This window comes from Carassius gibelio, chromosome A12 (assembly GCF_023724105.1).
Source record: "Carassius gibelio isolate Cgi1373 ecotype wild population from Czech Republic chromosome A12, carGib1.2-hapl.c, whole genome shotgun sequence".
NCBI classification, from domain to species: Eukaryota; Metazoa; Chordata; class Actinopteri; order Cypriniformes; family Cyprinidae; genus Carassius; species Carassius gibelio.
In genome coordinates, this window is record NC_068382.1 from 11,955,556 (window position 1) to 12,089,409 (window position 133,854).

The 133,854-nt window shown below is 38.5% G+C and overlaps 3 protein-coding genes and 1 long non-coding RNA gene across 7 annotated transcripts; 2 read left to right on the forward strand and 2 right to left on the reverse strand.

Moving 5' to 3' along the window:
• Positions 1-221: 221 nt before the first annotated feature.
• On the forward strand, positions 222-4,097 carry tmem130 (transmembrane protein 130). Its single transcript, XM_052612133.1, has 8 exons — positions 222-229; positions 338-447; positions 526-697; positions 789-931; positions 1,018-1,102; positions 1,256-1,458; positions 2,484-2,596; positions 3,889-4,097. The coding sequence occupies exons 1-8, from the start codon at positions 222-224 to the stop codon at positions 4,039-4,041; spliced, it is 987 nt and encodes a 328-aa protein (XP_052468093.1). The 3' UTR covers positions 4,042-4,097.
• A 2,237-nt stretch (positions 4,098-6,334) lies between these two features.
• Positions 6,335-12,758, reverse strand: LOC128025395 (neuronal pentraxin-2-like). The gene is made up of 5 exons (XM_052611726.1): positions 12,002-12,758; positions 10,981-11,200; positions 10,387-10,631; positions 9,385-9,564; positions 6,335-9,131 (listed from the first exon to the last, which is right to left on the reverse strand). Exons 1-5 carry the CDS (start codon positions 12,416-12,418, stop codon positions 8,904-8,906), a joined length of 1,290 nt encoding a protein of 429 aa, XP_052467686.1. The 5' UTR covers positions 12,419-12,758; the 3' UTR covers positions 6,335-8,903.
• Positions 12,759-16,442: 3,684 nt separating this feature from the next.
• Positions 16,443-87,894, forward strand: LOC128025140 (transformation/transcription domain-associated protein). Of its 3 annotated transcripts, none has more exons than XM_052611180.1 (71): positions 16,443-16,587; positions 17,287-17,467; positions 17,560-17,609; positions 17,690-17,800; positions 17,894-17,998; positions 18,583-18,666; positions 18,759-18,815; positions 18,907-19,032; positions 19,483-19,560; positions 20,128-20,216; positions 20,344-20,440; positions 20,552-20,690; positions 21,064-21,142; positions 22,408-22,642; positions 22,782-23,112; positions 23,290-23,387; positions 23,606-23,800; positions 23,923-24,114; positions 24,794-24,959; positions 25,248-25,504; positions 25,593-25,793; positions 28,736-28,887; positions 30,245-30,444; positions 30,580-30,797; positions 30,902-31,099; positions 31,185-31,445; positions 32,932-33,093; positions 33,199-33,295; positions 34,779-34,900; positions 35,300-35,470; positions 35,570-35,638; positions 37,535-37,654; positions 37,775-37,894; positions 38,016-38,180; positions 38,278-38,459; positions 40,114-40,312; positions 42,554-42,682; positions 43,091-43,357; positions 43,764-43,970; positions 44,149-44,307; positions 44,431-44,565; positions 44,699-44,809; positions 44,893-45,039; positions 48,186-48,399; positions 48,803-48,928; positions 49,786-49,932; positions 53,484-53,689; positions 54,771-54,892; positions 55,286-55,499; positions 56,426-56,605; positions 57,224-57,370; positions 58,455-58,574; positions 60,884-61,171; positions 61,441-61,578; positions 61,953-62,056; positions 62,313-62,448; positions 64,692-64,883; positions 67,091-67,286; positions 67,373-67,638; positions 69,446-69,546; positions 71,251-71,452; positions 73,054-73,215; positions 76,826-76,916; positions 76,998-77,197; positions 78,002-78,263; positions 82,751-82,976; positions 84,052-84,269; positions 85,269-85,453; positions 85,634-85,837; positions 86,312-86,506; positions 86,607-87,894. In XM_052611180.1, the coding sequence occupies exons 2-71, from the start codon at positions 17,368-17,370 to the stop codon at positions 86,889-86,891; spliced, it is 11,508 nt and encodes a 3,835-aa protein (XP_052467140.1). In that variant the 5' UTR covers positions 16,443-16,587; positions 17,287-17,367; the 3' UTR covers positions 86,892-87,894. The 3 variants fall into 3 exon arrangements, with proteins under 3 accessions (XP_052467140.1, XP_052467142.1, XP_052467141.1); XM_052611182.1 differs by having other exon boundaries at positions 23,612-23,800; XM_052611181.1 differs by lacking the exon at positions 16,443-16,587 and adding an exon at positions 16,617-16,705.
• A 185-nt stretch (positions 87,895-88,079) lies between these two features.
• Positions 88,080-90,793, reverse strand: LOC128025141 (uncharacterized). Of its 2 annotated transcripts, none has more exons than XR_008186104.1 (4): positions 90,396-90,793; positions 89,794-90,124; positions 89,132-89,252; positions 88,080-88,575 (listed from the first exon to the last, which is right to left on the reverse strand). It is a non-coding gene; the product is annotated as an uncharacterized LOC128025141 (long non-coding RNA). The 2 variants fall into 2 exon arrangements; XR_008186103.1 differs by having other exon boundaries at positions 89,784-90,124.
• Between the last annotated feature and the right edge of the window lie 43,061 nt (positions 90,794-133,854).

Consider the following 133,854-nt stretch of genomic DNA (forward strand, 5'->3'; position numbering starts at 1 on the left):
ATGGGCTTGTGAATTAGTCATGTTTCCGCATGAATTATGTCTTCTTTGGCAGCACAACAAAACATCATTATTCAGATGAGCATAAGGATTCAACACGTGGATATAATTTCAAGCATTTACCAAACATCATGAAAGACATTAAAAGCTTGACCCAGTCATGCTCTCACAAGTCACAAGCTGTCGTCTTGTACTCATTTAGAGATCCATGCTGACGAGTCCACATGAACTGGTATGTATAGCTTATAGTTCTGAGTAAAGGGTATAAACATGATTTTCTATTATGACTAATCATTTAGTCTTCAGTTTTAATATTCACATTGAATGTTTATATTTCAAGCAGCAGACTGAATTCCATCAGGATCCGGAGTGTTCTGGTTCATGCTTTTCTCACACTGATTTCCTCTTTTGCTTTTGGGATACCCGACGAGTTATCCCATCAGTTATCTGGTAAGCTGACTATAGTGCTCTTATGTCTTTTGACTTGGCTGGTTGCTTGGTGGTTACATTGTTTCTATTTCATTATAGGAAATGTCAAAGGAAAGATCATTTTCCGTCAAATGGAAGGGAATGCAACATACTTGCGGGATAATGGGAAGTTGGCATCTTACATACCCACCGTGGTTTCATTTGAGCACTTTGACCCGAGGCATACCCTGCACTCTATCACGTTCATATACACATGGGACTTAGGCAATGGGTGATTGCTATTTGAAAATTTGAATCCATTTCAATTATCTTAATGTTTATCTTCGAAACTGTTTTCTTTATAGTTGTCATCATTTTTTTAGGGAAGTGCGTAAAGGCCCAGAGCCTTTTGTGACGTATCACTACACTTTACCAGGGAACTATACATTTCAACTGAGCATTGAAGCCAGTACTCCCCAGCATTCCAGAATAACTGGGCTGTACTCTGTAGATTTGACTGTGCTAGGTGGGTGCTCAATCATTATCTCTTTTAAATGACTCTTTATATGCCACCATCGGTGATAACATGTCAAAGATTATTTTGTTTTGTAGATGCCATAAAGAGCATTAAATTTAGTGGACCTTTTACCTATAACGTGGACCAGAGCAGCAGTCTGTCCTTTCAGGTTGGAGGAAGGTAAATGCATTTCAAGAAAGTAAAAAAATTATTTGGGAGGACTTTTTTTTAATATTTTTTTCATATACCCTTTTATTCTTCATCATTCTGAAAAAAAAAGTCAACAGACTTGACTATTATAATATTTTTTCTATTGCATGTGTTTGTGTGTAGTCCTCCGGTTTGGCTGTGCTGGAGAGTTTTGTCTGATTGCCACACACCCACTCCTACTTCCTGCAATTTAGTCCGGCTCTATGGGAACCATTTCAATCTGAACTACACCTTCAGATCAGTTGGAACATATTGCTTAGACCTGAGTGTGAGGAATATTATCAGCGACCTCCAGACATCCTACAACATCTATGTGCAGAGCAGCCGTAAGTACAATACATTTATCTCAAACAATTTATATTTCTCTTATGAGTTACTTGAAATGTTTCCTGCATTAAGTGGAATACAAAGTATTTCTCATGTTGTGGCACAATTGGAACATATAATGGCACAAAATGAAAATTCATCATTGACTCACTGTGATTTCATTCCAAACCTGCATGACTTTTTCTTTTTTTTCTTTTGTGAAATACAAAATGAGATATTAAAAGTTACATAAAAGTGGATGGGGACACACATAGCGATGACAGAATTTAAGTTTTTGGGTGAAATATCTCTTAAAATGCATGGAAAGATGAGCAATATGAATAAGCGTGACTATTAAAAATAACCTTTTGTGTCAGGATCCTGTGCTTGGCCACATTTGGATTAAAACAGCTTCAGTTACAGCTTCAGTCTGCGTTTGTCCTACTTTTAAAATGCGTAGCCAAATGTTTGATTTTTGATATTTTAATTTCTTCCAGCAAAACATATATATTTTTTCAAATCATTTCATTCATCTGAGCGAGTTAAAATATCTTCAATAGATTCTCCGAATATGTGCACATACGAAATATCTGATTATATTCCAAGTTAAGGAAATCAATATAATGCAACCAAATATATATGTGTTAGCTTATCTAAAAAAATGATGCAGAATTTTGATGTGTGTTTGTGTGTGCGTTTGTGAATTATACTTATTAAACTTGTCAAGTTTAAAGATACAGGAAAATGCATAAGGAAAGTGTGTTGTCGGAAAGATTAATTTAAAAAAAATGAACTTGACATATCTTTGGCTGAGGCCTTTATGATTGCATTGAGATAGGCCAATCGACATTCTAATAATCTGGAAAATTGGTCAAGATGTGTGTGCACCCTAAAAGCACAAGTGGCCTATACTTTTATATAAAATAAAAGCAATACCACATGAAATATTAGGCTGTAAATCGGTCATGCAGTGCCATTTCCCACTAATCTTTGTATGCTATTTTTATGTCTTATACATTCACTCTCATATATCCTTTTCCCCTAGCTGTGAGTCTCTTCTTCATATTGCCCTGTGCTGCAGTGATAATTGCTACTCTCATATTCATCGCTGTGACAGTGATTCGTCCAAAACAGCAATCCCTCCTGTCTAAGGCTCTGGTGAGTGATTTAGATCAGGAAAGAGAACAAGAATAGACAAAAATGCTTTTGATTAAATGTAACATTCATGTTTGTCCACTAGAGGTTGACATAAACCAGAAATTAAATGAAACAGCTTTATATTTGGTCAAATAATGTAATTCAAGTAATGAGCCAGTGTTTCTTTCTTTCATGGTTATGCTGTATAACTATTCTCTTGAAAATAAGCTATTAGTTAATTACTTTATTTTGATATTTTTTAAGTTTATTTAAAAAAGAAGAAAAAAAAAATATATAATATATATATATATATATATATATATATATATATATATATATATATATATATATATATAAAAATGGAAATTTGTGAAATTTGCAATCAGAATGAGACATCAAACAGCTGATAAATACCACAATAACTTACAACATGACTCCAGTCGATGTCTTGTGAAGTAAAAAGCTATGTATAAGAAACAAATGCATCACTAAGATGTTTTTGGACAAAATACAAGTCCATAATCCATAATAATGTTTCCTACAGTAAAGTAAAATCTTTAATCTCTGTTGTCCTCACATCTAAAAAAAAAAAGAAAACACTCAAAATCCATCAACATATTTGTATAACTGTTATGGACTGTTTTTGCTTATAAATAGTGATTGATTTGCAAATCATAATCTTCAAGGTGATGCTGATATCTTTAGAGGATATATTCTTTTAACTTGTGAAAACAGCATTATGAAAAGAAGGCTTATATTTTAACTATTTACGGTAATGATTGATTTGTTTATTAAAAACACGCACCTTTTCGCTTCACAAGACATTAATTGATGGACTGGACTGGAGATGTGTGGATTACTGATGCCTTCATCAGCTGTTTGGATGGTCATTGTAAAGGGACCCATTTACAGTAATGTAGCGTAAAATTTATCCAAATCTGCTACATCACAAATGGCCTGAGGGTGAGCACATTTTCATATTTTGGGTGGACTCTAACATAGTGGCTATGTTAATGCAACTGGCCATCCTCCTGGAAAAATCTCATTTGCACTTTTCATAAAAATGTATTTTCATAATAAGTATCATATTTTCTCAATTTATTCGCATGTACTAGTTTTCCAATAAAGTTTTCTGTTTATGAAGGAATTGAGAAATGACAGGTCAGCACATCTCTCTTAAAACAGCAGAGTGGCAGTCTGAAGTGTCATTTTCAGATTTTTGTATCAGATTTTAGCCTATATAATCTTATCTAAGAGAAAGTGTCATTACCAATTATAATAAATGTCTGTTTTCTTTTTCTGTGTGTCTTCAGATGGCAGATATGAACTATCTTTCCTTCACAGAAATCGAGCTGCATGCCAAAGATGCTTCAGTCCCCTTACAGGATAATTCTCCTGCTTCTAAAACAAATGAAGCCCAGCCCCTTCTTCAACAGTCAGAGACTTCCTACAGCACCCAACCCTGATTGCCCTGTCTACATTACACTTGACGTATTCATTAAAATCAGCCTGTCAGTGTTAATTTTTTTTTGCGTATATTTACTATTGAAATGAAGGTTTTTGGTTGAGATCTTGGCAGGTCTCGACTCAACACCCTGTGAATCAACACAATACAGGAGCACTGAAAGCTTTTTAGCTCATCTGATTCACTCTTCTCTGTCAGTGTGAATGCGCTCTTTTTGTTTGTACTTGAGTGGGTTTCAAGGTTTACTTCACGAGGGTTCCATTTGTTAATGCAAACCTCCTTGGGATCCTAATGGATGTTGACACTGGTGATGAATCTTTAAAAGTATGAAAGTACATGAGGTTAGAGCGATTGCATGCAGTTCAACAAGCGTGCCTTGAAATATTGTTACAATTTTAAACCTGACCCAAATGTGCAAAATGCACCACTGTACAGAATGATCATATTTCTTTGCAAGTGATTATGAGCGAGAGCTTCCTTGTCTAAGACCTGAATGAGTCTGACCTGTATATTCCTCCTGTGATGATCAATGATATTTGCCATCTGCACTGGTACCAGGAAGACAAGAATTACAGCTCCACAAGGGACTGCAAAATACCTCTCTAGGTTAAAGGCTACAGATGAGCAATGCATCATACGTCTAGTAATAACTGTGCCCTTCAGCTCAAAAGTAGCTGAGGTATTATTCTTGCCTTTAGACGTGTAGCAGGAGTCTTACTGTATGTATTTGGAAGGACTTGAATGTTTCTTTACAAAACTTTATCAAAGATTTGTTTCCCTGTCTTTATTCCACAAGGAAACAGTTGTCCAACTAGTAAAACTTAATAACTTACACCACCGTTCAGAAGCTTGTGGTCATAAATATATTTTTAATGTTCTAAAGCTATGTTTATTTGATCAAAATACAGTACAAACAGTAATATTGTGGAATAATATTACAGTTGGAAGTAATTCAAATGTAATTTATTCCTTTGATGGAAAATCTGATTGCTTTACACATACACACACACACACACACACACACACACATACACACACACTAGGATTCTTTGACGAATAGAAGGATTGAAAACATGTAACATTATGAATGTTTTTTAATATCACTTTTGATAAGTTTAATGCATCCATCTAAATAAAACTATGCAATTCCTTTAAAAAAAACTCATACCCCAAACATTTGAACTGTGCTGTAAATATTTGTATTGTTTATCATTTATTATTGTGTTAGACTCATTTTTAAACAGCTACTCCTTTGAGATCTTATCATTATATTCATGAAAACACAATAACTGTATAAATTCGATAAAGAATTTTAATCTTGCTAATATTAATAAATCTTATAGTGACAAGTACAGTACAAACTTTTTGGTAACACATACGTTTAGGGACTAATTCTGGCTAATAACTATTTGCTTGCTGTTTATTAGTACTCATAAAGCACATTTTAATTTGTTACTCTGCATGACCATACTGCATGTTAGATCCATTAATTCTACTCCATACCTAAATTTAACAACTACTTTACTAACTATTAATAAGCATTATCTCTAAGCTTTATTAATAAGCATAATCTTCCTTATTCAGATTAATTCTTAATTATTTCCGGAATTCACACAACATTCAGTAATTCAATCCAATATCTACTCGACTTTAAAGCTCATGTTGGTGTGGGACTGAAATGCATTTGGCAGAGCATGAGTAAACACAATTCTTTAAAGTGTTAATCATCTCAAGGATGTGAGCTGTGAGGAAGCTGGAGATTTTCACCCCCTGCAGGTGAAGGTTCACAGAGATGCAGCTGTTTTCTTTCTAGAACCCAAAGACCTTCCCAGCTTTCCAAACTCAATACAGTATGTACCAGCACCTATGAGCTTTTTATCTCCATTTCCACCTCTCTAAAGGTCATTTCCTTTTCTTTTTTTAAATAGTTTGTCCCTATGTGACACAAGCTTTGGCTTGGGACTGATCTCATCCCCTTAAGACAGGCTAATGCCTTCAGAGCCACCTGTCTGTTATAACAGTGTGATTGTATGCTCTCCTTCTATTTTTGATCTCAACCACAGGTTAAATTCAGAAAACAGTTCTACCTTATTAAAGTACTTTTCAACGTAGAACAGCTGGACTAAAAATATCACTACTGCCAAAAACAAGCAAGGTCAATGCACAATGTCTGCTGTAAAGAAAACTGCTTGATATTATAATATATTATTTAATTCATTGGTGCTGAGAAAACAAACTAAACCACAAAGGATAATACAACAGTAGAAAAAAAAAAACGAAACGGAGCAATAAAATGAATTCTAAGCAAACTTTATTTTTCATTGGCAATCACAGGTTATGAAATCGCAGTTTCAAGCAAACCCTGAATAATTGGCACGGTAAACAAAAAAGGCTTTACAACAATATATGGGTATCCTGACATTCCAATAAAACAAAACGACACAAATGAAATGTCTAAAAAAAATGGCATCTTTAAAAACAGGGTATAAAAATATGATAACATATTTCAAGAAACGGACCTTGCAGCATAACTCACAGTTCACTTGTCTTCAAATATCTGACAGTGTTAAAGCATTTATAATCTTCAATGGGTAATTCAGTCCATGTAAACAGATATGTGCTTTAGACTTGAAAAAAAGAGTTGATTCTCAACATTTGTAATTAAATATCTATTTATAAGAATCTATGACAGATTTTAAGAAGAAATATTTATGCACATTATTAGCTCTGGTGGTCTGCGATAAAACTTCACAGGCTAACGGCACCACTATAAATTTAATCTCAAATGTGATTTCCCTCACCAAAGTCTAAATTTAAGACTTAAGTACAACACAAGATCCAAAAGTGTTCCTCCTGTATAATGTATGGCCTTGTTTTTAAATCAAAAACAGATTTGTAATGAAACATAAGCATGTTGACTTAGGCTCTCTTAAACCACAGGGCAACAATGCACATTCAAAAGTGGACATGGAACATGGAACACTTTCTATTGATCTAAAAGCTTTTTGCTGCATTCAGGGCTGGCCCCTTCCATTCATATGGGCACCCAAATTATGTTTTTTTTTTTTTAAAGGGTGCACTATATATCGACATATAATTGATATCACATTATGGCTTAATGCCATAGTCATATCACGAAGGCTGTGATTTAATTAAATTAAAAAACTATGCGCTGCATTTTTCAGACCAAAACGGGTAATGTGTCTGAGTGCAGAGCTTCACTCTGAAACATACAGCGCATTTATTTTGCTGGCAAACCATAATAATAAAAGCAGTTTAATATTTGAGTTAAAGCAGAAATGCACCAATTAGCTGTAAATCAGAACCAGACGGTTTTTTGTTTTATTTCAGAGTCTGTAAACGGAGTTAACAGAGCCCAAGATGCAAAGAGGAGAAAATACATTAGCTGGCAGAGCAAGCTCACTGTTCACAATGCGTGAAGTACAAATGTATCTCTGAGGGGAACTGACTATCTTAAGAAACTGTTTAGATGGCTTTTTCCTTTCATCTTGCCTCTCAATAATGCATTTAGTGTTTACAGTGGTAATCAAGGAAACAATGCAACACTGCTGTTCCTTAAGCTCCACCTGCTGGCAGAGAGTGAATTTGTTTTTTTATTCAGTACAACTGCTTTACGGTATGTTTTAACCTGATTTCACAAAACTAAAGTCAGATCATTATGTTTTTGCTGCAGGTTTTGAAATGATACAGTCTAATTTAGATCAAAATATAGGCTAATGAAGCAACTAACCATATTCTTCCTATACTCTGATTTCTCTTTTTTGTTTTTTTGCTTAAATTGAATACATTAAAAATCAATACTGGATTCTGCAAAAGTTTAAGAATGTCTGAAATGAAGAAAGCAAGATTTAAATGTTAGTATTGTAGCTGCCTTTGGACGATACATTTCTCTAATTTTTTCTCTAATTTAAATAGCAAGCCGAGTTAATGGCAGTTTATTTTTCTGTGCAAAGTCTTATTTCATATGTAATTTGTTTTATGTCATGAAGCTTTCTGTGTGAAGGATCGGGGGTGGAACTGCCGGTGATGCAAAAGGGGCACCAGCTAAAATCTTCCCTAGGGCACCTAATTGGTCAGGGCCAGGCCTGGCTGCATTCATGCTATGCTGTAATAAATATTATTAGATGACAACCCAGGATGTCCTACTTAGAGCTGTTCATGTCCTCAGAATTGGAACTATGAGTTTTAAAAAAAAAACGCTCAACAACAAAATTAATCTGTGTAATTTGAGTAAACAATAAAAGCCTCAATACAAGAGATAATGAAAATGTCTTATTAATAATCTTATAGTTTATTCAGTGGGGCATTAGAAAGTTATTCTGTGCAAACTCTGTGCTAGCTACATAAAAATGTATTGTATTTATTTGTTTTGTTTTTTGCAGATTAGTCTTGCATTATTAAGAAATTAACAGTGGTCACATACATAGGAATTATTAAACAGGGATATTATGAAATAACCGCTTAACTACATTTTACTTCTGAAGCTGTTGTCAGTGTTTCCACATGACAAGTTTGAAATAATGAATAAGTTTAAAATAATGAATAATTCCAACATGGTTTGAAAGCAGTATAATGGACTGTACATAAATGATAATCATTCAGTGATGTGGTATTTATCAGAGTACCATGGTAGTACCGTATGTTTTGTAATGGCAATTTCCTTTCCTTTAACTGAATATATTAACTGAAATGTTCCATTTCTCTGCATTTTGAACTATCCAGGAATATTTAAATATATAGTTCAAGTGGAATTTTCTGAGCTATTTGCTACTTTTTAAGTGATGAATACTTTTTAAGGATGAAAAGGATTTAATATTGCTCACAAATACAATATTTGACATATTAATTGTCAAACAGCCGATCTTCGCATAGCTCCAGTGGCCACTTTGATGCTCCCCCAAACACCTCGATGTTGGTGTCCGTCCATGCCACCACATTCCCAGGCATGTAGAACGAGCAGTTTGACATGGCAATGATATCCGTGGAGCGCAGGATCCGATCCCAGACATTAAAGTGGCTCAGTTCCCCCACAAAGGCCTGGGTGGCATCAAAGCGTCCCCCTACTACATCCTGTTGAGGCCATAAACGACAGGCCTCGTTAAGACAACAAAATTAACCCCTTTTATTCACTCTTAGATGATGTGCATGCTAACTCTATGACTATTTACTGCCTGAAGTCGAGTTTCATTTAAAGTGTAAAGTTTGTGAGTCAGTAACACTATTATGCAGGGGTGGCATAGTATTACAGATACAGTGTGACTGTGCACTGTGAGGTCTGGGAATTCAGCAAAAGCTGCTGCATCAGCTCTGTTTATGTTCTCACCTGCTCTTGGCCGAGGATAAGGACTCCTCCAGACTTGATAGGGTGCCAGGGTGCCAGATTTTCTCCTGAGCCCAATCTTTGGCCATCCTGATAGGCTTCCCAAAGCCCATCCCTAGTAGTCCAAGTGATGCAGACATGGTGCCACCTCCCATCACTTAGTGATAGAGGAAGCTGTGCCACCTATGTGACAACAGGAGGTATTAAAATAGTTTAGAAATATTATTTTCTTTGATGCACAAAGTCAGATCTGAAGTTTCTTTTTTTCCATACAAGGAATTTTCCCGGCAAGATTTAAAACAACAAGAAACCATATGGAGTTCTTGTGGAGTTATAAAGTGAAGGTATAGTTCATATATCATAATGCTCAATGCTCATAGTGCTCAGATATTTGGGGAGAACTATAACTTCATGTGACATATCCATCATTTACTCACCCATATGTCATTCTAAACTTGTTTAACTGTTTTAGATACCATTGACTTCTATTGTATGGGAAAAAAATCTAAGAAAGTCAGACAGGGTTGGAATGACATGAGCGTGAGTAAATGTATGACAGAATTTTTGGGTGAACTATGCTTTCAAGTCATTGTACACTTATAATTATCATGTACGCTCTCAGTTTGCAGTTGTGTTTTTTTTATTTTATTTCCATGTTACATTTCCAGGTCACTTGAACTCTGTGTTGGCGTCAATCGTCACGCAATGCATCTAGACAGTATTAACAACTCTGACTCTGACTTCTTTTGAAGCTTGTCAGTATAAATCACCATCTTTTTTTACTATTTACTATTCAGCTATTTGTTGTTAAATGTTATGAAAGACATTTCTATTGCTTATTAACATACTCGTAAGTTATCTTATACATTCATTATTTATCATCTGTCAATGTAGAAGGTATAAGTTAAATGATGAATAATAATCTGCAGTGTAATAAACGTAATAATAATCAGTGTCCTCATAACATTCAATGGCAAATTAGCATTTCTTACATTGGTTCTTTACCTTGTCATTAATGAGCAGTTCTATAGGGTTATGTCCCCATTCGATCAGTACGATCTCATTTGCCTGTCCAGGCACTCCATAGGAAAACGGGGTTCCAATGCCAGGGCTCAAACCTGACTTGAGCCACATGCAGATAGTGAAGGCGTACATTTCTGGCAGACTTTTCTTTACTTGTCCGAAAAGGTAATTTGTGCGAAGAGGAAGAGAGATCTTGAAATTCTCTGGTGATTTAAATCCACCTCCTCCTAAAGTCAAAAAGTGTGATTTATTATTGCGCCGTCATCTCTTGAATGATGCAGAAATAGGCTGAAGGACCACAAAACCACCTAATTACTCCTTCAGCACTGGAGGGTAATGAAGTCCCTAACTCTTTTAAATTAAACATTAAGGAAAGTAATGTGGACATCTATGATCAAGAGTCGATTTTAGTGTAGAGGAAATCAAGAAGTGAACTGTAACACTATGGGAATATTTTATAACATTTTGAGGTACATAATGCTGAACAGTTAGAAAAATTAACAAATAAACACTCCCTATAGTGTCATGTACTTGGGAAAGGAGAATAGAGAACATAATAGTTTTTTTTATGCAGACCTTTCTCCAGTTCAGAGATCCTGTTCATGAGAGAGTTGAGGGTACTGTCAGTGCGATGGCGATGAGAGACTGTCTCATTGTATAGCTGGGACTTCTCTTCCTCGAGCTCACTGACCTTCACCAGCAGTTGATTTTCCAAGTCCTCCAGTCTACGCTGCAGTAGATTTCTCAGCTCATTAGGAAAGGATGCACCGGAGATATTGGCTCGCATTTGCTGTTGCTTTGGAAAGTTCAATAAATGAAAAGGTTACTCTTCAAAGCTTCCTAATATACAGCTGACAGAATTGTAAAAATTATTTTCTTTGCCTTATAGGACCTATTCCGTTCTGAACACTAAAAATAAGTCAAATTTATTTACATATACATATAGGCTATAATGCACAAATCCAGTTCGGTATTTTTTTCATGTTTCTTTTACATTTTATAATGAATTTTTTAAACACCCACAATAATGTCTTGAAGATGCACCATGCAGGATGAATAAAAATAAATAATAAAAACATGTACAGAAATATCTCCTAAGGACAAAAACTATTTGCTAGGTCTCATGGTTAAATGTTTTTAATGACATAGGTAAGTAAATACAAATATTTTCAAGACATGCTATTGCTGATATTTAATTGTAAATGAGTACATACACTGTAAAATAAATAAATAAGTAAATGCAGGTTTAATACGGTAATAATAATACAAATACAAATAATAAGCTATTCGAGTTACCCTTCGCTCCATCATTTCACACATTCAGATTAACACTTGACCTTTCAGTGGCACTGACATAATCCAGACATTTTGCCGCTGGGGCATTTTAAGTAACTTTGGTGTTTGTGGTTACGGGATAGAGACGTACTAACTAATGAGATCAATCCTGGAAATCCTCAACGCCTCCACATAATTACCAAAATAGTCGTGGCAGAGAAACTTCCAGCACAAATGTGATTTTAGTCATTTAATCTGCTAATTTATTAATGTTGAATATGACAACGCGTCAAACTTACATAGCTAAAACAAATCCTCTTACCTCTAGATTTTCCAGTCGATCTTTCAGACTCTGCGTGGTTTTTCCAAGAACGTCTATGGTGTCATTCGGATCTTTAGGCACATCATCCATTGTGTCCTTATTCATTTTCCTAAACGTTTCGGAGTCAGACTCACAGCGCGACAGTTTCGACGTCAGCTCTTTAATCGTTTCTAACTGATTGACAATCGTCTCCTTCTGTTGTAGGATGGTCTCGCGGAGTTGCATGACGGTGTTCCTCAGTTCCTCCTCACGGACCGATGCGCTTTGAACAGGCAGAGACTGCACGGGGCAATATGTATCCTTGTCAATTGGGACTGCAGTACATAGAAAGCGCTCACCTTTTTCATTTTGTCCATAGACAACTTTTACACCCGTCAGTGCATAGATGCACATTAGTCCTGCGAGGAGATGAAACATTTTGTAGCGATGTAAAAGGCGCGCGGGGAGGTTAAATCAAATGAACGGCAAAGTAAACTGTGTTCAGTCACAAAAATGACCTTAAACTACACATACCAGTTTATAAATTTCCATTGGTGGATATTAGTAATGAGCTCCTGCCCTTTGAACACCTGACGCCGCGCTTCTCGCTCTAGTGCTGCTCCACAAGAAGAGCGACAATCAACAAATGAACTTCAGTGACTATATGAATCTGATTGGCTGTAGTATTAACGTCACTGCCCCTTTTAGAGTAGCAATACAGTAAAGTTCCTAAAAAGAAAGACCAAGCAGCCCAAATCCAGCACGGTTGCGAGACAGTTTTTTTTTAAAACAGTGCTTTGGGTTATAACTAATCTGTGAGATTATGGATTTTTATTTTTAGTGGGTGGAGTGCTCTGGCCATAGAGTGCATAGGCATTTTTTTTCAGTCGATGTATAAATATATAATGTGCTCATATTAGCCTACTTGGCTATAAATTAGTTAAATTTTAAGCCTTATTTTTAAACAGAAAAAAAAACCTTGTTAGCTCATGACAGCGTCCGAAACCTGCAGCAGCTGCATATTGTTTACAACATTATTACCATAACATAACAATAGCAACAACAACATAACATAACATGATATTTCTAGTTTACTTAAACATTTAAATGAAAAGCTTGTGTGGATATTATATAAAAATTATATTGCAAATTACAATAAAAAACTCAGGTGATACTGGTTCTGTGATATAAAAACACACAAATGGAATTTTACTTCCTTACCTTAAAATTTCTTTTTTTTTTTTTTGACTGTTTTTTTTTTTTTTCTACAGATACAGCTTCTATAGGTTGATGGTGGAGGTCATGTATAATTGCATCCCTGCTTTAAACAATTTTAATCTGAACACTCTCTGGTGTACTCTATAGTTTAGGTCTGTTCTGTAACTATGTATGTGGACAAGATGAAGTTAAATGAGATTTAGATTAGTCTTATAGGTCACTGCCATAGGTCACATGTCATATGCAGTAAAACGTAAATAAAAAAATGCCAGTGCTGCATTTTAGGCTTAGTAAGCTTATTCACACTGCTGTGAGCAGTTGACAATATGTGCGATATGTGCAATATAGTTTTAGCCAGGTTAATCAATGCTCATGTCAATTTTAATCTATTTAAAATGTTCTATAGTTTCAAATTTTTAAAAACAAAAAGTTTTAATCATAAATAATAGTAACGGAACTATACTTTGAATAGAAAATATAATATATCAATGCTGATTTACGTAACTCAACGTGGTGTGTCTTTGGACCAGGGAAGAGATTTAACAGGATCATGAACAGATTGTAGCTATTCACCAGAGCCACTGCAGAGAAAACCGATGCCGGGAGCAGCTCAAGTGTATTGCGGAGCCTGGCAGAGCTTTGACAAGAACACACTGTCAAAGGGACAACGCACAATGTGTCCCTTTAAATTGATCCAAATGTTAATTTTGTTCGATTTGGACAACAAGATTTTAAGTTTGTCAGATTTGGGTTTTGTTAACCATAAAACAATCCTGATGGATTCTTTACAATACTGCAGAAAAATGCTGCTGATGATCTTCATGTCAAAACACTGTGCACATCCCCTATGCATAGGAAATAAACTGTATCCTACTTTGGGCTTTAGTGCAACTGATTTCAATTGATTTCAGTTCATAGGGAACAACTTTTCTGACATGATGCATTAAAAGTGTGGAGTGGATTGCAATACGTGTTTAATGCAGTGCTTTATGTCACTGCCCGTGAGCTGCAAGAAATACAGCACACCCAATCCAGTTACCAGAATCTGTTTCACATAGATTATTCACTGAATAAACTCACAGAATGCATCAGAGCAGATACTAAATCAATCAGTGACTCACTTACTGCAAGTTACATTATCACCATTTCTTTAATATATCCATTAGGGTGCTCTCCCTCACTGTGTCACAAAGAATACAATAATATATTTTGTATGTATTTGTATATAACAATAAACTAAACTGGACTTATCAAGTAAGGGACACATCCAAAATGTGCAGTGCTAAGGGGTTTTACCTTAGGACTGCTCAGATGATTTACTCAAATGTAGCCTGATGAAGTATAATCAGGAGCAACACATTAGTCCTTGCCCGTGAATAGAGCGCTTATGACTATAAACATCTCATACACGCATGTTTATGAGAGATGCAAAAGCCAGTGAATAAACAAGGCCTTTCACAAAACATCTAAATGAGCTGATGCACTCTACAGAGAAAATGTTATCCAGATATTATACTATGAGCCTGATACCGTACACTCATTAAACTGAAAAGATGAGAGCTCTGTTTACAGCAGAAACACATTTGTGCTGTGAACCTGTGACCCTCTCTACAACAGAATCAGTGAACATCTCTGTGCTCTCACAGCCTCACCCTGAGAATATTCTTAAGATTTCAATGTTTTTTCTTCTAGTTTGAATCTCTTTCTTCAGATCAGAAACTTACCTTAACTTCTTTTTAAAATGAAATGCAAGTGAATGCAAGTTAAATCTCTGAGTGAATTAATATTTGCTTTGACCTCATCATTTTTTAAAATCTCTAAAAAATGTTAATCAAAAAAGCTGTTTCACTCAGATATATGTCAAAAGAGATCCATCACTGCTTCTGTTTTATCATGATTTTAATATTTAGGCTGGTGTACAAAATAATCAGTCCTGGGTTCCCTTTTTTCTAAACAGTGTGCAAGAATGGGAATGGACCCTATTCACAAACTATGTTTACACCGTTTGTTATATTTTGATTATTAAAAATCCAATGTCATTTTATAACACTATATTTTTATTACTCTGACATTAAAGGACAGAATACTGGTTAATGCTGGTGTGTGAGTGTTTCTCACACAACGGCTGAGGGAGTGACAGCAAATTTGACATATTTCTTTTTTCTGAACAACCCTGAGAACTTCAGAAATGTAAAAAGGGGTAATTTGCATTACTTTATTGCATTAAATTCCAACTTTTTTTTCCAGTTCATTTAAATCATGTTAATCAGTTCACATGTTCAGTGGGAGACAGGATTCTGTTCCTCCTTTTATGCTCCCAGCTCAGCATAGGGCCTACTGAAATGATAATGTAACCTTTCACCATCTGCACTGTTGAAGCTCTACCAGGATTACATCTGATACCACTGCTGGGATTGGACTTAATTAGTATAAATGGAAATAGACAGCAATTTCAAGATCACACAAAACTTTAAATAATAATAATAAAGTTTACATTCATTATATCAAATCATAAGTCTCAACATGCTGTAAACTACTTTAACTGTCACATAATTTTTTTTTATAGTAAACACATTTCTGACATTTATTTGCATGAGAAAATATTGAACAAAGTGACATTTATCAAAATGAAGTATGATAACACACTTTTTATGCAAGATTTGTTTGATATTTTGTTGTCTTTTCCACAAAATTATTATGTTTTTTTATGTTGTCCTTTTGAGATAATAAATTCAGAGGAGAATCTAGCTTTTCTGTCAGCTACTTCTAATAAAACTCCACCAAGTGGTCAAATATGAACTTGCATGTTATTTGTCATATACTGACTTTACTCAGCATCCTCATTATCACAATCATTATATTTTATTGGATCCAGTAAATGGTTCCCATCTATGCATCTGATCTATGAAGCATTTTAGTGTCGTTTACATAATTTATAAACCTGGTCCAACACAAACGTTGGAATTTTTTTTTTTTATAAACAATCAAATGTACTATTTATAAATCGCGTTTTGCGATTATTAAAATACTATGTTGTATACTGGGGTGCAAAAAAGTTACATCAAACGCGTTATATACCAGATTTAATGAAAACTGGAAAGACCATCGCTTTCGATGGTCTTCGCACGCCTGTGCTCTCTCGGTATCCGTCCGCGTGGAACTATATTTCTGTGTAAATTTGAAAATCACTGCTTAGGACACAGCACGGGCGCCCAGTTCCAGTGGTGAAAGAATAGTTTATAAACATAAAATCAGCATGTTAAGGTTTACAATGTATAACTTTTTACACAATTTGCAAACAAAACAACGGCGGACTGTTTTCATCCCTTTCACTAAATTTCATTCGGGATAGCGGAAGTTCATTTACAACTTCATCCGGTCCCCTTGTGGTAAGTTGGTGCTGATTTTTTGCGAGTTGTTTTGTACTTTATATGTATAATGAGTGCAAAAGTTACTCATTAGCTTTTGCGTGAAAGACAACAGCCTTTGCTATTTGCACCAACTGAGGTAATAAATGCATTGCCTGAGTTCTGCATGTGAATAATGGCATAGTGTGGGATAGCAGCCGGCTAGTCAGTTAGCGACAGTAGGCTCTTTCTTCGGTGAATGGCCCGGTATGCTGCCAGCTTACTCTGTACTATTATAAACACGTGTAAATGCTTTTTTTCGAGAAACGCGGAGTTTCTGTGTTAATGACAGCGTTGTGATAGAGGGGGTTCATTTAGGTTTTAGTCGTATTATGTCAGAGAGCGTGACTGCAGGAGGCGTGTTGTTGCAGTTTGGCGCGCCCACCGAGCGTATAAACTTGGCTGCATAAAACAATTTGTAAGTAATTGAGCTGGATGCATTGGTATTTGGTGTAAATGCAATGGCAAGTTTAATTGCAAAATCATTTGCACTTTATGCAAAATCATTACATTCTCACATGTAAAATCATGTAAATACCATGTTACATGAATATGGTTATAATTCAGTACCACTGCATCTGTCAAAATACCATGGTAGTACCATCTGATGCAATACTGTACGTGTTTGTGCATGGCGGAAAACTAGTATTGACGTTTCCTTTTATGTTTACTCTCTTACAGATGTCATGAACTTCTATTGAGACGAGCGCAGACACTAGTCTGCCCTTATTCAGTGGAATCCTGTCTGTCCCGGCAGCCACCATGGCTTTAGTGCCCACCCCGAGCCCGACTGTGGTGGATCAGACCACCCTTATGAAGAAATACCTGCAGTTTGTGGCGGCACTCACTGACAACAACACACGTGAGTGTATTCCATTCAACTAAAAAGTTGCACTGTTAGTTGAAAGCGTTGTCTCTTCTTACTGGTGGGCTTCTCTTTCTTTTAAACATCAGAGGATGAGACCAAACTGAAAATGATGCAGGAAGTCAGTGAGAATTTTGAGGTAAGCCCTTCAATTTTGCTTCTAAAAAGCTTAAAGTGAAAGACACTTCCTCAATAATTCATGTCAATCCTATTCCACAGAATGTCACATCCTCGCCACAGTATTCTACTTTCTTGGAGCACATCATCCCTCGTTTTCTAACGTTTCTTCAGGATGGAGAAGTGCAGTTCCTTCAAGAGAAACCAACGCAGGTGTGCTCTTTAGGAAAAATTATTTTTTTATAATATTAAGCCCTCATTCCTGACATTTAAGTAAACATGAGATGTCTATGACTCCTGTTTTAGCAATTAAGGAAACTTGTCCTGGAGATCATCCACCGAATCCCAACTAATGAACATCTGCGGACACATGCCAAGAACATCCTTTCTGTCATGTTCCGCTTCCTTGAGGTCAGCTTTCTTTACCTGCATGCCAAGCATATTCTAATTTAAAGAGCCAATAAAATAGCTGTAGAATTCTCATTTTATAGAGCATTTTGGGACAAATATTTGTATATGTAACTTCATGCAAGAGTGACCGCAGAAACACAATGATGAGAGAGTGATGTGCTCAAGTCCAGAGAATGGTAGGGTGTGTGAGATTTTGTGTGTGTGTTTGTGAGTGTGAGAACTGTAAAGTACCAATAAGCCTGGGCGCTGAAACTAACAATGATTAGATCTAAGTGTCCAAATGTTGACCTGTGTGAATTCTTGCTAGATCATTGTGTCTTAAAGATAAAACAAACAAACAAACAAACAAACAACATAAAAAAACAGTAATAACATAGTAATATCATAGTTAAATAAGGGGAATAAATTGCATGGAAATTGAAAACAGTTCTTTTACTTCTCCTACAAAGGAATCAACAGGTATATTAAATAATTTACTTTCCATATTTAATGCATCATCTTGTGCATGTGTGTGTGATTGTGTGTATGTTTTGTATTTAAATAATGGCTCTGACTGGTTCTTGCCTCTGTGCTTCACCGTTTAGACTGAAAGTGAGGAGAACGTGCTCATTTGTTTACGGATCATCATCGAACTGCATAAACAGTTTCGTCCGCCGATCTCTCAAGAGGTAAGGTGTAACCTTCTGGCACTCGTGTTGTCACCTAGCATTCGCGTTTCAATAAATGTTTTTAAATAACATCTTCCTTTCAACTCTTACAGATCCATCATTTCTTGGACTTTGTGAAGCAAATTTACAAAGAACTGCCAAAAGTGGTGGTAAGGGGTTTTAACAAAAAAAAAAAAAGGGTTTAAAGTATATGTCTGTGTTAAAGTATGTGTTTTCTGAACCTGTGTCTCTGTCTGTCAGGCGAGGTACTTTGAGAACCCTCAGGTTATAGCAGAAAACACAGTGCCTTCTCCAGACATGGTGGGCATGATCACCTCGGTATTGGTGAAGACCGCACCAGAGCGTGAGGACAGCGAGACCCGGACGGTCAGTACAGACTCCAGCAAAATCCTCACTGGCTGAATCAATAGTGTTGATAAATATGATCAGCGGGGACACAATGATGAGAGCGATGCGCTTTAGTCCAGAGAATGGTACTGTGTGTATGATTGTGTGTGTGTGTGTGTGTGTGTGTGTGAGTGAACTGTAAAGTACCTTTAAGCCTGGACGCTGAAAGTAAAACTGATAAGATCTGAGTGTCCAAATGCTGATCTGTGTGTCTTCATAAACAAAATCAGTCACCAAAAGTTTCAAAGAGTTTTCGAATGCACATAACATTTACTAGATGTAGACACTAGAGGGCACCCAATTCCTGCTTATGCTCATTCTTGCTTAAAAGGTGCTTATAGCAAATCAATATGGGTGCCAAGAAAAAGTTTTATGGTGACAAGTTTTATCTGGTTCAGTGGTCTCATCCATCTCCTCTTTATCCTCCAGCATACCATAATCCCCCGGGGATCGCTGTCACTCAAAGTGTTGGCAGAGCTGCCCATCATCGTCGTCCTCATGTATCAGGTGAGAGCCCACGAAAACACTCATTCAGTATTGACATTATGCCAGCCATCCTCTTTTTTTTAAAGGACACATCCCTCATTTAGACATTTGGCTCGTTTATAAAAGGTGCTGTCAATCAACTGAAACCCATACTTTATAGCTTAATCAACTCTTCTAGAAATGATTGTTGTGAGTAGATGTTTTTGCCTTTGTCATTATGAGTTTTAATTGTAAAGACAATCAGTTTTGAGTTATAAAATGACAGTACACAGCTGATAGGAAGCTACGATCAAACAAAACATAGCTGTTGTTTCACCTTCTCTGCATGTTAGCGTTATACATTTGACAATCAGATGTACTTCTTTTTTCTGCTTAAAATGTAGCAGCCACAAATATCGCAGAAACTGCTTTCAGAAATATGTTTTTAAAATTCTTGTATTCACTGGTGGAATTTGCCATTGAGTCAGACTCTCAAATTTGGTTTTGAATGCATGAATCTTATAAATGGTGTAAAATTTGATGCAACAGTGTTTCAAGTGGGAGTCTACTCGATGCACTAATTGCTCTCCTGTATGGCATTTTTCCTAGCTCTACAAACTGAACATTCACAACGTGGTGTCGGATTTTGTGCCTCTTATCATGAACACCATCATGCTGCAGGTGTCTCCTCAGGCTCGGTCAGTGACTTGTCTCTTCTCGTCGAGCGGGTGGTGTTACATCACCGCTAATGCTTAGAAATGGATTTCATAGATGCAATTTAACACAGTGACGTTTAAAGTTTTTCCTGGTTTTTGTTCCTCACAGGCAACACAAACTGTTCAACAAGGAGCTGTATGCAGATTTTATCGCGGCACAGATCAAGACCTTGTCATTCCTCGCTTACATTATCCGGATCTACCAGGTAGAGTGGCATCACAAAACATAGCTCAACCACTGGTTTATTAAACTGATCGAAACTTGTTTAAATACTCATGCAGTGACTAATGTGGCAGTGTGAATCATTGTGTGTCAGGACTTGGTTGGGAAGTACTCCCAGCAGATGGTGAAGGGGATGTTGCAGCTGCTGTCTTACTGCCCCCCTGAGACTGCCCACCTGCGGAAAGAGCTCCTGATCGCTGCCAAGCACATCCTCACCACAGATCTACGCAGCCGTGAGTCGTCCACTGCTAAACGCTTTGCAGATTGTTGCCAGATATTCCCAAATAAGATATGCAAAGCGTTCGCTATTGTAAGGGCGCTCACATCTGGTGTTAAACACCGCTGAGCTTCACGGGGTCCCGCTTTGATGTGCAACTGCTGCATTCTCTTTGAGCTTCACCTCTCGATCAATAGGATTTCAGAGAGGGATCTGATACACTCTTCTCAATCATTAATCCTGTAGAGAAGGTTAAATGAATCAATGCGAAACTCTGAGTGTTGAGCTCTGGCATTGATGTATCTCACAGTTCATGGGCCCCGGAGCTGTTCCGCTGGGCTTCAAAGTCCTTGGATGATAGCATGTGATAAAGTCTGTTTGTGTTGCAGAATTCATTCCATGCATGGACAAGCTTTTCGATGAGTCAATACTCATTGGCTCAGGATACACTGCGAGAGAGACACTGAGGTAAGAACACAGATTAACCCTCTCTAAACCAATATTATGTTTCGAGTATAAGGAGTCTGCAATTTGCAGGGCACACATTTAACACTCCTACCTAGGTAGCATTGCAAGGCATTGTAGAGCCGCTCATGAGGCTAAGTGTCTTTTTAAAAAGCAGGCAGCACAGTTATGACTCATTTTGGCCAAATTCTAAGGTAAGATACATGCTGTGCTCTGCAGAGAAGGCAATCCCAAAATGCATTACAACAAGCAAATTATAATACGTTGGCAAATTAAATGCTTTTAAAAAACTTTTTTTAATAACATTTAAACCACTTACAACATAAAACCAAATATATGAAACTTTGGCACTTTTAATAGAAGGATTACATGCATTGAGAAAAGAGAGAGAGAATAATAAATTATAAGGGTTACAAGGCAGTCACTTATAAGGTCTTATTTCTGTAGGGCTGCTCTCTTAGAAGGCAGCTGACTATGTCGACAGCAAGGTAGCTGACTAGGTTTTGGAGTGGAGCCACAATAATAGTGTTCATTTTTTCAGTGTGGCTAGAGGCCACAATCTTTTTCCTTCCAAGTTTCTTTGGAGAAAAAAGAAAAGTTAGATTTCATCAAGTGCACCATATCAGAATTGATTGTTAATGGTGCTTGACTGAGCTGAGGTACCCCACTGGGCAGAAGAGATCCAGGTGCCCGTCTTCATGTGCCAGGCTGTCCTGGCATTGCCCACTGTCAGTCTCCCTGCCCCAGAGATCTTATACCTGCCAACACCACCGCTCTTTCATCCTAGCTTCCATCAGCCTTCCCAAGGCAAATTTGGCAGGAGTCAAAATCTGTCAGAGCCATTAGTGTTGTTTATTCTGATACTTTGCCTAAAATCCCCCTGGTATCGACCCAAATTATTATTATTAGCCAGGGTTGAGAGCTATTTGTTCTTGGAGGGTTGGTTTCGATCAATTTCAGGCTGGGGGTTTCACACCACAAGAGTAGGGATGTCTGTAACAAGTCAATAGCACTAGCAAATTAAAATTTAAATGATGTTACACATTTGTTCAAAAGTTTGGGGTCAGTAAGATTTTTGAAACTAATACTTTTCTTCAGCAAGAATGCATTACATTGATCAAAAGTGTGTCAGTAAAGACATTTGTATTGTTACAGAAGGTTTCTGTTTCAAATCAATGTTCTTTTGAACTTTGTTCATAACAGTGAAGACAGACTCCTCTAGAAAACTTATGTTCTGTTGTCTAACAGTGAGTCTCTTGTTGTCTCAGGCCTTTGGCATACAGCACACTAGCAGATCTGGTGCACCATGTTAGACAGAACCTCCCGTTGACGGACCTCTCCCTGGCTGTGCAACTGTTCGCTAAGAATATCGACGACGAGTCCCTTCCCAGCAGTATCCAAACCATGTCCTGTAAGCTTTTGCTAAACCTTGTAGACTGCATCCGATCAAAGAGCGAACAGGAGAATGGAAACGGCAGAGACATTCTCATGAGAATGCTGGAGGTGAGGTAGACTGGCACATTAGCCGTGTAAACTACATTGTGATTGCAATAACAATGGGCTACAAGATGCCAGTCACTGACCATATGTAAATGCAGTTGTAAAATATCGGTCTGATATCATATGATTTCTATATTCACAGGTGTTTGTGTTAAAGTTTCACACCATTGCACGGTACCAGCTGGTATCTATCTTTAAGAAGTGCAAGCCCCAGTCAGAGATGGGTGTGGTGGACCCAGGGGTGTTACCGGGAGTCCCAGCCACCCCTACTGTAACTACACCTGCCTTACCTCCACCTGCACCCCCAACACCCGTCACCCCTGCACCACCACCGGCCACATCTTTTGATCGACCTGGGGACAAGGAGGACAAACAGACCTTCCAAGTGTCCGACTGTCGCAGCCTGGTGAAGACTCTAGTGTGTGGAGTGAAAACTATCACATGGGGCATCACTTCTTGTAAAGCTCCTGGTGGTGAGATGGACGAACTTCTACTTGGCTTTAGATTGGGCCAAATCATTAAATGGTGGTTCCGTTTAACATTGACTTTTTGTCTGTATTGTTGAAGTTTGTGAAGCCTATTAAAGTCACGACTATCTCTACTCATTATTCCCATTTGAATATTTTCAACTTGATATTGTTGTATTACAGAGGCACAGTTCATTCCCAACAAGCAACTCCAGCCCAAAGAAACACAGATCTACATCAAGCTGGTAAAATATGCCATGCAGGCCTTGGACATCTACCAGGTACGACTGTCCATTGATTTGTGCAGATTACCACACCAAAATACAAATCCTTACACAGTCACTTCAGCTTTCTAGTAGAATGGCTGAGGTTTGTATAACTGAAAGTGCCATTATGTTGCTACATCTCATTATGTAAAAAAAGTCAGTTTATTCGAGCGCTCGTGATACTGAGAGCTGAAGTTTACAGCTTATCACAGAGCCAACCCCCTTTTGGCTAGGTACAGATAGCCGGGAATGGGCAGACATACATTCGTGTGGCGAACTGTCAGACGGTGCGGATGAAGGAGGAGAAGGAGGTTTTAGAGCACTTCGCCGGAGTCTTCACCATGATGAACCCTCTCACTTTTAAAGAGATCTTCCAGACCACTGTTCCATACATGGTGGAACGCATTTCCAAAAACTACGCCCTACAGGTAACTGTGGAGATATCAAACTGCAGGATTGACTAGATAATTTTTTTTTTTTTTCGATTTTGATAATTTGACATGATGTCAACATAATGTTGATATGACATGGCTGTTCAATCCTTCAACAGATTGTGGCAAATTCCTTCCTGGCCAACCTGACCACCTCCGCACTGTTTGCAACCATTTTGGTCGAGTATCTGTTGGAGCGTCTGCCTGAGATGGGCTCCAATGTGGAGTTATCAAACCTGTATCTCAAACTCTTCAAACTGGTCTTTGGCTCAGTGTCTCTCTTTGCTGCTGAAAATGAGCAAATGCTCAAGGTGAGTATTGTCTTATGCACGTGCAGGTTTATGAAACAAATTGTGGCCTCTTTTATCTATTAGTTGGCTAATGTGCTTATTTAGAGTATTGCGTAGGAAATTTTTGCTCAGCATTTGGACAGCAGGATCGCTCACACCCTCTGAGTTTCTGGGCTAGTAACCGTGCTGCAATAATTTTAATGCGTTCTGTCAGCTCTTCTGATGAGAAATGACACTTGTGCATCAGATTGACAGGAAAGACCCAAGTGAAGGTCACTGTGAAATAGTGGAAGAGCAAGAGGCTTTTGTATCTCACTTCCCATTGATCCCGTTGCCAACTGAAATTATCCTGTTAAATTTGGTGTCACTGTTTTGAAATGGTCGTTTTTAGCTAATGGTTGCAGCTTTCGAGATTGATAAATACTTAATTAGCACCAAATCAGCATGTTAGAATGATTTCTAAAGGATCATATCACACTGTGAGTGATGGCTTCAAATTTTTCATGTATTTTTCAGCAAATGTAGTCTCGGGTAAGATGAGACTTCTTTCAAAATCGTTAAAAAACATTTTTTTAACTTTTTTTTTTCGGCCAAATTTATTCCAGTCAATCAGCCTGGCTAATGCATCAAAACTTTTGGTCAGTTATTCAGTAAAAGTTTATATTTCTTCTCAAGAATGTTTTGAATCTCTCTTTCACAGCCTCATCTTCATAAAATAGTGAACAGTTCCATGGAGCTGGCTCAATCTGCTAAAGAGCCCTATAATTACTTCCTGTTGCTGAGAGCCCTGTTCCGCTCTATAGGAGGGGGCAGCCATGACCTCTTGTACCAGGAGTTTCTGCCTTTACTGCCTAATTTGCTGCAAGGTGAGTGAGATCACGAACCATAGCAGTTCCTCAGAACAGTGGTTCTTAACTGGTGCCTCACAACCCAAAGTGGCTTTAGGGACACTTCTAAAAGGGTCGTGGTGTAGGTAAATGTAAGAACAAAATAGGTAGTTAACCATATAATGCATTGTGGGGGTAGTAAAATAAATGTTTCTCAGTTTTCTGTCATTAACACCAAACCAAAAGCAGTTTTTAAATGGAAAAACGGAGGTGTTTGTCACCATAAAAACACCACTTTGAGTATTGATCCTTTGTGGCATCCCTTAGGTTTGAACATGCTCCAGAGTGGCCTCCATAAGCAGCACATGAAGGATCTGTTTGTGGAGCTGTGTCTCACTGTCCCTGTGCGACTGAGCTCTCTTTTGCCTTACCTGCCCATGCTCATGGACCCACTGGTGTCTGCACTCAACGGCTCCCAGACTCTGGTCAGCCAGGGCCTGCGCACACTGGAGCTCTGTGTGGACAACCTGCAGCCTGACTTCCTCTATGACCACATTCAGCCAGTCCGGGCTGAACTGATGCAGGTACAACCTCTGACCTTTCACTTGACACTTGACTGAGGCCTGATGGATGGTTTAAATGTTGTTGTTTTTTTAATGTGTTTATAAAAAGGCATTGTGGCGAACGCTCCGTAACCCTGCAGAGACCATCTCCCATGTTGCTTACCGGGTACTGGGCAAGTTTGGAGGAAGTAACCGGAAAATGCTGAAGGAGTCGCAGAAGCTGCAGTATGTGGTGACTGAGGTGCAAGGCCCCAGCATCAAGGCAGAGTTCACAGACTGCAAAGCCTCCATTCAGCTTCCCATGGAAAAGGTGATGCTTATATCATTCTCTTACAAGCAGCATCTTATTGTAATATCAGTGCATGATATAATTAGTACCTTGCATGACTTGGAAAACCCATACTGCAGTATGATTAAATATATTCTCTGCAGGGTTCAGAGTGAAGGATGGCACTGTTTATGTGTTTATGTGAACTGAATTTAATGACTTCAATATTAATCTGTACCTCACATTGAACTATGGAACGGCTTCAGAACACTTGAAATATGTCCATGAAAATGTTTTGGTGCTTTATAATGTTTTGTGCCTTTCGTGTAGCTCAACAATAACACAGAATCGTAAACACAGGATCGGATTTGGATCGGTCTCATCTGACCGATACCTGGATCGGAGCCGATACCGATCCCGAGTATTGGATCGATGCATCCCTAGTCAAAAATGCTAGGCATGTTAACTTTCACTTAAGCTGGCAAACAATCTCAGCTTCAGAGCGGAAAGTGAGGAACTAACTGATCTCTGCTTCATTACAGTTTGCACACATTTGTTTTGTTGCGAACGTTAGGGTGAGTGTGCGCGCAGCCGGGGCTCTCTCTCGTACGCGCCCTGTCAGGCGCAGCAGTCATTCTATTCTACATCACTCACCGATCAAATAAGGCTTTGACAGCCATCAAAAAAAAAGATCAATGCAGAAAAACCCCTGGATTGGTTATATAACGTTGGACAGAATGTTGATCCGGCCATCGCGTATATTCAGCGCACATAAGGTAAACGTTTTGCAAACGTTTTTAGGGAAATAAAAACAGGTCTACGAATCTATGCACATATTGTGCTTCGAAGTATTTTTTGCATCGACGTCATCGATGACCTCGACGTGTTGTCCCAGCCCTAGTTGTCATATATTTATCTCAAAGTTATTTCAAACATATATTTTTTTTTTTTTACACAAAAAGAGTCTCGCACACACTGAAGAATGTGCTGGCCAAATGTTTCTACATAAAGAAAGTGAAACTAGGGTCAAGTTTTAAAATGTCAGCAGGATAACCAGTTTTACTTAATTTTTACTTTTCATTTATGTTTAAATCATTCCTTTAATAGGAAATTGCTATTCATAATTACTGTTTCTTGAGTTATTGAGACTCAAGCAAGCCAGAAAGTGGTGATTCCGTATGCCCTGGTGATACTGTTTTTAAAAACATGATATAACCTTACTTAGAGGTTTTATCATGTTTTTAAAAACAGTATCACCAGGGCTTACAGAATCACCACTTTCTGGCTTGCTTGAGTCTCAATAACTCAAGAAACAGTAACGAATCCACTCCCTTTTAAATGTCAATTTGCCCTCCTGTATGTGTGTGTGAAAGGGGGAGGGGAGGTTCAGAGGTTGAAAGAGGGATTCTCTTCATGTAATGAATCCTTGTCACAGTGTAGTGTGTGCAGAAAGACATCGTCTTCCCCAGGTAATTAAATAGATCATCAGGCTGTAAGCTGTGCTCATCTCTTCTCTCCTGCCCACCCTCCTTTAATCAATCTTTCCCTGCTGTGCAGACGGGATTATTTACTCCAGCTAATGGCCCTTCCCGCTGCTCATCGCTGCTTGGGAAAACACAAACTGTCATTTCTGTAATTGTGTTCACTCCACAAAGATGAATGCTACCACCATTGCGCCATCACTGCTTAATTTCATTTGCATGCGCCCTGTGGTTGCCGCAGGCTGCAGCTGCTGTTTGCATCCGCCCGGAGCCCAGCGATGTGTTTGGATCGAGCCAGACAACAACTCATTCTGTCCCCCATAGGACCGGCCTTCACTCTCAAAGCGTGCACACTTGTTTCAGTATGTATAGGAATTTCCAAGCGCAGTTAGATATGGACACCAGCAGAACTGATCTGTCTTCATGTTTAATAATAATCAGTTCTTCATTCCTCCTCTGCAGGAACCCAGACGGTTGTAAATGAGAGCTAATGTAGCGTAGTTCAAGTTAGTTCTCTGTGAAACTTCAATATAGAAAGTCAGAGACCGATTGCACTCCCGCCAGCGCTGATAGTCTCTCTTGCTTGATTAATTTTGCCCATATTTATCTGATTTACAAGCAGCATGGTATTAAACGAAGGTGAAACATTCAGACATGGTGTCCGAGTCCGTCACAAGGGGTTTCCTATACTCTTGTATGTTGTATGTTCTCAGTGCTGCTGAGGAGGAGCAACAATTTAACATGTAAGAAGAACTTGTGCTCATATATAGAACACACAACATTTTAAAGAGCCAGGCTTTCAAAGTAGAGGCCTTGAGCTTTTGAAAAATGGCATAGTTTGTGTAAAGGGGAGTCTTGGGAATAGAACGTGTACACGGTTATATGACATTTATAATACTGTCTCTACAAGGCAGGAACAGTTCAGGACCCTCAAGAGTCCTGTACTGCCATGTACGAGCCTGTTTTCTCAGCTCGTGTGCCATTTATTTCACCTTTTCCAAGAGCACACAAGTATTAAGGGCTGGTTTGGGGGTTTCTCACTTGAAATGACCTGCGTGGCTGTCAGTGGTCACGCTGTCTTTGGCGATAATTCATTCAGACAGCCCTTTCTGTGGCGAGATGCCTTCTCTATCCTTGAATCTTACTAATTAGCTCATCTTCTCCCTCGACATGTCTTGCCACTTTAGCTTGTCTCTTTATAATTCAAGGGTTTAAGAGGCATCTAATCACTGCAGAATGTTTTAATCTATGATGGGTCTTTAAGTGTCATCATAGAAAATTTCACTCAAGCGAGGGAGATTAGTGTCATATAAATATGCAACATAACTTGAGTAAAAATGATGTGTGAGGCATGCAATCATGTGCAATTTTGTGATAAGGTTATCACTACTTTAACTTGTCAAATCTTTGTGGTGTTAATGTAAGGATTACGCTGTTAAATGTTATTTGTGATGCATGCATTGGGTCAGCTAACATTATAAGTTGTTCTCCTTCTGGATTTAGGCAATAGAGACTGCACTGGATTGCCTGAAGAGTGCCAATACTGAGCCGTATTACAGACGACAGGCCTGGGAGGTGATCAAATGCTTCCTGGTAGCCATGACCAGCCTGGAGGACAACAAGCATGCCCTTTACCAGCTACTCGCCCATCCCAAGTAAGACATTTGTGCATTTGTGGCATTTGTGTAAACAGTCCAATATGAAACAAAAAATGTTTCTATTTAAAATCTCAGGCTTATTATTTACAATTGGTGGGAAAGGTGTGACACTATCAACTCAAGTGCTTTTTTGTGATGCAACAACTACTTCAGTATTCAAAAATGTATATTTATCTGATAAAATGTTTACAACACTGGCTGTTCTACTGTGGGAAAACTGCTCGAAAGTCATCCAAAACGAGAGAATATTTTATTTATATATAATTGCTGTCGAGTTGAAACCTTAGAAAAATAATACTTCGTTTTCTTTTTTAGTCATTTTTATTTTATTTTTTACATTTGAAACAGTTCTATAATTTTCTTTTTTGCAGATAATATACAGTACACAATAGCCTACATACATACATACACAGATTGTTTTTTTTTTTTATAGACCTTCATTTCTATATATTAAAAATACAGAAAATTAATTTTAGTTTTTAAAAAACCCTATTTATCGGGCGGAACAATTGACAGATCATTTGTTTATCAAAATAGCCATTAGCACATGCCTCTGCATTTTTCACTGTTTTTACTGTGTTTACAGCTCCTCTGGGCCTCTTCCAGCCTGGCCGCCACTGTCTACAGTGTTTAAATGGCTAATTATTCAGAGCTTTTTTCTACTGGCTGGGCAGGAGGGTCACATAAACAGAGTCATTGATCTCCACGCTGAGGCTAATTGACTGTACTTTATCGGTTTACCCAAAAAGTCATTCGGGCCTCTTTTGAAATAACCAGGTGCTAGTTATATGGGAGGAGAGCCACTGTTGCTGTCAGAAGTCTTGATTCACGACATCCTCTCTCCCTCTTTCAGTGTGGCACAGTGCGCTGGTCATCATGAAATGGGCCTTTTTCAGGAGGCGGAATGCCCTCTTAATATCGCAAATGCCAGGCCGGATAATTGAGTCCCATTCAAGTGGCAGCATTATGAATTTGAATTGATCTGACCGCTCTCTTTGGCTCAGCCCTCTCCCTAAGCCAAGCCTTTTAAATAGCGATAATGAAATGGAGCGATCCATCACCACTGCTACCGGCTTTGGCATTATAGAAAACAAGCTTGAGGAAGGATAAAACACTCACTCCATCACTGTGCTGCTATCAGCTGGGATAAATAACCAAACATGAGACAAAATGTCAGCCAGACACAAAGCCAGACTCCCATGGGGCTCAGCTGTCCAAACACAAAAAGCCTTTTATACTCGGTAATCAAATCAAATCGCCTGATTGGGTTATTCAACCTGAGGCGCATGTAATGGAGCGAGTTCATGAATGCGATGCAAATTATGAGCTAAATCCCTTTGCTGGTTTTCAACAGCTTCACAGAGAAGTGGATCCCTAACGTGATCATCTCCCACCGCTACAAAGCCCAGGACACCCCAGCACGCAGGACGTTCGAGCAGGCCCTGACGGGGGCATTCATGTCTGCGGTCATCAAGGATCTCAGGCCCAGCGCTCTGCCTTTCGTTGCCAGCTTGATCCGCCATTACACCATGGTGGCAGTGGCTCAGCAGTGCGGTGAGGAATCTTTCTGCATCTATATTGAAAATCAGTCTTGACATGACTTGAAGTGTTCATATAAGTTTTTATTTTCTGTCTGAAGTGTGAGGAAAGTGCACTGAGATCATTAAACAAGTCAATTTTCTGCCCTAGGTCCCTTCTTGCTGCCATGCTACCAGTCAGGCAGCCAGGCCAGCACGGCTATGTTCCACAGTGAAGAGAACGGCTCCAAAGGCATGGACCCACTCGTGCTGATCGATGCCATCGCCATCTGCATGGCCTATGAGGAGAAGGAGCTGTGCAAGATTGGGGAAGTGGCACTTGCCGTCATCTTTGATGTGGCCAGCATTATCCTGGGCTCCAAAGAAAGGGTGAGCTCTCCTCTTGATATTTTTCTTTCCATAAACTTTTTTTTAGTAGACAGGTTCCACTTTGAAGGGTCTTCTTTTAAAACTCGATCTGGTTCTTTCTTCAGGCGTGCCAGCTGCCGTTGTTCTCCTACATAGTGGAGCGTCTATGTGCATGCTGCTATGAGCAGGCCTGGTATGCGAAGCTGGGTGGAGTGGTGTCCATTAAGTTCCTGATGGAGAGGCTTCCTCTGATTTGGGTGTTGCAAAACCAGCTGACCTTCCTCAAAGCTCTGCTCTTTGTCATGATGGACCTCACAGGAGAGGTACAAACCATTTCTAATGTCATTAGAAATCATTGATGTTTGGGTTACCTGCATGAACTTCTGTATCCCCTAATGTTCCTCTTAGGTGTCTAACGGGGCAGTTGCCATGGCAAAGACCACGTTGGAGCAGTTGTTGATTCGCTGTGCTACTCCTCTTAAGGATGAGGAGAAGACTGAGGAGCTTCTGTCTGCCCAGGATAAATCTTTCCATCTGGTGACCCATGACCTTGTGCGGGAGGTCACCTCCCCCAATTCCACTGTCCGCAAGCAGGCCATGCACTCCCTGCAGGTGCTGGCTCAAGTCACAGGCAAGAGCGTCACCATCATCATGGAGCCTCACAAAGAAGTGAGTGTGATATATTTCTATACGATTATGAGGACTATGGCAGGACTTTCTTTGCTGGCTCTGTCAGATTTTTACTTACCCTGACAATATTTTCACTGGCCCCACTATTTTAAAACTATTTTAAAATGATGCATTTATGTTTTTGAAAACATGTTGTTATTTTTTTAACAAGTTTTCATTCAACTTTTTATTCCGTTTTTGCTTTCTCTTCTAATGAATAAACCATTTGCAACTTAAATTAAAATTAGGTTTATACTTGATTATTTAAGTTTTCTTTGCTAAAATAGAAACCACTTACTATACATGAGATTTTTTTAGATTTAGTTTTCAGATTTCTTTTTTTTAAAATTAAATATCAATTGCTTTCATTTGCTTTACATTTGTTTGCATTTGTTTTACACTTTACAGTAGTTGAAAATTTGTATATTTAAATTGTAAGGTTTTGCAAGATTTAATATACCGTGTTCACGCCGAGACAACCTTCAGAGAGTCAAAGTGGCCGGAGGTCATTTATTTTCAATAAAATGTCTTAGACGGTGTGGGCGTCAAGGTGAATTGAAGCTAGTTCAACTTTGTGGTAATGAGTTTGAAGTGGTTCGGCGGCAACCAATCTGACCTCCCACCACATTAGTTCCCGAGAAGAAATTTGATATATCTTTATCTTTGCTGTGGCTGGTTTCCCAATAATTTGTGATGTGAATTTGATAAGAAGGCATGCAATATTATTCATAAGAAACATTTTCACACTGTTCAGTGAGAATGCAATTACTTTGCTCAAAACAACACCAATTTGACCAATTGCATTAAGGCCACACTTCAACCAGAACAGTTTGTAATGAAGGCTGTGCACAAATTAATGTTAATTAAAGTCCAAGGCTACTAAACATTTCCTATGAACTGCATATTGAAATTAGACTTGCACTTAACCATGAACACAAAAGTCACACCACACAAATGGTTATTAATAGCTTTTTTGTTAGTTTTCTGTTAACAAACATGTAACAATGTTATTTCTATTGATCAATTTCTTTCACATTTCAAATATTTTATGAGGTTAACTTAAACCCTACTTGTTGTCAGTCTGCAAAGATCAACATGCTTGTTTGTTTTGCGGCCCCTTTGAATAAAGTTCACAAAACCAAGCATTCCATCTACGTCAGAGCATCCACAAATCTTTTGACTCTCGTCAGCGGCGGCGGTGTGAACCCACAGCTAGTCTTCTAAATATGATGTTAATGAGTTACTTAAATCAGCAGAATTCATGGGCACATTATTTCACGCAAAAGCAATTGTTTTATTTTACAACACACTTATATTTTGTAAGTTTAGATAATGCTACACTGGCCAAGTGATCATTCCATCAACTATCTCAACATGAGCTAGCACTCAATTCTTATTGTTAACTCTGGCAAGGAAGGAACATTAGGTCAGTCGGCTTCCTCTTTCTATTTAAGGGAAAGTTCATAAGACTCCTTATTTCCACCAGGTGCTGCAAGACATGGTTCCTCCAAAGAAACACCTGCTGCGGCATCAGCCTGCCAATGCTCAGATCGGCCTGATGGAGGGCAACACCTTCTGCACCACTCTTCAGCCCCGCCTCTTCACCATGGACCTCAACGTGGTGGAGCACAAAGTCTTTTACACAGAGGTCAGTCTGAAACTGTCTGCTTTTCAGTGGGTTATATGAAATCACCATTGTGTTGATGCTCTGTGTACTTCCTCTCTGAGCTCCAGTGTCTCTGATTTGACACAGTTGCTGAACCTGTGTGAAGCTGAGGATGCTGCTTTGATGAAGCTGCCCTGTTATAAAAGCCTTCCTTCACTGGTGCCGCTACGCATTGCTGCTCTCAGTATGTGCTACTTTTTTTTTTCTAACTATACAAGAAACTATAAATAGGCTGTCTTCCAAAGCCTAGTGAGCTGCCTGGTGGATTTTTGCATACATAGGCATCTTCCTTCTAAGGCAGCATGCAAACTGAAATGGATCCAGATGAGCGATTGATTTTAGAAGACATAGGCAGCACCTTTACACATGTCATACAAATAAACCTCCACACACAGTGTACAGGAGGTTTGGCTCTCTGTTGATTGCAAGTTTAGCCCATTTTGCACCGGAGGAACCTTCTCAAAGTTCCTAGAACTATCGAAGTAATGGATGCTCATGCATTTGTACTGCAGGAAGTAAGAACAATTTTAATTCTAGGAACTCCTTTTATGGAGTTCAGAATAGGGTCTAAAAAGCCGGATAAACACACAACAGTTTATTATTCACAGAGCAGTTTACAGTAGGCTACAAGATGGAAAACGGCGATAAATGGACCGAAGCCGAAGTGCAAGCACTTCTAAACATTTATGCTCTTTTCCCAGATTTGATCATATGTAGAAATGCAAGATGACGTAGAAGATTTCGTCTCTTAGTCCTCTGATTTGCTCTTTCTGTCACATAACTTCTATGTCTACAATCTCCATTATCATGAAACCCAGTATATACATCAAAAACAGCTCCGATCACGGTGTCCTCCTTCCTTTTGTTCTTAATGTTGTTGAATACTGCCCAGTATTCAAGTCACTTCTGAAATTTTGTTGGTGGTGTGAATTCAACCAGTAAAACAGCCCGGGGAAACTAAAGTTCCCTGGTAACTTCCCGACCGGCTATTTCCTGTAACTCAGTTCCTAGAACTATGCGGTGTGAAAAAGGCTTTTGCAGTTCGCATGGTGCTAAGGCAAAGTTGTCCTTTTTTTAATAAGATTTTAGTTGTTTTAATTATACTCTTTTTTTTTTTGTATTTGCAACATTTCAAAAGTTAATGCGTTTGTTCAGAAGTGTCATGCTCAACAAGGTTGCATTAATTTGATTTAAAAATATAGGAAAAATAGCTTATAACAGAAAAAACATTTCATTTGTAATAAGTATATTATTACAAATTGGAATAGCTGTTTCTTTTTTTTTTTAAAAGCAGTTCCGCAGCAGTTACTCCAGTCTTCAGTATCACACGTTTCCTTGTTCTAATATACCGATTTGGTGCTCAAGAAACTTCTTATTAACATCATGGATAAAAACGGTTGTGCTGCTTGATATTGTAGTGAACAATTTTCTTTGTCTGCAGTCTGGAACAGCCTTTGTGTTCATGTGATGCCTAAATATGCTGCCTGCATAGACAGCTCACTAGGTTTTGGAACAGTGACCTAATATATGACACTGTCAAATACTAATAAATGCAAATGTTTTGGTGTGATGCATAACTGAAAAACAATAATAAAGGAGCACTGTATATTAAATGTCAATCTTAATGATTTTTTCTTCTGTTGAACCCTCCCGTGTCTGTCTGTCAGATGCCCTGGCGGCCTGTAACTATCTTCCCCAGTCCCGAGAGAAGATCATCGCTGCCCTCTTCAAGGCACTCAACTCTACTAACAGCGAGCTCCAGGAGGCCGGAGAGGCCTGCATGAGAAAGGTCAGCCCTCTTCCTCCACAAGCCTCATTTCCTTTCTCCTATTTCTGTCTCTTTCGCACTTTCTTCCGCTGCCCTGCTGCCTCTAATGAGTCCTGCCTGGAAAGATCAATACAGGATGGAGTGAAGCAGGCTGAGAGGAAAATGAATATGGCCGTGATGCATCGTCTCATTGCAGAAGACTGGCTTGGCCTTTCTTATTGAGCTGGGTTTAGAGTTTTCCTGCACCTGTGAGTGACAGGACAGTAGTGAAAAAGAGGGTTTTAAGATGCCATTATCTTGTAGTCTTTCTTTTAGGGCATGTAAATGCAGCTGTCTCTATTAAGCACTCAGGGGCTGTTTAATGGCCCTATATATGCTTTGAAGTCTGAGTGTGTCTTCATGTTCAAATGTGTTTCTCAGTTCTTAGAGGGGGCTACTATTGAGGTGGATCAGATCCATACACACATGCGGCCCTTGCTGATGATGCTCGGAGACTACCGCAGTCTGACGCTCAATGTGGTCAACAGACTGACATCAGTCACTCGTCTCTTCCCCAACTCCTTCAATGACAAATTCTGTGACCAAATGATGGTAAGTGAACACTGTGAACCAGTTTAATGCATATATACATACATACAATGAATATAAACAGTCAAGAGCACATACTCAATGTTTCTTCTGTTCTTGCAGCAACATCTGCGTAAATGGATGGAGGTGGTGGTGATCACACATAAAGGAGGCCAGCGTAGTGACGGCAGTGTGAGTATAAGCTTGTTTTGATATCTCCGCTTTTCCTTGAATTATTTTATGAACTTCTCAAGGGCAGCAGCGTCGTTTAAGCCTCTTTAATGAGCGGAAGGGGTTTGTAGAAATGGAGAGCTGAGATCAGCGCTCTGGACTGGACTCTCTCTTCCAGCCCAGACCGCCCCACTCAGACTCTGTGAGTGGCCATATTACAATCAATGATTAATTAGGCGCCATCCACCCCCAGGCCGCCTAATAACGAGCCTCCGAGTTTTGGATCCTCGTTATCTTGTTGGACAGATAACCTTGTAGAATAAGAAAAGGTGAGAGGGGGAGAAAACCATTCTGTTTCCACGCTTCAAAATGAGCTGCCATTCTTTCTGTCTCGTTCACGCCCTGCAGTTCTCTAAAATGTATTATAATTACATGCAAATTGGCCCTCTGTTCCTGCAGTTCTTAATATTCTTACAGCAATGACAGAATGACCAGCCATACATGACAATGAAGCGGGGTCAGTCGGGTTCAGGATTGGAAGGGTTGGTTGGGGGGCATTCAGAATGCTAGTTCCAGAAGATTAGTTTTAGTCATACAGAGAAAAAGAAGTTCTGTTCAGGGAGAGTGTTTTTATTCATATTTATCATAAAAATTAGTAAAGGTAATTTTTTTACCCTAGAAAAAAATAATTTAATAAAAATATATACTTTTAGGACTACTATAATGTTGGCATTGAATATGCATGACATGTGATGTAATGGTTTGACAAGTTTAATTTAATTACATTTAAAATGAATGCAAGATTTAATGTAGTTAGGTGTTCACCATTATTTATAATGACATCATTATCAGGCCCAATACTCAGCTCGTACTCATTCTCATCAAAATGCTCTGATAACAAAAATCTACTTAAATATGCTTGACTTAAATTGTCCTGAAAATGATCTCAGTGCAAAAATTATTATATTTGATCATATTATTGCAAGTATTTGAGTTACTTTCTCCCATTATTAAATTGTGTGCATTAGTTGTAAATAAAGCATTTAAATGTAGTAAAAACCAGTTTTGCTGTTATACTTTATGTAGCGCTATGATCCTAATGCCCATACTTTTATATGCCCTTTATTTTAGTTAATCAGTGCTGTGTATTCCCACACAAGATTTCTCATTCACCTTCACATTCACTTTCCCTACTGAAATAGTGTTCCTGTAGCTCAATTGGTAGAGCATTGCACTATCAAGCGCAAGGTTGGGGGTTTGATTCCCCCGGGAACACATGATAGGTAAAAATTGATAGCCTGAATGCTCTGTAAGTCGCTTTGGATAAAAGCGTCTGCTAAATGAATTAATTTAATTTAATTAAATTTTCATCTGAAATCAATGGATTTGTCTGTGGATGGAGTCCAGCTGAAATGCTGCCTGTTTCAGGCCTCTGCACTTTTTTGCTACTTGTGTTTTCAACAAGTGTGCAGTCTAGGAAAAAGATTGCTCTGCACAGAATCACACACACCACCATTCATACAGCACTCATTACCCACACTGCTTTGCTGATAGTTTGTTGTCTCCTGTTCTGGCGCAGCCTGCCATGGAGGGTGTAGAGGTGAGATGGGGGCCTGCTGTGGGGTCTTCAGTTGTACTCGTGGTTACTCTGTGCTAGTGGAGTCTCTGTAATCGTATTTGTATCCGTGGTGTTGTGTTTGACTTTAATGTTTCACATTTCTGAAGTGGTCCCTCTCAAACCTGCTAACGTCCTATGGATCTATGAGGTTTTCAGGAACCAACCTGCCATTTTGACTTTCCCGCAGATGTTCCCCAACTTGTCACTGTTGATTTTATATTACAGGAGGTACACTTAGTTTTCCACTGCTGGTTTTTACTAACAATAACTGTGATGCATTTCTTCATTCGCCTCTGCAGGAAATGAGGATCTGTTCGGCCATCATAAACCTCTTCCACCTGATACCAGCTGCTCCACAGACACTGGTGAAACCTTTGCTGGAAGTGGTCATGAAAACAGAGAGGGCGATGCTCATAGAGGTACAAGATCTGAATGCAAAAATAAATCGTCACACAAACCTATTTTAATAAATGTATAACAATTTATTATACAATTAGAATATTTTGGTTTTATGCAATTTACATGTTGTTACCTCACAGGCAGGCAGTCCCTTTAGAGAGCCACTGATCAAATTCCTGACGCGTCATCCGTCTCAAACGGTGGAGCTTTTCATGATGGAGGCCACTCTCAATGACCCACAGTGGAGTCGCATGTTCATGGTTTGTTTTTTTTCTTGTCCATACCTCATACTGTACATCTTTGTTTGTTTAAAAATTCCTAGCCATGACATCTTATGAATGTTGCTTTTTCTTCAATCTTTTATTGTTTTCTCATTTGCAGAGTTTCTTAAAGCACAAAGATGCCAAGCCACTTCGAGATGTCTTGGCTTCTAACCCAAATCGATTTGTCCCTCTGCTGGTTCCAGCTGGGTCTGCAGCAACTGTGAGACCTGGGTCTCCCTCCACCAGCACTGCCCGCCTTGACCTGCAGTTCCAGGCCATCAAGGTGAGCCAGACACTCTTAACTAGACCGTTTACTCTTAAATTTGATGTAACGTGCTTGCTTGTATAGCCTGAATATTAATGAGCATAAATTCCCTCAGATCATAAGCATCATTGTGAAAAATGATGAAAGCTGGTTGGCGGGTCAGCATTCTTTAGTGAGTCAGCTCAGACGCGTGTGGGTCAGCGAGGCCTTCCAGGACCGCCACCGCAAAGACAACATGGCTGCGACCAACTGGAAAGAGCCCAAACTATTAGCATACTGTCTGCTAAGCTACTGCAAGTAAGTGATTTCTGGTGCAGAAATTATAAACATCACAAGTTTAAATACTGTTAAAGGGATAATTCTGCTAATATCTGCTTACCCCCAGGGCATCCAAGATGTAAGTGACTTTGTTTCTTCAGTAGAACACAAATTAAGATTTTTTTACTCAAACCGTTGCAGTCTGTTAATCATATAATGGAAGTGGATGGGAATCAGAGCTTTGAGAGTAAAAAAAAAAAAACACACACAAACAAAACCAAATTAAACCCTGTGGCTCGTGACGATACATTGATTTGTAAAGAGGCAAAACGATCAGTCTGTGCAAGAAACTGAACAGTATTTATATAGTTTTTTTTTTTTTTTATACCTCTGATTCACCACATTGTCCGAACTGTCCTGAGCATGTTTGCATCATCTTCAGCTGGCATGTAATGTGTCGTCGTCTTGCTTAATGGCAGATCGTAGACTTATAAGTGCATGACCGCCTTCTCTCAAATGGACCATTGACACTCTATCTACAATCCCAATTAGGAGTGTCGATGGTCCACTTGAGATATAGGTGGCAGTAATGCACTTATAAGTCTGCGATCTGGCATAAAGCAAAAAGAAGATGACAACGTGTCACTGGCAAGTAGTCTCGGCAGCTTTCATTGGCCAAGGCATGTCCAACAACCAATCAAAGTTCATTTCGTTCATCGTCATGTTTTGTCGCCACAATAACAGACTGGTATGAAAAACTCTAGGACATATTTTAAAGATTCTATGCCGCGAAATTTAAATATTTCACATACTTTTGAAAATCCAGCATTTAGTTGATCCTGATAAGGGCTGGTCGTCACAGTTGTAAACACGACAGTTTTTTTCTTTCATGAGGGGTTTGGTGCCATGGTATTTTTGCTTCCAGGCAGAATGTTAAAAAACGTGACACAAACATCTTGCGGAAATCCTGTGGAATTCAACCAATTCAATAACGACTTGAGCATTTCTGAAGTGTTTCTTTTGCGTCCCATATGAATCAGAAGTTTAGCCAATGGTCCGTGGGCATGACGTCTGAGGCCGAGACTACAGGTAAGTGGCAACCTCTTGTGAAGCCAACATGGAAGTGACATAAACTGTAATTCATAAACTGGCTGCTAGAGGCTGGCTGCAAAAGTGAGTCTTTATGGTTAAAATGGCCAACTTTACAGCAGAAAAAAAAAACATTTACAGCCTGATTCAGAAATGATTTTGGTCTATATAGCTAATTTTGGCCTTCATGACAACTTCGCCCACTTTGAGCTTCAGAAACGCTCTTCAGAAAACTACGGTGATGCCACGGACACTACGTCCATGTTTTTTTACTGTTGCAGTTTGGACATTGCGGTGAATCATAGGTGGTAAACTATATAAATATTGTTCAGTTTCTTACACCGACAGGTCATTTTGTGTCTTTACACAAGTGTATAGTCACAAAGCCGTGATTCCAATTTACTATATAACTGACAGACAGCAACGGTTTGAGACAAAATTCTTTGTGTTCTACTGAAGAAACAAAGTCACCTGCATCTTGGATGTCTTGTGGGTAAGCAGATAAACATTCAAATTTTCATTTTTGGGTAAACTATCCCTTGGAAAATGGAAATGCAATGTATTTACTTTGATTTTTCCACTTAAGTTGTACATTTCCTTTCAGACGCAACTACTCTGAGATTGAGCTACTCTTTCAGCTGCTGAGAGCCTTCACTGGCCGCTTCCTTTGCAACATGACCTTCCTAAAGGAGTACATGGAGGAGGAGATCCCCAAGAACTACAGCATCACACACAAACGAGCGCTCTTCTTCCGCTTTGTAGAGTTCAATGACCCACACTTTAATGATGAGCTCAAGGCGAAGGTGAGGATATACCATTTGTACACCTGTGAGTAACTTGTTGAGAAGAAACTCCCATGAATTTTGCCTTTGTGATGACCTCTTGTTTTTGATTAAGAGCCACCATGAGTGTGACTGATGTCATGACATGGACCTCCATGGTCCGCATTATAGATTCCACCTTTGAGGTATATTTCTGTTGAGAGTGGCACAGCGTCACGCTCTCTTGCTGACAATCTAATGTGGCCAACAACCAGCCCCTGCTGAATATGTATGCTCAAGAAGGGGAGCGTGACGGACTGGCTGTGCATGACACACTCGGTTCTCAAAGGCACATCTTCACAGTCAACCGAAGTCTTTGAAGAGCACTAATGAATATTTATCTTCAGATTACTCTTAATAGCCATTGCTCATATGCTGAGGCTTGGCTTTAAAGGGTAAGTTCACCCCAAAATGAAAATTATGTCATTACTCACCCTCATGTCGTTCCACACCCATAAGACTTTCGTTCATCTTCGGAACACAAATTAAGATATTTTTGATTAAATCGGAGAGCTATCGGACCCTCCATAGACAACAACCCAACTGAATTGTATTGCATTGTAGTACTCTCTAAAATGGCGGGAACATTTCAGTTGCTTTGCTGTCTATGGAGGGTCAGATAGCTCTCCGATTTAATCAAAAATATCTTAATTTGTGCTCCAAAGGTGAACGATGATCTTACGGGTGTGGAATGACATGGAGCAGGGCTCGACACAAAAAACTTTTTCTGCTTGCTCGACCATAGTTTAGAATTTTTTTGCATGTCATTTTCACTCTTTGTTGATTCTTTTGATCATCCTTATTGTCTACACCTGTGGAGGGGTGTTTATAATGGGCAAGCACTACCTGGAGTACAAGGACCCACTGGTAAACGGGTCAGTCGGGATATTCAAGGCTATGTTTCTTATTCCCACTTCATTTTTATTCATGTGAAAAAACTCCAAGTTCTAGAAAGAGATCAAATGGCAGTTTATTAAAATGAACTGGATGTTCCCCTCGAATTGTGACCCTCTGCAGTGACATTGAGAAACGGTAACAGTGCATCGGCGGATAGTCTTCACCGCTTTGATGGCAGAGGCTGTTCTTGCTCTGCTAAATCACCCCTCACAGCCAAACAGACGTTGCATCCCAAACATTCCCCAGGAGAGCTCAGCAGCTGCGCACTCTTAACTGAATACACGTTTAAGGTGATGTTTTCAGGCAGCTGGAGTTGTAGCGGTTTTGGCTGTGATGGATCGTGTAGAAAAGAATTTGTTGTGATCCATCACTCATATGAACGGTAGAGGGGCTCATTAGGACGAGGGATAATGAAGGAACACCTGCAGCCCCACAGTCCCCATTTTTTTATAAATCCACATGCTGATGCAACACTTCAGCTAGCAAACAACACAACCATTGTGCCTGACTAGACAAACTATTGTCTTGAATAAAGGTTGTATTTTTTTTCCATAGCTTAAATTACCAAGTGGTGCATGGTCAACATGCTTTTTATTAATATTTATGATTTTTCTTTCAATTTATAGTGTAAAGCAGAAACTAATCCATTAGTGTTCAAAGATGCTAATTGAGTAACATATAAGAGCTGATTTATGAAAAGTCGAGGCTGGGGGAATAAGTAATTTTTGAGCTTCTAAAAACATGGTTCATCTGAATGATTAATATCAGTTAACTAACAAATGAACCAAATCTGAGGTGCCATGCTGTGCCTTTCTCTCGCTCTTCTGTTATCATCACACTTTTTACTGGCTTTATATATGCTGGCGCTACCAAAGAAAATTTAAGAAAATTCAACCAGTGCTTTAAATTGCAACATGATTGTAAACCATAATGATTAACAAAAAGCAGTAAGTAGAATTGTTAGCATGAAGACTCCAGTGGTTAAACATGAAGTAGGTTACTCATCATAGAGGCCATTCTTCTAAGATGTCTTTTTTTTTTTTTTTTTTTTAATTATGATGATAATATACAATTATATTTTTATCATTTATATAATTTATTTTAATGTAATGGCATGATGATGTTTCTATATGTCAAAGTGTGGAGTGCCGAGATCTATAGAATGAATAACAGGCAACAAAATTATTTTTTCCTCATACAATTGTAGTATTGCTTATATTTGATAAACCGATACCTTCCCAGTTCTTTGATATTCTAAGTGCAAATGCATTGATGTAACTTATGTTATATCTTATATGTTATATATGTTATGTGTCCACTGTCCAGGTGTTGCAGCACATCCTGAACCCAGCATTCCTGTACAGCTTTGAGAAAGGGGAAAGCGAGCAACTTCTGGGGCCACCCAATCCTGAGGGTGACAACCCTGAGAGCATCACAAGTGTCTTCATCACCAAGGTAATCGTCTCCAGCAGCCTCTCTTTATCAAGTCACCAGTTCCTCTAGGATGACCTCTGGCTGTTATTTCACTGCCAGAAATGTCAATGCAACAATAAAGGTCATAGTGTTTGTTTTTCAAGCTAACCCAATGAGACACAGACTGAAGGTTAATAGCCTTCATTTATTTCACGCTTAAATTGATTGTCTCTCCCCTGCTGCTAATCATAGCAAAGAGTAAACCAAACAGTCCATTTGTTCCCTGGGTTTGTTTTCAACATCTCCAGCAGCAAAGGAAGCTATTCAAGTTAAATAATATATATATAATATATATTTTTTTTATTTGCTATATGTCACAGCTGTGGCCTCACAGCCCTAAAAGCAATGCATCTTTTAGTGTTTTGTGACACATTTTTCCTGTTATTGTAGGTCCTTGACCCTGAGAAGCAGGCAGACCTGGCTGATTCGTTGAGGATCTACCTGCTACAGTTCTCAACCCTGCTGGTAGAGCACGCTCCTCATCACATCCATGACAACAACAAGAGCAGGAATAGCAAGCTGAGGCGTCTTATGACCTTCGCTTGGCCTTGCCTGCTTCCCAAAACCTGCGTGGATCCGGCCTGCAAGTACAGTGGCCACCTCTTGCTGGCTCACATTATCGCCAAGTTTGCCATTCACAAAAAGATTGTGTTACAGGTAATCATGTACTAAAATTACAGTTGGCAAAAATACTAAAATGATTTTTTTTTTCTTTTCTGATTTTGTCTGAACAAAGAGGGGTGTAAAATATATATTTTTAACAGCTATAACAGAATCTTTGAATTCTATAAATATTTAAAAACATAATCGTGTAATGATTAAAGCTGACCAGCTGACTGATATCAGATATGAAATTTCCTAATGTAAATGTAGGTACAAATTAGAATGTAGAGAACAGGTGTACATTTCTAAACCCCAAATACTTCTCTTACCTCAACATTTCAAAGAGTAGAAAAGTACCTCCTAGCTTTTGCTACACAAAATCTTTGGTTAACTCACTTCAGTAGTCAACTTCTTCCTTTTGTTGAATGCTGCTAAATGTCAGTGTATCTGTTCTGTGCAGGTTTTCCACAGTCTGCTAAAGGCTCATACTATGGAAGCACGTGCCATTGTTCGGCAAGCCATGGCAATTCTCACACCTGCTGTACCTGCTCGGATGGAGGACGGTCATCAGATGCTCACACACTGGACCCGCAAGATCATTGTGGAGGAGGGGCACACGGTTCCTCAGCTTGTCCATATACTTCACCTCATTGTACAGCACTTTAGAGTATGTACGGTCACTTCACTCTTGCCAGTTATACTAACATCTCCCATACTGCAGTCATTTTTATTATCCAGTCTTCACATGATAAAATTTTAATGCACAGCCTTGGGTATTAGTTTGCTTGGTAGATCATATAAGGTTTTTGTAGAGTTTTCTTGAGTGTAAGTTTCTCTGCTTATAGGTTTATTACCCAGTGAGACATCACCTGGTTCAGCACATGATCAGTGCTATGCAGCGATTGGGCTTCACTCCTAGTGTAACTATTGAGCAGAGGAAGTTGGCCGTGGACTTAGCTGAGGTGGTCATCAAATGGGAGCTCCAGAGAATCAAAGACCAACAGGTCTGTTACCAGGAAATAAGTGTTCTTATTATAGAAACAGTGTTTTGGTCTTTTGTGATTAATTGAATTTAATGAAAATGTGTTCGTTCATTTTATCGGGTATGAATCTCTCACTTTTCTCAGCCGGAATCGGAAGCCGATCCAGGAAGTGTGGGTGAGGGCACGAGCGGAGCCTCTGCTGCTATGAAGAGAGGCATGTCTGTTGACTCGGCACAAGACGTAAAGAGATTTCGCACTGCTGCTGGTGCTGTCGGCACGGTGAGGAAACCTTAAACCACTCCCCGCAGAGGAGTGTGACCTTGAGTGTGTCCGTCTCTTGTGCTCCGTGTCCTGATGGACCGTGCCATGTTTGAGTACACTGGCTGTATTGTGTTTGTGTCTGTATGTGCAGGTCTTTGGCCGCAGTCAGTCGATGCCAGGCACAGAGGCTCTCCTTACCAAACCTGTGGAAAAACAGCAAACTGATACTGTGGTCAACTTCCTCATCCGCATCGCGTGCCAGGTAGTTATCTCATACCTGCTTACCTGAGTCTTTCTGATGTCCACTAATAGTTACATAAGCTAATTTCTGCTCCGTGTCTGCAGGTAAATGATAGCACCAGTGTGGCAGGCTCTCCCGGTGAGCTGCTGTCCCGTCGCTGTGTGAACCTCATGAAGACTGCCCTCAGACCAGACATGTGGCCCCGTGCCGAACTTAAACTGCAGTGGTTCGACAAGCTCCTTATGACTGTGGTAGGTCTGAAAGCTTACAATTTGCAATTTGAGGCTGCATATGAGATTTATGAGTTCTTGCCTCATTTTCTGAAAGGAAATGGAGAAATATTCATACCAATGTTTAAAAACGGCAAGTGTTATGCATGAAACTACAAATTCACTCTCTGAAAATAGGTGGCACTCTTAGAAAAGCAGAAACACTGGTTACTATGTGATAATGTTGTCAAAAGACCCGGTACTTTGGTACCAAGTTGATACTAAAAAAATAAAACCGTTACGGTACCAGTTTTTTTTAAGTATCGGTGGTACAGAGTACCTGGTCAACCCGGTACTTGATGATCTGAGAGGTGCGCTCTCTTCTTAAAAGAAACATGGCGACATCAAACGGATGAAACCAGACTATGTGAGCGGAGTGAAATGGTTACAATTTCCCTTCTGCGCTCATAGCATTTTATTAATCACTCCGCTCCTGGTTCACAATTTCCCGCTCTCACTCCGTGCTCACTTATACCAGAAACACTGCTCCGCGGCTAAAGTATTTCTGTATGTTTGAAATGTTATTCATAACGTAGCCTGTATTAAAACAAAAAATGCTGCTCTATTGCTGTCATTATAACCTTCTGATTTGAGAGATCCATCTGTATCAAGCTATAGCTAAACGTGAATTCTTGCTAAATATGCAGTTATATTATGAGCCGTTGGTCTGAATTGTACTCGTGATGGAGGGGTGGTGGAGCGCTCTTGGAGCGAGTCAAAATCACACCGCTCTGCTCACATACTCTCTATGGATGAAACACACCAAACTACCAAAACACTTTAAAGAAAGACGCCTAGATCAAATGAAAGCGTTCAAGCTGGTACCGTATTTTTTGGACTGTAAGTTGCACCTGAGTATAAGTTGCATCAGTCCAAAAATTCATCATGACGAGGAAAAAAACTTATATAAGTCGCACTGGACTATAAGTCGCATTTATTTAGAACCAAGAACCAAGAACCAAGAGAAAACATTACCATCTAAAGTCGCAAGAGGGCGCTTTATGTTTTCAGTGGTAGACTACAGGAGCACTGAGCAGCATACAGCGACTGTAATGTTTTCTCTTGGTTCTTGGTTCATCCATGAACCAAGGTTCATTTCTCTTGGTTCATGTCAAATTAATTTTGATAAATAAGTCGCACCTGACTATAAGTCACAGGACCAGCCAAACTATTAAAAAGAGTGCGACTTATAGTCCGGAAAATATGGTAAGTTTCATTGTGTTTACATTGATTTACTTGTGGCGGTCTGTCACAATGTCAAAAGTTACTGCCACAAATACATTTTCCAAAAGGCTTTGACTTTGTTGAACATTAGCCCTGCGTGTGTCAAAGTCGAAACCCACTGCAGGTGTTCTTATCAGGGATGTGCAGGTCTAGCTGACTAGTCGACTAAACGGTACAGCTCCTCCTAGTTGACACTGAAAACAATAGTCGAAATAGAATTAGCATTCATTTTACCATCACTCTGGTGCCTTTCCAAGCAGTTTTTATGCCAGCCATATCGATATCCTCACTCTTCTCAATGATTTTTCTTTCTTTGGAGAACACTGGTGTGACCAACTCAGCTGTCATCTGAGAGAACACCTCTCGGTTAGTGAGCGTCCACCACCTGCACAATTATCAACCTCACTTCCTCTCTTATTCCACCTGTTATCAGGCACTGGGCTTCCTGTCGTTCGGATCCACCACTCTATCGATTCTTTTCAGGGCAAGACAGTTATACAGCTTTCTCTGCTCATGTAGGCCAGGATTTAAATGCTGTGATATGGCAGTGAGGAGACTGCCTGTAGCTTGTACAACCTTTTAATTTGCTCTTCGCTCATCCAAAGATTAGATCATGCCACTTTCTCCTCCTGGGAAGTTCCTGTTTATATATTCCGAACAATTAATGCTTTGGAAAAACGGATGTTCATAAGATGACTCCCAGTCTCTCTTATGCCCTATTTTCGAACAGCCAGAAAAGCTGATGATTACCACCCTATTTTCAGAGTGGGTCAATGACACTTTCTGTGACAGGAGTTTGACAAACAGGTCACTCATCGTCCGTGCCCCAGAGCCCAGTTGAGGGAGTGAAGTGCTTTTTTCAGCTCTCTTTAACAAACTAATGACCAGTGCTGCGAATCCGAAGGGCATTTATCATCTCATTGTGTCGGCTTGACAGTGATTTAAAGGACAGGCTGCAGGGACGAGCTTAGCTTTGTGTAAATCTGTCCCCCCAGTGTCTAAGGGGCCAGACCTCAGTTGTCAATATTCAGTGGCTCCTGGGACATAATCAGCTCTGGTTTTTACTCATTTTGCCAAGCATGTGCGTTATTTGACTTAAATGAGAGCGAGAGGTTTTTTTTTTTAAGTTGTCAGTTTCAATTAATTAAAACAATTTGTGTGGTATCAGAAGTTTCAGTAGTCCAGAAATGGTTCATGATTCTTGATTCTTAAGCATAAACATGCCGGTATGCCATCGGGCATGCTGCTTCATTTCAAAATGTTTAATAAAAATATTTTAAGCATTCTTTCATGTATTTAATAAAGTTAACAGGTGTTTAATCAGAAACTGTTAATCAGACGTACAAATGAAGTAAACTGTGCTTAAAGTATGCAAGTTAAATGGAAAACAACAACAGCTTGCAGGATTTTTTTTTTTAATTATTACTTTTATTCAGCACGGATGTTTAAAATTGACCAAAAGTGACAGTGAAGATATTTATAATGTTCTGAAAGATTGATATTTCAAGTAAATACAGTTATTTTTGAGATCCCTCAAAAAAAGTATCATGGTTTCTAAAAAATATAAAGCAGCACAACCGCCTTTTTTTGTGTTAATAAGAAACGTTTCTTGAGCTCATTTCAGCATATTCAGCACATTATTTCTGAAGAATTATTTGACATTTAAAGACTGAAGTAATAGCTGCCGAAAATTCAGCTTTGCCATCAAAGCAATAAGATTTACTTTAAAATATATTAGAATAGATATAAATAGATACTAATATTTCTTAATATTATATTTCACACTTACTATTTTACTTATGCTTTTGATCATATAAATGCATCATTGTTGAGCAAAAGAGAATTTTTCTCAAAAACAGACATCTTACCAACCTCAACCTCATCAGTCCTCCTGTGTTTTTCAGGAGCAGCCAAACCAGGCGAACTTCTCCAACATCTGCACAGGGCTTGAGATTCTCAGCTTCCTTCTGTCAGTGCTGCAGCCTCCAGCCATTCTTGCGCACTTCAAGCCCTTGCAGCGTGGCATTGCAGCTTGCATGACCTGTGGCAACACCAAAGTGTTGAGGGCAGTCCACTCCCTCCTGTCCAGACTCATGAGCACCTTCCCCACAGAACCCAGTGAGTAGATCAAGCTCAGATTGATGATATCTTCTCCTAGAGACCTCATTTGAGCATACAGTAGCTGTGGATATGTATGGTGAACAATAATAGCATCATTTGATTTGCTTGAGTATGAGACAAAGTCTAGACAGCCCGAAGGCCAGTATAATGGTGAGCAGCTGTTAACAGAAACATGCATTGGTTGAATCTCCACAGAGGCTGTGAAATAACTTTAGATACACTAGTGATTATCAGCAACCTGATATGTTAAAGCTCCATTTCTGTAATTGGTTATCTCTTTATAAGATCAGAGAATCAAATAAGATTTATAAGATTTCCAGTTTGTTCTAGTTTTTCAAATAAAACTGTGGTAACGATGTACATTAAAACAGTTTCTTCTAATATTTTGGTTTTTCTTTAGGCACATCCACAGTCGCTTCCAAGTATGAGGAGCTGGAGTGTTTGTACGCTGCCGTAGGGAAGGTCATTTATGAAGGCCTCACCAACTACGAGAAAGCCACCAGCGCTAACCCAACTCAATTGTTCGGTGAGAAAATATAATAGCTCTACTACATGACCAAAGGGAGTTACTCTAGAATATCTTCCCCAACGTAAAATAGATGCTGAAGTTTTCAAAAAGCTTTCTTTTCTGTTATATAGTAAGTATAGAATGTAAATCATATTTATGTACTTAATTGTAATTTATGTACTTAATATTAATCGGGAGGTTTTTAGTTTTTTTTTTCAAGAAGTAACAAATAACTACTCCTGTGCAGCAGGGATGCATTACATTTCACAAGATTACAGTTTTTTTTTTACTGTATTTTTTATTAAATAAATGCCATATTGGTGAAGACCTTACCAACCCTAAACTTTGTAATAGTAGTGTACTTTAGTGTGTATCCATTTCAGATATTTTGTATTTTATTATAATAATAACTTAGTTGTTTCACAACTTAGATTTCATCTTTAATCATATTTCTTAATTGAAAACCAAAAATGCTGAAACTCTATTGGATAACATTCTAACGTTACCAGTGTTTCATTTCAGCTCAAAATGGCACCATTGTTCAATAAGTGCCTTCTGCTTCCGCTCTGGCAGTGCTCTAGAATTACATTTACCACTGATGTACTGTATGTGTCTCCATCGAGGGTGACTTTTTACATTTATCTTTCGTCCCCAGAGCTGTGATCTAAGAAATGCATTACTCATGCTTTTTTTGTCTCCATCCTTACCCGGTAACTCGCTTAGATTTCTCCAGAAACGTCCTTGTAATACAACTACAGGGACAAAGGAGCTGCACCCAAAGTCATTAGCAGGCGCATGTCGCTTGCTGTCCCTGACAGTGTTGTGAGGACAGCGGGGCGTCATGTTACCAGCTTCTTTCTCCTCTTTGCTTCCAGGAACACTGATGATCCTGAAGTCGGCCTGCAGCAACAACTCCAGCTACATCGACCGGCTCATTTCTGTCTTTATGCGCTCCCTGCAGAAGATGGTGAGAGAGCACCTGAACCCGCAACCCAACCCCGGAGCCACTGAAACCACCACAGGTGACCATTCTTTGGCCTCTTATATCAAAGACATTTTCCCCCAAAGATATATAAATACATTTTCACCTTATGTAGTTGAAATTGGTCTATTTTTATTATTATTAACAGGAACGAAGCACATAATAGCCACTTTTCCACTGCTGGTGTGTGCCAGAGCTAACAACGACCCGTGGTGGGCCAATGGCCTCACACCTCAAGCCACAAAGCCATAATAAAGTGCGTTTCCTATGTCAGGCCAGCCCTATTGTAAAACCCTTCCTTGATACGCCTCTTTGAAGAAAACTTCATACAAACCGAGGGGAATATAAAAGAAAAATAAGCGAGGGGAAAATAAATGAAAACTATATTGTAAAATGAACTTAACAAAAACTGACGTTTGTTCCTTACATAAAGACTTAAGACGTCAACATTGATATTTTATATAATTTACTATTAATTATTTTTATTTGTGAGCATGCTAAATCAAACTACCCTAATCAAACTGCTCCATTTATTTGTGACGACGGGAGTGCACAAAACAACTCCATTAGTGCTCCAAATGCGACATATAACATGTAACACTACAGAAAAATATTGACAGACCCTTTTTCCGTTTCCGATAAATTTCTTTAGAAAGAATGATCATTAATTTAAATTTTCCACAGTAATCTGAGGAGGCTTGACTGCTATCCCGTCTCACTGTACTGTTATCCATTCAGCCAAAGCAACAGAGGGAGCTCACAGACAGAAAATATGTGTTATACGAGTTACACAGAGTATATGAAATTTATGAGGAGGCACACCTGGAGGAGGCAGAAATATTAAACCAAATAAATACATGATTATAACCATAAGTTCTTCAAGCGCTCTCTGGTATTTTCATAATCATAACGTGTTCTTATTATAGCTATTATATACAGCCTTTTGCATCCCGTATAATACATTCCTGCCTCATACGGTGATTAGAATTCCCATCGGGTTGCAGTCTTAAGTTAATTCAGACACTCTGAAAGTGAGTTTTGCTATTAAAATTGTTTTAAATGTCTTAAATGTTGATGCCAGCTGGTAGCTTCATATTAAATCATGGGAAGAGAGCAGCGGTGCAGTCCGTCTCTAACTCGGCACAATCAAGCCCTGGAAGTGACAGGGGAAACACAACTGGTCCTGGCACAACAGTGGAAACGTGGCTAATAATAATCTTTTTTTTTTTTTTTCTGCTCTTATGTCTTGTGGTGGTAGATTGAACTGCTTGCAGAAAAGTTATGAAATTTAGCACACAGAATAAAAGACAGTCTGAACATTAAACGATTTTAATGATTTGACAATTTTTTTTTTCTCTTTTTGAATTTTCTGAAAAACCTAATTTTTTTTAACCTTTGCTCAAATTTTCATAAAAATTGTATCGGCTCATTTTCAGACCATCCCAAAAAGCATAAGGAATTCAAGCTGATTGATCAAACTGTTTTCAAATAACGTGCAAACATTTGACGATCACACCAAAATGAATGTGAGGCTGCATCTTCCCAACACTTTAGCACATTGTGACCAAACTTAGTATGTTTTGCTGCAACCAGGCTACCTGGAGAATTTTGGCACAGTACCACCTAGTGGTCTGGAGAAATGAAAAATGGCTTCTTTTTTTTTTTGCTTATAAATTCTGAACAGTTTGGCCATAATAGACTTCCTGTCCACCGTTTAGATTTCCTTTTAAATTGATTTTTGAAATCCTCCTAGACTGTTGGTTCAATTTTTCACCAAACTCAATTCAGATCTTCAGACCATGCTGTTAAAAAGTTATGGATTACATGTCTATAGACATAAACGCTTTTATTTACCACATCTACAATTTTGATAGCATGCCAAACTGACCTTGAGGCTGTATCTCCGCAAAGCTTTGACATATTGATTCCAAACTTTGTGCCATGAATTTGGTGTCTGTGCCAACTATTGGTCAAAAGTAAAAAGCAATTATTTAATATTACAAGTGATTGTATTAATGGGTTTTCAACTATTTTGCATTTTCCAAATGTCTTTACTAATTTTTGTGTTTGGTCTAATTTCGCTTACATTGTGCTTGGCCTCTTAATTGCTGTTTGCAGCTGTATTTATTATTATCATTATAATTATTATATATTTTTTTTAATTAAAATTGCATATTAATATTTGAAATAATAAAGTAATGATACAACCAGCATTCAGAAAAGAAAAACAGGACATTACATCATACAGCATATCCTGTGTGTCAAGGTCAGTAAGTCTCCTAAAATATAAGATCATTTGACTTCATAATTTATCAGACAACAAATTTTTTTAAGAACTCTTTTGGCACTGACCACCTCAGTAAATTTAAACAGAACTGGCAGCGCACAGGTCAGTTCAGTTCTTATGTTGATGGCACTCATGTATCACTAAATCATCTAAATCGATCCTAATTGGCTGCTGTCTAGAAGCAACCATGTTAAGTTAATAAAATACAGTATGCTATACTCAATTTAGGCTATTCTGGCCTCTTTCTGTCATTAACCCATCTGCTCTTGGTTAAGATCACTTCCTTCCTTCCAGGAGGCTGTTTTTAAGCCTTTAAATATTTCAAGCTTGTCTTTTTTCCGATAGTGTATGGAAGCCAGCTGAGGTAGGTTGAGATCTATTGCTTTGTCTGACAGGACGTGTCCTCTTCCTCTTGGCCCAGAACTGACAAGTCTGTCTTAAATTTAGGCTCTTGACAGTATGATGGAAAAATATGCGCTCTTGCTGGGACAGCTTTAATCCTGTTGTCTGCAGTCATCTGGAGAAGGTAAAAAAGTGGGCAGAAAGACAAAGACACGTTGTCACCTTGGAGCAGAGTGAGAGCGAGCGAGAGAGAACCCTTAGACTTCAGTGTGCGCTGTGCATATTTGACCACTGGGTGCTGCAGGAGGGCCAATCAAATGTTCAGAAACCGGCCCACAAATCCATCCATACTGAGAAACATCTTCTGTGACTGATGTGAAAAATCTCCCACTTTGTCCACCAGAATATAAAATCCAGACAATCCCATCTGCTCAGTGCCTTCTAGATGCTATTATGGTTTTTAAATGGTACATGGAGATGGTATTGAACAGACGCACACACATTTGCACACTTTCGGCCCTGCGTGTCTTGTGCAGGCCTCACACTGCAATGTCACCCTGGCAGTGTTGCTTAAGACCCACTCACACGCGAGTCAGCGGCAAACTGGAAATCAGCCTCTAACATATTCTTCCCCCAAGGGTCGACTCATCAGAAGAATCACATTTTACCTTGAGCAAATCAAGCAGAAAATACATTCAGAGGCCAGACTAAACTCATAACCTCCTAAACTCTCCTCTCTGCTACGACTTTCCATGCTAAAACTCAAGCTTTCAGCAGGCAGAATTTAGTGTCTTTATGGTTCATATCCTCAGCTGTCTTTTACAATTTTTGATGCGTGTTCAATGGTTGTCTTTGAGATTCTTGTAATATTTTCTGTGTGTGTGAGCCTGTGAACCTCAAGGAAAGGGAAAATAGTATTGCTGTCATGTAATCGTGCTCTCGTTCTTCTGTGTTGGCTGTAGTCACGAGCGAGTTGGTCATGCTAAGCTTGGATCTGGTAAAGGAAAGGCTGTCGGTCATGAACATGGAAATGAGGAAGAACTTCATCCAGGTCATCCTTACCTCTCTCATCGAGAAATCTCCCGACCCAAAGATTCTTCGAGCTGTGGTGAAGATTGTGGAGGAATGGGTCAAGAACAGCTCTGGCAACCCCATGGCCACCAACCAGGTAAATTCTCACAGGCTGCTGAATTCTCTTTGGTCTTAGTTTAGGTTACATTATACGATGTAAAAAAAAAATTTTGTAGTAAAGATGACACTCACATGTCATTGACTCATGGGCGACTAGAAAGTTGACTAGTTAAGTTTAATGTAGTATGTCTTTTATCTTTTAGTGTTTTTTAGAGTTTTCATTAAGACTATGTTAAGATAACTCCGTTTAAATAACTTGAAGACTTGTTGGGCTTCCATGGAAGTTTGCTGAGACACTGTGTAATGTCAACTTTGCAAAGAGGCAGTTGAACGATGGGGCAGTTAAAAATGCTAGTCGACTGCAGAGCAAGGTCAGCGAGAGCAAGGAAAGCAGTCATTATAACTAGACCTCAGGGATCAGCATACAGTAATAAAAACATAAATCTATGGCACGATATTTGGAAAGGAACTTTAAATATATGTATTTATTTATTTACTTATTTTTCAATATTTTTTGAACAGTGTAATCAATGACATTTTTACAATTGTTTATTGGTCTAAGATGGAAGAAAGTTGATTCTGTAGAACCAAACGGAATTGTAAAAAAATTACTGTTTTAAACAGGTTCTCTTTTGTCTCTTTTTGCTCCCAGCCCACACTCACTGGTTGAGGTTCAGAAACAAGCAGGGCAGCTACAAATGGCTTAGCCTGATTGATATTTCATGCGTTATTGATTTAACATGGTGTATTTGTGTGATTTCCATTTCTGTAGACTTGTTAAAGCGCACAATAGTAGACCAAGCATTTGTCGACTCTGAATACACCAGTGTTAAAAATTTGAGCTCGAAGCCTTTCCTGCTGTAAATGAGGCATTGTGTATTCAGTGTGCTGTGGCCCGGACAGCTGATCCCAGGTGTCTGTTCTGTTAGCCCGAGGCGAGAGAGCAGACCGGGAGGAAAAAGGAGCAGAGCAAAGGTTCTGCACAGCTCTCCTGATAGATGAAAGATAAATGGACTGTATCAGTCCGTTACCTCTTTCTCCTCATCAGCTCTCCTCTTCCAATCCCCTTTCTTTCTGCTGTCTTACTCGCTCTCTTTGTCTTCGTTTCTCTTTCCTAGGTGCCTAATCCAAGAGAGAAATCCATTCTGCTGGTGAAAATGATGACCTACATTGAGAAGCGCTTTCCTGACGACCTTGAATTGAATGGCCAGTTTCTGGACCTCGTTAATTACGTCTACAGGTAATTACGCCGATTAATCACAGGGTCCGCTGTCCGTGCTGGCCTTCCATCTATTGCCATTAGCAACAAGACTCTGGCTGGTGGGTGGCAGGCCCCATTTTGATTGCTAAAGGGGGCTAAGGGGCAATTTGCATTAGGGGTTACCATCACCCTGGGCAAAAGAGCATTTCTCCAGCGTCAGGAGCAGTTCACCCTGGTGAGAATCCATAGGCTTAAGTCAGCAGCTCTAGTTGTATCTATTCCAGAGCGTGTGCAATCGTTAATAGTTGTGGTTTACTAAAGAACCACCATGTTGTTTGTCACTCTACATTTCATGCTGTCTCAGAAGGTACACACAACACCAGTCTTGCAGCGTTTGTCTAAAGCACTTTTGTATTTGTTTTTCTTTTTTAGAGATGAGAACCTCTCAGGAAGTGACATCACATCCAAACTGGAGCCAGCATTCTTGTCAGGCCTACGCTGTACCCAGCCACTGATCAGAGCCAAGTTTTTCGAGGTGTTCGATGGATCAATGAAGCGAAGAGTCTATGAGAGGCTCCTGTATATTTGCTGCTCGCAGAACTGGGAGGCCATGGGCAACCACTTCTGGATTAAACAGTGCATTGAGGTACAGACGCATAATTTTTTTTTCTTCTTCAGTAAAGTACCCTTTTTTTAAACTAATTAACCCAGTATATGTTAATAGACTTTAAAAAAAGAAAATATAATAATAATAATAATAATAATACATTAATAAATAAAACCAAAAATGTTGTTTGGTTTAAATAAATGTATAAATTATTAATTTTTAAATATAATAAAAATATATAATTAAAATTGTCTTGTTATAATTTGTAATATTAAATAAGTATATAATAAAGCATTTAAATAAACTGTTTAATTTATCATTTCTGTGATATAACATTGCATGTCACATATTTTGAACATGAAATTTCATATTTTGAACATGAAATAAATGCCAATATATTGTACATCTTCAATCGTGTTGTCTGCTCTATGCGGAGTCGATACTACTAAATAATTATGCGCATGCTAAAAATTACACACAAGCTAATTGCACCGTGCATAGCAGCTGTATGCCTACTGTATCACAGTTTTCCCCTTGATGATTTTATCAAAACTTCAGCTGGGTTTTAGATCATTATTCTTTTGGTGTTAATACATTCACCATGATATAACCGCTCTGGTTTTTGCCTCAAGTCAGGTCACAATCCATCCATCTCAGCCACAATCAGTGCTACTCGGGCTCATGAATTATAAATACTGTTCTACACGTGGCTGTGTGTGTGAATCAGCCTGTCATGATGGAGTAGAAGAATATTCACTGTTGGACCTCAAGCATTTAGATATATAAGCGCTTGTGGTTAAAATGACAGCTGTTAAACAATGCTGGCTCATGCAGGCGTTCTTGATGTTAAATGTTAGCTACTTTCTTCCAAGTGAAGTGATCTTCACAGAAGGAGCAGCTGTTTGCTGGCATGTTTTAGGAATGGTGGCAGTTCAGAGTTTGACTCTGTCGTCTCTGCTTCACAGCTGCTGTTGGCGGTCTGTGAGAGGAACACCACCATTGGCACCAGCTGCCAGGGCTCCATGCTTCCCTCCATCACCAACGTCATCAACCTGGCCGACAGCCATGACCGTGCAGCCTTCGCCATGGCAACGCATATCAAACAGGAACCTCGTGAGAGAGAAAACAGCGAGACCAAAGAGGAGGTCAGCTGGGCCATTCAGTGTATACAAACATCTGGACAAGAAGCTTGTCTGTGCCTTTATTGCCTATTTTAGCTGACTCTCGTATCAATTTCTGATATATAGAGCACATTTAAATTACATTGTGATCATCATCATCAATGATCTATTTCTATTCTGTTTCTGATTATCTATTTTTTGTCCTAAAGTTTAAAAAGTAAAATAGTACTATATATATATATATATATATATATATATATATATATATATATATATATATATATATATATATATATATATATATATATATATACTCTTAATAATTGTCTGAAATGCCAAATACATAGAAATGCATAATATTAATGGCATCTAATGTTTCTCTAACTACTCCTTTGGTTTGTTAACATGTTTATAATCTCATGATATCAACATGTCAGTAATTCTTTCTTGAAATGTATTATTAAAAACGATGTGTACAGTAGTCATCATATTTAAAATGTAAATCTGTGTCCTGTATCCTACTTCAATTCAAATTCAAAGGTGTTTTCAGTTCACTTCTAAATGGCACACAACTCTGCGGCCTTCTGTAAGTGAAGCAAGTCAACAATTTTCCCCCATATTTTGAAACCTTTTTCTCTGTAGGATGTGGAGATAGACATTGAACTGGCACCTGGTGACCAGACCAGCCTCCCTAAGACCAAGGAGCAGGCGGAAAGAGATGCAGGCAACCAGCTGCACATGCTCACCAACCGCCACGATAAGTTCCTGGACTCCCTGAGAGAGGTCAAGGTGAGCCATCACCTCAACATATGCTGCCCTCATGAGTGCACCCGTAAGCATTAGGAAAAATAAAACAAACTTAAAAAAGAAAAAACTGGTTACATAAAGGACATATGTAGGGAAGACTCGCATGCAGAAGTCGTGCAGGCTTTTGAACAGTGTAGTTTAAAATGCGCCTTTGGTTCTGGCTCCTTTCATCTCGAACCTGCTCTTCCTCATTTGGCTGCTCCCTCATAAGCGTCTCTGTTAAAGAGAGTTTGATCAGGGCAACTTGGGATTCTGTCTTTGAGTGCTTTGAGGTCACAGCGTCATTGATTTCTATTTAATCCTAGACACTCTGCAGCTTTATATGCACCTCTCAAGCAGGCTTTAGATAAATGATGAAGTGAAGAGTTCAAAGCCCTGACCTGGCTGCGTTGCCCACCGGAGCCGCTGTCAGTGACCACAGCACACATTTGAGTTCTGGTTTATACTAACACATCCATTCCTCTTGTAGTCAGAGGTCAAAACCTTTACGTGCAGTTATGCCATAAGAATTATTCAGTGGCAAGAGGTCACGACTTACATATGAACCTACAGTGATCCCTTATGAAATTACATTTTTAAAAGGAATAGTCTCTTTTGTACTTGAATGTATGGTGTCATGTGTAAATAATATTTTTTAATTTTATTTTTTTGCTGTAAATGTGACATGATACATGTAGAAAGCAAGTGTCAAGAATAGTGTGTATTAAGCATGGTTTTATAGTTGGCTGAAACTAAAACCATATAATTTTGTTACTTGAAATAAAAAATCGTAAATTAAATCGTATAGAAAATATATCACGTATTCATTTAGTTTGACTTTATGTACTAAAATAACTCAAAAAAAAAAAAAAGACGTTTATATAGATATTTAAGAACAAAAACAAATAAATGTTCATTAACAAAGGTGTCCTGGTAGACTTTGGAACTGAGACTAGGTGCACTTTTGTTAATCAGCTGAGCTGGCACTGTTATCAGCCAATGCGATAATCTCAAGTGGCTAAATGTCGGTTCATTAATGGCATATATATTGCCTATCTGTAAATGAGTCTCCTGTGTGTGTAATCAGACGGGAGCACTGCTGAATGCACTGGTTCAGTTGTGCCATATCTCTACCCCGTTGGCTGAGAAGACCTGGGTCCAGCTCTTCCCCCGCCTGTGGAAGATTCTGTCGGACCGCCAGCAGCATGTGAGTACTTCACTTTCTAGTTCTCCAAAGAGCTGAGCTGACAGTTGGCCATTTTCCTCTAAACATATTCCATGTCAATACATTGTATGACTGCTGCTCATTTTAAATTGAGCTAGGGATGTTCATTTTAACAGGTTACCGCTAACCAACTGTTAAGAATTTTGAACGATTAATACAATCAGTTAAAAGGTTTAAAAAGTGTTTTATTTATTTATTTAAAAAATATTTAAAAAAGGTTTGCTGCAATTCTTAAAATAGGCTACGCTACGCACATAAAAGTTACGTTTTTTAGAGAGAGAAAAACATACGCATAGCCGATTAATAAGTCGCAATTTTTATTTCATTCAGAAATATGCCTAATGCCAATGCAAAATGTTTACAAACATTATAATAAAAGCTGTAAACATAGCTATGCTATTTTAGTTTCCCTCACTCCACAACAAATCCGTTCAAGTAACAGTAGCCTATTTAAAAAAGAACAATAATAAAAAATAGCCTATAAGAAGTTACAGAAACATAAATGAAAAGCCAAAACAAATTAATTTAGGCTAAAACGAAACTGAAACCAACACTGGGTTTCTTATTCGACACAGAATCAAATTTTTGGATATTCACAATGTGTTTGAATGCCAAATTATTATTTATTATGTAGCCTACTTCTCTCGCATTCCAATATCCACGTAAAACAAAATGTTTTGCATAACATTTATTATTGGCGGTATGGTGATAACAATTAACGGCACAAATTTTACTACATATTTAAACTGAGTAGTGTGTTTTATTTTTATTCGATATGTTTGACTGACTGTATTTTATTATGATACTGAACAGGCTGCATTATCAGAGTAGCAAAGCTTAACTGTGTACGCGCATGCGGCGCCAGTGCAATCACTTGATTTTCTTTCCTTCTAACAGTGGAAGCAACTTCTCCTTTTAGTCATAAAAATAATTGAAATTGTTAACAGTTTGCCTTTATTTGTATACATTCACGATAAAAACAAATCTTTGTACGTAAAATAAGCCTAAAGAAAAATAGGATGTCGCTTTCTGCCTTCTGTTTCCTTTCATGCTGCACAAAAATGAACCGAAACTGCATCCTAAAAATATATTTGATTAATTATTAATTCGCTATATATAGCCTAGCTTTATTGTGTTTTTCTCCGCTCGCAGAAGCGCTGCAGGTGTTTGTTGTGATATGAAGACCATGTAAATCCTCATGGTCTGTTGTTTGTTGCTTTTTCCGTATGCAAAATTAATCCCCGCGAAACAAATGTTAGTATTTTTAAAGGGTCACAGATACTTATCCTTGCAAATTTAATTAAATTCTAATTTAAATTAATCTTGTCGGTTAACGAGCGTCGGTTGTTGTTTAGGAAAAATAACCGAAATGAACATCCCTAAATTGACCTTTGTTATGGTTAAAGTGTAGTCTGTTTTACTAATAATGAATATCTCTGCAGAATCAGCATGCAAAATGTGTGTTGATGGTGTCGGAGGTTGTGCCTATCCGCTCATCTTGGAGACGCGGGTGGGGGGTATGGCCCCTTCTGCTGAACCTAAACAGGCAGCATTTGCTAATGAGCAGAAATTAAACCTTTTATGCAAATATCTGAGTTTAATGGACCAGATGTCTTAATTTTTAGAATTCTCATTAAAGGGCTTTAATTTGGAGTGACAGAGGCTTTAGACTATTACAGCATGCATTCAAAATAGAAATCTTCCACTTCGTAGCTTTTTATTGGAGGAGGTATAAAAAACTAGGACATATTTACCGCGTCAGTTTTTTTTTTTTTTTTCTGTAATAACAGTAATCCAAAATTATTTGTGTAACGTGGGCTATTTTTCTGTAGAGTTGGCATTCCTGGCTAATATTTATAGCAAATTCTCATTTGACGTTTGGTGAGGAACTACGTTCATACATTTTATTTTAAACATTATTGTAAAGTTCTCATCAAAGTCATAGTGTTTTTTAGTTTTATTGTAGTAGACTGTATTAAAATTCATGCTGTTATAAACTATCAATCAATCAAATCAGTTCTTAAACCTTTTTTTCTCATTACATTCGTAGTTTATTTGTATGAATTTATGGTATGGATATTCATTTTGAGTCTTGCTGACGATTACATGTAACAGCATGGTTTTTAATATGAACTAGAGTGAGCACTAGGCGATGGCAAAGGTGAACTAAATATAAAAATAATGTAAACCAACATGAATTATTGAATATCTGATGCTGTATTCTAAAAATCAATACAACAAAATTCTCTATTTTTCTCTCTAATTTTGGTCTTATGTATCCATTTTTGCAGGCAATCTCAGGCGAGATGGGTCCGTTCCTGTGTAGCGGTAGTCATCAAGCTCAGAGAGATTGCCAGCCCAGTGCCCTAAACTGCTTTGTGGAGGCCATGTCTCAGTGTGTGTCGCCCATACCCATCAGGCCCTGCGTCCTGAAGTACTTAGGAAAGACCCACAATCTATGGTTGCGCTCCACCCTGATGCTGGAGCAGCAAGCCTTTGAGAAAGGCCTTAGCTTGCACATCAAACCCAAACAGAGCACAGAGTTCTATGAGCAAGAAAGCATCACTCCTCCACAGCAGGTACACTGATGCATGAGCCCTTCTTCTTTCTTTGTTATTGATATTCTTGGCAGAGGAAGTTTTGTGTTCTGAAGGTTCCCCGGTGTCACTCGAAATCAACTTGTGTGCTGAATTTCCAATTGGCTTTGTTTTGACCTGTCAGTGGGTTCAGTTTGAAGTATCCCAGCATTCAAGCTGGTTATGCTAAGCAGTCATCTCATTGGGACACCTCTGAATATGGATGTGTTTGTCCCCTATATATTTGAAGATGTGTTCTTGTATTCCCTCAGGAGATCCTGGACTCGCTGGCGGAGCTCTACTCCCTACTGCAGGAAGAGGACATGTGGGCGGGGCTGTGGCAGAAAAGATGCAAGTTCCCAGAGACGTGCACCGCCATTGCATATGAGCAGCATGGCTTCTTTGAGCAGGTGAGACACTGTAATTATTGTATTGCCATGCATGTTTTGGGCAATTATTTGAATGAATAAATCATAAAGAAGGGCTGCGCACTTGATCAAATCATGATATGGAGTAGCGTCTGTAAATATCACACCCTGTCCTCACTTCACGCAACACAAAGCCGCAACACGCAATCAAAGGTATCTTTTAACCTACCTGGTGCGATGGCGACATGCAAACTTTACATTTTAGAAATGGTTACTATTTCTGCGCCTGCAAAAAGGCTGTTCAAATGTAATGTGTTTGCATTTACATTAATTAAATTGTTAAAGTTTGTTCCTTTGAATTGTCCCTCTTATATTTTAAGATGATGTAACAATAATGCTGGTTCCATCATCATTAGGCTCAAGAAACCTATGAGAAGGCAATGGAGAAAGCTCGCAAAGAGCACAATGTCTCGCCTGCCATCTTCCCAGAGTACCAGCTGTGGGAGGATCACTGGATACGGTGAGTTGAATGGCCAGGGTCCAGGCAACAAAAGTACAACCAATAAGACACCATTTGGACTTGTAACCAATAAGATTAGCAACATACCAACAGAGACTGACCAGAATTACACTCTCAAAGTTGTGTTTTGCATTGTTGAGGATAAAAACTTAGTCTTAGATTCAGTTTTTGTCTGCCACACAAACATTTTATGAAATTCATAAACATTCTGGACTGTCTATTAATTTCTAATGTAATGCAATACATTGATTTCCAGTTGTTCTAAAGAGCTGAACCAGTGGGAGCCTCTGACTGAGTACGGGCAATCTAAAGGCCATAACAACCCATACCTGGTGCTGGAGTGTGCCTGGAGAGTGTCTAACTGGGCTGCAATGAAAGAGGCTCTAGTGCAGGTAAACTCAGAACCACACTCCAATCAGCACAGACAGGGTTATAAAGTTCATGACTGGTTTCATTTTAGGAAATATGTACTTGATCTGAATACTTGTGATGTTCACAATCAGTCTGTAGATATATATATGGTACTATCATTTAAAAAGTCTGGAGGCAGTAAGATTATTTTAATGTGTTCAAAGAAATCTCTCTTATTTTAATGTGTTTAAAGAAGTCTCTTATGCTCACCTAGGATTTATTGTAATGTTTGATCAAAAATACAGTAAAAGTAAGTCGAAACATAAATTTTGTGAAACATTATTAGAATTTATTATAAGCGTATAATCTCTCTCTCTCTCTCTCTCTCTCTCTCTCTCTCTCTCTCTCTCTCTCTATATATATATATATATATATATATATATATATATATATATATATATATATATATATATACACACACACACACATTTTCAGCAGCCATTACTCCAGTCTTCAGTGTTATATGATCTTTCAGAAATCTTTCTAATATGCTGATTTGCTCAATAAACTTTTCTTATTATTATACATCTTAAAAAGAGTTTAAAAAAACCATTCAAAAATAGTTTTGGAAACTAAAAAAAAAATCCTTTTCAGAATTTTTTGACTAGAAACCACTTTTTTATTTTTAAATAGATTGTGACATGTGTATATAAATACTTTCCCTAAAGGTTTTTTTTTTTTTTTTTGATACTGGATTTTATTTTAGTAAATTTGCAGATAACCTAAAACCATAGTTATGACCTCTCTGTGACACCTCAAAATATTATTGGAGTTTCGTCATATTGCAGAATGAGAAAGCGCACCACTTTTAATATGCTGAAAGTGTTTATGACTGTTCAAAATTGTAGCCTTGCATTGCTGGGTAGTTTATGGGCTTTACTTCTAAAACAAAGTAGAAAAAGTGTGTGATAGAGGCTGGACACATTATAAATACTCTTGGCTCTTGTTCAAGGAGACTTGGAACGAATCCATTCAGGTTTCTGTCCTAAGGTGACACCTAATTAAATTGTCCAGCACAGCAGCCCTCCCACTCCTATTTCTCCTCTTCCCTCTCCGTTCGCTTTGCATCTAATATTTACGGATACGTGCTTGAATAATTGCTCAAACATCTGCTGGGAAGTGATTTGTTTTCTCAGTTCCAGGGCAGGCTGCTTGGCAGCAGCAGTTGCTCTCAGGAAGTTGAAATGTCCCCTCTTTCAATTAAATGTGGGTGGATAAGGCCAGCCCTGACGCAGGGTTATTTATCAAATGTCGGCCGTGATAAGCGTGCACTGACCAAAGGGAGTACATCCCTCAACATCATCATACTGCACAATGCCAGCAACCTGTACCGACTTTTTATTCTCCGTACAACCACCTATTTAGCTTGAATTGTAGTGTGCAACACCCACAATGGAATAGTGTGACCAGATGATCATGTTCAAAAACTTGGGCATACATGCTGTTTAAAATATTTGTTCAGAGCAATCAAATGGACACTAAGATTACCGTATTTTCCGGACTATAAGTCGCACTTTCATTGTTTGGCTGGTCCTGTGACTTATAGTCAGGTGCGACTTATTTATCAAAATTAATTTGACATGAACCGAGAGAAATGAACCAAGAGAAAACATTACCGTCTACAGCCGAATGTTTTCTCTTGGTTCTAAATAAATTCGACTTATAGTCCAGTGCGACTTATATGTTTTTTTCCTCATCATGACGTATTTTTGGACTGATTCGACTTATACTCAGGTGCGACTTATAGTCTGAAAAATACGGTAGTGTCCCGTAACATTCAAAAGTTGGAAATATATGTATATATTGTATAATATAATATTGTTTATTATAAAAAAAAATATATATATATACAGAATGAAGTATGAGTTTGAGATTTCCAAATCATTGCATTATGTTTTTATGTACATTTTTGGATTTGGGTTTATTTATATAAATCATATGTTAATCAAAATTCCCTCAAAAATATTAAGCATCCCAACTGTTGTCAGCATTGCTAACCTAACAATAATAAATATTTATTGAGCATCAAATCAGCATAATATAATGATTTTTGAAGGACAATGTGACTGAATACTAAAGTAGTGGCTGCTGATAATCTATCATCTATCTATCTGGCTTTTTATCAATAAATGCAACCTTGATGATCTTAAAAGACTTTAAAAACTTGAAATTAATTTACAGAGTGGACTGTTTGCTGATACAGCTGTGTTTCTGTGTGCATCAGGTGGAGCTGAGCTGTCCAAAGGAGATGGCCTGGAAGGTGAATATGCATCGCGGTTACCTGGCCATCTGTCACCCAGAGGAACAGCAGCTCAACTTCATTGAGCGGCTGGTGGAGATGGCCAGCAGTCTGGCCATCAGAGAATGGAGGAGACTTCCACACATCGTTTCTCACGTGCACACGCCTCTGTTACAGGTGAGGACCAACAGTACATGAGCTGACAAACACCCTTTAACCAGACCCTCTCCAGCTTTAATGTAATGTTCTTGATGCTTTTTCACTTTTTCAAACAGGACAACTCAATCAGAGCACCACTAGCGGTCTAATCTAAATAAATTGTAAATTTTAAATAATGATATCTCAAAAGCAAGAACATCTGGTCAGATATCTCAGCTGAAAAATCATGAGACTCGGGCAATCTCGTTTCATTTGTGAGCGTGTGACTTAATGCAAACCCTTGTAGCAGAGCGAGTGGTTAGAGCTGACGCTTTACTTATAATTGCCTTTTTCGCTCAATAACTTATTTCTTTATCAGACCTGGTCCCTTCTTCCTCCCTCCCTCCTCCATTTTGACCCTTACTAAAATGGCCAATATAGTGTTGACTGCATCATTGTGGTGTTTAATAGGCAACTTGTATTAATATTCAGCGGAAAGAACAGCCTACTGACTGCCACGTGCATAATCAGGCAGAACATACAATGGGACGGTGCTGAGGTGATGTGTGTCTGTAGATTAGGGTAATGTGTGAGAGCCGTCCATGCACCAGATCCTCTGCGGACTGTTGGAGACTCTCTTGAGCTCGGCTGTGGTGAGATGGCAAACATTGCAGCCAAACTGAGGAAATGAGGTGGTGGTGTTGGAGACTATGATTACACCACACAGAGTGTTATCTCTGCATGATTGAAGAGTTGTATGTAGTGGATTTATTCAGAACATCTTGAATACATGGGATTTTTGTTGCTTTATACTATTAGTAAACAGAAAATGCAATACTGCATCTTATTCTTAGTATTTTATATATTTTAAAAATGTTTAAAACAAAACTAATTATTAATAATTTAGATAATTGTTGTTTGTTTCTTGGTTCATTAATTTAGTTCATTATCATTAGTTCATTTCCTTTTCACACACTTTTTTTTTCTTTTTTAAATCAGTATGCAAATGTTATATCAGCACAGACAGTTATATTTTGGTCATTCAAAACTGTAAATTAAAAAAAAAAAGCAAATAAATTCTGTATGTTTAAGCAGTCAGGGTTAAAGTTTAATACAAACTAAAGAACCAGCTGCTCTTAAAATACATTATCGGTCAGACTTTATTAGCATTTTTAGCCATACATTCCGAAATGTAGTGTTTGCCCCAGAGCAGTTGACTTCAGTGATAATTGAATTTGCTGATAATTGAATCTATTTACACCTTCACTCCTTAATGCAACCATACCGAAAAACCAAGTCCAATAAGAGTGATTGCAAGGGAAAGGAGAGGCAGACAGGAGCTGTGAGACAGAGAGAGTGAGTTTAAAATGGCTCGTAATTACTTTTCCCCATCAGATAGTGTTTGATTAAATACCTGCAAGAAAATTAAATTTACATGATGAATGGGCACTCAGAATAAGGGTTATAATGTGCCATCAGCTGATATTTACAGATAATTGTGAAAAATATTGTATTGCTTAATTTATTTTGTTTTGTGGGGATTTGATTTGACTACACCACAAACTGATTTGAAGCATTTATCTTGTAAAGCAGGCATTACTATTGAACGGATTGTTTTTGGATGCCTGTATGTGTGTGGCATAATTCATCACCACAGCTCGAGCTACTCATCGTGCGCGTATTAAACCATCACGTTGTAAATCACCTTGTAAGTGCCAGACTCCCTCCCTCACGTATTTCTTTTCCAATTCACACTGGAGATTAAAGATCCATGTGGCATTTCGGTAAGAGTGCAGTGTGTTTATCGCTGATACATTAAGGTCATGCATCAGTGGTTTTTGAGGAATGGGTAGCATTTTTTGGGTCACCATGGCCTGTGTCCTCAGTGTCATCTGAGAGCGTGATTAGGCATTAAGGGAATAGATGCTTTACTTGTGCGCTTCCCTCTCTCTGCCCATTCTCTGAGTAAATGGCTTTTAAGATACTTTGATCCATCCATTCGTTCAGCCACCTCGAGACTTTCGTTTCTCTATTTCTTGTTCTTTCTCAATAGGAATCATAAGCCTGTAATACAGTCGCAGTAATGGATTTTGGAGAGCTGTGTGTGTGTGTGTGTGATATGTGGTTTCTTGGATGACTGTAGCCCTCCGAATTAAACTGAGCATGCACTTTAAAGAGAGCTTTAGGATGTTGCATATTCCTGTTGGATGTTTCTTTATGTTTATTCCTGGATTATTCTTATTCAGGCAGCGCAGCAGATTATTGAGCTACAAGAAGCTGCTCAGATCAATGCAGGCCTCCAGCCCGCCAACCTGGGCCGCAACACCAGCCTCCACGACATGAAGACCGTGGTGAAGACCTGGAGAAACAGGCTTCCGATTGTGTCCGATGACCTCTCTCATTGGAGCAGCATCTTCATGTGGCGGCAGCACCACTATCAGGGTATGCCAGGATATGGAGAGGAATTCCAATGACAGACTAATTATTATGTCAGCATAATAATTGATATTTATTTTTTTCTTCTGCAGCCATTGTGACTGCTTATGAAACCAACACGCAACACGATCCAAACACTAACAATGCCATGCTTGGAGTGCACGCCTCCGCATCAGCCATTATTCAGTATGGCAAGATCGGCCGGAAGCAAGGTCTGGTCAATGTAGCTTTGGACATTCTGAGTCGCATCCACACCATCCCCACCGTGCCTATTGTAGACTGCTTCCAGAAGATTCGTCAGCAGGTTAAATGCTACCTGCAGCTGGCTGGAGTAATGGGCAAGAACGAATGCATGCAGGTGAGTGAAGTGACCAAAGCATGACTGCATATTCTCAAAATCAACTAGTCATTGGGTTCCCTGAATGGCTAGTCAGCTAATCTATCTTTAAGATAACCTGAGTAATTTCTGTGGTTTTGGGGTCACCTGACCCCGATCAGATGCATTTCTAGGAGCATTCTGTATGCTAATGAACCTGAACAGTGAGTTCATGGGGTTTTCTTGGGTGACATTCGGTCATTTCAATCGGTATCCATGTGATTGGGAATTTTTCACGGCAGGTTCTAACTGGCCACATAGATTTGCCATATTGTGTGATATGCAATTAAAACACTTTCTCATTATGAGAAAAACAAAAGTAGGATAGGACTAGATTTTAACCAGTGGGAGTTGATTGGAACATTGTTGTTTGTTAATTGCTACCTGTGTGCACACTGAACACGTCATCAGAGAATTATGTTGAGAAGGGATGGAAAGTTAATTTTAATAAAGATTACAAGTGCACATGATTTAACCCTTTAATTGTCACCCCATCCCGTATACGGGACGCCTACGTTTACTTCAGTAAATCTTTATCTAATCATGATAAACTATATATCGTTGGAAAGGCCTAAGTCTCCTAAATAGATTTTTTACCAATCTTTTTTGTTAAAAATTATGTAGGAAAAGTAATAGAATAATTTATGGCAAGAGTGCAACGCAAAAACCTACATCATAACAGGAGTTCTGACCTTTGTCACAAAAAGTCTTCTTTGTTGCCTTTTTCTCTATCGCACTTTAGAAATGACCAGAAATTATATATCACTTGAAAACATAAAATCTCAAAATTAATCCTTTGAAACCCATTTTAAATTCAAACATTGCATTACCATCATGCAAAATCATGTAACAAAATGTTTTCAATCATGAATTATAAAAATTTAGGTTTGTATCATGCACATTCAAGTCTATCTTCAAAAGTGACCGTTATGGGGTTAAAGAAATTGCATGAAGTCAATATGATTTCATGAGTCGGTACTCAAAAACCAAAGACGTCCATCTAATACATGCCTGGCTTGTAGCCGTCTGAAGAAGAATTTAAAGATGAAACCTATAAGGAAAACTAAAAGTGGATGACTAGTCCACTATATGTTCATATAAAAAAAATAATCATTTATAACCTTTTAATTTCATCTCCTTTTTTTTTTTTTTTTTTTTACATCTAACTGAATAATGATTATCATTGCTTTTGTCAAACTGACTTAATCTATACCAAATCTAGTTTACTTTGCCGATTTGCCTGCTGATTTTGCTGTTAGCCGGACTCTCTTAATCCAAATAATGCTGCTCTCATTACGGTGAGAATGACTGCGGTGCTGTCACAGTAAGGAATGCATTCCAAACAGTGTAAGGAATGGGCTGCTAGCTGCAGCATTCGCTTAAGCCTGATTAATGGAGCTGCCTCAACTGAGCTCAAGTCATTAAAGTACCATTGGATTTAATATCTCTCTCTCTCTCTCTCTCTCTCTCTCTCTCTCTCTCTCTCAGCTATCACTTGGACCTGTTCTGTTCCCTTTATCATTTCTCTGGCACACTCTAAGCCACTGGCTCTCACCTGGGAGTCTTAGATTGAGCTACAGAGATGTCTACAGCAGATATACTCTGTTGTCAGTGGTGTTGACTTCTGATGTATATGAATTTCTAGTTCAGAAAACTACACATTGGCCGTGCTGACAAAAAAAAATCATCCATTTTAAGAGATTCATTCTACAAGAGAAAAAGGAAAAATTATAAATATGAAATATACTTTGAGGAATTCCAAACATAATCATTTTTATTGTGCTGGCAGGGTCTGGAGGTGATTGAGTCCACTAACCTGAAGTACTTCACCAAGGAGATGACCGCCGAGTTCTACGCTCTCAAGGGCATGTTCTTAGCCCAGATCAATAAGTAAGAGTTGATCCCTGGGTTTGTTCTTCTTTTCTCCTTTTCTACCTGTCACTTTGAGTCTTCTCCTTATTGCCCTCATTAGCTCTTTCTGTTTCATTAATTGACATAAACTGCTCTCGTTATCTTTTGTTTTGTGCACCGGTCTCCACGCTGACAATAAAGAATCAGAAGCTTAAATCATTAAGAGCTCACTTTTTAAAATGAACAATTTCGACAAATTCATTATGGAGAGGAAAGACAAACATCTGTGTTTGCCCGTGTATTTTTTTGCCACTAATCATCACTTCTAAAACTTCTGGCCAATTACGAGGTCAGAACAGTCGTTAACAGTCAATATGATGAGTAATTAACCTTATATAGTATGACTGCAGCAGAGGATAATGACACTGAACTCATAATGAGTGATTATCTCCTGTCATACGTCTATTGACTGCCATTTTATCAGGTCAGTCAGCGTTTCCTGGTGAGAATCTGTCATGTTATTGGGATACATCTCAGAATACTGTAGATTTATTTGTGGTACCATCAAATCAGGTGTTTTACTTGCCTACAAGATACTCAAACAATTAGCTGCCAAGATGAAAACATCTAGTTTAAAATATTTTTGCCAAGTTCAAAGAAATACAATCTTTACTTGTTGGTTTCATATATTATTTGAGAGAGAAAGAAGTTATATTGTACACTTATTACAACTTCATTACTTTTTAAATATTAGGATTTTCATATCAAAGTGAATTTTAATTCACAAATTTAAAAAGGCTGTTTATCGTAGAAGAGGTGAATTCAAGTGATTGTCACTATGAGTTGCATTTTTATTATGTATCATTGTGAAATAGATGGCAAGCCCAGAGCCTGGCGCTGAATTGGAATAGTTTATTAAATACACATGCTGAATAATTAACTCAATAGCAATTTGTGAAATCTCTGTGATCAGCAGAAGTTTCCCCCAGCCTCAGCAGGGCCTAATGCAATCATTACATTCTGGCTCTCTATGAATATTAACGTAGGGAATTGATAAAGCAAAGCTGTTGGAGGAAGATGTTTGACACTTGACTGGGCATGGGGACTTGTGTGCTCTCCAGGCCCAACTCTCGGCAAAGGCCATACGCAGAAACGTATTATACACATCCAAGACTGACGTGACATATCAGTGAATTTGGGCTCCCCAGACTCCCATTGCAATCAAGTGTAAATTTGTTGCTTTCCACCTACTCATTAAAAGTTCCCATTATATGTGATTGGTTTAGTAGGTGTGTTGTAGGGTAGCATTTAGAGATGGTGATGGTAATGACAGAGGCTTCAAGCTCAGATTATGAGTCCCATCCAGTCCTTTCAGTCCCTTATAAAGCCCTTTATGAGCCTTTCTCAACTTCTATTCTCAAACTGCTTCTTCTATAAAGGGCCCTAGAAAAAAACGCTCTAAGGGGACAAATCCTCAAAACTCAAAAACGGCTGATGCTGTAGGTGCTGTAATACTGGATAGTTTTTAAAAGTAGTGTTTTTTCTGTCAGATACTCCTCAAATTTATAGTGAAATGCCAATAAGAAATGGATATATAATTATGATAAAGATTAAATGCAACCTATTTACCAGTGCACCAGATATTTAGAAGACTTGAGCTTAATCCACCAAATTTCTCATTCTTTGTGTTCTTGAGATTTGAAGATTTGAAGTATTGGTCAGTTGAATTGTCTCTTCTTCTAGGTCAGAGGAGGCAAATAAGGCATTCTCTGCTGCAGTGCAGATGCATGATGTTCTGGTGAAAGCCTGGGCAATGTGGGGTGACTACTTGGAGAACATCTTTGTTAAAGACCGCCAGCCCCACCTTGGTGTCTCTGCCATCACCTGTTACTTACACGCCTGCCGGCATCAGAATGAGAGCAAGTCACGTAAATACCTAGCCAAGGTACGATCTCTTCTCTCTTTATTCTTCTGCTGACCTCACTGAGTGACTGTGCCAAATGGTATAATTTAGAAATGTTTAAAACTGCCCAGTGTAGTGGTATTTCTATCTAGTGGTATTTTTTTCTTCAATCCTTTTTTTTTATGATGTTAAACATAAGCCCACAAATCATTATGACATATTTTATTTTATTTTCTACATTTATTTTCTGTTATTATATTATTTTATACCATTAGGTTAATTGTATATTTCAGATAGTTAAAAATATATATATATTTTGTTTGTTGATAACGCGTAACACTGCTGAAATGTCCAGTGAATTTTCCCATGGGTTGGGATCAGTGTAAGGAGGGAGGAAAGAACTACTGATCATTTGTAATTTGTAATCTAGAGGGCAACATGTACTTAGTATTTTTCTTGCCAATAACAGGCCAAAATGGTTCACAGAGCATGTCATAATGAGATAGCATCTTTTTTTGACAGGCTTGTAATTAGTTTTACCATTAAACTCATTTAACATAACACACAGGCAAACTCCGTGCTCATCTGTGGTCCAGTAAACCCATTCTGTTTTGATGGCTTTGTTAAATGGGGGCATATCTGTCACAGTGTGCCATTTCTGAATTAATGCAACTGCATTCAGACTGATGAACCTCCGATGATGGATGTAATTATATTATTAGACCTGATGATGGGTTTGGTATGGATACTATATACATGGCAGTCTGCTCTCTGTCGAGTACTGTACGCTAGATCAAACAGCTCCATTTAGCTCTACCCTTTTTTTCCAGTGGGTGTTTGACTGCGAGGAGCACTTTAGATTGTCTCTGGACTGCTGCTGGCCACTGAAGCTTTAGAGACGGTGGTCAATGAGAGTAGCTGCACGCTGATTATCAGTAATTATCCATTAGCCATGTAGCCCAGGCTGTCCAGTGCTTAATGTCTTCATCAGGCCTCAGCAGGGACGAAGGTTCATCTGTTACCATCCCACCAGCCACCATAGCAGAACCCCACCGACAATAGCAAGAGTAGACAGCAGCTGACTGGTGGGAGTGAGGTGGTCGAGAAGATTTTACAAGCCATTAAGCCCCAGTGTAGCTATTTCATGGAGCTGATGGCATCATATTAAATCGCTGACATGTAGATTTAGTTTAAGATGAAAACGCTAACTGATCTTTCACAAAGGTTGACGAACATGTTATTCAAGCAACTGACTATTTATGAATGTTTGTGATAGACATCGAAAAAAAATCCAAATTAGAGATTTGTGAACAACTGTACGTGTGCATGAAAATATATTATGCACTATAGTGCAAGAAAAAAGGAAGATAAAGTTTGCATTAGCAGGAAGTTAGCCTTTTTTTATATAAATTATTTTAACAGTTTTATTCATTTAAAATATCCATTGCATGAAGAATAAAATTATTTTACTTGGAATACAATGTCAATGGCATATTTCTTTATTTTACATTATTTCTGGCTGCTTCATTGAAAATTTGTGGACATAATGTATTTTGTTTTAATATATTTTTTAAAAAAAATCCTGCAGCAGGGTTTATAAAATCAGAACTGCTGCCAAAAGACATGGTCTCTGTTCTTCTTAGGTGCTGTGGCTGTTGAGTTTTGATGATAAGAACACATTGGCCGACGCTGTGGACAAATACTGCATTGGAGTGCCGCCCATCCAATGGCTGGCCTGGATCCCTCAGCTCCTCACATGTCTGGTTGGCTCCGAGGGAAAACCTCTCCTTAACCTCATCAGCCAGGTTGGATTGCTCTCTACATTCCCTTTTTATAGCAGCACGTTCATGTTTGATGTATCCATCTAATCAAGATTAATTTCATTTGGTCTCTTCAATTAAAGACTGCATTCTGCTGTCTGCATTCAAGACCACCTTTGTCAAATTCACAGTTTTACCAGTTCCCTTTTTATTTATTTATGCAAAAGCATTGTTATTGGGTTAATATCAAACACTCTCCAACTGTGGGAACAGAACCGCCAATTAAACAAGAGACTAATTTCCCCTTCTTGGAGTATTATTTCTAAGCCATTTAAAAAGCTCCTGAACTTCAAAGAGGAAACAGCTGCTCCAGGGGCCCAAAGAGAGAGGGAAAGAAAAGGATACAGAGGAGAGATTTTAACATAAAAAGACCGCAAAATCCCCCTCTCATTCACTGACTTGTTCCAAACGGGTTTTGCATGCAGCTCGACCTCCTCTTTTCTCACGTTTACATGCCAGACCAGCGACTTCTAATCTCTCCATTTCAGCACTGACGCACCCGTGCAGTGGAAATGCTTCACTTTAAGATTAAGTACACTTAAGTCCCTGATAAGCACCCAATGAAATGGATATGTTTGCACTCCATAATCTCAATTAATGGAGTTGTCAAGGCTGTTTTAGGGATGATAAGTCTCCTTGTTGAAGGATCTTTGGGTCCGATCAAAGGCAGTGATGACGAGTGAAAGGTAGGTGTTTTGTAGAACTCTTGATTTTCAAGTGAAATCTCCAGCGGATGGAGCACATTTATCTCAGGCTCTGAATTATTTAGCTGTGCTCCAGTTGGCGGGATGTTTTAAAAACGTTTGCTGAAATATTGATGAAGGTGAGCTGTGGGGTGCCTTGATGTAACTGAGACGGGAAAAACTCAACACCTTTATGCACGCAAACATCCATCACATGTACAGTACGCACGCACACTCCCCTAAATGTGAGATTTCTCTCTAATTTTAAGGGTGATCTGTCCCCTGCTGCCTCGTTTATTTTTAATGCTATACTTAACAAGCTTTTAACAGAAGGTCTTGGCCATGGCTGCTATTCATGTAAAAGCCCATCTGGATTCCGAGGTGTCTCTTTACACCTAAAGGCCAGTCTTCTTTCTGCCGTCTGTTTGACGAAGATCATGTTTCCACTCTAATGGGCTGTGAGACCTAAGGTTGTGGGCAGTTTAAGGAGGAGCGTTGTCTGCCACCACCATATTTGTCTTCACCAACCAACACCTACCCCCCCACCCCACACACACACACAAACGTACTGACAACATTCAAACCCCTCACAGATATAGCAGTGCCAAGAAAAAACGAGGAGAAGAACAAGTTGGTAAACGTTTTTGGGACTATTACATAACGATAAGAAGATCCAAAGATTGGGTTACGAGTCCGACTTCTCTGTCTGTTAGATTTAAACCATTAGACTGGGGGCATTTTACTTTAAAAGATGTGAAATAAGCCTCACAACTTGGTTCTTTGACTGCAGCTTAAATAAGCATTGTGTAATAACTGCTGCATTAAATTTAATGACAAAAATAAGGGCTGTTTTTTAAATGGGTTATCAGCTATTTGTAGTTCAAACTCAGTCCTGTCCGTGATTCATGCAATTGGTTAAAGGAATTGTTTACCCAAAAATGAAACGTCTGTCATCATTTACTCGCCCTTGTGTCACACACTCACCTGTTCATAGTGATACAAAATCTTCAAAAGAAATTGGACTAAACCTCTCAATTCAAAGTGACATCAGATACTGTCTATGGAGGGTAAGTAAATAAATGATAGTATTAAATAACAGGGGTGGAGAGCAGTGAATGGGAGAGTCCCACAAATATATGTTTTGAATTCCCATTTGCTCAAATAGCAAAAGAAAAACTCCACTATAGTGGTTTCGTGACTCAATAAAAGGAAAGAAATTAAGAGAGACTGATAACAGCAGTCAGAAGAGAGAACGATGTCAAATTTAATGTCCCTCCCATAGACGATGGATTAGAAACACCTTCGCATTAGCGTTAACGTTTTTTGTTTTTTTTTTGCAATTTGATGCAAAGGTGACATAATAGAAAGAACAGTGTTATAAATATACATTTAAAAAAATATATGAATATGAAAAACTTGTCATCACAGTCTTGTGAAAAGGTCCACGGTGTCAAAATTTCAATATCAATTTGAGCCAGAATCAGACACACATAGCAGTAATGAAGCTAGCATTTAGTTAAACTGGCTATTAAAGCCATACCGCATTGGCCTTTGTTTAGGTCCTTGACATAACCAAAAAATAATGACAGAAACTATACATGGAAAATACATTTCTAAATAATAAAACATACTTGCAGGTTGGGCCCCAACAGCAGCTGCCTCTGCTTTTAAAGTGGGAACTGCTCCATGTTTCAGTTATAGCCTTTGTGTGAATCCGACATTGACCTCGTGTAGATTCTTGAAGCTGTCCTCAGATAGCTACATGAGGATGGTAATTGTGAGGAATAGAATTAAAAATAAATGTGAACCCTTGTTAATGAAGTACAGCGTCCGTAGGAATGGAAATTGCAATCAACCACCCCTTTAAATAGATATTATAAGACCGCATCATGCACGACGATCATATTTTAATTGATCACAATTTCTGCTACTCATGATTTATTAATCATAATCACCTGTGAAAATTTGCACCCACTGATTATTTATCTTGAAAATTTGAGTTATGTTGGATTGGTAAGAAGCCTCTACAAGCTTTCATGGTTGTAGATGGTTTCAGGCTGCCTAATTTCCAAAATTTAAATCCTCCAATCAGTTTTTCTTCAGTGTTATACTTAATCTACCCACGATTGCACACACGCTGTCTACATTTAAGGAAAAAGTGCTAATAAGCTGAAAACACCAGTCAGCATCTAAGTTGGAGTTAGTTATTCAACTCAAATAAAAGTGTAATACAACCAGTCTGTTTTCTTCTGCTTGGTTGTTTGCCATGTTTATGTAATGTGTGATTAATAATTGTGATTTAAGCGTTTAACCATTATCATGCATTTTTATATATTTAGTTATTATTATTTGCATTAATATTTTAGAGATAAAGCGTACAGAATTCTTTTTAGTAATTAAGTTACTGCATTATTAAAAATAGCCTTTGCTGCATGGTTATGTAACAAAAAAATGTTGGGTTTTATATTTTGGCAAAAATATTTATTATATGTTGATGTACTCTTACGTGCTATTACTTGTAATCATACGGTTAATTAAAAAATGACTTTTGTTCATAGTTCCAGAGAATAAGTGCCGTTTTGATAAATACTGTACATCTGTTTTTGGGCTAAATCATTAAACAGCCTGAACCTTCTCTTTGTGATGTTATTCAAGGACACAGCAGGTCTCTGAAAGGGAGAACGTTTACACTCGGGCTTGACAAGCTTTTAACGAGTGTCATATTGAGCCATGGTTTCTAATCTGCCCTTGATATTTGCCCATCTCATTGCTTTCCCCCTACGGTTTCATTTTCAAAAGCCTGCACTATCACAGAGAAGTTTCAAAACATGTCAGCACTACGTTTCTCTCTCTCGCTCTGACCCGAACCCACAGGGACGATCTGAAATGTAATCTGCGACTGTTTCTCTTAGGTGGGACGTGTCTACCCTCAAGCAGTGTACTTTCCAATCCGAACCCTGTACCTGACGCTGAAAATCGAGCAGAGGGAGCGCTATAAGAGCGGTATGAGTTTTTCTCAGGACATTCACACGCAACAATAAAAAGTCCTATAAAAGTTACAATTGTCCTTCCTCTTTTGCCCAGATTCTGGCCAGCAGCAGCCCAGTTCGGCAGCTGCTCAGACCCACTCGGCATCCGACCCGGGTCCCATCCGTGCCACTGCTCCCATGTGGCGCTGCAGCCGGATCATGCACATGCAGCGTGAGCTCCACCCCACCCTGCTCTCCTCTCTGGAGGGCATTGTGGACCAGATGGTCTGGTTCAGGGAGAACTGGCACGAGGAGGTGAGCGGTTTTACGTGTTAACACAAGTGTTTTTGAATTCCAGAAGCAAGTTGCTACCTCTTAAAGCAAATCAGCCCTGAGCGCAAGTTAAACATGACATGAATGCGTTTTCTGTCCGGTTTGCTTACACTCTTTAGTTTAACGCCGCATGTTCTTGTACACGTAGCTGTTTTCAGAGGGCCAGCTGAGCAGATGAAAGCTGACAGAGGGGAACGATTGGGGCTCAGTGAGGCTGAAAAGTGGGTTTTGCAGTGCAGGTGGGGCTTTGGGGAGGGGCTCGCCGTGATTGATGGGTGAGGGGAGTTTAGACTGAATGTGCTGAGATTGGATTGCCATGACAGGGCTGATTCGGTGATGCGTTCAGACTGGACAGGGACGCAAGAGCCCAGCTCCTCTGGGGCACTCGGTGAGAAACAGGACAGGAAAGGGCGAGGAAAGAAAGTTTAGCAAGGAGAACTGGAGGATGAAAAAAATTGGCATTGAGAGAGCTCAGTGAAGTAGAACATGGGTTTAATTTTCCAGACATTGATGAAGTGTAGTCTCCGACTGAATTAGTCTGTTAATGTCCATCTTCTTCACTTGAAGTCTAAGCTTAATCTGTGCAGCAGTGACCGGTAGAGGCAGGCTTTTACTGATCTCTCTGGTGAACATCACCGCCTCTGAAGGATTTTTTTTATTATCAAAATGGCAAATTGGATTGGATATGTGGGAATGGCGTTATCCTTCATGGTAAATTGATAAAGACTCGTTAACCATTCATCCTCTTTTCTTGGTTTCTAATTTTCCCCTAATTTTCTTCCTCAGGTCCTGCGGCAGCTTCAGCAGGGCTTAGCTAAATGCTACTCGGTGGCATTCGAAAAGAGTGGAGCTGTGTCCGATGCTAAAATCACCCCGCATACGCTCAACTTTGTAAAAAAGCTGGTCAGCACATTTGGCGTGGGCCTGGAGAATGTCTCTAATGTGTCCACCATGTTCTCGAGTGCTGCCTCAGAGTCCCTGGCCCGCCGAGCACAAGCCACCGCTCAGGACCCTGTGTTCCAGAAGATGAAGGGCCAGTTCACCACAGGTCAGAACGCTCACTTTCCTTTTGCCTTCAAGTGTAGTTTAATTTTTATTTTTAACACAAAAGCACAGATAAAATCATTCAAGTCAACTGGCTCTTTGAGAATGAGCTGTCACATGTGGACTTCTCAGAAGTGTTGATAGTAGTATAACTTGCAAGCAGCGCTCTTGAAGGATCACGTCCCCTGTGCACAATTACACATGCTCCCGCTCTTGTCTCTGTTCTGCATAACCACTTCTGCTCAAGAGTTAACCACAGGCCTCTCCACAAGACCGACTCAGAATAATTGGCTCTGTGAACCATGTGATTAGATTTAATGGGAAGATGTCTATGTGCAGAACTGTGTGTGCGTGTATCAAGGTGCTGTTGACTGTAAAGAAATTACACCGCTTTAGGTAAACAAGCTAACCCAAAAAAAACTACACCTGACTATTATGTGTAGATTCATTTTCATTCATTATTATTTTACATTTTCTTTCTTTTTTTAATCAGGTAAAGGTGGAAGTTTGTAATTTCTGTCTCTTCTGGTACCAGGCAAAATTGCAACCATATTTTTGCCCAAATGCTCTGCATGTCTTCCCGAATTCCAAGCTAGTTTTCTAGTGTTTCCCAGTTGTTTAGCACATTTTTACACATGTACCTTTGAATCATAGTTTGTTTGTTTTTTGTTGTTGTTTTTTCATAGGGGATGGAATTTTTTTCTATGACTTTACTTGATGTTTCAAATTTCTCTGAGCAGGGGATAAGTTGGCACGGATCTTTCCTCAGGCCAATTTTGTACACATTGCCCAACAATAACCTTCCAGTGTCCATGGAGTAAACCTGGCTCTGAGAAAGCAGGGCATGTGTGATCCGAGGCGTATGTTAAAACAAACCTCCCCCTCAGCTGCCCTCTCCTTATGAGAGCAGAATATGTTTATACTTCTCTTCCCTGTCCAGCTACAGTCTCTCCACCTCAGTAAAGCTGGAGAACCCTGGAGCTAGTGTTCTCATTTGTTTCATATGAAGCTCTATCCGGAGGCCTGTGTGTGTGTGTTCATGGACTTAGAGGACTGTTAAGATTGTAAGGGTGTAAAACAGATGTTGTGGTGCCAGCTGTCTCTGGGCAGTGAGGTGTGGCCAGTGCACCCTGAGCCTTCTCTGAACGTCTGACATAGTGTGCTACTGGGAATGTGCATTGGAAGGGAACCTGCAAAAGCAATACAGCCTGCTACGTTCCCTGTATCCTTTGCGCTTCCTTTCTCCTCCCAAGCTCTCCATTCCAGTGCACATGTCCAAGCAAACACACACTCCAGCACCATATGTCAAGAATCGTTTAATCCATGAGCAAGTGTTATTGTTTATCAATTTTTTTTATGCTAATAACATATTTTCAAACTGTTTTCGATGTATCATTTAAATATTTTTTTTTCTTTTTAATGAATATGCACTCTAACGATTATTTGACCAAATTAAGATTAATTTGATCATTCAAGAAATATTTCTATTTATTTATATTTAAAATAGGGCTGGTAAGTGATTAAAAATTTTAATCTAATTTTTTACATGATGTGGTGATTTATTAATGAAATTTTGGAGAAATTACTCCCAAAAGATAATTTAAAGTTATTGTTGTGTAAAGCATCAAACAGGCATTACAAAAAGTAGGTTCAGCAAGAAATATTTTGTTTGATAAAATTTATTACATATAGCCTACTCTTTTGGACCATGTGAGTAAATGACAGAATTTTCATTTTTGGTTGGTTAAACTAATAACTTTAATTATATTCTTAATTTTATTATTATTACTATGACAACACAAAATTATTTCTTTAATGAAATTATACTCTAAATAATAAATTAAAAGTTCCAGTAGGTGGTGGTAAATATCTTAAAGGGATAGTTCACCCAAAAATCAAAATTATGTCATTAATAACTCGCCCTCATGTCATTCCAAACCGGTGAGACCTCAGTTTATCTTCAGAACACAGTGTAAGATATTTTAGATTTAGTCCGAGAGCTCTCAGTCCCTCCATTGAAGCTGTGTGTACGGTATACTGTCCATGTTCAGAAAGGTAATAAAAACATCATCAAAGTAGTCCATGTGACATCAGAGGGTCCGTTGGAATTTTTTAAAGCATCGAAAATACATTTTGGTCCAAAAATAGCAAAAACTACGGCTTTATTCAGCATTGTCTTCTCTTCCGTGTCTGTTGTGAGAGAGAGTTCAAATCAAAGCAGCCTTGATATCCAGTTTGCGAACGAATCAATCGATGTAACCGGATCTTTTTGAACCATTTCACCAAATCGAACTGAATCGTTTTAAACTGTTCGCATCTCTAATACGCATTAATCCACAAATGACTTAAGCTGTTAACTTTTTTAATGTGGCTGACACTCCCTCTGAGTTCGAACAAACCAATATCCCGGAGTAATTCATTTACTCAAACAGTACACTGACTGAACTGCTATGAAGAGAGAACTGAAGATGAACACCAAGCCAAGCCAGATAACGAACAAAAGAACCGTTTCTGTCAAACGCGTCCGATTCGAGAACCGATGAGCTGATGATACTGCGCATGTGTGATTCAGCGTGAAGCAGACTGACACACAGGTCGTCTGAACCAAACTGATTCTTTTGGTGATTGATTCTGAACTGATTCTGTGCTAGTGTTATGAGCCCAGGTAAATCGAAGGCTTTAATTAAGGGCAATCATCGCCAATGACGCCATTACGTCGAGTGAAAAAGAACCGGTGAACCATTTTCTTCAACCGGTTTATTGAATCAAACTGTCCGAGAGAGCTACTAGTGATCCGAAAACCGATGCAACCGGTTCTTGACTCGTGAACGAGTCTTTATCTGGCTCGGCTTGGTGTTCATAGTTAATAACTTTAATGCATAATTAATTAATCCAATTAACTCATTAAATTAGCAGCCCTTATTTAATTATATATATATATATAGCAGCGTCATGCGACACCAACATTGACCTGATGCCTCATTCTATTATCCACTTACTCGCATGCTTTCGCTACTTCAAACAACAGTGGATAAATTCAGAGTACTACGAGATTAGTGGTGTTAATATTTCTGGAAAATGTATTTTACCATAGCAGGGTTAAGCCGTTCTCAAGCATTGCTGTCTGAATTGATCTAAAGTGGGAGCGTGTTTGCAGGGCCAAGACTGTTTTAGAGCTCCTGTTGTGCTGTACACTGTGTTCACTCAGGCATTTCAGTGATGGAATTTAAAGTAGAGAATTCTCCAGAGACTGTTGCACAGTGAGCGGCGCGGGCAGGGGGGTATTTTTAGCGCTTGGCTACCTCCACCACCCAAGAATTATTAGGTGCAGAAAACTTCCGCCTTCGGTGTATCTCATTCACAGGTCAGAGAGCAGAGTCTTTGTTTTCTGCAGCAGTGGCGAGCTCAAACCCCCCTAGAGTTGAGCTGATCCTGGGTCAGTGAGACAGCTGAAACTGAGCGCACCTTACTACCCATTCATATTCGAACCAACAAAGGCTTTACATTTATCAGAAAAGAACCGTGTTGCCCAGGAGGCGCTGATATCTGAAAAAACCCTCGCTTCAGGGCATCGCTGCTACAGGGGATTGTCTGTAAAAAAAAATCTAAATTGATTACACTAAGTTGACCACTGTGCATAGTGTTTTTTCCCCCAAGTCAAATCTCTCTCTTAATGCTCACTGGTCATTAAGCACCTAAACAGTTTTAAAGTCTCTCAGAGTCGGATTGGCCAAGATTACAGAGCGTGTCTGATTTCAGAAGACATCGTCTAATTCAGGGTGTGGAAATGAGAGGGAGCTGCTTTGCTCACTGCTAATCAAAATGTCATATGGGACATTGATGATATTGCAAGTGTCATGCAAGCAGTGAGAATTCCTTAAATGGCCTTTCATTATGTGCGACATCCACATCTCACTGGCTTTGACATGAGTGACAGCTAATTGCAAGATGCTTTTGAATTAAAGCCTCTTCTGCCAAAGCCTTAATTATACGAAGAGATTTTTATTTATTTTTTGCTTGAGGGAGTTTTTTGAAATGCCAAGCAGTTTCCATATCTGCGGCATATAGTATTATCAATGTAGCACAACAGAAGAATAAAAGTGGAGCAGATTTTAGCCTCTTTGATAAAGATGTTCTGGGTTGGAGGTTGTCTGTAAAATTGAGAATGTGGCTTACATTCCGACCATACCTTTTGTGTCTAATTTCCAACTTAATGCGCAGTGTCATTTTAGAAGTTGCATTGAGCAGTCAATCCTTTTTTCCCTTCTCATGAACCTTGATGTTATCCGCACCTTCCCGTCACAAGGGAGACCTGGGAGGAAGTGCACCACTTCTGTTCCCTGATCCAAAGATAACGTCTCCTCTCTCAGTCTCTTTCACACAAACGTCTACCTCTTTCACACATCCAGAGTCTTTTCCACCTGTTTTTTTGTTTGTTTGTTTTTTCAGCTACCTATCTTTTACCTTGCCCGTCACTTTTTCTATTCACAGATTTTGACTTCAGCGTTCCCGGCTCTATGAAGCTTCACAATCTCATTTCAAAGCTGAAGAAGTGGATCAAGATTCTGGAAGCCAAGACGAAGCAACTACCGAAGTTCTTCCTGATCGAGGAGAAATGCCGTTTCCTTAGCAACTTCTCGGCCCAGACTGCAGAAGTTGAGATCCCGGGAGAATTCCTCATGCCTAAGCCCACACACTATTACATCAAGATTGCCAGGTAACAGTCAATACACACTCGGAATGGGGTTGCTCTGGTCGACTGATCATCTAGTGATCCGGTAACTGACTAGTGGATATGTCTTAGAGAAGTCATGAATAATTACGTTTCAGATTTATCTGATGGTTATACTTGACACATTTAGCAGCTAAAATATCAAAACTGAAACTCCAAATAAAATAATAAACTAGTCACCCTTACTAATCATCTAGTCATTCAACATCTATGATCTGTCTCAAGGAAGTCATGAATAATTACCGTATTTTCCAGACTATAAGTCGCGCTTTTTTTTCATAGTTTTGCTGGTCCTGGGACTTATAGTCAGGTGCGACTTATTTATCAAAATTAATTTGACATGAACCAAGAGAAATTAACCAATAGAAGCTTTACCGTCTCCAGCCGCGAGAGGGCGCTCTATGCTGCTCAGTTCTCTTGTAGTCTACACTGAAGACATAGAGCACCCTCTCGCGGCTGGAGACGGTAAAGTTTTCTCTTGGTTCTAAATAAATGTGACTTACAGTCCAGTGCGACTTATATGTTTTTTTCCTCCTCATGACGTATTTTTGGACTGATGCGACTTATACACAGATGCGACTTATAGTCCGAAAAATGCGGTATGTTAGTTTCATTTTATCTGCTGGTTTTATCTGACATATTTTGCCAAAATATAACAAACTTAAACTAATCAGCCTCACTAATCATTTAGTTGACCGACAAGTTACTGTATTAAATTTTATTTACAAATGTATTTGTTAATTTTATTAATTCATTCATTTATTCATTCATTCATTCAAGCAAAACCAAAACTAACTTTATTATTGAGGACTTCCTTAAAACTAATTACTTGATTAGTCATTCAGGCAACCCACCTCTCAATCTTTAATATGTAGCTTCATGTCTCTAATACATACACTAGGATACATAGGTCGGTTTTTATTTTTTATTTTTTTTTCGTTGCTTTTTTTGTATTCTCCCCTTAGAATTCTAAGCTAGACTCCAGCTGAGATCTTATTTCTCAGTGATTATCATTTACCCATCATTTTCTCTCTCACACCCTCTTGCTCTACCTCCTAAGGTTCATGCCCAGGGTGGAGATTGTTCAAAAGCACAACACAGCTGCTCGACGACTCTACATCCGCGGGCACAACGGCAAGATCTATCCATACTTGGTGATGAATGACGCATGTCTGACGGAGTCCCGCAGAGAGGAGCGTGTCCTGCAACTCTTGCGGCTACTCAACCCCTGCCTGGAGAAGAGGAAAGAGACCACCAAGAGACACCTCTTCTTCACAGGTACTGCAGCAACCCCAGATCACACCGAAACATCCCCTCTGCCCTCAAATAGCACTGACTACATCTATTTATGTCAGTGTTGTGGACATGATGTTCCATTCTCATGACCAATGAATGTTCAGGTCTAAGTTATATTTATAAAAATCATATGAAGTATTATATTAAGCTTTATGAAGACTAAAAGTATAAATAAATAATAAAAAAGCAACTATTTCCACTTATCTTTTTAAATCTATTTTGAATTGTGGCATGCATGTGTTTCCGAGCTGCCCCATTTGAATGCTGTCCATTAGCTCTCAGTGCTGGACTCAATGGCCTAGTTGCTCTCAGACAGATTGAGGGAGATGAAGAATAGAAGAGAAGAAAAAGAGGCAAGATTGAGGTGAAAAGTAGCAAAAATGCTGTGTAGTGTTAACAGAAGAAGAATGAGAGGGGACTGGAGCAGAATGAATAAAAATGAGGTTGCTCTTGTCCCTGTTGGAGACTGAGGGAGGAAGATCGAAATTGTCTTTCTTATGATAGACGCATTAAAGATGAATCTCTCTCAGTTCAGAGGTCAAGGGTTGCCACGTTTCAGCTTTCACTGTAACATTTTGTCTGTTCTCCATGTGTTTTTTGCAAAGAAAAGAGTTTGACTTTAAGCTGTAATGCATGTTTGTGTGTGGGATGTTTGTGTTAATGTTATTAAATGCATTTCACTGAAGTTATTTATTAGATGTGTATGAGATGTGGTCATGTGAGATGCTTTTGTTTTTCCTCTCTTCCAGGTGTTTTTGTGGCCTCGCTCAGCTGTTAATTTATCTTCTTTAAAAATGACTCCATAAATAAAATGATTGTATAAACAGGTCTGATAAAATGTTTAGAGGTGTTTTAGGGGATGGTCATATTTCAGGTTAACAGCCTTTTATCAAAGCCAAATAAAATCTAAAGATGCGATTCAAAGAAAATGATTAGATTATCCTCTTTCCTCATCCTCTTTAAATCTGTTTCTCTTCTTAGTCCCAAGGGTGGTGGCAGTGTCTCCTCAAATGCGGTTAGTGGAGGACAATCCATCGTCTCTCTCTCTAGTGGAAATCTACAAGATGCGTTGTGCTAAGAAGGGCATTGAGCATGACAACCCTATTTCCCGCTATTATGACCGACTTGCGACTGTTCAGGCTAGAGGGACCCAAGCCAGCCATCAGGTATGCCATAAATAATGAGAAAGTATATCAATAAAAATGTAGTTCTCATTAATTGAAACTCATGAAAATGCCAAGGTGCATTTTTAATATAAAGATTTTTTGTTTGTGTGTTTCATCTACACTAATATGCAGTATTTGTAAATTAACCCCAAAAATCTATTTTTTTGTCTATGTTTTAAGGTCCTGCGTGACATCCTGAAGGAGGTCCAGGGCAACATGGTTCCTCGCAGCATGTTGAAGGAGTGGGCACTGCACACCTTCCCCAACGCCACAGACTATTGGACCTTCTGCAAAATGTTCACCATCCAGCTTGCTCTTATTGGCCTGGCTGAGTTCATGTTGCACCTGAACCGTCTCAACCCAGAGATGCTGCAGATTGCACAGGTACCCTAATGACTAACGTCATACCTGATACTAGCTCTCTTTCATCAAATATACATGTATCCAACAAGTCCAAAGCAGTTTCTTGGGTGATTACACGTTTAAGTTTTTGATGGTCACTCTCAAGATGTCTTTATGATTGTTTGTCGTGCAACATTTGCTGTACAGTATCGGGTGAGTGCAGGTCCGTTGAGTCTTTTATTAGAAATGATTGTCAAACAAGTACCTCGTCCTGTGATTCTGAACTGCAGTTTTCTGACAGGCAGAGGAATGGGCGGCTAAGTGGGTATAGTAAGCCCCCTTGCTCAAATGCTGACACAGACCACAGTGGGTTTAGGATTGGTGCCACAAGATATTCCCTCTCTCAAAGTCTGATACATTAGCCGAAGTCTGCAGATTGTAGTTTCTAGATGACAAGTTCAGATTCTCAAATGAATTAGTTAACAACACCCTCTTGATGTGTTGTTCCCCCAACAGGACACTGGAAAACTCAATGTATCATACTTCCGCTTTGATATTAATGATGCTACTGGTGATCTGGATGCCAACCGGCCGGTCCCCTTCAGACTGACGCCTAACATCTCTGAGTTCCTGACCACAATCGGCGTATCCGGACCCCTCACGGCTTCCATGATAGCAGTAGCACGCAGCTTTGCTCAGCCTAACTTCAAGGTACGCTTCATGAGGGACACACATAATGATAAAATAGACTCCGCACTTTCAGTCTCCAGGGCTCTTGACCCACTCTAAATCTGTCTCTCCTCTCAATCAGGTCGATGGCATCTTGAAAGCAGTTCTTAGGGATGAGATCATCGCTTGGCATAAGAAGACACAGGAAGACACATCCATGCCTCTGTCCCCAGCTGGACAACCTGAGAACATGGACAGCCAGCAGCTGGTGTCTCTTGTGCAGAAAGCTGTGACCGCCATCATGACCCGCCTCCACAGCTTGGCCCAGTTCGAGGGTGGCGAGAGCAAAGTAAACACGCTGGTGGCAGCTGCCAACAGCCTGGACAACCTGTGCCGCATGGACCCCGCCTGGCACCCTTGGTTGTAGATGGGCATGTACAGAACCAGATTCAGGCAGATCTCTGCCAAATGCAATACTGTGAAAGTGAATGTCAGAGCTGATGAATTTACCCATGAGTTTAAAAAAACATCATGTGTGGAGTTAACATTTGGAAGGGGTTATATAATAATGCACAAACTGTAATTTAAAAAAAGAACAGGTTAATACTGAAGATCTTTAGTATTCACTGTTATTCACAGGTAAGAGACACATGGAGCATTTAAAAGCAGCTCTGTTTGGTTGGAGAGAGACTATGGTTGTACTGATGAGCTTAGCGAGGTGCTTTTGTTGAGGATGTCGTGATTGCTGAAGTGTGACGTGACGGCCTTTAAGAAAACACTATTTCCGGAGCCTTTATTTTTTTTGGCTCTACACTGGAAGAGGGAGCAGCTGCTATCCCAGCAGATTTTATGCAACTCCCATCAAGCTCTCCTTTTCTGCCTCCACCATTCTCTGAGACTGATGGCAGCCTTTTAAATGTAATAATCTAATTTACATGAATCAACACATTAGCAATGTCCAGCGTGTTGTTATGTGTCAGTATGTCATTATTTAATGTTATATGTTGGCATATTTTTCTTTAACCTTTGTACATCATGTAGAAATGACATTGCATTCCTTCATTGTTGTGTAGTTTTCTACAGGTTTGTGCAATTTAAAGCTGCCATGTGTTACTGTCAACCATAGAATTTTATTTTGCAAAATACTCTGGAAAGGCAAAGACCTGTGAGCCTTAAGACAGGGGTGGCTCTATATTTAGCTCATTTTTAGTTCATCATAGCATATACAGTTAAATTCCAGCTCAAAGTTGTTCAACTTTGCCTTTTTAGGAGTGTTCCAAAGCATATGTATCTCTCGGATACACCTACAAGCATTTTTGTATACGTTCTCCTCTTTTGTAAAGGTACAGAATATTGTGCCAACAAATGGATATGTTAGCTCTGCGATGTAAATATGCATTTTGTTTTAATAAAATGCTCTTTTTCAAGAATTTGTGTTGTTTTTATAAGAATGTAACTGTGCTTTAACTGTGCTGTCTGTGTATGTTAAATGTGACGTTTCTCTCTGTGGGCGGTTGATTGAAGGACTCTCTCAGAAAGAAAAACCTGGTCTCTTGCCGATTGTCTGAAGTACAAGAGAGGACCTGAGTGAGAGCATACTGTGGAGTCGTTTGGGTCAGGTCTTCTTTTCCTTTTTTATTACAGCCCGTATGTCTTCTCTGAGTTACACATGCTGTCAGCGCTGGCTTCAATCCCATAAGCCATTGCTTCACCCTGTACGCTTGCACAGCACAGGTGCTTACCTCCTTTCTCTGATCTCACTCCAGCCCCTTTCTAGCATCAGTCCGGGACCATACGCTCCCACCTTTGTCCTCCTTTTGAGCTCCTTTGCCACCAAACCGTCCTGGGGGCTGATGTACAACTGCACAGTCTGAACATGAAAGAGCTGAATGTGAGAGATGTGTCAGGTCCTTGCTGTGGCTCAGAAGCCCCGCCTCCTGCCGCATTGCCCGTTGATGTCTAGACTGATAGCAGGAGGATGTGGGTAAACTTATTGATGGAGCCCCTCAGGGAGAGCTGTGATTGGCAGACATATGCAGGACAAACAAACCAGCGTTTCTTCTGCCAGCACAGTGATGGAGAGAAGAAAATCTTCCTCGATGACCTCCCCTCTGCTCAAATTAAGAGTGATGTTCATGATTAAAAAACATTCAAGTATTTATCCTTATTAACCTTGAAGGTGAAATCTCATTGTTCAGTTTTTTTCCCCCCTTAAGCATAATGTGCAGACTTACAGACAGTTAGAGATCCCTTTCGATCATTAGTGTGAAATCACAATATCCAGATAAATCAATTTTGAAGTGTCTAACAGATCGTGATCTTGCTTCCCATTATGAGCTGACAGCTGCAGGGTTATGATCAAATATGTGGGTACTAAACACTAATCTGACATGAGCGTGTGTGTCCGGAGGATGTGTCACTTATAAACCGCAAACATTACCTCAGTTTCACACCCTAGACAAATTATAGCGTCCTGTGTGAGTCTTATCCTCAATCTAAGCGAGTGTGCGTTGAACCGAAGAAAATGTCACTTAACGCGTCTACACGTGATTTGAATTGGGATTATTTTTGCTGAACAGCAGAATTCTCATTCAGTCGAGCAACCGCTGTTCTGTGGTTACAAAATAATGGCAAACGTTTTCGAGGTGAAGCTCTGTGGCGCATTACCAGGTAAAAGTCATTTGAAGGAGCGCCACGTGCTGGTACAGTTAAGCTGATCGAGGCTGGGATAAGGTCCTGTGATGCCCTCAGGCTCCAGCCTATTTGGAGGAGCCCTCTTGAAAGATATCTAGAAAACAAGACAAAACATTGTAGACACAAGGGGATTCATGAGGAACTCTGGTCTCTCTGTATTAGGGGTGTTCAATCCTGCTCATGGAGGGCCATGTTCCTGCAGAGCTCAGCTTTAACCTGCTCCAGTGGGCTTGATTGTGTTCGAATTAAACTCTCAAGAAGGTGGCCTTCCAGGAGCAAGATTGGACAATTTTGATGACAGTAGACAAGAATTCCTCATTGTAGCTTTTTTTTTTAACCCTTATATATTACATTTCCCATCTCAATTGGCTTGTTTGCAGGTATCAGAGGCACTGGGGAATTTGCCCCATCTGTAATTGTCCTTATATAGAGCTTATATAGAGTTAAGATGTTAGTATTTGAGATTCAAGTCCTTTGGAGTAACATTAATTCTTCCGGATCCAGGGACCACACTCTGATTTCACTGACCAGGGGAACACAAGGTTTCACTTTGCTTGATGAGGCTAAATGATGCACAGCAAAGCCTTTCTGAAACGAACCCCTGCTGAAGTATTCGCTTCATTACCTGAACTTACCCAGCGCTCCCCCTGAGATCATTCTCTGCCGTTCCTCTGTCTTCAGATGCTTGTCAGAAACACTTCACGTCTTAAACCAATTAACCAAGCTCCTCTCAGAGTGCCCTGATCTCCTGGCTGGCTGGGAGGAGCGGCTCTTGTGCGTCTGACAGGATCTCCCTCCGCGTCTCCTCCCAGTTCACTGATTTAATTTGTTTGGTAATATGAGGATTGGCGTGTTCAGCCCATTCACTGCAAAGGGAAATTGGACAAGGGCATTGGAGCTTCAACGTGTTAAACTGTCTCACCTTGACAGCTGGCTGAGTGGACTGGTGATTGCTTGCAGAGATACCTGAAAGGACCACACACACCAATAAGGATTCAGGGGATGACATCATGAAGGAATAAACCTATGTAGTGTTTGTTAACAGGAGGAATAGAGACACTTTGTAAATCTCTTGATCATTTTGGTGGTTGAGCAGTGAACTTTTGGTTATTATACCCTTCTTCTTGTCCAGCAGTCCATCGTTAAAGTAATTACTTATTTATCTCTCTTTCTCGTCCATGAATATTTTTCGATGGAGGAACGCTGACACTGTAGCTCAAGAAGATAATCAGCTTACTCTCTCCAAATGTCAGTGAACATTGCTCGAGTTGATTCCAGCCTGTCAGTGTCACGCTGCCAGTCTTCGTTTTCCTGGGTGTTCCCTAGTGAGCTCACTTCCCCTTAGGCACTTCACCATAGGCACTTTAATTCCGCTAGTCTGGTTGTGTCTTCACAGTAATTGCACTCCAATTAGAATCGCACAGGTGTTGACAATACTCTGTCATTAGTTTCCCTATATAGAGCTGTCTTTCTCTGTTGTCATCATGGAGTCCTTACCCTATGTGTCTCATGCTCTCGTTCCCCCGAGACTTCCTCTACCTTCTCATTCTTCCGAGTTCCCCGTTTCATCCGGTTCCCTCTTTTGGTTACGTTTGTCTCTCATGACTGTTTATTTTTGTAGTTACCCCTCTGTTTAAATAAAAACCCTTACCTGCATTTGGATCTACCCTCTCTTTGTGTTTTCCCAAACCCAACCGTGACAGTCAGGTCCTCCAAGCTTCGTCATAGATCATACAGCTTTGACTGACATTAATGGATTCCTGTGGGGCTTTGCAGAATGTTGAGTATTTAAAGTTAATGTGTGTATGTTTTTTTAAATACTATCTCCTGTCCCAACTTAAAATTTAAAAATAATAATAAATAATCCATTGAAAGTTTTATGTTCCCAGAAAGTGTAAACACTGTGGCACTTCCAAAACAAAGCTGTTTGTTTAACCCTTGTGCGCTCCTCATCTGGGATGTCACACTCATGGTTTACATGGTGACCGGACACCTGCAATTTTAGTTTTTTTTTTCTTGAGTAAAATCAATCTAATATATTTTTGTTCAATAAAATATTTTTTCCCTTAAAAAAAATCATTTTTTTTTTTTACAATAATTTTTCAATCAATGCAATCTCTATGGTTAAAATAGAGACTAGGCCTTTAAAAATTTAAAGCAGATTAGCACCTCCTGGTGAGAACAGAGAAAGAAAACCCTGTAATTTCATTTCATTCAATAGATCTATAGAGAGGCTTTCGAATTCCCTAATCGTTTTTATACATAATTGTTAACTTTTATTAGGTTGTGGATTTAAATGTATATTAAGGCATTCTCAAAGACTACATTTTGTCAAGGTTTATATATATATATATATATATATATATATATATATATATATATATATATATATATATATACCGTATTTTTCGGACTATAAGTTGCACCGGACTCTAAGTCGCATTTATTTAGAACCAAGAACCAAGAGAAAACATTACCATCTACAGCCGCGAGAGGGCGCTCTATGCTCCTCAGTTTAGTCTACAGGAGCACTGAGCAGCATAGAGCGCCCTCTGGCGGCTGTAGATGGTAATGTTTTCTTTTAGTTCATTTCTCTTGGTTCATGTCAAATTAATTTTAATAAATAAGTCTCACCTGACTATAAGTCACAGGACCAGCCAAACTATGAAAAAAAGTGCGACTTATAGTCCGGAAAATACGGTGTGTATATATATATATATATATATATATATATATATATATATATATATATATATACAGTATTGTTCAAAATAATAGCAGTACAATGTGACTAACCAGAATAATCAAGGTTTTTAGTATATTTTTTATTGCTACGTGGCAAACAAGTTACCAGTAGGTTCAGTAGATTGTCAGAAAACAAACAAGACCCAGCATTCATGATATGCACGCTCTTAAGGCTGTGCAATTGGGCAATTAGTTGAAAGGGGTGTGTTCAAAAAAATAGCAGTGTCTACCTTTGACTGTACAAACTCAAAACTATTTTGTACAAACATTTTTTTTTCTGGGATTTAGCAATCCTGTGAATCACTAAACTAATATTTAGTTGTATGACCACAGTTTTTTAAAACTGCTTGACATCTGTGTGGCATGGAGTCAACCAACTTGTGGCACCTCTCAGCTGTTATTCCACTCCATGATTCTTTAACAACATTCCACAATTCATTCACATTTCTTGGTTTTGCTTCAGAAACAGCATTTTTGATATCACCCCACAAGTTCTCAATTGGATTAAGGTCTGGAGATTGGGCTGGCCACTCCATAACATTAATTTTGTTGGTTTGGAACCAAGACTTTGCCCGTTTACTAGTGTGTTTTGGGTCATTGTCTTGTTGAAACAACCATTTCAAGTGCATGTCCTCTTCAGCATAGGGCAACATGACCTCTTCAAGTATTTTAACATATGCAAACTGATCCATGATCCCTGGTATGCGATAAATAGGCCCAACACCATAGTAGGAGAAACATGCCCATATCATGATGCTTGCACCTCCATGCTTCACTGTCTTCACTGTGTACTGTGGCTTGAATTCAGAGTTTGGGGGTCGTCTCACAAACTGCCTGTGGCCCTTGGACCCAAAAAGAACAATTTTACTCTCATCAGTCCACAAAATGTTCCTCCATTTCTCTTTAGGCCAGTTGATGTGTTCTTTGGCAAATTGTAACCTCTTCTGCACATGCCTTTTTTTTAACAGAGGGACTTTGCGGGGGATTCTTGAAAATAGATTCGCTTCACACAGACGTCTTCTAACTGTCACAGTACTTACAGGTAACTCCAGACTGTCTTTGATCATCCTGGAGGTGATCATTGGCTGAGCCTTTGCCATTCTGGTTATTCTTCTATCCATTTTGATGGTTGTCTTCCGTTTTCTTCCACGTCTCTCTGGTTTTGCTCTCCATTTTAAGGCATTGGAGATCATTTTAGCTGAACAGCCTATCATTTTTTGCACCTCTTTATAGGTTTTCCCCTCTCTAAACAACTTTTTAATCAAAGTACGCTGTTCTTCTGAACAATGTCTTGAACGACCCATTTTCCTCAGCTTTCAAATGCATGTTCAACAAGTGATTCACCTGATTCACACCTGTTTCTTCACAAAATTGATGACCTCAGTGATTGAATGCCACACTGCTATTTTTTTGAACACCCCTTTCAACTAATTCAACTAATTGCCCAATTGCACAGCCTTAAGAGCGTGCATATCATGAATGCTGGGTCTCATTTGTTTTCTGAGAATCTACTGAACCTACTGGTAACTTGTTTGCCACGTAGCAATAAAAAAATATACGAAAAACCTTGATTATTCTGGTTAGTCACATTGTACTGCTATTATTTTGAACAATACTGTATATATATATATGTTACATCACTGCTATGAATCCAGATTTTTTTACTTGCTAGTCGTGGTATTAGAAGAGGGACATTCTAGAGAGCATTTGACAATTAAAATCTTTGTAGTGCAGGATGAGCCATCAATATTCTTGGTTTATTTTTATGTAGGAGAAAAACAAAAGGATCAAGCAATACAGTAAGCTGATATGGTGACGAGAATTAGTTTACATTGTGTGTGTGTCTGTGTGTTATACTATTGTCATATTTATGCAATGCAAATGAAAGTGTGAAATGACTGTATAAAATGATAATATCGAGCTGGCAGGATAATTAGATAAAGTACATTAAACCGTGCACTGCCATGTTCTTTTGCACTGCACTACTACAGATATTATTCCCAGACTTTCTGTAGCTGTCCTGAGAGACCGACACCAGGAGCATCTTAAGTCCGGCTCATTTCCACCTCCAGTGAAGGGAGACAGCTCCTTAATGTGTGTGTATGAGGTGTAACCCTCGGGGAAGATAGCTGATCTTAGCCAATGGCAGTGCTCCGCAGATAGACGTGATCTTTCTGGGGACACGGTTTGGACTCTTGCTTTATTTTCTAATGCTTGTCAGAGAATACAGCTAACTCTTGTTAAAAATTTCGTTTTCTTTATTACCTTTATTCAATCTTTTCCATGATAGATTTAGTTTGAGAACATTTGTTTGATGTTCTTCTTAAATTCTAATATTTTTCAGAAGGGCTGATCTTTTGAACATTGTTTCCAAACAAGAAATTTCATTTGGTTAAGCTATGATGAAATCCAGCTCTGTTCTCTCTTAAAGGGATACTCCACCCTAAAATACAAATTTAGTCATTAATCACTTACCCCCATGTCGTTCCAAATCCGTAAAAGGCTTGAGATTGTCCCATAGACTGCCAAGTAAATAACAGTGTCAAGGTCCATAAAAGGAATGAAAAGAATGAAGTCGTTATTTTTGTTTTCTTCGCTTACAGAAAGTGTTCCCGTCACTTCATATAACCCAGACTGCACGTCTGATGGAGTGTTGATGGAGTGAGATGGAGTATTCTGATGACAACTTTTCATACCTTTTATGGACCTTGACACTGTTATTTACTTGGCAGTCTATGGGACAATCTCAAGCCTCCAGGTTTTCATCAAAAATATCTTTTACGGGTTAGGAACGACATGGGGGTAAGAGATTAATGACAAAATGTTCCTTTTGGGGTGGAGTAACCCTTTAATGTGTTATGCTAAACATAGGAGCAGCTCTGGATGGGGCCAAATGGCTCTTTACTGACATTCTGGTGTATCAGTATCACAGCAGCGTGTCGTCATCCGGATGATTGGCGCTTCTGTATCCTGGGATTACAGCCTTAATGAAACATTCCCTGCACCATTTCTCTTTATGGCCTATGATGACTATTAAACAGGCTTGTGGCGCTATCAGGAAAGCATAATAAAAGCTAATGATGTAGCCAAGCTTCATCAAAATACCTGATATAACCCACATTGGGAATCCCTGATAAATATTTAATTACAGATTTCATACTTCAATGCACTGAGGACCATTCATGTAGATGTGTTTTTCTTTGGTGTTTGTTCTAATGCCCTGGTGAGGTTATTTATAGTTTACAGAGATGCACTGGACCAGTGTGGTTGCTTACCTTCAGATTGGGTATATTTAGTTCTATGTATATAATTAATAATGTAAAATATTTTAACGGCTGGCCCAGTTTTTATCTAAATACATTTTGTCATGCAGAGAAATGATTCAAATTATAGAACAATACACAGCTGTATTGCATGCTGTTTGAATGTAGGTGTCTATGCATGAAGGCTTCGATTTATCCCGCTATTTGATTTCCATAAAACAAACATCACACTACATCATAGCAGCACTTGCTGATTTCCCCATATGCATAAACCATTAGCTTCTATTACAAGCAATGTGTTCAAGCTAATGAGCAAAGCATCTCTCCCCAGAGAGAAAAACAAACAACAGGAAAATCAACTAAATCTAGTTTACAAAGCAAATCCTCCTCTTCACATAGACCGGCTGCTCTTTACAAACCAGCAGACATGACCATGACTCTAAACTGCCAACATGGGATCATGAGTCCAACAGTCTCAGATGTGTTTTAGAGGAGGATACACCTCAAATACTGCTTAGTGTTACATTGCTGAACCCTACAGTCTACTGTATCACATTTGATGCATTCGTTTCTAAGACCTCTAAATTATCAACATGATCAGAACTTTGCTGATTCCTGAAATTTCCTGTACACAATCTTCTACATATCTTCTGCCCTCTAATTCTTACTATTTTAGTAGGTAAAAGGCTTTATAGTATAATTTGAAGCCTTCATTTACTGGACTCAAGAACTTCGCTCTACTTGATCTATATTATTATTATTATTATTTTTAATTCATGGTTAATCGTGGTCAATTTAATCTTAGTCATACAAATAACAACATCTGCACCAAACTGTGCATTTTTGGTCAGTTTGGGCCTTGAATAAAACTAACTTGAGCTCCAGATTCTCACTGTATCATACTATAAACTTGATGTATTAAATATGATAAAAACCGTAAAACAGATTTAGTTCCTTTTAATATATTTTAGTATATATAAGTGTTCAATAAACTGTTCCATTTAAAAATTAAACTGTCTGACTATTATCTTATAAGCTTTATCAGGATAATAATTTAGGCAGCTTAAAAAAATGTTTATACTTTCTTAAATAAAAAGTGTACTGTTGTTATATCAAATTCTGTATTCTTTTTTTATAACTATTTGCCTTAGAGCTGTGTTCACTAGTGCAGAGGGGACAATAGAGTATTCATGAATGCATGAAAAATTGGAGAATCTCTTTCCTGTGCTCCGTTTGAATCGGAAATTATCTCTGCTTCTATTTTCATCAGCAGGCTAATATAATGTCATGACTAATATTATCCCCATTGACATGACAGACACAATTTATTTCTTAATACTCTCAGAGGGAAGCCAGCTCAGCGGTGCTTTTCCATCTCACTGATAGCCATCAAGCAGCGGCCCTCATTTCAAACAGGGCTCAGCCGTCCCGTCGCACTGTTATGAGAAAAGGAGGCCTTTCATTCACACTATATCTCTCTTCTGGCTGTCCACCCAATCGCCTGGAGAAAAGTCAAACAACACGATTTAACTTTGTTGTCCATTACAGCAGCATGACATTTATAAACAAGAAGGCGGATGCATCCCAATAACTAATTTCAAATGTAATAGGATTCTGACTGATCATAATCCTGACTTATCTCTTTGGCCAAGTGATTACGGGACATGTTCCAGCACTGTGAGCCATAGAGCTAATACAGCAAAGAGATTTTTGAGACCTAAAATGATTTACCCCCAGCATTATTACGATTAGTAGGAAATAAATAAATAAATAAATACATTAGGAAATAAATCTGTTTTATTAACTAACTATTAACCACAACTTTTCCCTCAATAAACTCCTAATTTGCTGGTTTTAATAGTTAGGTAGGTAGTTGTTAAGTTCAGGTATGGGGTAGCATTAATTTAAAAGCATTAATAAAGCATTAATTATATATATATATATATATATATATATATATATATATATATATATATATATATATATATATATATACACACACACACACACACACACACCAATGAACCATTAATTGACCACCTGTGACCACCTATCTAAAGCCCCTTTCACACTGCCATTCCGGCAAATACAGGGGTAACGTGTTCCTGTAATTGTTCCCTGGTCGCTAGATTTGGCACTTTCACACTGCCAGTGATGACCCGGTATATGTGCGTGCTTTCACACACAACCCTTGAAGATCCCGTAACGACACGTGACATCAGCGCGTGACGTGTAATGTACGAGTCGACAACGCTTGGCACGTTATACTTTAACTGAAGCAAGCAAACGATCTCCGAGTCAGCGCGGAAAGTGAGGAACTAACTGATCTCTGCTTCATTACAGTTTGCACATATGTTTTCGTCGCGAATGTTGATCTTCCTTCAAAACAGCCGGTAAAAGAGTCGCGCGATAACGCGCGTCATCACTTCGATACGGAATTAGATCTGGCTTTTGTTCACACAGCGCTCGTTCCGGATCGATTACCGCAATGTTACTATGTCCCCGACCCGGGTTCGATTCGGTAATCAATTCCGGGACGTGGTTGCTTTCACACAGAAGGCGACCCGGCAATGTTACGGGAATATTGCGGGTCCGACGTGCAGTGTGAAAGGGGCTTAAAAAACCTGCAGGACCTCCTTTAGCCCACAAAACAGTGGCCACATGGCATTGATTTGATGAGGTAGCGGTAAATAGGTCTTCATGAGGTATCTAGTACCACAATGTCAACAGTAGGTCCTCTAGTTCCTATGCATTGCAGGGTGGAGGTGATGTAGCGCATACTTGCTTTTCAATTGAGATCGTTGGTGGCCAGGGCATTAACAGATATTTACCTTCATGTTTCTCGTACCACTCCTTGACTATTCTGGCAGTGTGGCGTGGCGCCTTATCCTGTTGGTAATTAATGTTCTGATACCTGACGTCTGCCAGAGATTGTGCTATTGGGGAAATGGGGCAGAGTGTCCCAAAAAAACATCGCCAGCCTGTGTCCGCCCAACAGTGCCTCCAATTGCCATTTAGCCTCTGTTGGTAATCAGCGTATCTGCACTTGGCTGTCTATGCGATGCAACAGGAATCTTGATTCATCAGACCAGGCCAATCTCGATGATCTTGGGCCCATTTCATGCATTACTGACGATGACATGCAGTTAGCACAGGGCCCCAGCTGGGTCGTTGGCTATGCTGTGACACATTGCCCTGTTGTAGCTGCTGCTGATTTGTTGAGCTGTGGCCCTGCAGTCACAGTGAACAATATGCGATGGTCTCCACTTCAGTCTCGCATCAATGAGCTGTGGATGACACACGGCTGGATGGCAGTTTGTTGTTTGGCCATCTGTGCAACACTTTTAATACATACCCACTACAGCACATGAACAACACAGAAGGCTTGTTGTTTCTGAGATTGAAGTTCTAAGGTGCTATGCCTTTACAATTTGTCCTTTGCCCAACTCTGATAAATTCCCAGCATTTTCCATTCTGACACTGAAAATTCTACTGACTGGTCCTCGTATGGTATATATACTGTACTGCTGGATGAACTGCACCTGTGGTTGTCAGGCAGGCATATTTGGGTGGTCATAATGTAATGATGGCCCATCGGTATATACTGTATACAGAGAGAGAGAGAGATAAAAACGATAAAATGGTTAAAAAATATATTTTACAGCATTCTTCTCTTCTTATCCCATCATTTCCATGGAAGAAATAAAGTCATACAGGTTTGGAGCAACCTGAGGGTGAATAAATGATGACAGAATTTTCCTTTTTGGGTAAACTATCCCTGTAACATCTGCAATAAGACTAAACTCAGTTTCATACTACTCTTTCATGCGTAGGCAGACACTTTGAAGAATGGCAGAGCTAAATACTTAAGAGAGATAAAGAAGCCCCATCAAGTCTGCTGTGTTCTTTCACGTGACTTGTTCTGAAACTTCATTCCTTTAAGTGCTGTTCTAATGCTAATTACCTGGTATAATTGCTTTTGGTTCTTCAACTGTGATTACCACAACCTGAGTTGTGTTCTGACTGATTTGTCTTAGTCTGAGCAGACAAAAGATTACACCCGAAATTTGCCATGCAGTTTTCATCAACAAGCAAGTAATTCAAGTCCATAATGTTGTTCTGTATTTTTTTGTCACAGGAATAACAGGAGAAACTCACCAATTGTTACCAGACACAGAAAGTAATTATTGTCTAAGAACATTTGTCAATGCTTCCTTCAGTGTGGATTTTTTCATAGATGGCCAACAACATGTAAATGTCTACATCATCATAAATGGACTAAATGCCCTTACTGTATCCTTCATTATGGCTACTGTACCCTCACCAGTTATGTTCCCTGTGGAAAAAACATCCTATAATTTACACATTGATTGGAAAGCATAGAGGGCCGGACCCTGCAGCACGGCTAAAGCAGAGAAAAAGTCATGAATAATGCTATATCCTAATTGTACATTTAAACAAAACTGTACATGAAGGATCAATGCTTATTTGAGCATTAACTAACTGGGGTGCAGGTCAAGAAGCAGAAAGACTGGCTAAACCGACCATCTGCTAGCCACCTCATGTCACAGAAGTCAGTTAGTTCTCAGCACATAGAGAGTCTGTTCCCCGAACTAGCAAATACAAAAAACCATCCAAACAAATTTAAGGGTAACAATTTAATTGATGTTCAGCAAATAAAAAACATATAGTACAGATAATAATGATAATAATACATGATAAAGCTTGGCTCAATCGATATTAAATTCTTTTCTACAAAAGCTTTTTGTAAATGATATGATCACAGATGGTAATGGTGCTTTATATAACATTATCTAGTGTAATAAGTGGTAATGATAAATCCCTACTGACATTTGTACTGGCCACTGTATACAGGCCACAAGGGCACCATACAGACTTTATCAAAGAATTTACTGATTTCCTATCTGAGTCAGTGCTGGCTGCAGATAAAGTATTAATTGTTGCCGATTGTAATATCCATGTAGATAGTGAAAAAGATGCATTGGGATCCGCATTTATAGACATTCTAAATTCTTTTGAGATTAGACTACACATTTCAGGACCTACTCATTGTCGTTATCATACTTTAGAAGCAATACTATCACATGAAATTGATGTTGATGGTATTGAAATTCTGCAGCAGAGCGATGATATCTCAGATTATTATCTAGTCTCATGTATGCTCCATATAGCTAAAGCTGAAAAACAGAAAAACTTGGTGAAACAGAAACTATTGATTCTCTATTATCTAGCACTTTAGACACTGTTGCTCATTTACGATTGAAGATTAAGGAAAAAAGGTTTTTGTTTTGGCCTTGGTTTAATGTGCACACTCATTACCTAAAGCATGGAAAATTGAGTGTAGTTGGAAGAAAACAAAACTAGAGGTATTTCGTATTGCATGGAGGGAAAGTTCTTCTACATTTAGAAAAGTCCAAAAAATGTCTAGATCTGCTTACTTTTTGTCTCTTTAAAAAGAAAACAAACTCAACCCCGGGTATTTACTCAATAAAGTGGCTAAATTAATAAAAAAAACATCAGCAGGTGTAGACATTTCCTAACAGCACAGAAGCATTGACTTTATTAACTTTTATATTTCCAAGATTGATACAATTATAACCATGCAGCTGTGAGCTACAGTATTGCATCAGATAATGCACTGTAAATCCACTGAGGAACAATTGCAACCATTCACTGCTAAAAGAGAGCAAGAATTGTATAAACTTATTAAATAATCTAAACCAACAGCATGTGTGTTAAGACCCTATATCATCTAAGCTTCTAAAAGAGGTTCTTCCAGAAGTCATGGATCCTCTTCTGAATATTATTAATTCATCATTATCACTAGGTTATGTCCAAGGAACCTTCAAACTCGCTGTTATTAAGCCTCTCATTAAAAACACTTAATACTAGATACTAGAAAAGGCCGTCTCCTCACAACTATGCTTTTTCTTAGAGAAAATGGTATCTGTGAGGATTTCCAGTCAGTACTGAGACTGTATCATTGTACAAAGTTTGCTCTCATCAGAGTTACAGATGAACTGTTCTTATCATCTGGTCATTGCTGATCTCTCTATTTGTGCTACTGGATCTTAGTGCTGCATTTGACACCATAGACCACAACATTCTTTTGAATAGACTATTAAATTATCTTGGCATTAGTGGAATTGCATTAGCATGTTCAAATCATACTTATCTGACCATCATCAATTCGTAGCAGTGAACGAAGAGGTATCATATCATTCACAAGTGCAGTATGGATCACCACAAGGCTCAGTTCTAGGACCACTGCTTTTCATGCTTTACATGTTACCCTTGGGAGATACCATCAGGAAACATAGTGATAGTTTTCACTGCTATGCTGATGACAATCATCTCTATTTTTCTTCGCAGCCTGACGAAACATTCCAATTTGCAAAACTAATGGAATGCATAGTTGATATAAAAAATGGATGACTAGTAATTTACTACTGCAGAATTCTGAAAAAAAACAGAAGCGTTAATTATCAGACCAAAAACCTCTGCATGTAATAATCTAGAACACTGTCTAACACTTGATGGCTGTGCTGTCAATTCTTCGTTATCAGTTAGGAACCTAGTTGTGCTATTTGATAGCAATCTTATCGTTGAAAGTCATGTTTCTAGAATTTGTAAAACTGCACTTTTCCATCTTAAAAATGTATCTCAATTACAACCTATGCTCTTAATGTCAAATGCAGAAACGTTAATTCATGTGTTCATGATTTCAAGGTCAGATTATTCTAATGCTTTACTGGGTGATTGTTTTGCGTGCTTAATAAACAAACTTCAGCTGGTCCAAAATGCAGCAGCTAGAGTTCTTTCTAGAACCAGGAAGTATGACAATATTAGCCCTGTTCTGTCAACGCTAAATGGGCTCCACATTAAACAATTTATACATTTTAAAATCTTGCTAATACTTGAATGAGCTCTTATTGCATAATAGTTCTTCACTTCCGCTGCGATCTCAAAACTATGGCTATTTAATAATACCTAGAACAGGGTTCCTCAAATCTGGACCTCGAGATCCACTTTCCTGCAGAGTTTAGATCTAACTCTAATCAAACACACCTGAGCATGTTAATCAATGCCAATCAATGTCTTTGGGATCATTAGAAAATCACAGGCAGGTGACTTGGATCAGGGTTGAAGCTAAACTCTGCAGCGCATTGGACCAAGATTTGAGGAAGGGGGACCTAGAATATCGAAATGAACTGTGGGCCGGGCAGTAGATCCTTTTCCTATTTAGGGCCCGAACTCTGGAACAATCTACCTAATGTTGTTCGGGAGGCAGACACACTCTGTCAGTTTAAATCTAGATTAAAGACCCATCTCTTTAACCTTGCTTACACATAACATACTATCAAATTTCTATAATCCAAATCCATCTGAGCTAATATTAGTCTGTTTCATTCTTATTATGAGGTCACTGTAGCCACCCAGATCCAGTCCGTATCCAGACGGGGTGGATCAGCACCTAGAGGTGACCTCTACAGCTCTGAATGTCAGGGAGACTGTGTCAACTAGACAAGCCCTAGAGACAGATCCCCAGCGAAGACCTCTCAACTTGACCAGCGGTTCTCAATTCCAGTCGTCACGACCCCTTGCTCTGCACATATTGTATGTCTGTTATCGCTTCAGACAATTGTTCTATTCGAAGATAAGTACCCTTCGAAGTGGACATCACTGGATATTCCGCCATTATTCCAATTGGAAGCAAACATACTGTATATGCATTGAAATGTGTGAGATGTGAATTTAAATTGTATTTATTTACCAAGGTATATGATGTCACACTTGTCTGTGGGTGAATGTTCTAAAGTGAAGTAAACTTCAACAGATTTCTCTTGCTCAGGTACAGTAGTAGGGAGCAATGAACACTGTGTAGACCAGGGATAGGCAACAACAGTCCTGGAGTGCCGCTGTCCTGCAGAGTTTAGCTCTTACCCTAAACAAACACACATAAACAATTGAATCAAGGTCTTCGGGATTACCAAGGCTACAAACAAGTGAGGTTTTTTTTCAGGATTGGAGCTAAACTCTACAGGACACTGGCACTCCAGGACCGACATTGCCAGTCGGAACACAGTTCATGCACTGAGTTCACTTCTAATGAGCTGAATCAGGTGTGTTAGTTAACGAAGAGAGACATATACATAATGTGCAGAGCATGTGGTCGCGAAGACTGGAATTGAGAACCGCTGAACTAGATGGCCATCGGCACAAGACCATGAGAACCAGATGAGTTCTTTGCTCAGTCTGACTTATGTTGCAGCCTGGAATTAAACCACATCATGTTGGTTTCTTCTGACCAGAGGAGAACTGGCTCCCCGACTTAGCCTGGTTTCTCCCAAGGTTTTTTGTTTTCTCCATTTCTGTCAAAGATGGAATTTATGATAGCCAATCAAAATCCATCTGACCTGAGGAGCATGAGGGTTTAATGTGGTAGATGACTGCAGCTTGTGCTCATAATAAACAGAACTGTATTAAGTGTTGATGTGGGTGATAACATGATTATTATTATAGTTATCCTCATAGCATTTTTTTTTCTTGGCATGAACGAGCCTTAATGACTGTGTAAATCCATTAGGAAAGAGGCAAGATACAATATATTTGGCAAACACATTCATTAGGAAAGATGAAAGAACGAAGCACATTTGTCTAATGTTCTAGATGTTTTACATCATACTGTGATCCTTCCTGCCCATATATCCTGCATGTACATAACAAAGGTCAGGCATGAGTGATGAAGAGTGTAGATTAAAAGAAGAAGAGAGATTGAAGCTCTTTATATGTACAATATGCTCTTGCCTCAAAGGGTTAGAGCCATATAATCATCCGCAATAGCATTCTTATCTAACTAGAACTGTACTTACACTAGACACTGGGAACAATTGTCAAATTAATCAAGGTGTCAGGTTATGGCAGAACAAATAACCTCATTTACCGTGTCTGTGATTGGTAGATTGTACCTGGACTCTCTACTGTAGCAACAGTATAATTAAAAGCAGTAATACAATTGTCAGTGTCAGTAAATAAATTCTCCCTCTATGCAGGAAACAAGAGGAATGGCCTTGTCCCTGACTTTTAGTAGTAAAGTCCTTATAGTAGATCTGCCCTTGACATAACCTGAGCTAAAATCGCTGGAAAAACTAGTTACTAATTGCTAAATGTCCTGTTTTTTTTTTTTTCTTTCATGCCAGCACATGTTTTTGCTAACGTTGGTTTAGCTGTTGCTTTTTATACTTGATTTACTATAGCGCAAAAGTTTTGCATTTATAGAGGCTGGTCTGTTTGCTGTATAATCTCATTAAAAGCAAAAACACAGATAATATCTGAAACTTTCCTTCTGCAAATTTGGCAAAAAATGAAGTTGGCATCATGTTTGGATGCCTGAAACTGTCGAAGTAAGCCATAAATTTTCCATCTGCTTCTGCTGTTGCAGTGTCTCATTTAAATGAGCATACTTGACACACCCTGGCAATTGAGACAAATGAACAGCACGACGTTGGAAGTATGTAAGTGTGTTTGTGAAATGCACGAGCTCAGGCAGAGAGAGTTTCAGCACATTTGTGCCCAGGTCCTCTGCAAGTGGGTGGCAAATTGAGAGCCAGTAGTAATTACTGAGCATGGCAGTGATAGCCCTGTAGATTAAATCCCAGATTGTTTTCAGTCAGCTATTTGCAAATAATCCTTGTCTCATCAGATCTGGAAGGATGCCAGATAATTGGAATTAGAGCTTCGGAGGTGTGTTGCACCATTAAACGGCAGAATCAATCATTAGGATTGCGACACTCGACTCCCACTTCAATTGTTCACATGAGTCATGTTTCATGGATTAAAAATGTGATTGTCTGCTGTTTGAGAAAATGACTTCTTTACAGTGTTTTATATTGTCTGCTCATTATCTCTTTATTATATGGCTTGCTCATTATCTTTATCCTATTTATCACACAACTTCATTACAGTCAGAATCCCCAGCTGGAAAAGTGCTGAGCTGCGGCGCTCTGTTTGCTCATGCCGTCTTGGCCCCAGACATTCAGTTGTATCAGGTTAGTGTTAAACAGGAAGAGTGATGAGGTTTTGCTGAGAGACAGCATCTCTATCATGCCAAGAAAGTGTCATGGGTTCCCAGTCGACATCAGTGTCAGCTAGAAAAGAAACAGACCATCAGGGAAACAGGATGCCTGACAGATGAGCCCAGACTACACCTAGCTCACAATAATGGGTCTGTACTGCACTAATTTAAATTTTGCATGAATTTACAACCACTCCAGGCAAATGAATAGGAAACAATGCAAACAATTTTGATTTTATTAATTCATTCCACAATATACCCTTGAATTATAACTAGAATTTTATTACAGATTTTTTTTTTTACAGTAAGTCATTATGCGTAAGCCTCTTAAGCCTATTAAAATATTATATTATATTATATTATATTATATTATATTATATTATATTATATTATATTATATTATATTATATTATATTATATTATATTATATTATTTAAACCGATATTACATTTAGATTATCTTTAACAATATTCTTTCAAGCTGAAGCCAGCCAGTGTCAATTCTCTGAAGAATGAAGTAGAGCCAAGCATACAAAACAACACCACAATAACAAACTTCTAAAAGTCTAAAGAAGTAGAAGATGCTAATTAAAGGGAAGATCAAACATTATCATGAAATATAATTTGGTTACCTGAAGGTTATTCTATTGTGCTAGTGCTGGTGCTAATGGAGTTCTAAAGTCCCAATTTATCAATTGTGGTTTCTAATAGTATTAACAATAATGGTTGATTTCAAATGAATCATTTTATAACCATTGATAATGCAATGAATATTTATTAGTTCCTTTCTTTTTGTTGTTGTAAAAAGATGTTATAGAAATATAGGCATAGCTAGGGCATTGAAGTTTTAGCCGTGTTAAAAAAAATAAAAATAAAAAGTACAGTGCTTTGACATGCTGACCATGGTTATTAATACTTCAGTACACATGTTGATAGATTTTTTTGATATTTTTCAAAAGAATTAGCTTTGCCTCAGTGCCTTTTAAAAGTGCCTAATATTGTAATGAGCTTGATTTTATAACAACACTTCACTGCTCCGATCCCAAGGCCTGGAGCGCTAATTAAAACATTGAGCTATTAGCAATAATTCATAAAGCAACTTACAAAGAGATGAAAGCTTATGCGGAGAGATTTAATAAAACATGTTAGCTTAAGAGATGTTCAATTATGTTGAAGTGAGCTGTCAAAAATACTAAACAGGCTACTGGGTGTGATATATAGTGTTTATATTATACAAAATTATTATTTTACAATTTTCACTTCAGGCTGTAGAGGAACAATGACATGAAAGAGACTTTCAGGAACCGAGACAGTCGAATTGTCTGAAATATCTGTGATACAATACTTGTATTGAAGAGGGGTTGTGAATCTAAGACACCATCTCAAAGAGGAAATTAAAATGCACTTAAAGAATAATTAGACCTATGGTCATGTGTACAGATTATACTCCTGAAAAATAATTATCAGACAAAATTATAATCTTGTGTATTAAATCTAAATATACTGTACTAGTTGCCTTAATTTAGCAGCACTGCTGTTTACACACGTTTACAGTGAGAGCAGTTTAATGGAGGCTCCTGTCCCATGTCAGCGGCACTTCATCAGAGAATACAATTTAACATTGTTTGTAATGAGGGCTGACAGGAAGTAAATATGAATTAAATCAGATCAGAAACCACTCTAACACTTGACTTCATGAAACTTTTAGCAACCGTGCATTTTGGGGTGTTCTGAGATTCAGAAAGGGGCCGCATGCCATTTTCTGAGCATTGGCTAAACTGTTTGTATACATAAAATGGTGTTACTACTACGGGCTCATGGCCAAACAGTCTAATATCACCAAATATCAGCTTTCATAGCTCTTATGAATTTAATATTTTGAAATGAGCTCCAGCAGTCACATGAGGGCTATCTATTTCATCTGTTTCACAAGCTGTATCCGTTTCATAGGAACGGCTGAGCGTTCGTCTTTTGAAGTCAGTTCCCGGCGGTTTTCTGATCACCATTCGCTTTGTGGATGCGCCATTGTTTATTGATTAGGTGTTCATAAATTGTGAAAGAATATCGCGAGGATGAAGTTGTTAAAAGCATTTTTTAATCGATTTCTATTGGCAAGAGGGAAAGTGCTAAAGCGGAGAAGAAAGCTCTGTGTCACATTGAGAGATTACAGGCAGAGCAGCGCGGGAGCAGTCCGGATTTATTTCCTGTCCCCTTCGGTTGCAATATTGTGTTTTTAAATTGAATATGGTTATGGTAATGTTTTTGATCAAGGACGGCGGGGCTACAGATAATTGAGTTGTTTAGATTCGAAAAAGCATTTCTCCACGCCATTACTGACATGACGGTTGACTGTTGCTAGCTTATAGAAAATAATGTTTGAATTGTAATGCTGTTCCCGTGAGTCAGAGTCATTTGTCTTTGTTCTGTGGGCTTGCGTCTCGCTATGTATCACAGGAAAGATGAATGCCGCTAATAGACTGTGACACAACCATTAACTACCGCTGTAATGAAAGTGTAATAGAATCAAACAGTCATTTCTCTGCAGAGCCCTAGCAGATACAGGTAAACGTCTGAAGACCGGACACAAAGGCCTACGCTTCCCTGCCACATTTCGCCCTTGAACTCCCATCAGCCTCACTGGAAACATCAAACTTCTGGGGAAAAAAGGGGCTGACTGATCATCTTCTTTACATATGAAACAAAAACCACTGACTGCATATTCTTTCGGTCTTCAACAAAAGGACTGAGGTGTTCTTTCATGTGTGATCTCAGCTTTTATGAGCTAGTGTCCTTGCTCTCTAGAAAATATTGACTTTAGAAATTCCCTTGTTATATGGAGATGTTACATTCTCGCCTGTCAAGATCATAAGGGACAATAATAAGCTCTTGTTATTAAAGGCTGTTGGCCCTCTTTTTTGGATGAGCATTAATGGAGGCACGAGTTTGTCTAGTGAGCAATTGTCTTTATTCCCAGATCTAATTTTAATATCATTAACATAATATCAATATTTGTAATTACCCCTGAGTTATATCTCTGTTTCATGAGTTAAAATAAAACACCATAAGCAGTGCCTTCTGTGTTCAACTGTAATAGTGAAGTGATTTCCACACTGACTGGACAGACATATAAATGCTTATCACATTATGAAATTATTATTATTAAAGCCCTAAAGTGATCCTCATATGTAAGCCAAACAAAATCTAATAAGTAACTTATTAAAGATACTCTACCAGTTACAATTTAGCCTTCAGAGGGGTTGCTAGACTATATCTAAAATACATTATATAATTTACAATACATTATTATATTACCTATTATATGTGATCTGGATAAAAATGCTTCTAAATTGGTCAGCCGTGGCTGTCAGCCGTCTGATATTTCCTAATATTTACCTTGTGAAAACCATTCACACTAGAGTTCTTGCTCCATTGACCATACCATTCATGTGTTTACACACACAGGAGACTGTGCTGAAATGTGCTTAAAAGTTCAAGTTATCTCTGACTTGGGAATTTGCATGATGTGGAGATAAATAATAGACAAGGCTGACCACTTGCACTACAAATAACTCAAACTTCAAATCTGCAGGTGAACGGAGTTTGTTATGTTGCAATCCCTTATTAAAAATGCAGCCCTTGAGCATGACATCAGGCTCGTTTGAGATAAGTATGAAATTGTACAGAACTGATCACGGGTGATATACACAAGATACATGGCGGATAGAAATGTGTGGACCGATTTGCTCTGATGCCATGCTAAGAAACTCTTCAGGTGTGATTGATTTGTCAAACACTGGGGATTGTGAGTTAACGAAAAGCAGCTAATTAATTAAATCATAAAAACATAAATAATAATAATATTTCTCTCTTTTATGTTTACCTGCATGTCATGTGACCATAAACCAACTTCAGATGGTCATGAACATGCAAATGTATTGTTAAAGTATTGAAATATTACATTCAAATCTCAATGGGTACTTCAAGTAAACATTTTAGATTAAAAAAAAAAAGATCGGCTCACAGGAAGGTTTGGGATTGCCAATGGTTGATTTTTTTAACAGTTAAAACCATGTGATTATGTGTATTATTTATTTGTGAATATTCCAAAACACTCATTACCTGCATTCTCAGAAAAATAAAAGAGGTACAAAAGTTGTCACTGTACTAATAGGTCCACTTTATGTAACTTTAAGGTACTAATGGACACTCTTTAGATACAAATCTGACAGCCCCGGTGACAGCTTATGCATCTTTTTCTAAGAGTGTGTATGGGATATGTTATTGTTGTCATAAACCTAAATCTTTATTAAACTAAAAATGGATGGAAAACATCTTGGGGAAACATAGGTATAGGTATAGTAGTTCAGTTCAACCTCCTTAACTGTTATGGCTGGACTAAATTTTGAAACTATATTATTATCTTGGATAAAACATTGATATATCATATTTTCCATCTAGTTGCATTTAATAATTTTAGATTGTGGAAACATTTTTTCCTGCATGATCACCTTTCCAGTGATTTGGTTTGCTCAGTTGACACGCATTCGTGTGACATATGCAGATGAAGACACATGAGTCACGATTAGCATGAAAGAAGAGTGACTTGTCACTCATGAAGTCGTGATACACTCGAGTGGCTGTTAAGAGACTTTTTTTTTTGGTTCTATGAGAACAACAGGCAGCAATTGAACACACAAACATGCGATAGTATAGATCCTGCAATATATCAAAGAGGGGTCTGGTGATGAAATTTCAGCTTGATGATGAATCTCTCATGGTTGTATGTCTGGGGAAATAATACAACTGAATTTAGTCTGATGAAGAAGCCCGATACACTCCTCGATCTAATGACTTAATAACAAAGGAATTATAATGTGCAAACGCAAAGTGTTTTAAAGCTCAGATTCATTTTCTTTGTTTAAAATGCTGGAGGAGGCACCATTAAAACAAAACCACAGCAGGTGACTAATCAATCATGAAGCTTCATTACAATCAAATCAATTCCACTGAGTGAGATATTCCTCATTTGAATCATACAAAGCAAAACACATGAAAACAGAAAAGCCTCATAATATCCAAACCAAGTGTATCAATTTTGTTGAGGCAAAGCAAAATTTGAAGGAAATTATACTTTAGAAATGAAGGACCATGTTTCATGTATCATTAGAAATACATGATTCAGTGCAGTATATTTACAGTTTATGGAGCTGGAAGAGATGTGTCACATCTTTTCAATATTGTGGGGTCTGCTCGTCGATACCAATCCAACGTGACAAAAAATGGCTGGATTAGAGAATCTTCCTTTGGTTCTTCAAAAGGTATTCAAACCATTTTTAAGACCAGTGACTTTAAAGTCTATAACAATTGATTTGTTTGCCAAGGGAGCAGACCCATTTCGACTCTTTGGGGTGTGAAATCTTTGTGAGCAATGGGTGTATCAATCAGAAACATGAAGAGATAGAAAGAAATAGTGTGGTTAGAGTTTAAAATAGACATTGTTTGATGTACTGAATCCCTGCTGTATAAAACAAAGAAAAGAAATAGGTCCACAGAGGTAGAAGACTCCTTCACCACACTTATGAAATCTAGAAGAAGTTTCCTTGGGGCTTATCAGAAGTCACTCTGGTGCAGAATGCACTTTTACTGCACATAAAAAAAAGATTTTGAAATACATGTTTTCATAAAAAAAAAAAAAAAAAAATTAAATAATGATTTAAAAGACATCCCGAGGACACATGCTCTCTATTGACTAACAAGTTGAAAAAATGGCTCATCAGGTTCAGCCATCCCTGTGACCTGGAGCTCTGAATTCTCATTCCATCAATCATGCTAAAGAAGAAATGGAGACAATGGTGAAGAGATAGCCCACTGAAAACAACTGAAGTTGAAAATATTATTATATTTTATTGTCTTCCTATTTATATCTGCTTTCAATTGTGAAGGTAAAAAATGAAACAATATTTTGATTGGCCTTTCCTGTAGGGTATTGTTGAGGTATACAGTATAAAGTGTGAATATGGTTGCAATATGCTGTCAGTCTAATTTTAATCAGAATGACAGTATAACATGTTAAAATTTAAACACGTACATTTATACTAAATACAAAAATAAAATAAAAAATAAAATAAATTACCTAACCAAGTCAAATCAGTGGAGCATATTTGTGAATCTGTTCATTTCCATGGTCCGTCTATTCATTTCCATGAATTAGTGGTGAATTCATATACATTTGTATGATTTATATGAAATCAAGCAAGTTTGAGCAAAAATCATATGATGGAGATCATATGAATTTAATTCGCCAATACAAACTGCCATGAGAGTCTGTTGGAAAGAACCAGATCATTAGTATTAGACTTTCCTGACTTTCCAGTGCTTTAAGAGACAGAAGCAGGACCATTTAGAGTTCAACATAAACATGATTTAGCATTTGGTCATGCTAATCATTGGAAGAAGTAGCTTGTTACTGAAAAAGTTTGTATCGTTGTATTCCACAATAGGAGCTATCAGAGTCACAATGTATTTTTAACCTTCATAAACCATTAATACATTCAACACATAACTATTTCCATTCACACAAGTTAGTCAGCTAATATATAAACATAGGAACAGCACTGTTGAACAGTGTCAGTGCTTGGTGGGTTCTCAGACAAACCAAATCTCTGAACGATGGGATGTGAATGTGCGGGGGTGGTGGGGGTTGCTAAAGCGATTTGATGAATCACATGTCATCATTTTCCGTCTTGAATTTCAACCCATAAATCTTCTGATCTCTGTCACCAGTAATTGTTGCTTCATGCAGAGTCCCAAACCTCAGCCCCTGAACTAAAAACCCAATCACTCTTGCATGAAAGCCAGAGTAATTAGCCTTGACTGATAGGTTAACATACCATTATGCTCTAAATTAGGTCCCTAACAGACCCAATAATATATGATATTGTACTTCAGACTCTACATAATCAACCCGGATGACATAACTCAGCTCATAATCAGGAGAGATAAAGCTGTTAACTGATGCTAATGGACTTTTTAAGCAGCTTGATGTTGACAAGAATTTCCTGCACTGTAAAAAGGCAACAATTTATGAATATATTTGACGTGTGACTGACGTGCCAAAGCACCAAATATGAGGAAGATGGTTGTGCCTGTATCAAAGGGCAAAGAGGACAATGGTGCTAGCAACCAGTTCTACACTTACTAACAGCATTATTTGCTGTGGAGGCACTTAGCACAATGAGCCCAGGCTAATGTATCCAAATGTACCCGTCTGGGACACACAAAGTCACTGTCAAACAGATAGCTTTATTAGCGCAGAATTGCAGAAAGGAGAAAATTGATTTAAATTAGGGTTAATAGAACTTGCAGAGAAATCTAAAGAAACATCCATTAAGTGTCTTTAATTCTCCTTTAATTTTCGCTCTAATCCACCTCCTGGCCTGCAGCCCACTGACATGGAGGATAATGAGTACTGGCAGGCGTTAATTGCTCCGTCCATTTTACAAAAACCTCATCCTCCAGCCTTGACCATTAGCTCCTCTCTATGAGTGCGAGATAAGTCCTGTCGACAACGTGTTGGCCACGGAGAACACAGGATTCTGTCTTTCATGTATCCCTCAGGGTTTCTTTACATGGCAGATTTCAGGCTAATTAATATAATTACTAAGCCACTGACCATAAGTCAGACACAAGACTCCCCTCTGTTAACGAAATGCACACGCTGTGGAAGCTGAGGTGTCAGACCCAGGAACCGCGCTGCAGGAAAATGCTGCTGCTGTGATTTTCTTTTTCTTTTTTCCCCCACATGGCACAACATTCTGTTTGGCATGTTCTTAAGCATCCTCATCATCATCATCACCATCTGTTTTCAAAGAAGGAAATGAGTTGATTTGCAGTTTATATACTACCATTGAAAAGCTTGAGGTCAGAAAGAAGTGACGGTGTCCACAAAATATCAAGCAGAGCTGTTTTCAACATTGATAATAACAAGAAATGTTTCTTCAAATCAGCATATTAGTTTGATTTCTGAAGGATCATGTCACACTGAAGACTGCAGTAATTATTTTGTTGTTGTTGTTGTTGTTGATCAAATACATGCATAAATTAAATGCTTTTTAGACATCAAAAACACTACAAAATCATAACAACCCCAAACTTTTGAATGGCATATATTTGTATTTTTTTTATGTCAATAAACACACACACATACACACACACACGCACGCACACACACACACACACACACACACACACACATATATATATATATATATATATATATATATATATATATATATATATATATATATTACATTTACATTTACTCATTTAGCAGACGCTTTTATCCAAAGCGACTTACAGATGAAGACAGTGGAAGCAATCAAAAACAACAAAAAGAGCAATGATATATAAGTGCTATAACAAGTCTCAGTTAGGTTAACACTAGGGGTGCTCCGATCATGATCGGCCGATCGTTAATGCGCATCTCGTTGGTAAAGCCGGTTTTCTAATCAGCTGTTAATTCCATCAGGTGCGTGATTTCACATAGAGCAGCTGTTACTACACAGAGCCGTTGTTAACTGAGAAGATGCGCCAAAAAACGCTGAAAATGAAGTGGATTTGCGCATCTTCTCTATTAACAACGGCTCTGTGTAGTAACAGCTGCTCTATGTGAAATCATGCACCTGATGGAATTAGATAACCGGCTTTAGCTACTGACGAGATGCGCATTAACGATCGGCCGATCATGATCGGAGCACCCCTAGTTAACACAGTACACGTAGGATGGGTTTTTAACTAATATAATAAATAAAAAGAAACAGATAGAATAATAAAAAAAAGAATAGAGCAAGCTAGTTAGAGGTCTTTACACATACACACACACATACATATACAATTGCATAATAAATGAAAAGAAAATAGAATACAAAAAGATTAGAAAGGTAGTTAGATTTTTTAAAGAATAGAATTAGAATAGTGAGTGTTAAAGTTAGAGGGTCAAATAAAGATGGAAGAGATGTGTTTTAAGCCGATTCTTGAAGATGGCTAAGGACTCAGCTGCTCGGATTGAGTTGGGGAGTTCATTCCACCAGAAGGGAAAATGTGATGTGAAAAGCGAATGTGATGTAATGTGATAATCAGCTATGACAATACAATAAAAACTATTGTCAATAGTAGCTTTACAATAAGTACAATATAAGATTTTTTATTATTATCATCATTATATAAACATTGCACAAATTGTAACAGTAGACTGTTCATGTTTTACAGGCAGACCTTGTAAAAAAAATTTAAATTATTATTTTAAAAGATGGATGAATGTATATTTTTTTTATTTATGTGTCTATTTTTTCTAGGTGTTTGTTTATTTTCAGTATGGTTCATTACCTCATGCAAGATATCTTTTTGTATAATTTATTAATGCTTCAAATACATTTTTTTAATTGTGATTTAAATTGGGACAGGCCAACTTATTTTGCTTATTAATTCATGCATTAGAAGGCACATTTATCCAAAGCAAACCACATCTCATGCATGCGTCAGTTTACAAACTATGTAAAACTATGCTCTAATTCTGAACTCTAGTCATTGAGATCTACATTCCTGCAGTTTAACTACAACCTCTATCAAACTCATTGGCCTATAGCTTTCTAGTAATCCTGAAGACCTTCAGCACGCAGGAAAGTGCATGGTGAGCCCAGATAGCCCCTGCTGGTAGATACAGTAACTACACTATTATAATAGCAAAAATTAAAATAAAAAAGTGTATTTTTACAAATACAGAAATAAATATACAATTCCAACCAACATGTATATTAACATACAAATAAAATTTTAGGGCTTGTAGAAGTGTAAAATGGGCTTACATATTTTTCTCCAGCCATTTGTCATGTGATCAGTCTTATGACAAATAATTCTGTAATGCAGTACCCATAAGGAAAGATGGCATCCTCCATAGTTCAGGAGGAGAACCAACCCTGTGCCAACCGACTGCAACTGAGATGAATGACAATGCATACAGATATGATTACGTTTTCTCAAGATATTATAGACCTCCTTGGCAATATTTCACCTGGAATTCTGCACTATTTTGCTCGTCAAGATGAGTTAACTTCAAGTGTGATTACAGAAGCATGTAAGATCATCTAAAAGTTTTGTTAGGTTTCACTGTGTCTAACTTTAAGATGACTTTTTTTTATACGTTTATTGTCCTTTTATACTATGCAATAAAGAAAAAAAATAATAATAATATATGTATATATATATATATATATATATATATATATATATAGTTATTTTTTTATTATTATTAAATTGCATTTTTATTACATTTTTCTGGAAATAAAATTAAAATCAGCCTGATTTAGATAATACTGTAAGCTGATTTAGGCAAAGGTAGCATTTTATTTCTATATTTTATTTTCACTTTAGACATTCTATAAGTAAACTATATATATATACAACTTTAAGTAACTTTGCAACTGCATGTCAACTGTCTCATTAAATTGCAATTACATGCCACTGAACTCTCATCAGAGAGTTAGGTTAATGTTAGTAGAATTAGTTGACGTACTTGTAAAGTAACAAGTTAGTAGAATGTCTATAGCAGACTATCAAAACAAAGTGTTGCCCTTTATTAATCTGGCCAATCAACAGTGATTAATGTTGGCTGGTACATTATGAAACACCCAGCACAACAATACAGTCATGTCACAGATGGAGGGGATCTTGGAGTTTGAAAGGAGTCATTGTGAAATATGTCAGATAAGAATATTTAGCACCTATCAGCAGTGTTAGACATCCTTCAAATGAGACTTCATATCACGATGAGCTTCTTACTCAACTTCCTGTCCTCTGCTCAGAGTCTGATAGATTGAAATTCAGCTGCTGATGTGGCTCCTTTTGAAGCTCATCTCAATTTGAATTGCATGTCTAAATCTTGAGGTCTTAATCAAAGCTGTGCTTTATAAGACACATCAGTGTTTGGACAAAGCAGGAATCAGTGGCCGGCAGTTCATGTCTCTTCTGATCCCCTCAAAGGTCAGTCAAAATAACACATGCACCCCAGGCTTTCAAATCTCATAAAAGCAACCTGTTGTTTAAAAGATGAGAATATTAAGATGAAAATGAATACTTTACATTACTGACAGAGATTTTTAATAACCTCTCCGGATAAGTGATGGATATTTTGGTTGCAATAATTGGTTGTTTCTCTCCTTTCTTGATAAAGAACTTGTGAATTACTTGTTTATACATTTATTAATGTTTCCATGCTTATATTGTATATCTCATCTCAATCATGGGCCCTTTATAGTCATCAGGGGACCCAAAGGGTGATATCAAAACAAATAAGGGACATTTCCTATTATGAGAACATCATCTTTGACAGTAATCTATCCCCTTTTCCATGGCTACTAAGAAGAAACCAAGGCCCACTGTGGCCTCATTGACAGTAGTGTAAATGAGTTATAGATCCATTTCCTCTCTCTACACAAGATCACTGCCAGGTAATTGGGAGGCCAGATCATAAAGAAAGAAAGAAAGAAAAATCGTTGGCTCTTGCAAACCGGACAGCTCTGTCCCTTCCCCCTTCATCTCTGAAAGTAATATAGATATTATTTCAGCCTCTGCCCCATTTTCTTTTCAATGAAATTATGATGTACTCCACCCAGTGATACAATGTAAAGGGGAGAATTGGATGCAATATGAAAGCTTTATTGATGTAGGCAATTACTGTTTGGGAGCTACTCTAGGTCAGGTAGAGAAGGGATGGGGAGTGCCTTTGTGACTCAAAGGAACCTGGGTCCAGGAGGGGAAGATAAATCATGTAGGCCTATGTAACATCTGATGGATACACAACAGAGATAGCCTGTACACATCCTTTACAATTATGTGTAACACACAGCCATGTCTTTAACAGGAATGGTTAAACCTTTAAACAGTTTAAATCCTCTGTGGCTCTGTCTTAAAACACTCTTTTCATACTCTCACTAGTTTATTTCAACAGAATTCAGTCATCTTCGCTATTTTAAGCAATAACAATTCTCTCCAAAGTGTCGTTTTCACCACATCTTAAGTGATTTAGTAGAAATAACATTTCTAACATTTTTGTAATAAAATGACCAATGTCTGTTGTCTAAATTTAGTTAGCATATGGATCGATTTACATATTTATTTATTTACATTTTTGACAGAGGATTGGAAATGATACAGTAAAATATGATGTAAAAAAATTACTTAAAATTTTATATTTCATAATATGTCAGTTTCACAATTCATCTCAGGCTCTGTATTGACACAGCTGTGTCCTTGATAAATATGAAAAATGTATGAGAAAAATCTTGAAGTAAAATAGTTTGTTGTGGTGGAAATTATGCCACAACTGAGGGACAATCATATATTTTTTTTTAATTGTGAATAAAGCATTTTCACTCAATAAATATTGAAATGATATGTGTATTTTATTTCCTAAGATAATTGTATTACTTAATCATGATTTTTTTATTTATTATTTTATTTTTTTATTTATTATTATATATCTTCATATTTAAGATTGAACCAATAAAATCTATTTGAGCAGTAGCAAAAATAAGTCAACTTTTATATTATTTTCACAGAAAAAAATACAATTTATTATTCTGTTAGATTTCATTAAAAAAAAATCTATCCTTTGGCCACTTGACCATTTCAATGGACATTTTACATTTAATTGTAGCAGTTTTATAAGTAACTGGAAACAAATAGAACATTTAATGATGTCATTACTCAAAACTAGCCCTACAGTGAACACTAACCTTGAAAATGTTTATTTTCTTTTACAAGTACATTCAAATAAAATACATTTTATTGAGGTGTGGAAAGCTAAAATGTATGCTGGAAGCCATTGTTCTGTTTTCATCTTACATATATTTCTCTGAAATGAGCTCCATGGCATTTGCATGTGAACGTATTGAAGGCCCCACATTGCATTTTCTGATGGCTGATCTAATATTGTAGGGGGGAAGTGAGCCTGCAGGGCCAGAACTAACAGACAGAGGTTCAACTCCCACATGTAATTAGAAGAGACCAGTGTGTGTGGATATCTGTTACAGAGTGTCTATTTACACTAAGTGCAAATAGCCTGCCTTGTTGGCAGAGACTATTTACACTAACTCCGCCTACCAAAGTATGATTCAGCTAGTCAACATTACAAAAGACAGTAATCAGCTCCAGTGGCCCAAATGATAAAATGTGTGTTGTACTCATTTTGACGCAATTGACCCGAGTTTGAATCCATCTTTTGGTGAATTTTTTCTAATATCAAATCACATCAGAAGACCATTTATTTTCAATGAAAGAGCAGGAAATAATCAAAAAGTTTAAAATAGAAATCGGGTTAGATTAGGGTAGGTGTAGGAAGGCTTTCATTGTCCCAATAAGGTGGCATCCATTTATCATTTCAATTAACATTAAAATTTACACTCAATAAGTTATTACTGCATACTGTTTTATAATGTACAACAATACGGAGGTGCAAGATAATTGCCACTATTTGCAATAAGTAGAATACATACCTGCTATTTAAACAAAGTGTAAATAGAATCAATAGCTTATTTGAAATTAGTGTAAATAGCATCTATTGTTGAGAAAATACAGTATGCTATTTTCACTTAGTGTAAATAGCCTCTATTGCTATTTACGCTTACTGCAAATAGCCGCTGCCTATCTGTTACAACACTCTAATTGGATGTTTGATATACCTTGACCCACTGACAAAGCACACCTCTGCAGGTGAAGAGCACAAAAGGTACTGCGGCGACATGCTACACTGAAGTTAAAAGGTCTTGTTGAACAAAGGTGGAGATGTTGGGCCATTTTTTTTTTCCAGCTGCCACATGAGGTAATGTTCTAATTGGATTCCTCCTGGAATATTCTGCTATCAGATTGCGGCTGCAGACAACACAACCTTTTTGGTCTTAACAATTTGCATTGTCCTCTCATTGACAAGGGATGGTGGTTAATTCACATACAGGCATGAGGCAAATTGCTCCTTTGTTCTTTGTGCACTATGGAAGGTGGAAATGGTTTCATAATGAAACCTATTCTTCACCTTAGATGTATGAGTTGAAATAAAGAATGGAGGTCTTAACTTCAATACGAAAAGCTGGTACTTATTAATACATATTAATACATAGTGTGCTATATTTTTCAGGTTTGCTGATCAGGCTGTCGTACAGAGTGAGTTGTTACAAAAAATTCTTCTTTTCCTGAATTAAAAAAGACAATAAATTTTAGCAGTGAAATATGACTACTATCCAATTTTAATTATAATTTTAAATATACAACATTTAGTTCTCTATCTGTCTGTCACTACAAGTTATGTTGAACAACATCGTTAGTGATTCCCCTGGGTGCATCGGCTAAAAGAACAGTTTCCTCTAAAACAGCAAATCACAGGCAATTTGCGTCTTTTTCAATATGCAGTTTCTTCTGTGTCCTTCTGGATGTGGTTGTTTCCTGTCCTCTGTCGACGGCCATGATTGTTGTCTTCAGTGTCTGGGCCTCCAGCATGCTGAAGCGGCACTCATGCATCTATTGTGGGCATATGACCATGGTTTTCCAGCGATTGTGTCTCACTCTCCTCAAGGGGAGTAGAGCAGTCCCCTCTGTCACTACCTGTCCCAGTTTGGGAGATCTGAGGTTGACTGTGAGAGTTTCTCTGCTGGGCCACGCCTCAAGGACCTCTCACTCCTCCCACAGCGCATGTCCTTCTGCTGTCCATTGCAGGGTGGTCCCAGCGTGAGTGGCCAGAGGATCAAATGTCGACTGCAGCATCGGGATGGGCTATCGACCTCTGAGGATGAAGATTCGACAGGGCTTTCCCCTTCAGGTGTTGTCGCAACTGCCGAATTGGACCCAGAGCTGTTGGCCATGCTTGCTGGGGCAGCCATTAGGAATTAGGCTGGAAGTGAATATACCGCCCAGCCCTGCAAATTTGCGGCTGAATTATTGGTTTTCTCTCTAGTTCCTATCTTCTCGGAGGTGCATGAAGAGGTGACAAAGTTGTGGATGCCCCATTTTATGGCCAGAAGCCATTCGTCTCCCTTTTTTGTCCTCACTACCTTTGATGGATGGTCAGCTAGGGGGTACGTAGACATTCCCCAGGTGGAGAGAGTGGTTGCAGTGCTCTTGTGCCCTCAAAATGCCACAACTTGGAGAAATTATCCGCGTCTCCTCCGGGTGACGAAAGTCAAGACACAATCCCCCAGGAAGGCGATGTCCGCTTCTGTGGTCCAGGAGCGCCATCTCTGGCTTAACCTGGCAGAGATGAGAGACGTCGAAAAAGTTTGCTTTCTAGACGCTCCCATCTCCCCAGCTGGCCTATTTGGTGACACTGTCAAGGACTTTGTCCATCAGTTCTAAGCAGTTCAAAAGCAGACTGAGGCCATTCAGCACATCTTGCCTCGCCGTGATACTCCAGCTGTCACTGTTCCATCACGGGCTGTGCCTTAGCCTGCTCGACGCAGTGGGCACCCTCCTGCATCCTCCACTCTAGCTCCGCCCCACGCTGAGAGCACATTTGAGGCAGGCGTGTCGAGTCCCTGGCAGGAGAGTGACGCCCCCTGTGTTGCACCCGGCCACTAAATCCTCCAAAAGGATGATGAAGCAGCCCTGACAGAGGCAACACGGCAATGTGGGAGACTGCTCTTCAGGAGGTGGCGAAGACAGCACCACTCCTTGCCCTGGAGGAGGGCCGGGACAGAGAATCTTCTTTTGCCTTTTCTTTTTGTTTCGCCGCTGACTCGTTTGAAAAAAAAAAAGAGCAGTTTCCTTTCCTCCTCGGTGCAAGGCTCTTGGATTGACAGTGAGCAACGTAGCATGAGCGTGAGCTCACTCTCACCCATGGTGCCCCCTATCGCCAGTGGCCGAGGGGTCATGGTTTGGAGATGCAATGCCTCTCCATGCGTCTCTGGCCAGTCCCACCAGGAACACGGGAGATTGCGGTTTGGATTTGAGGGTCGGGCATTGCAGTACAAGGTCCCCCACTTTGCAATCCCTGTCCCCTGTGTCTTCACGAAGGTCATGGAAGGCACCCTTTCACCACTATGGGAAGTAGGCATCAGGATCTTCAATACTTCATCTTGATGACTGCCTCATCATGGCCTGGTCATGAGAGGAGTTGTGCGATCACAGGGGCTTCAGGTCAACCGAGAGATCGTTGGTAGGTGGTACACTATCACTCAGGCAGGCCTATCTTGCAAGACAGGATGGAGAGTAGGCTGTCACCCGCCACCTTGAAAGTATATGCCACCATGTTAGTGTACACCCAGTCCCTGGGAAGGCATGACCTGATTGTTAGGTATGTGAGGGGTGCCAGAAGGTTGAACCCTCCTAGGTCACCCCTAAAACCCTCCTGGGTTCTCTCTGTTGTCCTGGCTGGACTTCAGAGGGGTCCCTTTGAGCAACTTGATTCAGTTGAGCTAAAGTTCCTCTCTTAAGACCGTGCTTCTGATCACGCTCACTTCCATCAAGAGGGTCGAGGACCTCCAAACATTTTTGTGAAAAGTGCCTTGTGTTCGGGCCATCCTACTCTCACATTGTCCTGAGACCCCAGTCTGGATACATGCCCAAGGTTCTCACCACTCCCTTCGCAGATCAGGTGGTGAACCTGCAAGCACTGCCCCTGGAGGCGGCAGATCCAGCCTTGGCATTGCTGTGTCCCCTAAGAATGCTTTGCTTATATGTGGACCGCACCCAGAGCTTCAGAAGCTCTGAGCAGCTCCTTGTCTACTTTGGAGGTCAGCAGAAAGGGAAGGCCATCTCCAAACAGAGGTTGGCCCACTGGATAGTGGATGCCATCACCTTGGTGTACCAATCCCAAGACGAGCTGTGCCCCCTGGGGGTGAGAGTCACTCCACTAGGAGTGTTGTGGGCTGGGCGACACCTAACACTTTTGAGGTTTTACAACCATTGTGTAGAGCCAGTTTCTTCCCTTGTGTTGGTTAAGAGGTAAGTGACAGGAAGGACAGGCTCAGTGTCATGCTTGCTGCGCCATTCTCCCTCACATGGGGATACGAGTGCCTTTTTCCCCTAGTGGCGAACTCCGGTCAGTCTCTGTACTGGGCTGCGTGTCCATATAGCTTGATTTCCTACGGGTAATACCATATGTGTATTCTTCCACATTATGGTTTCCCTCTCAGTAAACCCGTATATTCACTTGACAGACCAATTCTGGCAGTCTCTTCTGGCTGTTGTTCCATCCCTACTCTAAGGTAGGACCTGCCTCAGAGACCCATTCCATATGCAGTATTGCCCCCTGGGTCAGTCCATATCAGGATTTCCACATCACATCCCTATGGGTAGGATGTGGTATCCGTAGCAACCTTTTTTCTTAAGGGTCGCTTCCCCACTGTTCTGCCAGGCTGAAAGAACAAACAGTAAACATTTGAAGCAATCTTTCGCTGAAAAAATATTTTGATCAAGGAACAGCAGCATTGCCTTCTCCAGCAGTGATCTACTCACTGTTTAGCCCCTTAGCTACCAAGGTCAGTGGATTTGCGCTGGGGCTTTGGGAAGGTTACGACCTTAGCGTAGCTTTTGTGGCACACCACGGCTTGTCCACAATTGCAGCGCAACAGGGTTGTGATGGTGTTCAGGTTGTGGAATTTTCCATGGACCCCATATGTCATTCGACATAACTTGTTGTGACCGACAGATAGGGAACGTCTTTTTTACGTACATAACCTTCGTTCCCTGATGGAGGGAACGGAGATGTTATGACCCTGTGCCACAACATGGAACCATTCATTGTTGCCGAGACACGTTCTCGGTTCCTCAGCATAAAACCTGAATTAATGGATGCATACTTTCGCCTTATATATCTGTAGGCACGGAGAGTGGCTCACCATGCGAAATCCACTAGCCAATTTTCATTGCCGTTTTCTCTTAAACTCTGGATGATTGGCCTCCCAAGTGAGACCCCATATCAAGTCAAGTCAAGTCTGCTTTATTGCCAGTTCTTCCACATGTAATGTACATACATACAGAGAATTGAAATTGCTTTACTCTCAGACCCTTGGTGCATACAGAGAACACTAACAGTAGAATATTAAATTCAGATAATAAAATATAAAGTACAACTATACAAATTGGTCATGTAAAAATGATAATTAAAGCAACACAAGGCACATGGCAGATAGAGTGCACACCAGTGAAGTACACAGTGCAGATCTCAGAGAGCAGTTATTTATTTAAACTGACAGAAGAGGTAGTTGATGATGTTCGACATAACGTCTCCATTCCCTCCATCTGGGAAACGAGGGTTACGTATGTAACCGAGACATACCAATCCTCAAATATTCAGAACAAACCAAACACTGTCAATCTGCATATCGGTTGTGGGGATTTTCTGCAGGTTACATCAAATGCACAGACACTATTTAAACTGAACAGAGATGACATCACTGAATTCAATGATGAACTGCCTTAAACTGTCATTTTGCATTATTGACACACTGTTTTCCTAATGAATGTTGTTCAGTTGCTTTAACGCAATGTATTTTGTTTAAACGTGTAGTATGGAATGTTTGGCCACCAGGGGTCACTCAATCAAAATAATAACATAAGACGTACTTTGATGACGTCGGGAAAGAGCGTAAGGCTCATGGGAGTTGTTGTTCATTGGAACACGCGCTCTGTCGCTCCCTGTCATTCCTCACTCATTCTAACTTAGTATTTTGACAATCACGTCTTTCGAAAGGAGAGATATAGACGGTTTCAACGGCAACAACAAACAATCGTTACTGCGCATGAGCGCTTTTGTGGACCTAACTTAACTTCCAGTAGACTTCCAAATAGAATCAATAACAACAGCCAAGTCCCTCTAGAGTAGATATTTTTTGATAACAAACAAAATGTTTGCTGCGTGGATCAGGCGGACTTAATGAAAATGCAAATTCATTATTTGCCAACAGGAGATGTTTTAAAGCATAGACATAAAGCGCGAGAAATAGAGGTTTCCCCAGTAACAGCTGTAAACGAAGCAGAGCTGGTACGCTCATACGCTGCTATCAGGCATATAACATGCAAGTCTTCCTTCAGAAATACAGCGATATAAAAACACCTGTGCCTCGCTTTGATATTTAAACATATAAATGTAAGGAATTATTATTATTTAACGTGCAGTACGTAACGTTACTCAATGAAGCCTTTTTGAAAAAAGTTCAGTTTTAAAATTGTGGCGAGTCTCCAAAAATAAATAAATGTATGGGAAACACATCCCGCAGCACAACCACCCGAGCCCAACTTCAGTCTACTCACCACCTTAACTTTAACTGCATTTGTAGAAGGCACTGCAGCCAGACCGATATACACAACACAGACCGGAAGTTAACTTAGGTCCAGGCGCGTGCGCCCGTGGAAACCATCTATATGAATTATGAGACCCCTATCAAGTCAATATGCCATCTAGCTAGTAGTAATATATGTTAAAAAACACGGTCGCCTTTCGTTAATAATTATAATTACGTTATACTATGATATCGAACAAGTTAGAGAACTGCATTTGAAGCTACTTTATTCAGCTAGATGTAGAACAAATGTAGATTTACATGAGAGCTAGTGCGTCTGCGTATTACACAAGAAATCATCGTTTCACAAAATATAAGGATTGATAAAGTTAGCTGAATGGATGCATACCTGTTTATCAGAATGCAAGTGAGTTCGGCATCTCTCTGTAGTTTCAGCCTGTCACGAAGCTCTCTCTATCTTGGAAATGCAACTCCAATATTTACCCGTGTCTTGTTGCTTCTCTTGTCCCAAAACCATCTCGGGTCATTTATTTCACCCGTGCGTTTGCGCTTCACATAACATACAGGCAAAGCATAATCATGATCCATAACTAAGTTATTGATTGAGGTATAAATACGAATATAAACAATATAAATATAAAATATAATAGTCTCGATAAAGGCTACTACTTTTTCTTCTTCGTCTCGTCTTTGTTTCTGTTCGCCTTTGTATTTGGTGGTTCTGCAGGAAGTTAGATAAACTAGAGGGGTCAAAGTTTATATGACGCCATAGCTGGCGACAAAACAGAAATAAAGAAACGTGCCGTGTCTTCTAATTAAACTATAATTTTCTCCGGATTTGAAAGTTCGTGGAAACTGTCGGTATGATGTAAGTACACAACTAAAAAAATATATATAACATACATATAGTGATTTCTGCTATTTTTAAAGCAGAAAAATTACATATTGCGCCTTTAAAGCACTATAAAAATAAAGGTGACTTGAGTTGACTTGACTATTGTCATTAAATCATTCACTCAATTGATTTGTTCAGAACACTGAATCATTCAGGAGTGAATGGCTGTTTATTGGAGATGCGCAATGATTTTGATTTGCCTTCAGTTACTCTATGCATTCTGTTTATTGAACTTTTATGTAAAGAAATATTATATAATATTTTATGTTAATTGTAGGTACTTTTTATGTGCTGCTACCATAGATATCTACAGAAGCCTGTTTTCACCACTGAATAAAATGTTTTTTTTCTTTAAAAAGGTAACTGCAGCTTTTCACCTTGCATTTGTGAGTTTATATCATGCATTTCTGAGAAAAAACTGTGTTTTCATTATTAGCCAAGGCAAATTTCTCCTAAGGGAGAAGGTAAAAAATAATACTAAATAAATAAATAGATAAATAAATAAATAAATAATTGTGCTGTTTTCACACTCTTGCTTGTTTGATATTGCTTGTGTTACACAATATTGTACATGTGCGTCAACTTGTTCTATTTAAAGAACATCATTGTAAAATTCAAACAATTCAAAATTGAAGGTCAAGGCATCATATTTCAAATAATATATTTAATAACATTATATTTTCAATAATTATTGTACATTCAAATAATATTATATTCTTTATTCTAAAATGCCTTTTAAATCCTTATGTCAGCAGGAGCAAAGCAAAAGGACGCGACATGACATTGGGTTTCTCGTGACATTTGATAAGGCAACATGAGGACACAGAATCACAATTGCTCCTCAATAAAGCTTTTGTACTGTTAGAGACTATAGCAACGCTCCTGTTTACCCTCAGGGAAAGTCCCTCACACTTCAGCAGAGAGGTCAATCTATGTTACACTGAAGGAAAGCTCAGCCTTCATGAAATCTAGCACTGTCCCCTAATAGTCATGACAGGACCTGCCCACTACAGCAAAGCAGTAAGTGTAACATGCACACATCTACATACTATTTTCATTGTGCTTTCAACATGCTCTCATTTTTAGATACTTCACTCTTTATACACACAATCTCTTTGAGAGACTGATAACAGATATGGCTCTCACATTAGTCTTCCATCCCTCAAACCCGCTCTCAGACCTCACAGTGCCAGAATTAGAATTACAATAAACTATTTTTAAGCTGGTAATTGGCAAATGCACAAAACCCCTTAAATACATGTGAGACTATTAGGATCCAGTTTAGAGTGGCAAAAACATTAAAACGTTTAGCTTCGCTCAAGCAAGACATTTCACACCCATTTAAAAAATGCTAACAACAGATTCACTGTATATAGAGAGCTAAATAACTACACAGCCCTCATTTAGCAGAATTGTTTTATGAAGTGATGAAGCATGTGCTGTGAAATATGTTAAAAATAAATCTAAAGCCAGGAAAAGGGTAATCAAGATCTGCAGAGCACAGCCGTTTTAGTGTACGGCAGCTGCACACTTAGGGTGTGAGTATTTCACAGGTTTTCTGTCTGGCACACGGTGATGTATTTCATGTAGTGATGTTCAAAATAACTGAACTGTGAGTTAAGTCACCAAAACCTGACAGCCTGCTTGGCCTAACTCAGGCAGAACAGCTCTGCCAATGCCCTGTAACCTCATGTTTATGCAGGTGTTTGAATCTTGCCTCCTTACAATACAGCATGGTGACATTTTGCAGGGAGACAGACTTGGTAATAAAGGTCTTAGCTAACACTGCTACCTGCCACAGCCAAGTGTCTACTAACTCATAACTGCTAGAAGCTGCAAGAAGATAACCTGCCGAGTCAGCACTCACATAATTGCAAGGGAGCTGTGAATGGTACGATTGTGGAGAGAAGGAAACAGCAGACAGCAGAGAGAAAGTTTGGGAAAAACGTTGAGTTCATGCAACTAATTATGATGGCTATAAATCTGTACATTCAAAGCCTGCCAACATTTTAATGATGGGAGTCAGACATGCAAGTCAACGGTTTGAAATTGTTATGATTAATATTATACACCACACATTTTAAATGAATTATTTCTCAATATATTTGACTTCTAGTGAGGAGACGACAGAAGAAAAGACAGACTAACATTTTTCCTTTATTTATCAATGTTTTGAATTAGTATTTACAATGTATATATATATATATATATATATATATATATATATATATATATATATATATATATATATATATATATATATATATATATATATATATATATATATATATATATATATATATATATATCGTCAGATTTCACTTCCTTGGTGACATGGCAAAGGGATCTCATTATAATTACCGCCCCTTAATCTTGTAAATTTCCACCCATGGTGCCCTCATTTTGATTTTGCAAGCATCAGCAGGGTACCAGTTCTAATGTCATTGTGAAGGTTTGAGCAAAGCATGCTAACTATTCTGTCTTCTGCTGCACAGACGAGCATTAAACACTGTTTAGAGTCCCAGTCTCAGAGGAGACAACAGAGCAGTGATTTATTAAATTATTTACTAATTTACTAAATATTTAGACACTGAATAAATAAAGAGAATGACTTTTTTAATTAATAATTTTTTTAAATTGTAAAAATAGTTTTTTTGTTTTGTTTTGTAGCCTACTCGTAGTCAGCCACTTTCTTTATGTGTGCACTCAGAAAACAGTATATCAGAAGTTTAAACTGATATTTTTTAAAACATGATTATATATATATATATATATATATATATATATATATATATATATATATATATATATATATATATATATATATATATATATATACATATATATAGTTTTTTGTATGATATGTTAATGATGAAGTGCTCACATAAGTAAAAGGTAGGCCTAATATATTATTCTAATATGATTATTATTTATTTTATTGGGATATATATCCTAAAAGTTATCTGTATAAATTTTAAAAAACTAATGTTTAATTATTATATTATATATATTTATTTATTATATCTCACACATGGATCAATATTTTCTATAATGTCTCAATTTTAAATCAAAATACATATCTAATATGACTTTACATATAATTAGTATCAAACAAACAATATAATTCATATTCTCAAGGATTAATGGGTCATATGATGCAATTTCAAGTTGTCTTTTCTCTTTGGAGAGTTACAAGCTATTCATGAATAGATAAGACTAAGTCTCAAACCCAAAGAGATATTCTGGTAACACTTTAGAATAGGTAACACTTGTTAACTGTTAACTATGACATTTCTCTCAATAAATTCTCAATTTGCTGCTTTTAATAGTTAGTAAGGTAATTGTAGGTTTAGGTATTGGGTTAGGGATGTAGAATAAGGTCAAGTAGAATAAGGCATTATTATGTTCTTAATTAGCACTAATACATGGCTAATATTCTAGTAATATGCATGCTAATAAGCAACTATAAGTGTTACCTATTCTAAAGTGTAACCGATATTGGTATTCTTTATTAAAATTAACACTCTTCCACGGCCTCCTAGAATGCCTCGTTTAAACACACCCCCACATGTCTACATCACTGTGTGGGAAGATTCGCATAATGTCGCCCAAATGTAGTATTGTTGCTGCAGCCATGTTGTGAAGATGCTGTGTTTAGTTGTGAAAGCGAAAATACTTTCTTTGTTTCCAAAAGAGGACACAACTAGAAGTCAGTGGTTAAGTTGAATTTACAACACTGTTCCAGAACAGTTCAACTCAAATATTCAGATGTGTGCAACACATTTTATGGAGGATTGCTTCCTAATCCTGGGAGAGTACATAAGACTACAATGCCGGCTGTTTTGACTCACAGACTGTAAGTACGTTTACATATGTAAAGGATTTGCCTCTGATGATTCAAACACGAGTTTTGAGCAGTGTAGAGCAGTGCTTGTTGTTTGTTGTTTCTCCAATCACAAATGTAGACATGGTTTTATGTTTACATGGCACGATATGCAATGCAACACATAAATAGACAATATAAGTAATTATAATCAGTAATTATGTCCCCACTGGTTGCAACAAATGGTTCTTTTATGATGGGTTTTATTGTTTTCTGACCAGGACACAGCATCACAGTATGATGAGAGGCGTAACATTTATGTCACACGCTTGAGATATTCGACCAATCTTAATGATCTGGATAGCTGGCCAATCAGAGTACACCTGGCTTTTCAGAACAATAATGTACAGTATGTGGAAAATAATATAATCATGTTTTTTTAACCATAAGCCACATAAACACATTCCATTACACCAAATACACAAAATAATGTTTTTTTTAGCAACATCACATGACCCCTTTAAATGGCAACATTTTTATATATGTTCTTTGGGTTTAATTTTTCATGTAATATATATCATTTTTTTCCCAATTAATGAAAACTATTTTTAATTTTAATTTTAATTAAAGTTTTAGTTCATTATTTTTTTGGCTTGTTGCTTTTTCATAGGTCTTGACCTTCTCAAGAGTTTCCAGCAATTATCCATCAAAAATTTTGACAAACTCTTAATTTGATCAGTGTAGTAAAAACTTTTATAGTTTTAATTAAATAAATGTTCATTCATTTATCTTTCATCTTCAAAATGAATTAAAATCTAATTAATTTAAAACCAGTTTTCATCTGTGTCTCACATCTTGTGATCAAACAAATAAATGCAAAAACAGACCTAATGATTATACAAATCTTCTTGTTTAATTCATGGGAAGTATAAGTTTCTTCATATCTACAAACCAACATTTGATCCCAAACTAGCAATTACCTATTGAGTGAAAGTTTAATTAAGGCTATCAATTTGCAACACTTACTGTAATTACTTCCATTTTTTCTTCAGTTTCAGGCCCTGTTTTGTACCCCATTCGTGGAAAGTGCTGGCTGTAGACTTAAGGGAGCAGCATTCTGACCACTGGTGATCACTGACTCATCACAAGGTTAAAATAGCAGGTGGTGGTGAATAAGAAGGTGTGTAGCAAACATGCTACAGCCACATTCAGTCAGGAAGCTCTGAACTCTAATCATCTGCACCGGCACATCAAATAATTCCAATGAATAAAACATATATTTCTTCAACAGAATGATTAGCTGAAGGTAAGGGAGATCTTACCAGTCCAAGCAGACGTGTGTGATCATGTTCACACAAGTAGGATATGCTAATAAATGTGCAACCCTCTTTCAAATAACCATGAAATGCAAACTGATTCTCAGATGCAAAGGTAATATTATTAATCTCAGCTGTACAGTCAGATTCAGGAGTCAATAAGTCCTACATTTATTCAAATCATACAGCTTTGCTTAGCGATGCTATATAACAACAAACCAAAAATCTTTGGCTGTCATTTGCAGCTTGAATATATATATATATCTACACACACACACACATAGGTCTTGAGCATAATAACAAACAGTGTGACACAGATGACTGTTATTTGGACAGGCCAAGGGGGTTTTTACTATAATCAGTGCTGACCAGTCATCCTTTGAGACACACATTAAAACCCACACACTGGAATAAACACAAGCCTAACGAAATCATTTGAGCAGCTAGAAAGCTTCACTGTCAAACCTCACACTCATTAAAACCATCCACGCAGAGCTAATTATAGTGTTATATGGAGCCTGTAGTGGGCAACTTATTTCTCTGGTTCATCCACTCAAGACATAAACATTGCATGCTTTGTTTTTGTGACCTCTTACTTATAGGCATTCGCTTAAACAGACCAAATAGGTGTACAGTAGTTGCAAAATGTTGCTAAAAATAAAAAAGGTGAAGACAGAAGAGAAACAGAGTAGAGGGCAGTGAGAGAATGGAGGGAGAAGCAGATCTTTCAAAATGTTACTGCTCTGGCCTATTTTAGTCTTGTGTGTTACCACATATATGCTGGCACCAGAGTGCAGTCTTTTCATGGGTACACTGTTTACCTCTTCTGCTAATCACCATATTTCTAGCTATCATAAGACACTGTTTGTTTACTGTAGATGATGGTGCATATGAAAGTTAAACAAAAATGACCTGTTTTTTAAAGTAAATATGTTTCTAGTAGTTTATTCAAATTACAAAAAACAAACAAACCAACAAAAACAAAAACAAAAAAACAATCTAAATCAGCAAAGAACTATAAAAATGTTTTTATATTACACATTTATTATTTTATTTATTTTTTGTTAAGCAGTGATGACTCTTTGGAAACAAGTTGACTTTAATCAGAATTATCTCTACAATTAGTATGGTATCAGACTTTTTAATTAAAATTAAAATAGATTTTTTTTATTTGAATTCTACATCATTTTGAGTCATTATAAAACTGTCTCCTTTATAATTTTTATTTACTTCTGTGATTTTTTTCAATGTGTTTTAATATGATGTATTTCTGCATCAGTTCAGTTATCTCAGCTTCATGGATTCAGTCCTCTGAAACAGACCAAATGTGGCAATGTGCATAAATTATGTCCATAATTCATCCAGAAACAATTGTATGTGTCTCCTCAACAAAAAGCAGAAACGTTAGCATTACTTAAAATGTACAAAGCAAAAGTGATCCATCTCATAATTCATTATCAAGTGGTGCTTTTATACATTTAAGTATGCCTTTTTTGGATGCATGTAATACAGCAAGCCTCATAATATGAATAATAAATGAATGCCGCAGAAACAACTATGCTTTTGGTGAGTTTTGTGAGGTCATGTGGAAAAGTGTCTTTAATACTAATGTAAAGATAAAGTCAATCCCTTTACACCTCCTCACTGCTCTCTTCTGATCACATAGGTGTCATTTAAAGCATATTGACCACTCTAAATTAATTTCAAACCCATCGCCATCCAAGCAAATTGTAGCATAAATCTCTGACTAAATAATGAATGGACATGTCAGCCAATGCTTTCATGCCCTCGCCCTATCTGTATCTGTATCTCTATCTTCAGCATAATCCCCTATCTCTGTTCACAGAACTGTATCTAATGGTCCACCCTGATACCTTGCAGAGACATACAGGAGTGGTCATAAATCTATTCAGGCTTATGTACAGCCTTTGCTGTAGTCAGCACTTTGAAAGGAACAAATCCTCGGAGTTGCCTTTGCCATCTGTAGAGCTCTATAGCCAGTGCCATTCTACTGGCCTGCTTGATAGGGAGAGATGTGACAGAGATGGATCTAGTGTTGACACGAGATGTGCATTCTGGTTTAAATGGCTAGACACCTTTGCTTTCGATATACAACACATAGGTGAAAGACACGGGCACATGGCTGAGTTATTGTTATGGTGAGAGTTATGACAATGTAAGGCCGGACCCCGCAGGGGTCCATAACTGTTATGGTTCCTAGAACAACAAAAGTTAGAGCTCAGGCTCTTATCGAGGAAAATGCAGTGATGCGACTCGAGGAAAAAACAGAACCTTGATTGAAATCAGTGATCATTAATTAGCTCTTTTTCTATATACAAGCATCCAGCCAACAGACAGTGCTCTTTTTTTTGGAGTATTGTCACAAAATACTGCAAGGAAATTTCCTTCTGCAAACAATCAACCTTTCATTGTCGTCTCTGACAGTTCTCATCTAAAATGTGACATGTGACCTAATAAATGATAATTAAGTAAGTAAGTAATTAGTTCTGTCTACATGCATTTCTCTGTGATATGCCGAACCTGTCCTTTGTATTAGGAAACACAGGTTCATTTCATGTACATTTTTACATCAAAGTGAATTTTAATGGCATATTTTATTGATTGGAATCTTGATTGATCTGGTATTATTATGCCAAGGTTTATGTCAGTCTTACACATTATTTAAATAGATATTTGGAGCTTTACAGTTTGGAATGGTAGAATTCACTGTTGTTGGTCATTTGGACTGAAGATTTAAAGAAGTGGTTCTCAACCAATGGTCAGGACCCACTAGGGGCCACGGCAAGCTTCTAAGGAGACCTTAAAATGATTTAAAATAAGACAAAGCAGGCTTTAAAATGAGCTAAAAACAGCTAAAATTCAAGATGTTAGCTGGCATCATATTTATTAATTCAATTATTCAATTCAATTCAAATATGTTGTCATTTTAATTTCAGTATAGTATTCTTTTTGAACAACAACATAAAGGCATTCATAAATGAAAGACATTATTTGAAGCAGTTTTACTCACCGCCTGCAGTTCCAACACACGAACGTGGCCCTTTTTCGTTGGGATTGCATCATCCTTAAGAAATAAACCATACGCAAATCCGTCGTCAAACTGGGCAATGTTTGTAAAACAAGCATCTTCGAAATGCAGGGAACAAACACAAACACTTGCACAACTCCGTTGATGCTCTGTAAAAATAAACTCCATCCACTGGTCCCTTAATGCTGTTTTTTTTTTTTGGTAATCTGTGCAGGGTTGTCTTG

What these genes read in the sequence shown, in the direction of transcription:
- tmem130 (XM_052612133.1), top strand. An exon ending in TCCTTTCAGGTTGGAGGAAG is followed by an intron (nt 1,103 to 1,255) that starts GTAAATGCATTT and finishes GTTTGTGTGTAG; the next exon opens with TCCTCCGGTTTGGCTGTGCT. An exon ending in CCCTCCTGTCTAAGGCTCTG is followed by an intron (nt 2,597 to 3,888) that starts GTGAGTGATTTA and finishes GTGTGTCTTCAG; the next exon opens with ATGGCAGATATGAACTATCT.
- LOC128025395 (XM_052611726.1), bottom strand. Translation starts at nt 12,418, where the DNA reads ATGTTTCATCTCCTCGCAGGACTAATGTGCATCTATGCACTGACGGGT. An exon ending in AACTGCTCATTAATGACAAG is followed by an intron (nt 9,565 to 10,386) that starts GTAAAGAACCAA and finishes GTTGTCACATAG; the next exon opens with GTGGCACAGCTTCCTCTATC. An exon ending in TTATCCTCGGCCAAGAGCAG is followed by an intron (nt 9,132 to 9,384) that starts GTGAGAACATAA and finishes TGGCCTCAACAG; the next exon opens with GATGTAGTAGGGGGACGCTT.
- LOC128025140 (XM_052611180.1), top strand. Translation starts at nt 17,368, where the DNA reads ATGGCTTTAGTGCCCACCCCGAGCCCGACTGTGGTGGATCAGACCACC. An exon ending in TCATGGAGCCTCACAAAGAA is followed by an intron (nt 31,446 to 32,931) that starts GTGAGTGTGATA and finishes TATTTCCACCAG; the next exon opens with GTGCTGCAAGACATGGTTCC. An exon ending in GAGACACCTCTTCTTCACAG is followed by an intron (nt 84,270 to 85,268) that starts GTACTGCAGCAA and finishes TTCTCTTCTTAG; the next exon opens with TCCCAAGGGTGGTGGCAGTG.